Consider the following 122,490-nt stretch of genomic DNA (forward strand, 5'->3'; position numbering starts at 1 on the left):
AAATTTCGAAAACCTTCTAAGGGGGTGTAGTCAAATGAGGATTTTAAAAGACTTTAAAATCCTGGTGTAGTCAACTAGGATTTTAAAAGAATCTATTTAAATATAGGGATAGTCAATTAAGGGATCTTAAAATACTTTAGAATCCTGATCTAGTCAACTAGGATTTTAAAAGATTTTTATAGAGTCAATGCAAATCTATAGGTATTCATAAATTCATAGATTTTGAATGATTTCTTTCAATATGAGATTTTGTAGGATTTGAGAAGCGATTGTAAGCATAACAAAATCCTACCTCCACCCCTAGGATTTCTTTTCAACCCCCTCGCTTTCTCTCTCTCTACACTTTGCAACTTGATCTTTCTTTCTCACTCTCCATTTTCTTTCAAACATAAAAGCTGCCAACTTGATGTCCCTTCATGTTCATCCGTCACCGTCCTACTTGCCAACTTGAATTTTTTGAATTTTTTATTTCCTTTATTTTGGATCGTGTAATATTTCTTGTAATGCTTTCATGGGAAGTGTTAATGCCTACTAGCAATTCTTGTAATGATTATGCATTTTATCTGAAGGTGTTAATTTTTTACCATGTTAATTGAACTCTTAAAAATGACTACTCGTAATCTTACTGCCAATTAATGCTTTATGTTATTTTTCGTGTAATCGTGTTAGTGTAAGAGTGCAAGTATCTTCTAAAGCCTATTTATATTAGGAGATGTACTTAGATTGAACAACACAGATTATGAACTAATCAATTGTTAAGAAAAAATGTTAATTTTGAGACATTTGATTCAAGAAGCACTACTTGTTCTGGCTAGTTAAAATTATTTTTCGTAAATAAATCACAATTCAAATGAGAAAGAGAAACACATATTTGATTGGTTAATATTTCCATATCAATATATATATATATATATATATATATATATATATATGCTTATGTCTTTTTCAGATTGTGCACTGAGAAAGAAATTTATGTTGTAGGAGTCAAAGAAGAAATCCTAAGAAATCCATGAAAGAAATCCTTACAAATCCATAGAAATTTATAATAGAAATCCATAATAGCATCATAATTAATTGGTGACAATATATTAGTGACTTTGCTCACTTTTCTTGTAGTGCTTATGATGAAATAAGTTTGAGCGTGTAAATACAGAAACGGGTCAGCTAAGTTTCCGAAAGCAAAGGGATCAAGCCTAATAGGGCAAAACTTTGTGTTCATCGCTCAAAACTACTCGAAAAGTTACAAAAAAAATTCACTTTCGAATATGACAACATCAAATAATATATTAGCCGTGAATTTTCAATTCTCAAATCATTTCCTAAACATTGTTTTCCTTCTTTTAATTTTATTGCATTTGAAATTATAAAATCACCAATAATCAATTGAAAATCAAAATATACATAACAAACAGACATAATATAACTTTATTAATTGAAACGAGAGAGATGACTACAAATCACCGAGACGGGTGACTAACTTATTTTCTATAGTTACAAAACATTATATTTATAACATAACCATAATACTAATAGGCTAGACCCAAAACTAATCTTAAAGGAAAACCTGAATAATAACCTAAATACTATTATTTTCCAACAAACTCAGTACATAAACTTTCAATTGTTGTTAATATTGATGCTTGGCACTCTTTGCGCTGAGAAGGGTCTTTCTGGTAGTTTCCAATTTGTGAAGGGCGTCCCTCAAGCTTATGCGTCCGTCGGGAGAAGCACAAGTGCAATAGAGGCCAACCTCAATGATTGAGATGAGGCAATTATGTCCTACTTCTGTGATGATGAGGTCGTCTAGCAGCTCGGAATCTAGCACTTTGATCACGTCGTGAGGGAAGGCTGACTGCACCCATGTGATGATGCTTTGATCTCCTGTAAAACTTTCATGGGTGGGGCTTTTCCCGGTGAAGAGCTGTAACAACACTACTCCGAAACTGTATGCATCACCCGCTGTCGAGGGTTTCTGGTGGATACCATACTCTACAGTGTGGTATTCATTCTCCAAGTTAGTATATTAAAAAGCAAGCAAATTTACTTGACACCCGTGATTAACTGGTACGAAGTGTTACTTATCACGAAAATCGACCAATGATTGACATGTATCATATGGCATATTGAAAAATAATTAAATATTCTTTCAAGTGAGAAATAGTTCAGAACTATGTAATTAATACCAACCTGGGGGTATGTATCCTATAGAACCCTTCAGGACATGTGTGGAGCTAAGTGACTGTTGCGCAATCTCTGTGCTCTCCATCAGCAGCTTCGCCAGCCCGAAATCTCCGATCTTTGCATTCATATCTCCATCCAAAAGAATGTTGCTCGGCTTTAAATCGCAGTGCACAACCGGAACTTCGCAGTCATGATGCAGATAATCCAATCCACACGCCACATCAATGGCCACATTTAGTCTCTCAAAAATGTTCAACCCATCTCCATCTGCATTTTTTCTCTTGCCTCTAATCCAATCTTCCAAGCTCCCATTACTCAAATACTCGTAAACCAAAGCAAGAAACTCCATGTTTTGAAAGTCCAAGCTGGAGCAAGAGGTGATCAGTTTAACAAGATTCCGGTGCCTCACGCTCCTCAATGCTTCGCACTCTGCCATAAAACTCTTCCAAGATGCTGTCATTTTCATATCAAGCACCTTCACTGCAACTTCAGTTCCTTCTCTCAAAAGACCTTTGTATACAGCCCCAAAGCTCCCTGTTCCAATCAAATTTTCGGGGTTGAAATTCCCAGTTGCCCCACGTAGCTCTTCGTAACTGACCATTTGATGTTGCCCTTTTAGTAGCAAACCAGAATTTGTTTCTGTTGCTTTGCCGCCTGAGCCTCTTCTTTTTCTAAAATGTAGCAAAAGACCAACTGTAACACATGTTACCAACGTTGCCAAAGCAACAGTAGAGATAAGAACTCGGACAAGTACCTTTCTCCTACGTTTCACACAAGGGAAATGCATGCATAGCTTAGGGTTGCCTTCAAGATGGACACTTGAGATATTTTTAAAAACTCCACCATTTGGAATCACTCCTTCTAAGTTATTAAATGAGAGGTTCAAGTATCGAAGGACACGCAGGTCTTGAAGTTTATCAGGAATAAAGCCAGATAGTTGGTTCGAGGAGAGGTCTAAAATCTCAAGACCCCTCATTTCTCCAAGAGCATTTGGAAGGGGACCTGAAAGTTTGTTTCTGGCCATGAACAATCCGTCCAAGCTTGTACACTTTCCAATTGAGCTGGGAATCAACCCCGAAAACTGGTTGCTAGAGAGGTCAATAGTGGCAACACTTGCGAGAGATCCTAATTCTTCAGGCAAAGGTCCACTCAGGAAATTGTTAGACAGATTGAGAATAGTGCTCAAACTAGGAAGGTTTAGAAATATTTCTCCGGAAATACTTCCGTTGAGCAAATTGTCGGATAAGTCCATGGAAAGCAATTTCTGGAAGTTTGAAAATGAAAGGGGTATATGGCCAACAAAGTAGTTTCCAGATAAATCAATATGGTTCAATTTCATGATATTACCTAAGGAGTTTGGAATTGTGCCAGACAATTTATTTCTTGCTAAACCAAGCATTTGCAACTCTTTCAGCTGCCCAATTTCTGATGGGATTTCACCAGAAATTGAATTGTAGCTCACATTTAGCAAAGTTAAACTACTGAGTTGACTAATTGAGGCAGGTATGTTACCATAAATTCGATTCCCTCCCATGTACAATTTTGACAGAACCTTGGAGAGGTTGCCAATGGACTCTGGAATTAGGCCTTCCAGCCGATTTTCATCAATCGCAAGCCAACTTAAGCGACTGCTGTTTGTCAAAGAAGTAATGAAATTAAGACCATTGTCACCGTAGCTAACTATCCGATTGAAGCCAATGTTGTACATTTCGAGGAAGGGAAGATTTCCGAGGCCCGGTGGAACTGTTCCTTCAAGAAAGTTGTTAGACATGCGAATTGATCGAAGTCCAGAGATGTTGTGTAGAGAAGGAGGAATTTTTCCTGTGAATTGATTGATACAATTCCTGAAGTACAAAAGATTTGGAAGTGTGTCATCAATGTTGCTAGGAATCTCACCCCACAGATGGTTTGAAGCCACAGTGAACAAAACTAGAGAGGAAATGTTGTATATGGATGAGGCAATGGTCCCGGTGAGTTGGTTAACGGCGAGGTCGAGTTCTTTGAGTTTATGGAGGTGACCTAATTCACTAGGTATAGTACCACTGAGTCTGTTTGTACCTAGATTCAAATTTGTGAGGGTGGATGAAAGGTTGCTAATCGATGGTGGGATCGGACCGAAAAAATTGTTTCGTGCCAAATTCAAGACTTGGAGATTTTTCAACTGTCTAAGGTTTTGCGGGAGGATTCCTGTGATGTTGTTTGAGGACAAGTCGAGGATTTCGAGTGCCATCAATTGGGTTATGTTTGATGGAAGTGAACCTCGTAGGGTGTTGGAGCTTACGTTGAGCGACCTCAAGCGAAAAAGGTTGAAAATTTGAGTGGGAATTGTTCCGGTTAATTTGTTGTTATGGAGTTGGAGGGAATGGAGGAAGGAGAGGTTACCAATGTGAGGGCTTATGGTGCCTGTGAGTCCCAAGCCTGAGAGGTCAAGAGCAATGACTCTCTTGCCATGTTTGTTGCATACAACTCCAGTCCAGTTGGTGCACGGGGATGAGCTTTGGTCCCAGAAATATGGAGGGAGATTGGCTGTTGATTTGAATGAGATCAAGGCTTCTTTGTCTGTGGAAATGCTTGGAATTACTGACTCTATGCTCACAAAAAAGCATGTCAGAAGAATAGAAAATGTGGAAAGTTGTGGCGATAGATGGAAGTGGAAATCCATATCTCTTGGCTTCGTGTTTTGCTTTTCGATTTGGAACTACAAGATGGGTTTTATAGGGGAGGGAAAGCATTGTTAGTCAACTAATTAGTCAAGGAAATAACTTGGTCTCTCAAAGGATGAGAAGGAGTTCTTTCGCAGAATAATACATGCTTCGTTACAAAAATTTGTGTTTATAATCGAAATTGTTAATATTGTAAATTTTTATATAAAAATTCTCTCCAAAAAATCAATAAAATATGACTTTAGCCCTTGACATTCAAGTTTCTAAACGCAAAACCTGACATAATTTTTTTATCTGAATAAAACTCGTTGACGATTCCACATAAGCAAATTCATTACTTTTGTTTGACTTTACACGTTTTGTATTTTCCAAATGCCGAAAATACTGCCAATTACCATATTAATGTATACATTTAATTGTATGCATATTTGAAGGCAAAAATTTATGATTCTAAAAAAAGAGCGTTTTGATATAGACCCTCGTTTTTAAATGTTATAGACTAAACATCTATTCTTTTGGAAAATTTGATTAAACATTTTCCTTACAATTTTGGTTCTTAATTTTATTTCATTTTATTTTATTAGAAGTCTATTCACAAAATTTCTTTACTGCATTCCCTTTTTTTTTCCTCCTATTTTTTTGCATCTCTTATTATGATGATTTCAGAGTTTTTAATTTTTTTAATTAAAATACTTATTTTAGCAAATTAAAATATAATGTAAAAAAACTCGTTGCTAGGTACGTTTGGTTATATCGGTACGTTTGATTATATCGGTATATTTGGTTACTTATAAGATGATTTGGTTTATGGTATATTTGGCTTTTTGGTACATTTGAATTTTTGGTACATTTGATTTCTTGGTACATTTGAATTTTTGGTATATTTGAACTTTTGGTACATTTAGTTTTTGGTACATTTGAATTTTTGGTACGCTTGTTTTCAAACCATAAGTTTTAGTATATTTTTTCATAGAAAGTGTCATTAAATCGTATGTAACATCCCACATTGCTCAGGGAAATGGATCATGTAAACCTTATATGTATATTCTCATCTCTACCTAGCACGAGGCTTTTTGGGAGCTCACTGACTTCGAGTTCCATCGGAACTCCGAAGTTAAGCGAGTTCGCGCGAGAGCAATCCCGAGATGGGTGACCCACTGGGAAGTTCTCGTGTAACTTCCCAGAAACAAAACCGGCCCAAAGCGAATAATATTGTGATACGGTAGAGTCGAACCTGGGATGTGATGGGGGCCCGGGCCGGGATGTGACACCGTAGAAGTTTAAAAGACTGGGTAAATTAATTTCCTATATTGTAGACAATTATATGTAATTTAAAAATAGAAAAATGTGATGTGCTAATCGGTCAAAATCTCTTAAACAAATCATAAAAAAAAAAAAAAAAAAATCAATGTTTGATTTAAACACGTATAAAAAAAATACAGGAGATTCTAATTTCTTCAAATAATTAAGCAGTATTTTAGTTTACCTACAAAATAAATGCTGTCATATTCAAAATTAACTAACCTATATATTACATATAAATATAGATAAATAATCTAATTTCTTCAAATAATTAAGCAGTATTTTAGTTTACCTACAAAATAAATGCTGTCATATTCAAAATTAACTAACCTATATATTACATATAAATATAGATAAATAATTTTTACACACTAATATAATAATAAATAAAAAATACCTAATGTATGTAATAATTTATTTACAAAATTTACCTACAAAACAAAAGAATATTAATTGTTTTTTAAATAAAAAATTACTATTTGATGCAAAATAATTGAGGGGTGTGCTATCCACACATCACTTTTTACTTCTCACACACCCTTTGTTAATTTATGTCCGTTGATCTTCTTCAATTTATCCGATCTGACGGTTGAAAACTAAAAAAATGTGGAAGAAGTAAAAAAGGGTGTGAGAATATCACATCCCAATAATTGATTGTACAAAGGATTTTTCTGTACGAAAAGGATCTGCCTATTATTTTATTTTTATCAAACAATCACACACACACACACACACACACACATATTTCCATATGGGTTTAATTGCTATTCATAATTATGGTGAAAATATTTATTGAAATGCATGAAAACAGATGGACGACTTACGAACCGTGAAACAAGCCCCATTAGTCAAGGCCTATAGTATGGGGAAGGATTATTTTCTTAATCACTGCCTATTTAGTCAAGTGGGATTTCATTGAATGAAGAAGATGGATCTTTATTTTGACGATTTGTCTTTGCTAGACGTGCTTGACTGGGTTCAAATGATTTGATGCGCTGAATCTTAAACCTTGTTCGTCAAATGATGTATGCAAAATTATGTATTAAAAGGAGAGAACGGAAACATTGGATGTGCAAATTTACTTGGTGGTACAAGTTAAGTATTGGGAAATGGTTTATGCATAACATTTTATTGAAAAGTCAGACTTTAACACGAAGGTGTGATGGTGAAAAATAGCAAAATTACAAAGCATAACGTTTAGAGTTTAAACTCTAGTAGCAGTTGATTATTGGGATTCTTTCCAACCTTGTAATTAAGTGATGGAGGTAGTCAAAGGTCATGGTTTTGTCAAATTATCTTTGCTAGGTGCGCTTGACGAGTCAAGTCTTCAAAACTTGTTCATATGCTATAGATGACTCTAGATAGTTTTAGAAAGAGGAATCTTTTATCATCAATACAAACGCGTAGAATATGCAAATTCAGGGGTTTTTCTGATGTGTTAGTTGTGCAAATTTTTCTTCAATTAAAACATTTGGTGTCATTGAAGATATATACCCAGTATGACACCCTCTTGACTCTTGTATTGTTCGGTTTCGGTCAATGAAATCACTCTATAATTGCTTTGAAAAAACGTGTAGAATGTACATAGCCTGAGGGCTACAAATTCGTTTAAATTATTTATTAGGCTTTAACATTAATAAATGTATGAATACTATAATTTGGATGAATCGATAACATCCAGGCCAATCAAAAAGTTATAATAGGTCTAATATATATAAATTCAAAGGAGATGTCAAATTTTAAAGCTAAAATTTTAAATTTGAATTTTTGACACTTTGATATTTTTAAATTTTGTTCACAGCTTGATATGTCAAATTTAAACTATGATTTATTGCATTATTATTTTTAATACTTATAACAAGCATTTTTAGAACAAAAAAAATTAATAAATGCTGAAAAAAACATTTATTAATTACTAAAAATGAATTTGAAGTTGTTATTAAATTTGGTAGCAATCACGTTTAATGTCAATTCATATCATGTCATGTATGAATGGGCATTTGGATTAGAAAACAGTAAAATTATCTTTTTTATTGTTATTGTTGATGTAAACTTTTTGACTTCATCAAAACTCTTATGGCATGGGTTAAGTTTTATCTCTCTTTTTTGTACATTTTATCTTATCAATACAAATTAATCATTTCCGAAAGAAAAAAAAAAAAAAAAAACTATTTGAAGTTGCTATTAAATTTGGTAGCAACCACGTTTGATATCACTAACATTACCTAAATTTCGAACTTTCATACCTCCGACAATCAAAAGGGGCTAAGGTGATATTTGCACTGAATTCCGATGAGATGTCGGTGAAATGTCTGCAATTTTGGTAGATATTGTGGAAAATCTTCCAAACTCAACTAGCGTTTTGAGATGTATTGATCGGTGAAATTTTGTCGCATCTGCACCAAAATTTCATCTCTTTTCGTTGTGTGGCCTAGTCTAGATCGGAGAGGGCGACCTAATCTCTCAGATCGATTATTGTTTATAGGAAACTTTAATGAAAAGTTTTCGGTACTATGTACTTTAACGAAAAATTACATTTTACACTAAAAAATCAATTCCGATACTATTCACTTTACCATTTATTTTGTATTATCGTTAAAACTCAAAATTTTCAAACTCTTTTTATTAGTTTTTCTTTGTTTATATGAACGAATTTCAATCGATATCGTAGAAGTTTTAAGAAGGAGAAGATACCTCTAGCCGACTGGTTGCGAAGGAGTTTCAGAATATCTTTAAAAATATGTCAAATTTTAAATAAAAAGTTTAAATTTGACAATTTATATGGTATTTGACATATTTTGAAGTTTTCTCTCCATTTGATATGTCAAACACTGTTTGATGTAAAAAAATTATTTAATAATCAACTAAAAGGTAGTTTGCATTCGCTATCAATTTTGATGCGCACCGAGTCTACCGACAACCTATCGTATCCTTCCCCTCTGATGGTATAAGATCAAATCCAGATTACCCTTGGAGTTCCAAAGAGCCAAAAACAAATTCAACGTATGGATTTTTCCATTTCCACAGTTTTCCATTTGTTCTTGTGCATGCAATCATATTATGAGAGTTTTAACGAAAAGTCTACGATATTATTCATTTTAATGAAAAATCACATTTTTACACTAAAAAGTCAAACCTGATACTATTTACTTTACTATTTATTTTATCTTTATTATTAAAACTCAAAATTTTCAAATCATTTTTATTAATTTTTCTATCGTAATATTAGCGAGTGTGGACTTGGCAAGCATTGAAAACAAAAAAGAGAACAACCTTCTATCTTCCTTTGAGATGCTAAAAGTCCAAATCAGCATACGTTTTAAAAAGACCGCAACAAGATTTTTAAATCAGACAGTCAATTCTAATATAAAATGGCGTGAATTGGAAGTCATCATTTTGATTACGAGTCCTTTTACGTATGGAGGCGGTTATTCGTGGTGTTGTTTAAGTGGTTGACTATCGTGATTAATTGAGATTATTTCTAACATGTAGCTAATTAAGTCATAGTAGTTTGATCAAATTGTCTCTGTGCGGCCCAGGCGTGTTTGACTCTTGATACGTCGAGTTTTCAAAACTTGTTTATCTTGTCAATACAAATTTTCATCAGGAAAGAAAAAAGAAATATGTATTCACATACTGTTATAAAAATGTCAAAGTTAGAGGAATAATCTTTTTAATGGTAGGTGCAAGGTAGATGTAAAATGCCACACTAAAACTATAGCACAAGAGGATAACAAATAAAAGGCAGAGAAATAGATGATGTTACTAGTATTTTTCTCTCGTTATCTTCTTCTTATATTTTCTGTAACTTGAAAACATACGGAGTGCTTTATTTATAGAGCAACTTCAAACTGATGCATTAACTGCATATTGAAACTTACGACACTTCCTTTGACAATACAATTTCTATGTATTTACATATTCAACTTTTACTTTGCATGGGTATTGAAAACTTTTGCTCATGCTGAAGACTTTTACTAATATACTGTGGACATTCATTACCCACCAGACTTTTCAACACATACATATATGTTAACAGGTTGAAGTGTGTGGTTGCTCCCATGAGTCCACGACCTTGTAGATACATTGAGACATTGCACACCATCATTTTTTTTTTCAATACAACAACATTCTACGCTAACACTAATCTATAATAAACGAAAACAAAGAGTTTAAACATGAGATAATGGGTTAAAGATAAAAAGCCTAATCATCAAGGCGCAATCCACTACTTACATCGTTTCTTAATTAAAACTAGTCTTTTATCTAAAACGTCAAGCATGCATTACTATTATAGCATGATAGCAAACAAGGTAAAAGACTAAAAGTTCATTACAACTAATATTGAGGCTTCTTGCGATAAAATCTCACATCTGATGGATTGTGCAAGTGGTAATTACCAAATTGAGAACAATATCGGTGTTGTTAGAAGTGAGCCATATGACTAACTCTTTGATAATTCTACCAGGTATCAGAGTCAGGGAGCGGGCTCGTATTGTCACGTGATGGGTGGGTCTCCTTGACCACACGCGATGATGGTAGGGTCCCTTGACCCCACGTGTAGAGTTACTCTCATTGACTCCACGTGGTTGTCAATGTGTAGATCTTCTATGTGTGATCCATTAATTGATTCTCACATGAAAAGATGTATAATATCCCACATTAATCATATCTTTCATAAAAAAAAAATTTTAAATATCTTAACTTTACTTCAACCGAGATGTAGTACTCAAAGGTAGACCATATGGCATGTCTTTCTGATTGCAGTCGGTAGCTGCATATATACACAGTTCAACATATTAAATAATGAATAGTTTATTTCCTTGTCGGCATGTATACTTAAAGTATATGCTCTTATAATTACCGAGCAACTAACTTTTCAGTGGATCAGAACATCACGTGAACGTGATGTTATTATTTTATTTAAATTATAATATATATATTTGCACAAAGAATAAATCTGTTGTCCACTAATATTGTACCACGTATAAAACTAATATCGCAAGTTGATGTCCTCAATATGCATAAAAGTTTCTCCAATCCGTATAAAGTACGGACAATACTATAAAAATAATGTACACACAATAAATGCTACTTTAGAAATCTTTATAAACACCTGTAGTATTGTAGCAGAAGAATCATGCTCCTCTGGGAGAAATTTTTCCAAGTGCCGGGAATACCATGACACATGGTGTTCCCTCACACATTAGGATTTGACATCTTGGATATCCTTCAATTTTATATTTCAATAAATAAATAAAACTAAATCCTAATGTGTGAGGGAACACCATGTGTCATGGTGTTCCCGGCACTTGGAAAAATTTCTCCTCCTCTAGAACTTGCTGTACATGTTTTTGCCATAAAATAATGTCATCAACTACAAAATTCAGCTGAAATTAATATAATCGACATGCGCAGTATAATAGTGATAGGATTTTGCTATGTGGCTTAATAAGATGTTGACAGGTGTATATGGTCGTTAGTAGTTAGAAGATAAGAGATAAATAGCAAATTGTAACAGATGGAAAAGCAGTTAATGAAGTTGTTGTATTTCTGTTGTTACTCTCTATGCAATTAGGAAGAAGTAGAGAAGGGTTTAACAATTGGTATCAGCCAATTGTCGATCCCCTCAATCCTTTCAGTTGTATGACTCGGCAAGCCTCGCGAAGAACCATGGAGTCTAGGGTTTCTAATTTGGAATCCAAGATCGAGTGTAACATCCCACATTGCCCAGGAGAGTGGATCATGTAAGCCTTATATGTATATTCTCATCTCTACCTAGCACGAGGCATTTTGGGAGCTCACTGGCTTCGGGTTCTTTAGGAACTCCGAAGTTAAGCGAGTTAGGGGCGAGAGCATTCCCATGATGGGTGACTCACTAGGAAGTTCTCGTGTGAGTTCCTAGAAACAAAACCGTGAGGGCATGGTCGGGGCCCAAAACGGACAATATCGTACTACGGTGGAGTTGAGTTCGGGGATGTGGTGGGGGCCTGGGCCAGGATGTGACAATTTGGTATCAGAGCCAATCCCTGGCCGGAAGTGTGCCGACGAGGACGTCGGGCCTCTGAGAGGGGTGGATTGTAACATCCCACATCACCCAGGGGAGTGGATCATGTAAGCCTTATATGTATATTCCCATCTCTACCTAACACGAGGCCTTTTGGGAGTTCACTGGCTTCGGGTTCCTTAGGAACTCCGAAGTTAAGCAAGTTGGGGGTGAGAGCATTCCCAGGATGGGTGACCCACTGGGAATTTCTCGTGTGAGTTCCTAAAAACAAAACCGTGAGGGCATGGTTGGGGCCCACAACGGACAATATCGTGCTACGGTGGAGTAGAGTCCAAGATGTGGTGGGGGCTTGGGCCAGGATGTGACATCGAGGAATTTCAGGCGTTGCATGAAAAATTCCAAGCATCGCAAGCAGAATTCAAGGCATTACAGGAGAAACTGAAGTCAACCCAAGATTCGATTCTTCATCAATTGCAGTCCTTGTTTGCACGATGCAATGTTGTTTCAATGGGCGATTTGTCTAAAGCAACCCTCGGCGACCAACCGTTTTGTGAACGGATGAATTCGAACTGCAATCGCCAAGATTTTGGGTAAAATTACAACCATCAAGCACGGCAGCCATTTTTGAAGATGGATTTTCCAAGATTTGTTGAAGGTGATGATCCAATGGGTTGGATTTACAAAGCAGAGCATTATTTTGAGTTCTTTAACATTAAAGACTCAAAGAAGGTGAAACTCGCATCATTCCACATGGAAGAAGAAACCTTGCAATGGTTTCAATGGGCACACTGTTTGGAGAATTATCTATCATGGGAAGAATTCTCGAAGATTTTATGTCAAGAATTTGGGCCATCGGAATTGGAAGACACAGATGAGAGCTTGGTGAAACTACGACAAACTGGAACCTTAAATGACTATGTAATCGAATTTTGGCACCTAGCTAATCGAACGAGAGAAATCAGTCAAGCGCTTCTCAAGTCTTGCTTTATTGGGGGTTTAAAACCAGAACTCAGACACGATGTCAAGATCTTGAAGCCTAAAAATGTACTAGAAACCTTAGCCATTGCGCAACAGTTGGATGCCAAATTATCATACTTAAAGGTGAAATCTTTCTCCAAGAATTCTACAATTCAATCCACTTTTCGTACACCTTTACAAACGTTGAATTCCAATGCTATGCCTGAGAATAAACCTAAAGCTCCTAGTGTGAGAAAGTTAACTCTTGAAGAGGTAGATTTCTATATGAAGAATGGTTTATGTTTTCATTGCAAGGAGAAGTATTTTAAGGGGCATACCTATCGTAAGAAACAATTGCTTTTAATTGATGGTCAAGATTCGGATTCTTGTTTAGTGAAGATGTGGATAATGAAGAGCTAGAAATCACAGCTTGTGCATTATATGGAATACCTGTACCACCAACCATTAAAATTATGAAGGTTAATGGGTTTATCAAGAACTGTCATGTTACCATTCTTATTGACTCAGGGAGTTCTCATAACTTTGTAGATCTTGACTTAGTAAAACGGATGAAGGGTAATCTTAACACAGGGTATACTTTTAATGTGAAGATAGCTGATGGGGGTAAGGTATAGACTCATGGTACATTGGCTTAGATTTCTGTTAAGATTCAAACTCCAATTGTATCACAGACTTGTATGCCATTCATTTGGGAGGTTGTGATGTTGTGCTTGGAGTACAATGGTTGAGAACCTTGGGTCCAATTCTCTAGGACTTTGAAAAACTGTATATGAAGTTCCAAAAAAGGGGCAGTGACTTATTGCATTGCTAGTCCTGAGGTACCATCTGAGCAACTAAAAAATATTTCAGCCCTGCAAATGACTAAACTGTTGTAGCAAGAGTCCATGATAAGAGCAGTTTTATGTCACATAACAACAGAAGAAGTCAAAACCCAACAGATGGTGATTGCTAATTCGGATAATTTGTCCACATACCAACTTCAACAATTGCATAAAATTTTGAAGGAATATGACATTATCTTTGCCACTTCAAGTAGTTTGCACCTATATAGAAATCAAGATCACATGATCTGATTAATTGAGGGTAGCAAACCACCTAATAGTAGGCCCTATCGATATGGTCCAGTGCAGCAAAGTGAGATAGAGTAATGTGTGAAAGAATTGTTGCAGGCTAGGTTTATCAGGGTCAGCAATAGCCCATATTCAGCTTCAGTCATATTGGTACGAAAGAAATAAGGAACATGGTGTATGTATATGAATTATATAGGCCTCAATGACATCACTGTGAAAGACAGGTTTCCAATCCCTCTTATAGATGAACTATTGGATGAATTGTTTGGTGCACACTTCTTTTCTAAATTAGACCTGCAAGTTGGTTATCATAAAATTCGTATGAACCCTAATGATATTGAGAAAACAACTTGATGGGCACTATGAATTTTTGGTAATGCCATTTGGTTTAACCAATGCCCCCGCCACATTTCAGTGCCTTATGAATGAGATTTTTAGATCATATCTCAGGAAGTTCATCCTAGTATTCTTTGATGACATTTTGGTGTATAGTCCTTCTTGGTCTCTCCATCTGTCTCATTTGAAAACAATATTTGATACACTGAGTATGGATAACTTATATGTCAAGCAATCAAAGTTTGCATTTGGCAAATTTCAAGTCGAATATTTGGGATATATTGTTTCCAAGGAAAGTGTTGCTGCAGATCCGAACAAATTGGAAGCCATTGCTAAGTGGCCTATTCCAACATCTGTTAAAGCTTTGAGAGGGTTCCTGGGTTTAACAGGTTACTATAGGAAGTTTATTCCTAATTTTGGTAAGATCATTGGGCATTTAACTACTCTAACCAAGAAAGACAACTTCTCTTGGACCCAAGATGCTACTGAAGCCTTTCACACCTTGAAACAAGCCATGCTCTCTCTTCAAGTACTTGCATTACCAAATTTCAGCAAGCTTTTCATTATCGAAAGTGATGCATCTGGTACATGTATTGGTGTAGTGCTTCAACAGGAAGGGAGACCAATTGCTTTTACTAGCAAGGCTTTATGTCCAAGAAATCAATCATTATCTGCCTATGAAAAAGATATGCTTGCCATTATCCATGCTATTCATAAATGGCAGTCATATTTGATAGGGAATCATTTCATTATACAGACAGACCACCATAGTTTGAAATACTTCCTTCAGGGAAGAACACATACATATTTCCAGCAGAAGTGGGTAACTAAGCTATTGGGATTTGATTATGAAATCCAGTTCAAACAAGGAAAAGACAACCAAGATGCTAATTCTCTATCTAGGTCTCCTCTCAACACTAGCTTTTCATCTACACAATTGTTGGAATGAGTTCAGTTGAATGCAATTTCATATCCATACTCTACATGGATGGATGATCTTTGGAGGCACAGTGAGGGGACCCTTGGGTTATTTCTAAAAGGTAACTGGTATGTTCATGTAGGTCAGGCCATATTCTTGTCCAAAGACTTGTAATAAATGCATGATAAGATTCTTGAATGATGGCTATACAATGAAGGTCAATGACAATTTATATCTCTTGCCCAAATGTATGGTATAAACATGCATTTAACAATCACTAATGGTTGTTTCAAGTTTTTCATGTCTTCGACAGCCAAATTTGTATTCACTGCAAGAAAAGGAAAGACAAAGGCTCTTCTTGATGGGTGTAGAGGTTGCGTACACCCAAGCGCACCAAATTGTGAGTATCACTATATTTTGATGTATTTATGAGTGATTTAATCTGATTGGCATCTAAATTTTGATGGAATCAACCTATCACTATTTTGGTTTAATCTGATCCAAAACCCCTTAATTTTCTTATTATCAAGTTATCAATTGCTCAAAAATTGTATGTGTGTGAGTAACTGAAAGGAAAAATAGAAATACTTGATATTGGTTTGTAGTACATGTAATTGATTCATCTATGGAAGTAAGAATCATACATGTTATTTCTATATGTGATTGATGCCTGACATAACCCTTACATGGGTAAGTCTGTTGCCTTTGATTTCCATTTGAATAGGTAAAGTAAATTCATGTAAATCAATTTCTCAGCCTGCTGTGCTCTATGATAATGTATAGTAAATATATATTAACTGAATTGAATAGCCACATTATTGGTTGCTGTGGGAAATAATCAATATGGATTAAAAATCTGGAGTTCTGCAAACATGCAGCAAAATTGACATATTATGTGTTTAAATAAGGAATGATTTGTCCTACATTGCTTAAGCTTGAGATGAACAAATGCAAAGACACAAATATATGTATAAAGTATAACCTTGTAGTATCAACTTGTGTACATATGTTTATCACCAAAGTGAAAAGACTTCCGGAATTGGATTGTGTAAATTATGAATTTAAAACTCAACACATGTCAATATTCTTTTCCAAAGAGAGGAATGCGTGAATGGTTTGAGATCTTTTAGGGTATAACATTTTTACGGCTATTGAAATGTGGGAGTGCATGATAAGGATGCCCACGTTGCAAACATGGGTGTGCATGATGGTTTTGAATCAACTGAAATGTGGGAGTAAAGAAAGCGCTGCTACGTAATTTTGATAGCATCTGGACCTGATGCGGCTTATCTTATTTTCCCTATGGTGATGCTTGGCTTATCTTATTTTCCCTGTCGTTATTGTAAATAATTAATTCCATGTTGATTCAATTTATAATATATATTAGTACAACTAACTTACGTTCCAAAGAGCATGTTGGTTTCGTATGAGTATGTAGGAAGCTTGAAAAGCTAGTATCCAGTGATTAAGGTTAAAGGCAACATAAAGTTAGCTTTATAAAGGTACACTGGGCAATTGCATGTATGATTGTGTATTTATATGTATTTGCATGGTTGTCAGTATGCCATTACAATTATGAAGTGATGGTTTAAGACTGAGTTGCAGTAATAAATATGCATGTGCTGAAAACGAGAGAGAGAGTGTGGAAACCCACCATTCCCTGAGGACGACTACGACTGACTACGTCTACGTGATGGAGAAAGCTAGCATCACTTCTTTCGGGGATCCGACTTGGCAGCCTCCTCTCCTCTCCGCCTTCTTTTCGTCTTCCACCCACGCTTACCGATCTTCTACTTCCGCGGTTCCACCGTTTCCAACCTCGCCAACCCTTACTCATTGGCATTTCGGCAGATTTCCAGTGAGACGGTGGTCCGTGATTTGATCATCCAACAGCTGAACAGCTTCACGATCATCATGTCGTCGTCCTTGTCAATCAGGATTCACTTTATCGTACACACGAGGTATCGAACGAGTGTATAAGGACAATTCTGATCTGAACAATATCATTCCACACCTTATCTCGGACACCTTCAGTGCTTGATTCCCCATCTCCCCGTCTCCCCAATTCCCCATTCCTCTCCATACTTTGTGCCAACTCATATCCACTTTTAACCGAATATCGACCATGTTTAGTATAGTGCCATATTAATTTATCTCGACACCCATAAAAACTCTGCACCAGGATAGCTTGAGCCTCATTTTATTCAAGAAGCCTTCGGACCTCTTCCTCCTTCCAGCATCATCTCGTCGTATCTATTTTTCTGCCACTAACACTTAGCAAACCATCCTCGTCCAAAGTTAGAATCTCAAGGACAATAATGCAACAGCTAACTACACCGAGAGCTGTTTGGGTTGCAGGTTTCATAATTCAAAAAATACAATATTATGAGATTTTGGGCTGCAGGTTTCATAAGTCACAATATTATGAGATTCGAGATTTTTTTACGGATATTTTTCACTGAGATCAAATCTTCTGCTGAATTGTTTCAAATTTCAACCCATGAGCTAATTAATGGAGGAATTTATAAAAGGTTTGATGTGATTTTAGTTTTTTCTTATATGTATAATAAAAGTTTAATTTCTATATGGAATTGTCTTTGCTTTTGTTTTTTATGTGAACGAAGATTTTGGTTAGAATATCATCTCTTTTTCTTAGCATAGACAAAAGACTGATATTGTAAATAAAAGATGACAACTCAAAACAAAACCTAAATCCCAATAGAAGGGGATTTAGGTTAAGAAAGCTTTCACATGATGGACATGGCTTCTATATTTTGGAATATCGGTTGTTATTAGAGAACGGGGTACGAAAACATGCATTGGCCCATTTAGAGTTGAGATAGCAGGGCAAGCATTTTTGGGCGTGGCCTACACTTTGCGAGTAATGGGTGAGCTCTAGGCATGCTGAGACCAGTACCTTCACTCATGTCCACCATTTCCTCGCCAACTCTCTCCCAATCAAAACACTGAATCAATGATCCTAGAGCCAGCCCGACTATCCGAGTCGCTAAGCCTTCCCCGGGGCAGCCCCTCCTCCCCGCCCCAAATGGCAACCAAACAAAACCATCTCTTGCCTCTTGCAGGTTTTGGAACCTCTCTGGCTTAAATTGGTCAGGTTGTGCCCACAACTTTGGATGATGTTGTATGGCCCATATGTTCACCAACAACATGGTTCCACGTGGGACGTGGAAGCCGCCCACAGAGCAGTCATCTGATGATTCGTGGGGGACTAGCAGTGGGCCTGCTGGGTACATTCGGAGGGTTTCGTTTATGATGCCTTGGAGATAGGGTAACTTGGGAAGGTCTGATTCCTCAACAAGCCTGCAGCTTTGTCCAATGTGGATATCAATTTCAGCCTGGGCTTTTGCAAGGGCTTCTGGGTTGTTGAGCAAAAGGGATAGAGCCCATTCCATGGTTCCAGATGAGGTGTCTGTCGCTGCCGATAACATGACCTGTGGGTGGAATTGCGCAAAAAGTCTTAAGCCATAAGGTTTATTTCAGATTATGAAGTGTGAACTAGCATATATACCTAACTGGTTTGGTGGAGCGGTCTAATATGCGAGAAGGACTTCTTCGCAACAAGAATGTCAATATCATTGTTGTTTTATAACAAGATGATCACAAAGTGTCACGTAAAAAAAACTAAAACATACTACATTGCGTAACGTATTAAAATACTGTTAGAGTGACATTTTCATTTTTTAATTTGAAAAATAAGTTTTAACTACATAAAAAGTGGGGCATTGACCTTAGTTAAATTTGAGATATCCAGATGTTAAACAATAAAATATACACTAAACTTTACATTATTCCCTCACACACTCTTGTAATTTTTTTGTCATTGATGTTTTTTTTTCAATTTATTTGATCTGATAATTAAAAATTAAGAGAAGTACGTCAGAAGTAAACATATATGTGAATAGCGCTACTCAGTATTTATTGACCAAAACTAAATTTCTATTATTATATTTCTTAGATCTAATTGAACATTGTATTCACCCAAACAAACTAAAAAAACATTATCTTTAAGCACAAACTTAATGCATCTGATTCTGCAGTTCAAAAATTTTGGACAAGAGAACTTACTTGCATGATGCCTCTTATGATCTCATCTGTATAATATTCAGGTTCAGTTTCTTGCAGGGAAAGCAAAACTTCCACCATTGTCTTCCTCCTCTGTTCAGAAACAGATCCACTCTGCAATTTTCTATGTTCTTCTATCAAATCTTGCATGAATCCATCCCTTTTCTTCTGCAATATCACCAACTTCTTCTCAAGCCCCGTTACTCCCAAATAGTTCAAAACAGGCACAAAATCTCCGATATTCGTAACCCCGCTAAGCTCAAAGCTTTCCGTCACGATCTGTTTAAACCGCTTTGCTTGCTCCAAATCCGCCATATGCTCGCCATAGTACCGCTTTCCGGCAATCATCCTCATCACAACATTAAGTGTCAGCTCAAAAAACGTTGACTTCATCTCGAAACTCTGAAATTCACGGCCGTTAGAACCTCGGAAAAGCAGGCAAATCAATGACCTAACTTCATCTGCACGGATACCGTGAAACATCTGAAGGCGGTTGGACGACAATAACTCGAGGGAGGTTATGCGTCGCAAGTTGCGCCAGTGGGAGCCGTAGGAGGCCCAGGTGAGGGAGGTGTAGTTGTATCCGAGGTGTTTTCCTGCGAGGAACTTAGGGCGGTTGGCAAAAGTGATGTCGTTTTTGGTGAAGCATTCCTCAGCCGCGGACGGTGAAGATACGAGGAGGACCGGGCGGGAGCCGAATCGGAGATATGATATTGGTCCATGTTTGTTGGAGAGTTTGGCAAGTGTTCTGTGGAGGGGTTTTTTGAAGAGGTAGAGATGGCCTATGACTGGGAAACAAAGAGAGGGGCTTGGTGGGAGTTTTTTGTTAATTTTCTGCAAATAGTTTTTGAGGAAAAGAAAGAAAATGAAAAGCAAAAAGTAGAAGAAGAAGAAGAACGAAGTTTCCATTGATATGCTGATGTCTGCAAGCTGTATGTACTTCTTAAGATAAGGGGTGCTCCATCCATACATTTCTTTTAACACTTATGTTTGAAGTTTCATTTTTCTATAATATATTGATTGTTTAACATTTCAAGGATTATATGAAAAATTAGTCAAATTTCTTATTAGTTGTTGAAAAGTAAGATGCAAGACAGATGTTGAAATCTAGTGATGGCATCGAACAAGCAACCCCACTTGGAAAAAAAAATCTTATTAGTTGTTGAAAAATAAGATGGAAGAGAGATGTTGAAATCTAGTTATGGCGCCATCGAACAAGCAACCCCACTTTATGATGAAATTCTTTTATGTCACTGATTCATCACGTGACAATGACAATTGTAATGGAATATAATATGAATTATGTAAATAGTCATATTATTTGTGTGTGTTTGTATCTTATTGTTTAATTCGTTGATTTGAATGTATGCATTAGATTAGTAGAAGCTAGACACAATTAGTAGAAGCTAGGCACAACCGACATCTTGAGGCTCCAGATGTGTGCGATATTATCACACAAAAGGGGTGCTCTATCCACACATCCTTTTTAACAAAAGGTGCGTGCTATCCACACATCATTTTTTTACTTCCCACACATTATTTTTTTATTTCTCACACATCTTTTGTTAATTTATGTCATTTGATATTATTCAATTCATCCGATTAAAGGGTCGAAAATTGAAAAGGTGTGCCAGAAGTAATAATGAGTGCATAAATATTACACCTTTAACAAAATTTAGCAGTCGTGATGACATTGACGTGCTGTGTGAATTGTAAAGCACGATACCAAAGTCGTGTATTTCACCATCCACGCAAGAATCATTTGCGTTAAAAACCCTATCTACTGTACCATCCAAATGCTTATGAAGAAGACAGATATGAAACAACCACCAATAAGGTCCACTGGGTATTTAGAGTTGAGAAAGCAGGGCAAGCATTTTTCGGCGTGGCCTACACTTTGCAATTAAAGGCAGAGCTTTAGGCATGGTGAGTCCAGGCCCTTCAGTCATGTCCACCATCTCCTCCCCAATCCTCTCCCATTCAAAACACTGAATCAGAGACCCTAAGGCAAGTCCAACCATCCTCATTGCTAACCCTTCCCCAGGGCAGCCCCTCCTCCCGGTCCCAAACGGCAACAACACAAAACCATCTCTTTCCCCTTGTCCATTCACAAACCTCTCTGGTTTAAATTGTCCAGGCTGTGCCCACAGCTTTGGATTGTTCTGTATGGCCCATAAGTTCATCAGCAACATCGTGCCACGTGGAACGTGGAAACCCCCCACTGTGCAGTCCTCGGATGACTCGTGTGGGGCAAGCAAAGGGCCTGCTGGGTACATCCGGAGGGTTTCATTGATGATGCCGTGGAGATACGGAAGCTTGGCGAGGTCGGACTCCTCAAGTAGCCTGCATTGCCCAATGTGGGTATCCATTCAGTCTGAGTTTTTGCTAGGGCTTCTGGGTTGTTGAGCAAAAGTGATAGAGCCCATTCCATGGTTCCAGATGAGGTGTCTGTCCCTGCTGCTAACATGACCTGGGTACAATTGTGTATACATGTTTTGGTCAAGCAGTCTAATTAGGAGTTTAGGAAACTGAAGATCTCTATTTAGACTTTTGGTCAAGCAGTCTAATTAGGAGTTTAGGAAACTGAAGATCTCTATTTAGACTCTCTCAAACTCAAGTCCTTGTAAGACTTGCTGACACTAGTAGTTTTTGTCTTAAATTTTATATTGTAGCTTGGAGAGAGACTTACTTAACTACACTGGTTATGCGACGGTGACGGTATTATAAACCAATAACAAACTTTCATGTGCAATAGTTAAACACACATTACATTGTGCTATTGATTTAGAATATTGCACTACAACGGCGTACCTGGTGCAGGCAAGTCCTTAATGCAACTTGGATGCATTATAACACAACAAATATTGGACATTATCTTTGTCCAAACCAATTAAACAATTCATTATCTTTAAGCAGAAAATTACTGCAATTGTTCTTGAACTTCAAAGATTTTTTTATTTTTTTGTTGAGAGAGCTTACTTGCATCATGCCTCTTACGATCTCATCAGTATAATATTCCGGTTCAGTTTCTTGCAGAGCAAGCAAGACGTCCACCATGGACTTGCTCCTCTGTTCAGAAACAGAGCCACTCTGCTTTTCTCTGCGCTCTTGGATCAAATCTTGCATGAATTTTTCCATTTTCTTGTGGAGTGTCATCAATTTCTTCTCAAGGCCACTTACCCCCACATACTTCAAAACCGGCAGAAAATCTCCAAGATTGGTAGCGCCACTCAACCGAAAGTTCTCAGCAATAATCTCCTCTAAATCCGTCACATTTTCCCCATGGCACCGCTTTCCCGCAACCATCCTCATCAGAACATTAAGAGTCAGCTCGAAAAACGCCGACTTCATGTCCAAACTCTGAAATTCGCTGCCGCCTTTCGCGCCTCGAAAGAGCCGGGAAATCAAGGACCTGACTTCATCGAGACGGATGCTAGAAAGCATCTGAACTCGCTTAGATGACAATAACTCTAGGGACGCTATGCGTCTCAAGTTGCGCCAGTGGGAGCCGTAAGAGGCCCAGGCGAGGGTGGTGTAGTTGTATCCGAGGTGTTTTCCGGCAAGCAGCTTCGGGCGGTTAGCAAAAGCGATGTCGTTTTTAGTGAAGCATTCCTCAGCCGCCGAAGGTGAGGATACGAGGAGGACAGGGCGGGAGCCGAATCGGAGGTATGTGATCGGTCCATGTTTGTTGGAGAGTTCAGCAAGTGTTCTGTGGAGGGATTTTTTGAAGAGGTAGAGATGGCCTACGATGGGGAAACAAAGAGAAGGGCTTGGTGGGAGTTTTTGGTTAATTTTCTGCAAATAGTTTTTGATAAAAAGAAAGAAAATGAAGAGCAAAAGGTAGAAGGAGAAGAAGAACGAAGTTTCCATTGATATGTTGAGATGCTGGAGCTGTTTTTTCTTGTTAATATAAGATCAATATCTTAGTATCTTATTAGTTCATGAAAAGTTAATCTTACTTTATCTTGAATTTTAGTCACTGATTAGCATTGATAGAGATGCAAGGGAAGCGTACAAAATTGTAGCGATGGTATCGAACAAGACAGCTGCTTGAATAATTTTAAATAGACCATACAAAGACATCCAATTTACATAAAAACACAAACAGCGCCTTCAATTCCAGCGTCGGACGGCATCCTGAGAAAAGACTCAATAGTTTGCTGAGATATTTTTCATTGTGTCATGATCCTGAGCCGAGAACTTAGAGCTCGGACCCAAGCTCGAGGACCCGATGTTGGGGATCGATTTTGGAGATTCAATGCTCATTATCGAACCTAGAGATTCAATGCTTAAGATTTCAATAAATGATAGACGGCTACACCACCTTTATAAAAAAAATTAATCGACAAAATCGTTGGCTATATCAGTATTTTTCATTATATAAAATGTCGATTTAAATGAATCTAATGTAATTATCCTACTATTTTTCAAACAATAAAAAAAGTGTTCACTTTTAAGATTCCTATATTAAACACACGTTGAGAACTGAGAAATATGTCTCGAGTTACAACTTACAAGTACAAGATTGCCCCAAACAGAAATTAACACCTAACATTCATAAAACTTGCCATTCAAAGTTTGCGCCAACCACTTCAAAAAACGGTTAGTTGAGGTTATGGAAGAACCAAGGCAACTACCAAACGTAAAGCTACTGGTCTTCTTCCCACCAATCCCCCAAGGGTTCCTCTCCTCTCCTCCAGCAGAACAACAATTTCCTCTCACACCTCCCCCTCTCTCCCTACCTCTCTCTGCTACCACGCCATCCTTCTTCGCAGCCATGTACCGCTCGATGTGGGCCCACCCGACGCCTCCGGCCAGGCCTCAGCGGTGCCAAGAGACTTGGGCTCGACTCCTCACTCCTCTGACCCTCTGGATATGTGGCATGTACACATAAATTTTTTATCTTCAGTACCAGTTTTCCTCCGCTAACCCTTCCATCTCAACAAAGCATTTCACTTGTTTTTTTGGCAGTTTCGGTGAGTCTCCGATACGGGTACTATGGCGACCGCCGGATGGAACTCGGGCCGAGCTCGTCGCGATTGATGAAGGCTAGTGCCGTGTTTGTCAAACATGTTGAAGTGAGAGACGTTGACAGGAAAGGGGTTTCTCTCTACGCTTTCTCGGAGGAGCCTAAATTGAACCCCCAATCAAATTGGAGCGTGCACGATTACTTGATTCTTGGATCATATAATCGCAAGGTAGGAACTGAAAATTTACATTTTATTTTAAATCAAACCGTTTCCTTTAGGGTTTTGGATGTTTCCGAAATTCTGCATTTTCCCTCCAAATTATTGATTTGGATCTCCAGAGAGGTTGAAATTTTGTGTTCAGGGATTTTCCTTCTGGTTGAACAAGGGTTCAAGTTTGTCCATGAAATTGGAAGCTCATGCTACTATCTTAAATCAACTACAAGTTGTTATGCTTAAAGGTAAGTTTTCAATTTGCAATTTATTTTCTTGACCAATTTTGTTCGTCAAATTTTATCTCCAAACACCGTGTCGATACACATGTCAGCATTTTACTATGAACCCAAAATTTTCTGTTTCGGTTACATTATGAACCCAAATTTAAATAAAAGGAAACGTCATTTGGTGAGCAAATTTAATGAAAACTGTCATGCTTCCGTAAGAAAATATCGTTTGTTGTTTGCAGCTTAATTACATTTTAGACTCATCTTAAAACAAATGTAATGCACGTTTTGACAGGGGAACAAAACGTCGAAATATTGCAGCCGGAACAAACAAGTTCTCAGGACAGCCTCGCCCTCAATGAACCCAAAATCGGTAACAGATTCTTCATTTTTGAAACTATTGTTGCACAATTAGATTTCAGAAAGTGAAAAAACGTATTCGAGTAGCCTAAAAACACTGATCACAAAGTTTATGTGCAAAATGATCATCATAAGCGTTTTTTGTTCAGGTAAAGAAGCTGAGTACAATATTGAGGAAGATGACAAGTACTACCTTGAATTCATAAACACAGATCCCAGGAGCCTAATTGCATTAGTGAATGTAAGTGTTTCATCAACGATGTATGATGTTACGAAAGCTAAGGACGTCTGTTCAACAACGAAGGGGTCTTGCCGGCTCAGCCTCGTATTCCCCAATACTCACTATGTCATACTAACAACACCTAACAATGTAAGGCCAGATCTCATACATTGTCTCAAATTGTTACTAATTTTGTGCCAACGTAACCAACAAAGTTGCTGCAGGGAGATCTTGGTGAATGGTACATCGAGCTTTCATTCGTGGCTCGCGTAGTAACCTACATTGCGATTTTAGGTACGAAATCAGAAATAGACCTCAGTCCTGTTGAGCTTTCAGTATTTTTTCAGTAATTTGTAATTGCTTCAATCATTTATTTATGTCCTACTTTCAGGGTTTATTGTGGTGGTTATTTTTCTGATACTGAAATACCTTGGAGCCTGTGATGGTGAGGATCGTACTTTAGTTGAAACAGCAGTGGAAGAAGTTAACGAGACTTACCCTATAGTGCCGCAGAAGACGATTCTTCGACAGACATACGGGACAAATGAAGAAGATGAAGATTCAGGAGCTTCTAGTAGCTCCTCGGAGGAATTATACGACGAAAAATTATGTGTAATCTGTTACGACGAGCAGCGCAATTCCTTCTTCGTTCCTTGTGGTCATTGTGCCACTTGCTATGACTGTGCTCAAAGGTACATATATACACCGATATAGATACACCGCTCACTTTCGTATTCTTCTTTCACACATGTATTGCTTGTGCTCTCGAGGTTTTTACCGAAATGAATCTTGCAGGATCATGGACGGGGAGAATAAGGTGTGTCCAATATGCAGAAGGCTGATTCACAAAGTGAGAAAATTGTTCAACCCCTGAAGCAAAGGTCTGTGAAGTTTTGTGACTAGTGTGATTGAGAGGATCTTATTTTTTGGGTGTGGAAAGAGAATAGTTGTATATGTACAGAATGAGTGCCATTAAACTCTAACTTATATGCAAAAATCCACTGCCTTACTGTTCAATAAACACACGGAGATTTTCTTTTTCGGATCAAACTGCGTGGAAGAGAGCGATTCGGGTGCAGTTTATTTACCAGCAGACACTGGAGCATGGAGAAGAAGCTGTCTAGTGAACTCGAATGGTGATTGCCTCATGTTTTTGAAAAATTCAATCGCTTACAGAGTTGTGTATAAATTCTTCTGTCTTCCTTGAGAAGAAAGAACCCCCAATGAGGGTGCAATAATGAAGATTAATTCTCTGGGAAATGCCTTCTTTATTAAAGGCGCTGAGGTTTATTTAGTTTGTTATCGATCAGTATCACTTATCTATATAATGTCTTTTATAAACATAAACTTTAAATTTCATATTTAAATTTTATCATTGTGAACTTCGTCGTCCATGAGGTGCAAGAAACAAAAATTAAGTTGATCCCTTGCTTGCTCCAAAACGGTAAAGGTTAAAAGGAAACTTCCATGACTACACGTGTCAACCTCCTAATGGCCAGAAAAACAAAATATTCTCATTTCCACGTCAAAAAGCGACTGTAAAATGTCAACTCCACAAGCCACAAAATCCGACCCGTCTCACAGTCGGGCCGCAAATCCAACACTGTCCCCAACAGTCCATCCCAACTCAATAATAAAACCCTAAAATTAAATTAAATTAAATTAAAAAACGCCGGTACGGAAGCGTTTCCGTTTCGGTTGACGACTAACGAACAAAAAACCATGAGCGCCCAATTGCGCGAACACGACGACGAGTCGTTGAAGCTGCGAGATGACGTCGACGACGACGAAGCTAACCGCCTGCTGCAGCCGCAGTCGCTCTCGCTGTCATCGTCGTCGACATGGGACGACGGCGAGGAGGAGGTGGCCTTCGAGGCGCGGGAGAAGATCCTGATCGTCGACGACGCCGTCGAGGACGATTCCACGGCGGTCCCGCCTTTTTCGTGGAAGAAGCTGTGGCTGTTTACCGGTCCGGGTTTTCTGATGAGCATAGCATTTCTAGATCCGGGCAATTTAGAAGGGGATCTCCAGTCGGGCGCGATTGCCGGGTACTCGCTGCTCTGGCTTTTAATGTGGGCCACCGCCATGGGGCTCCTGGTCCAGCTGCTCTCCGCCCGGGTCGGGGTCGCGACCGGTCGGCACTTGGCGGAGCTTTGCAGGGAGGAGTATCCGAAATGGGCTGGGTTGGTGCTCTGGTTCATGGCGGAGCTGGCGTTGATTGGGGCGGATATTCAGGAGGTCATTGGGAGCGCCATTGCGATTCAGATTCTGAGCAATGGGTTCTTGCCGCTATGGGCTGGAGTTCTGATTACGGCGTTGGATTGGTTGGTATTTAGTAATTACTTATGTTAATCTCGTTTTAACTCTGTTTTAACTCTTGATTTGGGATTTTTGTTATCTCTAATTGTCAATTGCTTGTTGATTTGTTTTTGTATTTTGGGTTTTCTTTGCTTAATTATGTTGACTTAAGCGGGTCATTAAGTGGGGTAGTGATTTTTCAGCTTGACTTTTGGTTGAATCTTTAATCTTGTAGCTAATTTTCTATTGATTGAAAAGAACTTATGCTATTTATTGGGACAATGAGCTGATCAAGTGGCATTGGATTGGAAATTTGGAATCGAGTTAAATTCCAGTTGGTTGGCTTTAATATTCTCTCACAATTAAAACTCAACTTTTTGACGAAAATTCAACTTAATTACAATGAGTAGGGGTTGGTGATTCATGGTTTCGAAGAATTCAATTACTTATCAGTGAAAATTGCAGATATATGAAAGATTTCTTAGTGTTTCGTGGTAAATTTATGTTTCAATTGACAAGTTCATATCTTTTTTTTTATGGTGAATGGGTATGGGAGTTGGCTGGTTTTGGCCATGTAGGGATAATTCTGTTAACTAGGGTTTTGTGTTTTCTCTTTTGTGCAACAGTTTCATGTTTTTATTTCTTGAGAACTATGGGGTGAGGAAGTTGGAAGCTGTGTTTGCAGTTCTCATAGCAACTATGGGTTTATCGTTTGCCTGGATGTTTGTTGACACAAAACCGAGTGGGAAAGAACTTTTAATGGGTAAAAATTGTACTTTATTATGCAAAGTACATGTTGAAATTAGTAAACTATAATACTATGGGGTGTACTGATATGTGTTGATCCACTACCTCCTCGTCGCAGGTATTGTGGTTCCAAGACTTAGCTCGAAAACAATTCGGCAGGCTGTGGGAGTTGTGGGTTGTGTCATTATGCCACACAATGTATTTTTGCATTCTGCTCTGGTACAGTCAAGAAATATTGATCCGAACAAGAAGGGACGGGTTCAAGAGGCACTAAACTACTACTCAATTGAGTCATCAATTGCACTTTTGATCTCCTTCATGATCAATTTGTTTGTCACCACTGTTTTTGCGAAGGGATTCTATGGTACAAAACAAGCTGACAGTATAGGACTAGTAAATGCAGGTCAATTTCTTCAGGAGAAGTATGGAGGAGGGCTTTATCCGATTCTTTATATCTGGGGTATTGGGTTATTGGCGGCTGGACAAAGTAGCACAATTACGGGGACGTATGCTGGGCAGTTTATAATGGGAGGATTCCTTAATCTCCGTTTGAAGAAATGGCTGAGGGCATTGATCACACGGAGTTTTGCAATTGTGCCTACTATAATTGTAGCAATTATTTTTAACAGATCTGAGGCTTCGTTGGATGTTTTGAATGAATGGCTCAATGTCCTTCAGTCGATTCAGATTCCTTTTGCTCTTATTCCACTTCTTACCTTGGTGTCCAAGGAGCAGGTCATGGGGGTCTTTAAGATTGGACCTGTTCTCGAGGTATGTTGTTAACTTCGTTATTCTATCTTTTCGGCCATACTCTTTATAGCTTTAAGTGAACAGTCATTTCGTTATATAGTTTTTGCTCCATCTATTCAGTAATAAGTAGTCATGATTGATATTGATCTTGGATCGCTCTGAAATCCACAAATTCAGCTTTCATATTTCTTTTGGACTCTAAAGAGAAAACATCTAATCCTATGGTTTTCAGCAGCTCATTTTGCACGCTAAAAAAACATTTACTTTTTGTAATCTGAAAATTGGAGTGATACTAGTTAAGTAAAGCGTTTCATTGACAAGATCTATGTTGCAGAAAGTGGCATGGACTGTGGCTGTTTTGGTGATGGTGATCAATGGCTATCTGTTGTTGGATTTCATCATTTCTGAAGTCAGAGGAGTGCTGTTTGCTCTTGTGGTCTGCAGTGGTACGGCTGCGTATCTAACATTTATCATATATCTTGTTTCACGGAGTGGTGTTCTTCCTTACACTTTTTTCAGTTCACTGTCCAAGAGGTTGGCAGATTCAGGTAGCTGAATCAACATCCACACGAGATTGCAAGAAGCACGGAACTTCTGAGTTGTGCTGCTGCAGACCAAAGCAAGCCAGTTAGGCATGAGGTCTCTGATCTACTCTTTCTGGACTGAAGCATTCTTTCGACATAACGTTCTCTAACCTTGGTGCATATGTTAAAGTGAGTATACAAATTCAGGCAACTGAATACCTTTGCAAAATGGAGCTACACAGAGTCATTTTGCACGGGTCGAAAGTGAGAACATAATATTCTTTTTTCCATTTTAGAGGACGGACAAGGCATCGTTGCAACATTCGGGATGAATTTCCTTCACCGTAACAGATGTAGCTTTCCCCTCTTTTTAAACTCTAGAAATTAGAACGAATTGCTTTGTTATTCTTGAGGTGACAGTTTTATCATGTACCATGGTGACGCCGGTAAGTTCTTATTCCTCTGAGAGGCTGGGTTAATACAAAATGAGGAAGTGAAGTTTGGACAACTGTTTTTGTAAATTGATGTGCGAATATAATGACCTTTTAAAAGTTTAGTTTAATAAATTTTATGCAGACAAATTTAATCACCTTTTGTAGACCTTAATGAATGGTTTCAAAACTAAATTATTTCTTCCGTACATAATCGATTAAACGATTTCCAAATTTTGCGGGATAATTTTTTATGCGATAATTATGATAACGAAACTGTTCTGATTACGACATGCATACGATGTGCTCGTGCTAAAATATGGTTAGATCAACAAACAAAAAACCTTTGCATAACACAAGAAAATTTCAGTAGTTTACTCAGAAGTCGTATTTGTATTGTATTTGACCATTCGAGTGTGTATGTTACAAGGGTGAGGCTAGAGTCTACACCTTCCTCAAGAAGGTTTTAGCTTGTGGTTCCAACGCAAGGGTGATATAACCTCTATGAGTAGCAGAACAAATATCTATTGAATATGTCCCACATAAGAGAATTGAGAAAATAAAATACAAAATATACGTGTATAATTCTACTTTTAATAACACTGAGATATTTTGTGATAAAACTCAATACCTAGTAATAGATGGTTAAGGTAGGACAATATCGATGTGGTTAAGAGTGGATCATTGACATGTCTCTCTAAATATTTGACACTATCTAACCCTCTCACTTGTTATGCTAGACAGTCTTCTTTCAGAAGACTTCTACACCCTCCTCAAGAAGGTTTTAGCTTGTGGTTCAAATGCAAGGGTGATATAACCTCTCCGAGTTGCAGAACAACTATCTGTTGAATATAAGTCCCACGTCAGGGAATTGAGAAAATAAAATACAATATATACGTGTATGGTTATACTTTTAACAACACTTATATATTTGGTAATAAAACTCAACATCTAGTAATAGATGGTTAAGAATAGATCAGTGACATGTCTCTTTGAATATCTAACAATATCTAACCCTCTAACCCTTTAGTCAAAAAGTTTTTTCATTCAGTATGATCTAGTCAAGTATGAAGTTTTTCCTCAATTGGTAATGTGACAAAGATGAGACCACTGAAGAAAATTGATAAAACGATGAAGAAAGTCTTGAACGTCAATACAGTAACAGTTTGGTAATCAAAACTAAACATTGATGCAAAAACATGAAAATTTTTATTGACTGATAATTTGGGTTGAATTGTGGATGTTCTTACTTATAGTATGATGGGGTTGCAACCGTGCAAGCCGAAAAACAAAGGGAAACATTGTCGATCTTTTTTAAACTCAATAGAAAGCAAGCAGTTTGGTGTGTGGTAAATAAGGACCAATGAATGATTGTTTGAAATGAAATGATCAGTTTTAAGCAGCAAACAACGGTTTTGTAGATCGACAGACCGATTGCAGGAGGGTCTCAATTTGACACTTGGTATGCGGACTGCATCTTTAAACACAACCATATTGTAAAACTCAACATTTGACATGCGTAGAAGAATTCTACATGAGGCAAATTGTTAAGATTTGACGCTAGATATGCTGCCGATTCTATATGATCTCAAAATTTTATAGGTCTCAGCACTTTACAAAAACGATAAAAAAGAGTTTGTGCGTCTAGTCTTACTCATACTTAATAATTCAACTTTTGCCTTGAATTTTGTATTACCAAACTTGATACGCACAACACATCATTGCATTAGAGACCAATAACATCGCACAAATCAATGTGATAAATCAATAAATACAAGAGACACCAACGTTTTATTTTTACTTCCAATTTCATCTCGATTTTTTTCACATGAAGTGAGACCTATAACATCAAAAATATGTAGAATCCATTCTGTCACTAGCATTAGTCTTTGGACTACCAAGTTGAAAAGTAAGCAGTACATGCAATAATTCGTCTGAACAACATGAACATCAATTACTCACAGCTTATAAGACTCACTGCCGTACCTAGTCTTTTATCATTGGAAATTGACTCAGAAAACGTCCCCGAGAGGCCTATATTTTCGTCTTATTTCAAGAAAGAATGTGAGACAAACTACTAGTACTAATGTGCGTATAGCTTCAGTCAAAGACCGGAAGCATGTTGGTGATTCATTTTTTATTTTATAAGGCTCTTAATGCGGTTATATATATATATATGGACTGGAAAAATTGTTTATGAACACTTTGTTTCTTTTATAGCGTTTTTGTCAAATGCGATTTGTATGTATACATATTTATTGAGAAGGATTTCATGTAGTAGATTCTTTAACTTCATTTGGAGCAGATAATTATGTTTGTCACATGTGGTTTACAATTGCAAACTTTGCTCTATACTTGTGACATTTCATTATATCTTTATTATAAGTTTCGTTGATCAATTGGTCATTGCTGGTTATGGCTTAGTCCCTAGCTAGGTTTTTTTTTTTTTTTTTTTTATAATTTTTATTATTATTTATTAATGAAAATAGTGAAAAGGAGGCGGTGTAATAAACTAATGATCGTCAACCATCCGGGGAGGGTATGCGTTCAAGCAGAGCCTAGAAAGGGAAAAGGATCATCGTCAGATCATTTTCTTAGGGATGGATTTTGCGATCGTGCTCATTTATCGTACATTATGCAATCAATTTTCGTTAGGTAGTATTTATATTTAATTTAAAATTTAAAAATTTAAAATAATTTATGATCACATGATATACGACAAACGATCACAATCACAAGATCTGTAAGATGACCATTCTTTTATGTCTCACACTTTATATGCAACAGGTTTTGCTGTCAACCGGTTAAAAGGAGCCCAACTTTTCTCTCAAACTTTTCATACCTCCCCACAAACGTACTCGAAAAGCTCTCTTTTTTTTTCTCTTCTTTCGCACACAAATTTAAAAAAATAAAAAATAAAAAAAAAACGAACGAACACAGAAAGAATGAAATTCACAAAGAAAGAAAGTACAAGGCCTTAAAAGTACAATGATCCTATTGGTCAATGAGACCCCAATATTTTTTAATACTTTTCTCTCAAACTTTTCATACCTCCCCACAAACGTACTCGAAAAGCTCTCATTTTTTTTTCTCTTCTTTCGCACACAAATTTTAAAAAAATAAAAATAAAATAAAATAAAATAAAATAAAAAACAAACGAACGAACGAACACAGAAAGAATGAAATTCACAAAGAAAGAAAGTACAAGGCCTTAAAAGTACAATGATCCTATTGGTCAATGAGACCCCAATATTTTTTAATATTTTATTTTGGGGACCAATGTTTGAGGTGACAGACAGACGCCGCGTACACGGAGAGAAAGCGAGAGATATGGCCACTTTTTTCTCTTCCTGTTCACGCTTTCTCTCTCGCATGAAAACTTTCCATAAGTTGCATGCAAACTCACACCCCCATTGAAACTCTCTCACTTCCCATTTCAGTCTCTCACTGGTCAAGCTTTTTCCCCTTTTTTTTCAATTGCCCCCCAATTAAAAATCTTCCTCTCTCCCCCATCGCAATTTCAGAATCCTCCACTCTCTCAAAAAACCTCCGAAAGTTCGAAGCTTTTTTTCTCTCTCAAGACTCCAGAGTCGGAATTTCATCCCTGTTGAGGCGGATAATGGAAGGTTTTCGGTGCTTCCCGGAAACGAAGTCGCTTTGGGCTCCGGAATTTTTGTCGCCGGAATGTGTGCCCGGAAGCTCATCGTCGCAGAACCACATTGGAGGAGAATCCCATTCTGATCAAACCCTGGAGGCTGCCTTTTCTCGCCTAAATGTGTCAGCTTTCAGTCGCCAGCAGCCGCGGATTTCTGGCATTGACGGCGGCGATCACAGTAATGGGTCTGCGCTGAACTACCCATCAAGCGATCACGGATATAGCGGCGGAAATTCGTTGCCTTTTGGCGGCGGAGAGTCGTTACAGAGTGCTCTGAGCTTGCAGAAGGGCGGGGATGGGGTTTTTGGGAACCTTGGTCTTGAAAATTGCTGGGTGGACTCTGATATTACTAATGGCTCGAATGGCTTTGTTCCCAATCAAGATTGCTGGGTGCATTCTGACATTGCTGGGTTTCGTGAAACACTGGATCGGTTGTCGTTGGCTGATTTGCGCGGAAAAATTGCTGCTTTGGCCAAGGAGCAGTACGGCTGTCGTTTTCTGCAGAAAACAATGGATGTTGCACCGAACAGGGATGTGATTGATTTGATATTCTTGGAGGTTATGGAAAATGTGGTCGTTTTGATGCTTGACCCTCACGGGAACTATGTCGTCCAGAAGCTTGTGGAGGTTTGCAATGAAGAGCAGAGGACCCGTATGCTTTCGAAGTTGATAATGGAGAGTCATACGTCACTGGTTTGTATTGCCCTGGACAATCGCGGGTATGGTCTGTGTAAATGCTCTTAACCACTTAAGTTACAAGTCCGTTGCGTTGTTGTTTGTACATGTGCTGGTAATTGTTCTAACTTTTAAGATTGCTGACCAAATAATTGTTTGGTAATTGTTCCTATCTTTCTTGTGACAGGACTCGCACTGTACAGAAATTGTTGCGGTATGTTACTAACCAAGAGCAAGTGTCGCTGATTATGGGAGCTCTGAGCCCTGGTGCCGCTGTGTTGAGTAAGAACAACAACGGCCAACATGTGATCGAATATTGCTTAGAGAATTTTTCTGAGGAAGACAACAGGGTAATGTTCTTGTCTTGTTTACGCCATTTGTAACTATCTTTGTATTTTATTATGCTAGTCTTACATGCTTGATGTTTGCTAGTTCTGCTCATGTCTCTTTCGTGATCATTAGGTTGCACGAATCCATGATTAGTACTTACTCTTGATCATTAAAGTTATGATTTTTAAGCCGATTTACAGCTTGTGAAGAGATGCAACTTTAGCTTATTAGCTTTCGAAAGCAGGAAATTATCATCCATGTACCTAATGTTATTTGTAATTGGCTATTATTGGTTGTGATTCATTCAAACAATGGGCGTGATACATCCATTTGGAAGTAGTTTTTAACTGCAGATGGGACTCGATTGGTGCCTTGCTTCAATCCTAATTGAACAACCACAATTTTGGGCTTTTTATTTCTAAATATGTCGGCGAAGCACATGACTTTTATATCCTTGAATCACATGACGGAGTCTTGTAATTGAAGGTTATGTAGATCGTTAGGTTCAATAGATGATCTTTATTTTTCATAATTACTTCACATATCAACGGTTTTCACCTGAAGATTTGTCCCACTCCCAAAACATATTGCGTTCCATATCATATTTTCACATCCAACGTTTGTGTTTTAAAATTTCTTCATAACCGTAACTAGTAAGGGACATGCATGTCACTTGCAGATACAAGATTTAGTAATCAACAAGCACCAATCTTTCCATATTGCTTAAAACATCATCTTAGAAGCTCTTTGTAACTAGCTCTTGAATCCACTCTACCTAGGTACAGGACATGATATCTTGATTTTCTGGCACATTTTCTTTGGCAGGGTCTTCTATGTGTGGTGGCTATTAACTGTTCTATGATTGGGAAGGACAAAAGTGGCTGTTGTGTGCTACAAAAGTGCGTTGAGCACTCTAGTGGTGAAAATAGAGAACGCCTGGTTAATGCTATCATAGGGAAAGCAACAGTACTTGCAGTAGATCGCTACGGGTTTGTTCCTATGAAACTTCATCCTTAACTTTTTTAACATATCGCTCTGGATCTTTGCTTAATGTTTTCCGTTATTTTCCTGATACCCTAGAAACTACGTGGTGCAACATTTACTGGGTTTGAGGATCCCGCGAATCACACAAAACCTTTTGAGACAACTTCAAGGCAGTTATATTTCTATGTCGTTGAATAAGTACGGGAGTTGCGTTGTGGAGAAATGCTTGTCTGAGTCAAGCGAAGAACAATCTTCACAGATTATATTTGAGTTGGTTACCAACCCAAATGTGTCAATGCTTCTTGTTCACCAGTATGGGAACTTTGTCATCCAGACAGCACTCGAGGTTTCTAAGGTTAGATCATCTTAAGTGATTGTCCTAATAAGTATCAACTTGCTCTTCTTTTTTTTTTTTTTTCCCAGTAGGAATAACGATTGAGTTGCTTGAGTTAAATGGTGTCTCCTTTTGGCCAATAATGTATATTTGTGTTAATCCATTCGATATACTCTCTTTGATTACATACGAATTTAGTGTCAGTAAGGTGGACTGCATTTGGATGTTTTTACTTGCCCGTATTGTTCATTTTACTTGTAAAAGTAATTAGCTAAGCTCCCTGTCTCTAGACTTTTTTTGGGTGCATATATGGTCACCATGTAAAGGAGGGGGTGAAATTATCAACTTATGATCCCTGTAGCTGTGAAATTATCTTTTGATATGTCCATTTTGTCTTTGAAGCCTAGACAATTTTGATTAAATTTCAATTGTGTGGTTTTTGAATCTCATTTATTGCACAAGAACAGGGTATCTACCATGAAGCTCTACTAAATCTGGTTGGTTTATACTCCGACTTCTTGCGTGGCAATTCTTATGGAAGAAAGGTACTAGCTCGGCGTGACAGGTGCCTGCGGCATAAATAGACAAGCAAGTAAGAAATTGCATTTCTAGGGTGTCTGTTGCGTTGGTTTCATTTTTCTGTCCCAAACTGAAACGTCGAGGGATTGATCTCTTTCGCTATCTTGTAGGGTTTCTTCCGCCTACATTTCCAGGTCACATTTGTAGGTAGGGGTGCAAGGATTCGTTAATTGGAACAGTGAAAATATATGCGTGTGGATATCTGCAGCCGGTTAGGAGCTAACTTTAGTTTTTGTAATATCGAAATCCTGTCCAGAGGGGATCATAGAGCGATGTAGAGTTGAGTGATCCTCCAACTGTTTTGTGTTGGGGGAATAGGTTTTTGTATTGTGATCGCTCCCACAGTTGATTGTTGTACTCTGTCATGTCAACTGGGAAGGCAATAGCTATGAAGAAATTATTCTGAATTAACTCTGCAGTAATTTTCTTTTCTTTTATCCATGTAAAACAGTAAAAAGTTAAAACAATGTAATAGTATGTGTTCTTGCTGCTAAAAGTTTCAGTTTCAGATGCTATTTATATTTACATAGGGAAATGTTTATTCACAATTCTGGATGGAATATTGTTCAGTAATTTTTTTAAGGAATCGCTTGATAAAGATTTAGTTTTTATTTTCAGAGCTGATTTTCACATTTTTTTTAGTTTCTTATGAATCTCTTTTTGTTTTTTGTCATTGGATATGAATTAAGTAATTCAATTGAAAACAACAGTCATGACGGTAGTACAAAGAAGGTCCGGAAAATGTTATTTTTGTTGCAACATGTGATTTATGTAAATTCTAATAAACCATTATGAGAATTTATAATATTTTTAAATAATTTCTTGACCGCAATGTATTACTTAAAATGGACCTTCCTTACTTTTATAAATAAAGTATAATTTCCTGATTGTAATGTATTAATTGAAAAGTTAGAATTCTCGTTTCTTACTACCGTAAGTAATACATAGTTTTTTCCTCATTGTAATTTATTAATTGAAAAGTTAGAATTCTTGTTTCTTACTACCGTAAGTAATACATAGTTTTTGATTGTATTGTATTACTTGAGAAAAATTAGTTCACATTTTCTTACTACAATAAATAAAGACGGTAAGAAATCACATCGCTCACCAATTCTCTCTTTTTATCTCTGCTTGCCGCCCCTCTTCCTCTGTCATTCAACAGTTAAATAAGCTTACAACAAATTTTCCTTTCTATTAAGAAAATATTTTATAGAGAAAACGAATAAAATTATTGAGTCTAAACATAATTGAGAAGATTTCTGGTATTTGCCAGCAAACATTCCAATGCAAAGGTATTAATTTTTTCCGTTGACCTTGACCCAAAATTATCTTCAAATCGCCGCCAATTCCGCCGCCCAAATATAAAAAGTACATTCAGGTCCAGAGAAATTCCATTTGTGAAGCACTGCGTATGAACCGTGCGACCACGAAGGACTAAAGTCCTCTACGCCTCCGTCGTAGTAGGCAGCAGCCATGGCTCGGCGGACCTCTTTCCTTCTCATCTACTCCCTGCTGCTGAACCTCTGCGGCGCGTTTGCTTCACTCTCCGACGATCACCGCCATCCGATGATCCTCCCTCTCCATCTCTCGTCTCCCAAATCCAATTGGCACCACCGGCGACCTGACGGCCGGCGGCTCCAGAGATCGGTGCCCAACGCGCACATGAGGCTATACGACGATCTTCTCGCCAACGGGTTTGACTTTCCTCCCAAATTTCCCAAATTTTATAGCTTTTGATATTTCGAATTATGTGTTGATTGGAAGGTTCTGGAACTGGGAATTGGAAACAGGTACTACACGACGCGGGTGTGGATTGGGACGCCGCCGCAGCAATTCGCGCTGATTGTGGATACGGGAAGTACAGTGACTTATGTGCCTTGCTTTGACTGTGAACAGTGTGGTATTCATCAGGTTCGGCTTCATTTCTGTGCTTAATTCTAGTTATTAGTCGTTAAGTCTGCAATTAGGTTTTGCCTGTCTATCATACAGTAATATATTTTAGTTTTTTCAATTTTCTATACCTCTAGTTTGGGATGCTATCCGAATAATGTTAATTGCAGCCAAGAAATGTTCGAGTGGGGTTTAGGATTGACTTCAGTTGTTTGGAGCGAAAAAAGCTCGATAATTGTTGTTTACTATTCTTGATTGAAATGCAGTATAAAGTTTAGCATGCTTCTTAAGATTAAGAAGGTAGGGAGTAACACAATGCGAATCACATTCGTTAGTTTAGCTGTAGTCTAGTAATGTGTTCAGTTTTTTTTTCCATGTGCTAAAAGCATGAAAGAATCGGAGAATTGTTTTCGGATTTCCAGAATTAAAAATAGAACTTCACCAAATGGGTTCTTAGTTCTTTTTTTGTTTGGAGCTGAACAAATCCTGTTTTCCTACTCCTTTTGTCAATCATTCTGCATAGGTAGAGGGTTTATTCAACTTGCGTGTTGAAGTCCTAACTAACTGCTTGCAGATTCTCCGTATGTTTGGATATATTTGAATTAACTCATTTGTATCGAAGCTAAATTGGTTTTGTTATGCAGGACCCCAGGTTCCAGCCTGATTTATCTAGTACATATCAACCTGTGAAGTGCAGTATCAATTGTAACTGTGACAAGAAAGAAGCTCAATGCACTTATGAGCGGCGGTATGCTGAGATGAGCTCTAGTAGTGGGGTGCTTGGTGAGGACTTCATTTCATTTGGTAACGAGAGTGTGCTTGTGCCCCAGCGTGCTGTTTTTGGTTGTGAAAATGTTGAAACTGGTGATCTTTACAGTCAACGTGCTGATGGAATTATCGGGTTGGGTCGTGGTCAACTTAGTGTAATGGATCAACTTGTTGACAAGGGTGTTATTAGTGATTCATTCTCATTATGCTACGGAGGGATGGGTGTAGGAGGGGGTGCCATGGTTCTTGGCGGGATGAAATCTCCCCCTGATATGGTATTTGCTCACTCAGATCGCTTTCGCAGGTGCACACTTTTATATTACCAATAAATTCAAACTTATTTTCATGAAGAATGTATTTTGTGCATCTCACACATATACTCTAGTTTTTGGATTGAAACAGTCCATATTACAACATTGACCTGAAGAAAATACATGTGGCCGGAAAACCTTTGAAGTTAAATCCCAAGATCTTTAATGGCAATCATGGAACTGTATTGGATAGTGGAACTACTTATGCGTACCTTCCAAAGGATGCTTTTCATGCATTTAAGGATGCTGTAAGTCTTCATCTTTTGAGTTTCTTCCTCTGTTTTAATACTTCTAAAATCTAGCTGATCCTGATACCTATGAAAAGGTCAAGGGTTTTTTCCTTTTCTTTTTCTGACTAGAATAGTAAATGGAAAAGGTGATTTATTGTTTACTTAAGAGGAAAAAAATTGAACTATTTACCTGAGAAAATGATTTAAGGGAGGTATTTCAGTTTGCTGTCATCTATTTACCAGACACCCTCTTTTAACCATCAAGTAATGGTAAATCTTTTTGGTTGGCAAATGTGCAGATTAAGAGGCAAATTCAGTCCCTCAAGCAAATCCATGGTCCTGACCCAAGTTATCAAGATATTTGTTTTTCAGGAGCTGGAAGGTAATTCCTGTAGAAAACTTGCATAGCTTGATGTTTGCATGCCTTGATTTACTAATTGACTTAATTCTTTATCTGAAAGTTTAACACGGAATTGTGCTTTAGGGATGTCACACAACTGTCAAAAGTTTTTCCACAGGTTGATATGGTATTTGGCAATGGGCAGAAGTTATCACTGTCTCCAGAGAATTACCTGTTCCCGGTAACTTGATTATTTACTGTTCTTGAGCATGTATTTTTTAAATTATTATTGTAGTAAGGCCTGGTTTGGTACCGAGGTGATTCTGAAAAAAGCTGATATAAAAAAAAGCTGGGAGTTGTTTTTGTGTTTGGTAAACATTCAGCTTCAACTTTTTTTCACAGTTTTGGGTGAAAAAAAGCCAAAAACAAGAAGCTACAAAACCCATCTTTGAAAAACCGGTTTTTTTTCACATCTGTTTTACATAAAAGTTTATCAAACACTGTTTTTTTTTTTTTTTTCAAAAGCACTTTTACAAAAAAGTTTACCAAACACTCTGCTGCTTTATTTCACAGCTGATTTAAGATGGTTCTGAGGCTGTATAATTGGCTTCCATAATTCGAAGTCTTATCTATAATCTATAATATTGTTAAGACTAAGAGAACTCTCTTGACTGGGTTCAAAAGTTTAGAATAGTGTGATAATTTTGTTTTGCCTTGTTTCTACATTGCATTTTCTCTCTCCACTATAACTCTGGTTGTGTTGCACTAACATTGTGTGTCTTATTGCTTTTATTTCACAATACACACACCCATTTTGATGCGTTGTTTTTCTCTCTGTTTGGCTTGTTCCCTTGTTCCTCAGCATACAAAGGTTGGTGGTGCTTATTGCCTGGGGATTTTTGAAAATAGCGAGGATACTACTCTTTTAGGAGGTTAGTGGTTGCAAAATCACTCTATATCAGATGGTTTAGTATTGTTTTACAAATCTTTTGTACAACCACATATTGCATACACATTGGAAATATATGCCCTCCTCCTTATATGTCCCAAACAGGTCCCAGCATTTGCACAACTGCAAGTGGGGGTAGCTTACTATATGTTTGTTGATTGTACAGGAATCATTGCACGTAATACTCTTGTGACTTATGACCGGAAAAACGATAAGATTGGCTTTTGGAAAACTAATTGTTCTGAACTATGGAAGAAATTGAATTATAGTAATGCCCCGCCTCCAGCACCTTTAGCCTCTGATGGCCGGAATATGAGTGTAGAAATTTCTCCTAACATTGCCCCAGGTGGATTGCCTGAAACACTTCTTCCAGGTAGAGTTAGTTTTTCTGTCAAATGTTCTAATGACCTTTATGATGCTTGATGTACAATTTCTTAGTCTGACATTTTGATGTTAGGTTCTCATTTTTTCTCCAATTTAACATTTTTAGTTATAATTTCAATTGTTTTGATATGATGCAACTTTTTCAATTGTTTTGGTTGACATCTCAAATGTTTGATATGTAGGTGAACTTCAAATAGGGCTAATAAGTTTCGATATGATGCTTAGCATCAGTAACAGTATGAAACCCAACCTCACAGAACTCGCAGATTCTATTGCTCATGAGCTGGAAGTTGATATTTCGCAGGTATAGTTTAGCTATGTTATCTTGGACTTGAGAGTAGTTTTTTGTTTTGTTTTTACGGGGGTCCTGCATGATTGGCATGGGTTGGGTCTGGGTCGCCCTAACTATGTAGCATCTTGCTTTACCAAGGCTCGACTGTGCTTATCTCAAGTATGATTCTGGACCTGTGACTAAAGAGTCAAGATAAAATTATTCCCCCTTCTCCCAAGTGCCATAATATTTAAAATTAGAGGTCTTTCTTAATTGTGCGGATTTCACCGTTGTCATTTCGTCAAATAAATGCTTGTGCTTGGGGTAATTGATCTTGGTAACATACTCTAGCCCAACCGATTGCCACCCTTGGTGATCTTTAATACTCGTTCTTACTGTGTGCTAGTATATCTTCGATTACTTTACTAACCACAACGTTAACTCTTCTTCAGGTTCGCTTAATGAACTACACCCATACAGGAAGTGATTTCGTTGTTAGATGGACAATCTTCCCTGCTGAATCTGCAACTGGCTTTTCTACTGCAAAAGCAACAGTAATAAATCTTCCGTTGCTGGATAACATGTACTTACAATTGGAGTTTTTTCCATCTGCTGACTAGAATGTTGACTTAATCCTTATTCAATATTGCAGGGCATAATTCTACGCTTAAGGGAGCATCATATGCAGCTTCCCCAGAAATTTGGAAGTTATCAGTTGGTCAAAGTGAAGGCTGAGCCTCGAAAGAAGCGGTATGCTACTTCACCTGGTTTTCTCTCATCCTTTTCTTTTCTCACTCTCTAAAATTGCTCCTCACTAAATTAAGTGTCTGGTTTTGGAAATTTGATTTTGTTGATTTCATTATCCAGTTTTCATAATGATAGCCTCATGGACGTTTGTCTTTGCCGTACTTGATTTTCTGTTTCCTTTCATGTTTCTTTATCCTGTTTAGCTTTCGAATTTTGCTAGAGTTTTACGCGAAGATTGTTTCGTTGTTAAAATTGGACTTTGTTGGAGAATCGCAGGTCGTGGTGGAATCAACACTCTTTGGCGGTGGTAGTTGGATCTATAATTACCTCAGTTGTCGGATTATTAGCATTAGGGACATGGCTGGTTAGGAAGTATAGATTGCAAGAGATCGTTTCGTACGAGCCTGTTGGTGCCAGTGCCGTTGTTCCTGAGCAAGAGCTTCAACCGCTTAGATAGTAACTTCGTACCAGTGTAGTTAGAATTTCTTTGGCTCTGGAGATTCCGATATTGGGCAGCTCCGAAACCAATACACACACACACGGGGGGCATTGAAGCCGAACATTCGGAGGAGATGAGATCTGCAATCCCTCTGTTACTCAATTACTGTGCAATAGAATTTCGGTATAGGAAAATGGAAAGACAAATAGGTGATAGAAAACTTGGATAAAATATTTTTCATTTTACTTGTATGTACATATAAAATTACTCTTCAAACTTTCAGCTAATTCTTATATAAATTGTCCTTTCGGCTTCGGTTCAACGGTAAATCCATGGATTTTCATGGTCAATGCTTGGATTTAACTTTTAAGTCAAAGAAATAAATAAGGATGTGCAACGGAAGAAAAGAGGTGTTCGAAAATCACTTCACGTAAATAGAAATACATTGAAGAAATGAGAGATGGAAGTATCATAGAAAGAGGGTGGGTGGGATGTGGAAAAACAATATATAGAATTGTACATAGCTAACAAGTCATGTCGTAAATGGTTCGCGCTCTTAAAGATGTGTTGTCACACATCTCATAACACAAACCATATGAGTTGCATTGCATTAACTTTACGGATCATTTTGTTGTACCAAAGACATACTTATGGCGGGAATAAACGTGAGACACAAAACCCACCAGCAATGACATTGTTTTACGTCTAAAAGTGGCAGCCACAGCTGGATACCGTCCTCGTGGGGGCGAGGGGAGTTGCAATGCTAGCTGCAAAGCAACAACTGGAACCTAATAAGTAGACCGCAAGTAATGTCCGCAATCCTTTTTTTTTTTTTTTGGAAAGGGACATTAAATTTGTAGATAAAATTTTACAAACTAAATGATATAGAAGTTGATTGAATTATTATTTAAGTGTTGATTAATGTGCTTATTGTCTATCAGTGATAATCATTTAGTTTACAAGTTTAGTCTACCTAGCATTACTTTTTCCAAAAATAAGAAAAGAGTGTTGAAAGAAAATATGAGAGAGTGGAAACTACTTCCGATACAAAATTAGGTTCGACATTGGTTCACTTCGTTGATAAAGGTGACGTAACTATCTTAGTACTACATAACAATAATTGATACATGAAATTGAATTATTGAGATTGAAAATAGAAGATCGGTTTGAATAGTTGTGGAAATCAAATCTAATCGCTAAAAGTAAAACACTCATAGCATTAAGTGACACGTAGTATTGAAGCCACACCCACTCTAAATTACTACGAATTCCTTGAATGTGTGAGAGACTAAAAAAATTGAATCAGATAATCTAATTAGTTGGATGGTCCGATCATTCAATAACAACTCTTAACGTCGTTCATTGTTACTTCAATTACATAGCTGTTGACATCGTCTCTATATATTTGTGAGTACGTAACATTTACGTGACGGGGAATTGAGGCCATGGCATCATGTCACTTGGTGAGAGCAGAAATTGTTTTGACGGGAACAAGTCGGTTACAAACTGGGTATTGCAAGTACATATGACGTGGCAGAATACCAATCGGAGTGTCAACTGGGTCTCTCGGAGTAGGGGAGGGAGGAAATAGATTTTCTCTGGATCTCTTCAACTAAGGTCATCGGATCAAGTGCTCCGGACATTTTAAATTTTATTTAACGGTAAAAAATTATCACAGTTTTTAAAAAATCAAAATAGATGAGCCGTTGGATAAAATTTAAAAGGTCCGGATCACTTGATCCGATGATTTTAGTAGAAGAGATCTGAAGATGATCTCTTTCCGGGGATGGGGCCTCATGCATGACAAATGGCCTCTGAAGAGATGAGACGTACTATGTATGCATGTGAAATTGTTATCTGTCAACCTCTCCCACAAAATATTTTTCTTTTTCAACCAATATTGTATAATCTCTTCTCGATCGATCCTCCACCAGAGATCCAACCGCATATCCCTCCTCTGTATGAATATGGAAGGTTTCACCGTCATTGTGTCGTTCCCATTCAATAATACAATATTATATACACTGTATTTTAGAACTGAAACATTTTATGAAAATAAACTCATTAATATAAGTTGTTATCCCTTCGTATATGAGTTGTGATCAATTTTATACAATATTTCAACATTACATACAAAAAAACAATATTACTGAAGCGAGAGACTCGAACTTAGATCTTGAATGCATAAATAAATGGTCCTAACCGGCTTAATGTTAAAATTTGTTAGGAACGTTATTGGTGCTTGCTTACAATGACAAGGTTGTTACACTCTTCCTAAATTATTACTGAAATATCATTGTTCTTTAAAAAGAATGAAATACACCTTAAATTGGTACAACCTCCACTTTATTAATATATAAAAGTTACACAATAATATCCACTTTCGTTAATATTTTGTAGGGTACCTCCCAGGCACAAATGCATACCAACATCATCACAAATGACCACAAAAGAAAATGAATCAATTAAGGGCACTTGTCCTCGCCCTTGGAGTTTTTGAGGTCCCTATAGCAAGGGCACTCGTCCTTGTTCCCATAAGTCCCCGATGGAACGCAGTGACATTTCTCACAACAGATTCCACAGTACTTCAAGCACCTTTCCTTGTATCCAGCTTTTGAACATCTCACCCCACACTTCGAGTCACAAAATGCTGCAAAATTCATGCAAATAGGTAGGTTAATTAGAACACCAATATATATGCATATCACATAATTAGTTTCAACGAAGTTACATTCTAAACTACACTTTACTCTACAGAAGAGTACTCTAACTCAACTGTAAGAAAGCGAACATATTATCCTGACTAATTAACCTAACTCAAATTTTCCATATATTCCTAGTTTTAGAAACAAATTAAGAGAGGAAAGAAAAATGAAAGAAGAATATTATGAACTCTAGAGAAACATGGTTAATTAATTACACAAAAAGAGTAGCTAGTTGAAAAAAAAGTAAGGATCGTACGAGAACCAGCCATTGATGCCTCAAAGAAAGAGGAGCTGAGGACAAGGCAAACAAGCATGAAGGTTGCAAAGACGAGCTTCATTTTTGCCAAGAAGAAGATGAGAGGTTGAAGATGGAAAGATTAGAAATCTGGCGGGCAATGGAAACCTTCTTTTTGTGAGTGTATGGTGCTTTAGATGTGAGAAATGAGGGGTATTTATAGTAGGAGGGGTAGGTAAAAAGGATAGGAATGTATAATATTTATGCAGTTTAAATTAAATATCAGAGAATAGTTGTTTACAAGCAAATTTACAGAGGAGATCATTGCTTCAACGTAAAAATAAAATACATAGGAGATTCATTTTAGACAATGAATCTATTAAGGTGGTCACTGAGATTGTTCACGGTCAATTATTTTGGATAATTTTTTTCGTTAAATTGAAGAAACCACCATGGGTAAGGTTGATTTGAATACCCTCAATTTAACAGAAATTTCTCACAAAAGAACTAAAATAATTGACGATAAATAACTTCAAAAACTACTTTTATGGACTTTAAATCTCAGAGATCATAATGGATAAAAAAGACTTTAAATCTCAATGTTCTAGAGTGTACTATAATTTTCATAAAAAGAAGAAGGGGATTGAGAAGGCAGCTGGAAAGGAGTGCATCTAGCTCCGGAAAGAACAAAAACGAAGAATTTAGTCAGTTTAATGTTGACCAAAAGCCAATGTTAAATGTTTTTTCATTTGCCCATGCCTCTTTCAACATGGCATTAGATTGGATTGGCACGAAAGTGGACTCAGGTGCCAAATAATTATGTAAGCTACAAAACGCGTTTTGTATCTTTCAATAAAATAGACTGATGGCTAAAGGGCTATCCAATAACGTTTTACAAAATAATTTTTGAAAAACTATTCTGTAAAACAAAAAACGACAAATATAATTTTGTATTTATGTGATTTGAAAATGTGTCTAATAGTGTAGTTCGAGAATGATTTCAGAAAATGAAAACATTGAAAACACTACTATTACCAAATATCAATATATATATATATATATATATATATATATATATAACTTTATGTTTGGTAGCGGTGATGATGAGACGATGGAGAATGTGGTGGTGGTGGCGGCAACATTAATGATAAAATCATGTCATTTATTTTTTATTAAAACTCTTAACTTTGTTTTATAATGTATCTTTTATTTTCTATTATTTTGAAAACTGTTTTTAAAAACAAAGAAAACATCGATTGGATATTCTACAAAACTTAGGCTAAACATTGTCTTTTTAATATATTTTCACAATCTACCGAACACATTTTTCACCTGTTTTTGTATCTTAGAAATGAAAAACTTTTTTGCAAAAAGTTAACGAATAGTCCCTAAATAACAAAGAAGGTTGTAGGTAAAGGGAAAAGAGTGGTTTACATAAGCACTGAGTTGTATGATCAAATCTGTGTAAGTGACCATGAGATATTAATGCATTTTGTATTAGCAGACGATTACTCATGAACTTGTGGGCGTCCTTTTTTACACTTACTGATACGAACACATAATACCTAAGTTGCCTAAACTGTAAACCAACCACTTTGTTGACAACTAAGAAATTCTAGATGGATTTAGAATTAGAACACCGTAGAACTCCAAGTCCAAAGTTGAAATAAAACACAAAACTTTAGCCTTTTAGTGAATGTGTATAATGCCCACTACCACCAAAGGAGGATGGTCGGTCCCGTCATTTGCCATTTTTACTTTTAACGTGTTTTCTTTCGTGACATGTCATTTCAACATTGCCTATCACCAAACACCAAGTCAAATACATTGCAAACCATATTTTGGTTTATCTTCCTTAATTTCAACAAAAATTCCAATCCATTCAATTTTAAGGCAATGTCAATAAAGAATCTCCAAGCTTCCATGTTGCATCACTTAGCTGGCATGATGCAGACTTTGCGGGCTTACGACAAAATTTAGGAAATTTTTCTGAAATGTCATATGAACTTGTATTTATTTTTTCATTTTTCATATAAACTAAAATTTTAAGCAATTTGTTATACCAACTTTCCGAAATCATCAATTTGTCATCTCACCCTACCTTCGTTAAGTTTTCCATCCAAAATAAGTCATATGCCTTGCACATGACTTGTGTTAAAAATTATTTCTGTCATTTTAACACCCTACTTCCTTCTATTAAGTTGCATTTAACAAAAACATTTATAGGGTGTTCGGTTTAGCTAGCTATGAAATCAAATTTTATATGAGCTTTGTAATATAAGAAACAAGTTGAGGTTTGGTGCCAGAAAATGGATTTGTAGATGCATATATGCTACTCGAACACAACGATCCAGATGAATACCCTCGAACACAAAATTTAAGAGTTTTATTAAAGAAAAGTAAAGAACTTGTAAAAAGATCTTAAATGACAGAAATAATCTTGAACACAAGTCATGTGTCTCGCACATGACTTATTTTGGATGGAAAACTTAACGGAGTTAGAGTGAGATGACAAATTGATGATTTTAGAAAGTTGGTGTGACAAATTGCTTAACATTTTAGTTTATATGACAAATTGGAAAATGTGTACAAGTTCATATAACATTTTAAAAATTTTCCCTAAAACTTATGTTGATCAGAAGTTGCACAAAACAAAATATAACTTATATAAAGCAGTTTCATTTTTGACTGTATTGAGTCATTTTATAATAAAATCTCATGCATGGTGGACAAGTAAGTTACTAAGGGTAATCCCTGACCAACACAAACTAAAATGTTGTATTTTGTTCAAACTACTACGAGCTGGTCTCACACGATTGTTTTTAATTTTTGTATATGATCTATCAGACGTAAGATCTGCTCCTTGGAAAGAAGCAAAGAAGCTTTTTTGGTTAGGCTTAATTGGTATTGCTCATATACTTGATAGGAGTTTGAATCACAAGACACAAATGTGAGATGATGTACTATCCATCGATTAAAGGTACCTTGTAGCTTGCAAGTAAAGATGTGTTAATGGCAGTTTCCTCACCAACACGGTTTAAATTTCGAATGCGTGTGGGCTGTGTTGTCCATGCCCTTAAGACAAGACGGAAATCGTTGTCAAAATATTGAGGAAGGTCCGAAGCAGGCAAGGGCCTGATCGGGATTCTTGCCTACTGGCATCCCGCGGAGCTGGAGCCCATGAGAATTTTAGCTTCGGGCCCAACAAGTTATGGATATCGTTAATAGTTAACGAGATCACAATTGGAGGGACAATCGTCTTGAATTCTACATTTTTAAGTCCTTAAAAAGAGCCTCAAATTGGGTTTGATATTGTTTTTTTTTTTAGCGTAAATTGGATTTCAATTCCAAGCTCATTTAAATAATTTAGGTGAAGTTTTCTCTTTTGATGCGAGATAACTTTTAACGTGTCTTTTCACGTCAATCAAACTAAGAACTTAACACGTTTACAATGTACATTAAATAATGATAAGATACTAGATTAACATGTTGAGATACAATGAACGAAGGATAGGGAACCACCGCCTAAACCATGGACAACGAAAGTATTAATTGATTGTGAAATGTTGCTGTCTTTGATAGTTGCCTCACTTCCATGTGAAATGAATGACCACCCAAAACCACAAAATCTCTGGTGGTCCGAAAATGTACGTGCCAAATTGTATGTCCTAAGTAAATGGGTCGTCCTCAACCCATATCAACTAGAATAATTTATACTAAATGTATTCACTACGTTGTTTTTTTGTTCAATATTGAATTGTTATGTTCAAGTTTTTCTCTCAATGACAATGTATTACTGAACTGGAATGCCACATAGCGGCAAACCCATTTTCTATAAGTTGCTCTTCATATCAAAGTTTGAGTTGATGTTAAAAAATGGGGCACTCATAAGGGAGATTTTTCAATGTGTCTGAAACATGAGGCGGTACTTAATATGTTAATATACAAGTGAAAAGAAGAATTTATTTTTTCAAATGTCCCTTTACTAATATAATGACATATGATGTATGTGCTCGTGTTTTGAACATGGTTGAAAAGCTGTCATTATTGCAATTTAAAACCATGATATTATGGCAATTGATGCATAAGAACATCATTAATGGTTGCATGTGGTGGTCTGCAACATGCATAATTAGTTTACTATGGGAAAATTGAAATGTAACCAACTCGCTCTGGTCTAAAGGTACTTCTCTTTACATTATTGGAGGGTGTCCCAAATTCAAATCGGTAATATTTTGCAAAAACACGTGACTTGGATGCCTTTTAACTTTGGGCCTTGGCAAGCCACAACCTGTTTTGAAATGAACTTTTTGGGCCCGACTCTTCTCATTTATGGGCCGACGTCCATGACTGCAAGACTGAGAGGGCCCATTACTTTTCTCGTGAACAAGAAAAATGGAAACCTAACTTATTTCCGTGATTAGCGTAGCTGGTGCTTTTTCGCCTTTCAGACTAAGGAAGTGCAAGTGTGTAAGTGGGGTGGGGGGACACTTTATTTTATTTTCGGTTATTGTCTCCATCAATGAATATAAAATATGGGAAATAAATTGACCAATATGATACGAGATAAAGTTGACCATCATATGTGAGTTGGAGCTACGAAAATAAATTTGAATAAGCAACAAGATCCCACATTTCTTGTCCTTTTAATTGATGTTAAATTTGGTTTATACATCATATTACTAAATTAGTTATTAGTTTAATGATATTTTTTCTGCCAATCATCAAAACAATAAGAAATGTCACGAAAACTCCTGCTCTTAGAGTGTGTCTTCAGCAACGAGGAACATTTTAAACTTGAGTTTCTTTTGTTGATAAATAAGATGTTTAACCATCATAACAATGTCAGAAATTTGAAACTTAGTTGTTACAAAATATTCATCTTTATACACGACACGAGGTATCAAGTTTGAATTCTCCTCTTCCGTATAACTTGTATAAAATTTGATCTAATTTTTCAATTTTGCAAAAATCTATAGTTAGCTCATCCTCCTAATTCCCTTTGGAACCCTAAGAAGTTTGCCAAAGTTTTTGGTCAAGACATATAATTGCAGGGGACAAACAAACTCTCTCACGCAGGAAGATTTTTGTCGTGGCATCTAGCAGTGGCAGAATCAATTAATAATGTCAATCTACACATCACATGCCAAGAAAATCTATTAAAAACGTCCCCACGAATTCAACAACCAACGCTTCCTCTCGGGGTCTCTAACCATCTAACACCCATCAAGGAATTGTCTGTCACCCTGATCAGGTCCGGCTCCATGTTAGGTGTCTAGGTCCATGCCGATCCTTTAGGCTGAGGCTTGCAAATTATAAAACAAATGATTTTGTTTGAATCGTGACAATTAGGTTGCAAACTAATGAAAATATCACATGTCGTCATATATTGGACGGATAGCAACAAAGGGGCGACTCCAAGTCCACAAACCTCTCCACTTTGCAAGGATTGGAAGCAGAACATTTATCGTACACAGTGTTTCTCTTACCTTACTAAGATGTTGTTTTTGCGACTCGAATCTGTAACTATTCGGTCACAAATAAGCAACATTTTCCTCTATCACTATTCCCTCTCACTTTTGGAATTACAAACTAGGAAATTTTACAATACCACGATCTCCTCATCCAACAAGGAAGCTATAGAAACTATATATAAAAAACATTAATCGCAAACTGGATAAGGTGCGGAATTCTAACATATTGCTTTGAGTTTAAGCCTTACCAATTTGAACGCAGGAGGACCAACCGTAGCCAACACCACCCCCCAAATTTACTTGTTTTGCAGGTTATTTTTCATCAAGGTCGTTGAAAGTTTGGTGCTCTAACATGAGGCATCATTCAAACGTAAAAAGCTCAGTTCCCAAGTAAAAAACAAGGTACACAATTCTTTCCATGAGTGCATAAATTTGTCCTGTTTATATATCATTTTTGAGTTGAGAATGATTTAGCGTTTGGACGCTCTGTTGATTATATTACGTGACGGAAATAAATATAGATTTTGTTCTTTGGAGCATGCTTAGGAAGCTTTGCACGCTGATATTAAAATAGGAGAAGCCATCGATTCACACTCATTAAGACATGCAACATGATCTCTCTTTTTTTAACTTTATAATTCCAAAAAACATATCATGTTTTCATGTTTTTAAATTTACCAAACAACAAGAAGCAGCCAATAAAGCAGCAGTCCAACAACTAAAGATCGGAGATTACATGACTTGCCGTTTGACCGTTGATAAACGGCGCCAACCCCCACAGAGTCACAGATCCTCACGGCCTCTGCCATATCATATTGGTCACGAGAAAGATTTTGCCCCCAAAATTTCCAGTTTTCCATAACCAGAAAACTTTTTAATTTGTCAGGGCGTCGTCGTATTGTAGTAGCCCTGCACGCTTCAGCGGCTCATGCTATGGTCCTATGAAACCTTATAATAAGAAGGACAAATTTTATGTATTGAAAATTTTACGGTGACAGTGTTTTAAGTCAATAGCACTTATGATATTGAAAGTTATAAGAATATTGATAATGTTGCATTCCGGAAATAAATTATTTGGTTTGAACAATCAGACCACATGGCTGTTTGGCCGAATAGTGGCACCAATCTCCTACGGGCAAGGTTGGATGGGTATTTTTGTGCTTATGGATAAATAACCACGTGGTCCGATTGTTCAATACTTTCTCTACAATAACAATGTTACAATTATATAAATTAACATATATCAATACGTAATTGGCTTATAGTAACGTTCCAGTGTTGCATTAACGTATAAAAGTTTTTCTCAAAAACAAGGTACCAAATAAGAAAATGGGGGAGTGGAAAATGACAAATAAGCCATTAACCAACCGCGCTTCTCTTCACTCCTTCCTACTGGTTGGCGAAATCCCCCGCCAGACAAAGAAAAAAGTACAAAAGTGAAAACACAACTATTCTCCAGTAATTAGTAGACAAGCACAAAAAAGAAAAGAAAAATAAAAAAAGGGAGGGCATAATCAAAGAAGGGAAATTCTGGGAATGCAAATAAAGACAGCTCTCTGCTCGCTCCCAGAGTCCCACCCACAGTAGTAGTAATACTAGTGTGTGCTGTTGCTTGTCTCTCTCGGCGCAATATTTTTCCTTCGTTTAATCATTACCACCCTTTTTATTTCCTCCAAAAATCAAAACCCAGAAGTTGCTTTCACCAAAGCTCCCTTCTTTCTTCTCACTCTCTCACTTCTTCCCTGCAAAACCCACAAACCACACCTCTCATTTTTCTACTTCTTCTGCAGAATTTTGGGTGAGGGGCAGAGCTGTCAAATGGAGAGAAAGCAGGGTTTTTTTTCGGCTTTGAAGGAGGAGGTGACGAGGGGGCTGTCGCCGGGGAGGTCGAGGGCGAAAAGTCCGGCCAGGAGTGGGTCCCCAATGTCGGGGCTGCTCAGGCGGCGGAGGAATCATCACGTGGCGCAGCCGGAGCCGTTGATGATTCTGAGATCCGGGAACTTGAGGCCCGCCGAGGCGCTGTCGCCGCTGAAGGAAGGGCCGGATGGGACGGACGGTGGAGATTCGAGGATGGAGGGGAAGTGGGGCCACTGGATGAAGGGGCAGCTGTGCAGGACGCCTTCGGTTTCGTGCTCCACCTACAAAAGGTCGGATCTGCGGCTGTTGCTTGGGGTTCTGGGTGCGCCGCTCGCCCCGGTGCACGTTAGCACCACTGAGCCTCTGCCTCACCTTAGCATCAAAGACACACCCATTGTAAGTCCTTCCCTTGACATGTAACTTTTGCTGATTACTCCTCCAAATCCAATCAAATTGATTTTCTGAATGCTGAAAACTTGAAAGGGTCCAAATTTTAGTATAAATTTGACAACTTTGGAAGCTATAAATTTGGTTTAGTTTATGTTCATTTTTGTGAAAATTAATGTTTTTGTAGATTTTTTTTCCTTTTTTTGTTTATTCATCTTTCAATTTCCTGAAAAATAAAAATAAAAAAAGAGATTCATCAAGTAGTTTCCTATGTATGCCGGATTCTTTTATATAAAAGTTGGTAGGACATTTTGAATATTTTCTCCACATGTTTACTAACGTAAGTTCCCTTGATTTCACGCATGCTGATCTCACTATCATAAACGAAAGAAGAATTTGCGTTGCAACCGGTTGTATGTCCCTTGTGTCACGCGACGAGGACATGAGGGGATATACAACCGTGGATAGCTAAGAATCTTTCGGTTTGATGGCGATCGTTTTCATACACACTTTGTGCAACTTTTTCCTTTTCCTTTTTACCACATACCCTTTACAATTTTCATCAAATTGTGATCTCATTGTGCAGTTCTCAGTTTTCAACTGCATTTTATATGAACTGAACTGGAATGTTGAATCTGTGTATTTGATGCCAAGTATATCTGCAGATGTGAAACCTAAGGCTGTGGGGCTTAATTTCATTTCATCATTTTATACGAACTGGACAGGACCTTTTTCTTCATTTCGGTTTTTACAGAAACCCTCTAAACACAATTTTTTTTTTATATGTTTTGCAGGAGACTTCATCTGCTCAGTATATATTGCAGCAGTTTACAGCAGCATCAGGAGGGCAGAAGCTTCAGAACTCAATCCACAATGCTTATGCTATGGGAAAGGTGAGAATGATCGCCTCGGAGTTTGAAACGGCCAACAGGGTTGTACGGAACAAGAATTCCTCCAAAGCAGCAGAGTCGGGTGGTTTTGTCCTGTGGCAGATGCATCCAGACATGTGGTATGTGGAGCTTGCACTTGGCGGCAGCAAGGTTCATGCTGGTTGCAATGGAAAGCTTGTGTGGAGGCACACGCCTTGGCTTGGTGCACATGCTGCAAAAGGGCCTGTCAGACCCTTGCGACGGGCACTTCAGGTAAATGCTAGTCCTGCTTTGTTTGGCTCAGTTTGCCTTTGCCGTGCACAATTTAATCACTGTGTTTATTTATTGAATACAGGGGCTTGACCCACGAACCACTGCTAGTATGTTTACCAGCTCAAGATGCATTGGTGAAAAGAAGATAAATGGCGAGGATTGTTTCATCCTCAAGCTTTCTGCAGATCCTTTGACGCTGAAAGCCAGGAGCGAAGGGCCTGCGGAGATCATTAGGCATGTTTTATTTGGCTACTTCAGCCAGAAAACAGGGCTCCTTGTACACTTGGAAGATTCCCATTTGACCCGCATTCAGAACAATGGAGGTGATGCTGTTTACTGGGAGACCACAATCAACTCATTCCTCGATGATTACAAGCCTGTTGAGGGGATTATGATCGCTCACTCGGGACGTTCAGTAGTAACCCTATTCAGGTTTGGAGAAACTGCAATGAGCCACACCAAGACGAGGATGGAAGAAGCTTGGACAGTTGAGGAAGTGGCATTCAATGTCCCTGGCTTGTCAATGGACTGTTTCATCCCTCCTGCTGAGCTAAGATTTGCTACTATGAGTGAAGCCTGTGAGCTCCCTCAGGGTCAGACTGTAAATAACACTGCGGGAGCAGCTGCATATCGGGCGAAAGTTGCATCATTCGAGAAGTCTCATGGAGGCAATGCAAGTAATCTTATGTGGAAGATGGATGTTTGAAAGAATAATTGTATGGACTGACTTATATCAAAGGTAGGCATGGTAAGATAGGAGCCGAGTTGCGTGCAGGACTTCTGTGATGGATCGATGTAGTTTCAAACTTGTACATAGTGAGTTGTCTGTAGATTTTCTCAGGTGCCTGAAAAATTGTTGTGCTCGAGTCAAAAATCATTGTGGAGTCGGGACTTGGGCTTTTGGTGGATGATTGAGCTGCGTAACGGAGCTCATTTAGAACCAATAGAGATTAGGATTCCTCTTAAGATCAGTTACTATTTATGTAAAATTCGTATTTTGTAGGGTTTGATGCAAAATTGTACTTAATTTCAGATTGACTTGGAGCTTCTGCATTGTACCTGTTTACAGTTAGATTTGCGAAAAATCAAAACTGAAAAGAAAAAGATGCAAATGTTGAAGTCACACTTTCATTCTTCCTCAGTTGGTAAGGGTTTTATCTGATCAAGGCCTAAAGGTTTGGAGTTTGGTCCAAAGAATCAAAGCTTGCTTAAGTATTGGTAATTGAGTCTACAGACTTGAATCTCATGCACGACTTAAAAATAAAGACAAAAGGATCACCGGATGAGAGCTAAAGCAATACTCTATATTAATTTACGAAAAAGAGGGAGAGCCTGAAATCGTATTCACGTGCAAGGAAAATGTACTTGATTTTTTTTTTAAGATTTCAATCAAAACAATTTAGAAACAAGAATAAAAAATGAATCAAACTGTTCTTGATTGTTTACGGAAAGTTTTTGTATATACACACACATGCCGTCCTATGTTTACATTTGTTGAGTCGTTTATTCAATTAGATGTTAATTTAAATGAACCATAACTATACAACCTTATAAATTAAATTCATATGCAACTGAAATGCATGTGTCATATGTCTGACTTATCTCATATTTTACCTGTACATTCACTAACCCTTAACATAGCTTAGTTCTAATAAATTAAAATAAAAGAACGAAACTAAAAATATTAAAAATAGAAGAACACCATCATCCTTCGAGCGCAAGTTGTCTTCGGGAATTCATCGACGAGTCATGTGTATTCGATGCCTCTAAAAATGTTCCAAAAATATTTATTCAAAAATTGAATATGAAGTGATTTATTTGCTTAAAATTTTCAAATTTTTTTGAGATCTTTGCGCATTTTTTGAGAGAACTGTGAATTTCTAACACTAACGAAGTTGCAAAAAGCGAGTTACTAAATCAACCGACTTGGGCGATTGCAAAGAGCTTTGGCTGTTGACCTAGAAGTTCGCTAGCTTGTACTCAGACTCGGTTGGGGTCTCATTTCGAGTGATTATGCGGAAGCAAACAAGGAGGAATGGTTGAGGAGTCAGCTGCCATTGGGCTGGGTTGCGGAGGGCGTGGGACAGGACGAGTGGTTGAGGATATAGGGATTTTGTTTGTAGAAGATTTGAAGTTGTTCATTTTTTAATATCTCTACTAAGAACCGTGTCAAGAGAATTAAGGTGTGATTAGTGTATTGATTTTGCAATATAAAATTAGTTTCCTCCAATATCCCCCAAACAATTTTTTTGGGTGTTGATTGTATAAAGTTGTATTCTCGTTTTCTTTTGCGTTCGTTGAACAAATAAAAGTTTATGCAATACATATGCGTACAAAACTTGCATGGACCATATAATTTGCTTGAAAGTCTTAGTTCCTCATAACTTGCGTGCAAAACATAACTCAATGAAGGAATAGCAATTTGGGGAAGACATGGAAGACCAACTGGAATAAACTAGGACACAAATTTTACAGAATTATCACTTATAACAAAAAAAAAAAGAAAAAGAAAAAAGGTGTGCAACTCAGATTTGAAGTTGCTGGTTACTACTACACCATTGCATTCCAATCATCTTTTGGATATTGAAAACAAAAGCATTAGTTCTAATCATCATGAGCTTTAGAAACCGATGTAGCTATTCTCCACGCCAATCCTACGAACAAGCAATAAACTAAACACCAGAAACATGTCTGCACATCGCAACACTTGGTTACCAATCACCAGAGAGTCATGTTACTCCCACGAGTCTTCGAAGTGTATTGTTTAAACCCTAATTACCATTTCTAGAGAAGATTAAACTCTAATAAATTGCCTCTTTTCATGTCCTCTTGTTTTCCAATCTATATATAGTCTGTGTATGTAACAGCCGCATATTCTTGAGACTTCCACCCAGTTGTACTAAATTACTAATTCTGTTTTCTAAAAGTTTTGCTAGTTATGGGTTTAATATTTGTTTGAATGAGGTTAAGTTGAGGAGGACCACAAGAACGACCTTTTGTTACAACCGACTGAAGTAGAGCAACTTACATGACACGAGATGTCACGATGGTAGTGTATCTTTGCCATGCAAATCGGAAACTGATACCAAGTCTTCAGGTTGTGGTCCCTCAACTCCCTTTTGCAACAAACCCATCTGTAATCACAATACATTTTGCTGCATTATTATAAGTAGAATAGAAAGACCTAGATTTTGGTTTTTAGAGTAGCTTTTGAAGAAGATTAATAGTAGAGTAGCATTAGACCTGTTGACAAGGGAACTTAAAACGAAAATCAAGGTTCCAGACAACATGATGTCAAATGTGCATTGAAAGCAGAAAGTTTGTGTTCTAATAAGTGCTTATTGGTTGGAATTACACTTGGTGGATTTTGAGGATCTATGATATATCTTGCTTACGCGATCCTTAATTAGCTGTATTAAGACAAATTAGTATTTTACAGGAAAAATAATGCAGATTAATGAAGAAAGTAGAGACCTGATTCGAAGAATAACTGAAAGGCCTTCCTTTCGAAATGAGGACCACTTTGCCTTGCAATGTCAGATGACAATTCCACATGCTTCTTTATTTGTTACCTATGTGGCTGTCACAAGGCCAGCAATTTGTAAAAACCCAACACCACTCCACAACACAAATTGAATCCAATAATATTACAAATTATATGAACAAACGCCTCATGTAATTAAAAGAATTGCACAAAATACAAACCCACCTTAGAAATCAGATCCTCTATATGAGCTAGCTAGAAACTGAAGAGAAACTTCCATGCCAATCACGGATGCGCGCACCATCTCTCTCATTACATGATCCAGTAACTGCATAATGAGTCAAAAATTTATTGTACTCTAGTTTATAGCATAATCAAAGTAATGAATGGTTAAATGTGTGATCTCGATGTATGATATATATATATATATATAAAAAGAGATAGACACACGAGTATATACATTCATGAAAGAAAAGTTTTGTTTATGACAACCTTTATGTGGGGAGACTAACCTTTCTCGAAAATAAAGGCACAAATAATTCAAAAGTACAAAGATTACAATACATGCGCCGTTAATGTCACTAAGCTACAAACACCTGCCCACTTGATCAATTTTGACCTTTTCCCTTCAATTCCCCTTATTGCTCTCCACAAAACCAAAACCCTAAATTCTCAACCTTTGCCCTCAGTCATGGATTCCCTGAAGAAAAAGGAGAAGAAAACCCTGCTCAGCAATATTACAAAAGAGCAGGCTTGCACTCTGCAGTTTTGCTTCTTTTGTACCATGAAAGAGCCAAACTCCTTCAAGAGAAGAGCTCGAATATCAGCCTGTTTCAAGGAACTACCTCACAGGGAAGACCAAGGAAATGTTCTAGTGCTGAGCAGCCTATGGAATGTTGCTATGGCTCACCCTAAAGACCCAGAGTTCCCATCCCTTGGAATCTTTGAGTGCATGGTACGGTTTATCCACAAAGGCATCAACAACAAGAGTAATGCTTGGCTTCAGAGGGACCAAAACATCTACATCCCTTACTATGCAGCTCATGTCATTGGTTCTTACACCATGAACAAGGCTAAGTTCGCTGAAAAGGCAGTGGCATCAGGCGTGATTCCACCGCTTTTGGAGCTTCTCAGAGGGAAGATGAGTTGGGTCGAGCAAAGAGTTGCGGTTCGAGCGCTAGGTCACCTTGCAAGCTACGAGAGTACATTTGAAGCCATGGCGGAGTACGAAGAAGAGGTGGTGAGATTAGCCATAAAATTAGCCTCTACATGTCTTGATGCGGTATATGTTAGTTTTGTGGGGGTGAAAGATGGGAGAAAAAGACAGAAATACCATTGTGATTTGCTCACAAGAGGTGTTGGGGGATTTGAAATGGAGAACCGCAAGGCAGAAGAATGGGCTAGTCAGCTTCAGTGTTGGTCTCTCTATATCTTAAATTGTTTTGCTTGCGAAGAGAGGTCTTTGAATCTCATTTGCAATGGGGCTTTTTTGAAACAATTGTGTGGAATGTGGGGTGGATTAGCCAATCACTCTTCACCAGCTGGCGTTGGACTTGTTAGGATTTTGTGCTATGGTAAATATGGAAGAAAAAAAATTGCTGAATCAAGGGAAGTTATTGAGAGCCTGTGTAATCTCTCAAGGTCTTCAGATGATTGGCAGTACAGGGGGATCGACTGCCTCTTGTTGCTTCTCAAAGACCCGAATACGAGGTACAAAGTTATTAATATGGCCGCCTCATTTCTTATCGATTTGGTTGAACTCAAAAGCCTTGGAGATAGATCAAACGTAGGTGAAGCAATCACAAAAGCACTTCTTCTAAACAAGTTGAACAAGAACAGAAGAATTGAAAAATGTTTGGAAGAGGTTTGGAATTTGAAGGTAGAGAGGAGAAGGAAGGAGAGAGTCTTGTCTCAAGAAAAAATTGAGGAAAGTAGGGTTTTGGTGGATTTAATGAAACAAGAAGCAAATCATATGGTTTGTATGGGAGAAATAGAGGGAGCTATAATTAAGTATTCTGAAGCATTAGAAATGTGCCCATTAGGGTTGAGAAAAGATAGAATGGTGCTTTATAGCAATAGAGCACAGTGTCAGTTGCTTATTGGAAAAGCAGATGCCGCCATTAGAGACTCGACAAGAGCTCTCTGCTTGTCGAGTCCGGTGAATTCTCACAGCAAAAGTCTTTGGAGAAGATCACAGGCTTATGACATGAAAGGATTGGCCAAAGAAAGCATGATGGACTGTTTGATGTTCATCAATGGCTGCATCAAGTCTGGGAGCAGAAAACGGGTGAAGATTCCATACTATGCCGCACGTATGATCAGCAAACAGATGGACGCCACTTGGCTCTTCGCCACTGCCAGGTCAAAAGTGGCAACAAGTGATGATCAAGACTTTCAAGCGATGAAAGAAGTACAAGTGTCGGAAGGTAGGGTTAACTTATACGAGAGTGGCAACGACAAGCAAGATTACCATGATGAAATGAGGAGAATTATGATGGAGAAGAAAGGTAAGTGAAATTAAATTTGGCACTCGAAATTTCCAATACAAGAATGAGATAGCGTATACAACCATCGTTGCGTCTTGTGCCAATAATACAACGTTATGTATGTTATAACATTAGCACAAAGCGACACAGTGACGATATACTTATGTCATGTAAGATCACTTGTAAATGTTTGAAATTCAAATATTAGGTTTACTACAATTGTTTCATTTTTCTAACGTGCGGTTTGTGTACGTCTTTGCAACTTTTTAGGGTTTATCTAGTGGAAGTATCAATCGCCTTTGTGCTGTATCTTTTTCAGGTCTGTCCACCATTTTAGAAGAACCTTTAATTCAACCAAAGGAAGAGAGTAGGAGAAAGATGGAAGGGAAGAAAAAGATGTAAGCTTTGGTCGTGGTTTGATCAGTGTAAATTTTTGTGATGGGTCATTGGAAATCAGTAGTGATGCATTTGATCAGTGTACGTTTTCGTGATGGGTCATTGGAAATCAGTAGTGATGCATACTTATAACCACAAGATTTAACGATATGTTCTAGTTGAATTTAGGGTTTATGCAGTTGAAACTGTGTCCTTTTTAAAGCTATACACTACTGCATACGTTAATTTATTCTTCACGATCAGCTTAGTATTATCTTTAGGTTAAGCGTTTTCTTGGTCAATTAGAATTTAAGTGCAACAAAATTTCTAATTTGATGATCTAATTAAAACATACTTTGTGTCTGGTAGTTAATCCGGAGAATAGTACTGAACTGCATTTATATGTATGTACTGTTAGAATATATGGCGAAGGTGGAGAGGACCACTTAGGCATATCGATTAAACAAAATTTTCCAATGAGGAGAAGGACGAAATGAAAAGGTAAAAAGGTGTACCTAATTCTATCTTTAGTGCCTTGTCTTCTGATCAACTTACTCAACTTTATCATCTTGAATCCATGTGTTTATCACAATGGTGTGTTGGCACATCAAGGATTTAAGCTAAATTAATTAGAAATACACTATAAGACAGTAGATAGACAGATTGATAATACATGACTTGCGTATAACAAAGTCACTAAATAAGGAATTTTCAAATGATTTATTTTAAATACTGATTTGCAAATCTCTCTCAATGGATTGCCTTTTGATCATTTCAAATTTCTCTATCTAATTTTCTAGTAAACTAACCACGAGCTGGTGACCCAGTGGTAAATGACGGATTGTGAGGCTTTGGGTTCGAAACCTGCTGCTGGTGAGGAAGCCAGACTTGTAGCTAGGGGGAGGCTGAAATGCCTCTGTGAGTCTTTCCGTCCCCCAAAAGGGATGGATAACCGTGACTTGCCAAAAGTTGTCTCCCTTTTTAAGAAAAATAAAAAATTCTAGTAAACTAAATCATAAGGTACTTGATAATCCCCAATTCAAACAAAACATAAGGTCATTTCCAATGTTTGTATTGAGAACTTTGTACGTGGCGTAAGCATTTATTCTTAAACCGGAGGTTAGGGTTCGAATTCCATGTGTTATATACTTATATATAAGCTAAATGACTCCAAATATTACAAAATACAATCACCTAGGTGCAGCAGTTAAATCGCATGTTGAGTTTAAATTTAGAAATCTTGTTTATGAATAGGTAGAAAGAAAAAGATCTCTACTTTACCCATACCATGCAAAGAAAATATGGACAAGATCTCTACTATTTACAATTTGATATCCACCCTAGTTACTTTTTGTGGTAGGCAAGCTAAACAAACACTTCCGACTTTTAATTCATTCAAACCTAGATTCATTAACACACACACACACACACACACACACACACACACAATGTCACAATTGATATTCAATTAATATCACGTAACTATGTGTACGTCACACTAAAATTTTAACTACCCATCACTTGATTTCAACATCCAGTTCAAAAAAAATTGATGTTTTATCATAAAATAAATTGGCAATACACGATGATTCCATTATTAATAAGCACATATAAAGTCTATTATTTCTTCAAAATAAGATGAACACTCTCAACACAATCAACCGATGAGCCACTATACATAGCACATGAACAGTTTAACCTGGGCACTGAAACTGATCCTTAGATCGCAAAAGAAATGTGGGCCTAGTGTATAGATTAAAAGTGTACTATTTTGCTTTATTAGTTGGGCTTCAAGCCCAGTAGGATAAGTACCACAATGTTTATTTCCTGCCATCTGACTTCAAACTCCTGAAGCATTTTCGTACAGGATATCACTAAGCATTCAAGGATTTTGGCACGCAAACACACCGACTAACATAATTTCTCTCTTTTCTTCACTCCACCGACTACCACATGAATTTGAGATATTTATTGAGAAGAGCTCATAGCTTACGTCATATGTCAAGACATATCTATCCTTTTGTCCTCCTTTATATATAAGAAAATAAAATAAAGGAAGTAGAAAGAAGAAGAAAAATCCGACAACTCTGGAATTTCCACAATCGGCGTTGGCTGCTACAGACTTTCGATTTGAAGTTTTGAACCCAAAATATGGGCTGGTGGTGGTCTGGAGCTGTTGCTGCTACTAAGGTAAGAATAACACCACTAATCTCATTAAATCATTAAATCATCTCACTGATTATCTTATTTAATTGATTAATTAACGTGAATTGCTCAGAAAAAGTCGGAAGCAGCCGACACGTCAGAACCCCAAAGCGTGGGGCTAGTAATCGGCGTCACGGGCATAGTGGGCAACAGCCTAGCCGAGATCCTCCCGCTCCACGACACCCCCGGCGGTCCATGGAAGGTGTACGGCGTCGCGCGCCGCCCGCGCCCCAATTGGAGCGCGGACCACCCCGTCGACTACATCCAGTGCGACATCTCCGACCCCGAAGACGTCCAGACCAAGCTCTCCGGACTAACTGACGTCACCCACATCTTCTACGTGACGTGGACTAGCAGAGCCACCGAACTCGAAAACTGCGAGGCAAACGGCGCCATGTTCCGCAACGTCCTCAGTGTCGTTATCCCAGCGGCTCCCAATCTTCGCCACATCAGCCTCCAAACGGGGACCAAACACTACATCGGACCGTTTGAGTGCATCGGCAAGATCCCGGCCCACGATCCGCCTTTCACGGAGGATCTGCCGCGGCTCGACGTGCCCAATTTTTACTACACGCTTGAGGACATATTGTTCGAGGAGGTCGAGAAAAAACCGGGCCTGACGTGGTCGGTCCACCGTCCGTACAACATTTTCGGGTTTTCTCCTCACAGCTTGATGAACATAATCGGGACGCTTTGCGTTTACGCGGCGATTTGTAAAAAAGAAGGTCGGCCGTTGAAATTCCCGGGAACAAAGGCGGCGTGGGAGTGTTACGCGATGGCCTCGGATGCAGATTTAATAGCGGAGCAGCATATATGGGCGGCGGTGGACCCGAATGCCCAAAACGAGGCGTTTAATATCAACAATGGGGATGTGTTTAAGTGGAAGCAGTTTTGGAAGGGTTTGGCGGAGCAGTTTGGGATTGAGGAGTACGGGTTTGACGAGGAGGGAGAGCGGCGGAGCTTGGTGGAGGAAATGAAGGGAAAGGAGGGGGTGTGGGAGGAGATAGTGAGGGAGAATGAGCTGCAGCCGACGAAGCTGGAGGAGGTGGGGGTGTGGTGGTTTGCCGACTATGTGTTGGGTGGGGAGGCGGTGTTGGATAGTATGAATAAGAGCAAGGAGCATGGGTTTTTAGGGTTTAGGAATTCGTACAAGTCGTTTGTTTCTTGGATTGAGAAGATGAAAGCTTACAAGATTGTGCCATGAAGAGCTTGTAGAGCTTGCATTATAAATTCAAAGAGATGCTTGTTATTTTTGGGCACGTTATTTTTTGAAAGCATTTTGGGTACGTTATTTCGTCCCACTCTATACCATAGATAATTGTTACTCAGAATTTTATTAGTTGGGAAGTGTTCCAGTTTAACTATGGTTATCTAAATTACATATTAATAAAATTATTTTTGTCAACTAAAAGAAAGTAGAAAGATAATTCTATCTTTTACCACAAAACAAAATCATAGACAGTAATATAAATTTACATATACTAAATTTGACAGTTTTTTTAAAGTCTCACCAAGAGTGATCCTAACATCCCTTAATTTTGAAAAATAAAACATAAAAAGAAAACTCCTTTCTCTAATCCACATTTTCCCCCTTTCTCCTTCTCATTTAAAAAAAAAAAAAAAAATTATTTTCAAACACAAATATGGGGCATATGCTAGTGTTAGTGGAAAGATGTCAAGTTTTGAAGGTGATGGTGATAAAACACCATAGTTTAGAGCTTTCTTAATTTATTTATAAATAAGGGTTTATAGTTGAAGTGATTAAACAATTGTCACTCAGCCATCTAAAATCTTATTTCAGAATAATGTGCGATGTGGGTTCCTAGTGTTGTTGGATTAACGAGGAACGATAGCTACCTTCCCCTCCCATTTTTTCCTACTTGCTTTTTTCATTCATTGTCTGCCACGTGTATTCCATTATTACTTTAACTTGTGTATTTAATGTTTGGGTAAATTACATTTTACCCCCTCAGATTTAGGGCCGATTTCAATTTTTTACAACATCTTTAAAACATTTCACTTTCATACCTCAAATACTATTTTATTTCAATTTCATACATCTGTTAGAAAATTTGTTAAATAAACCGTTAAGTGATGACATGGCAAATAAGAGGTCCATATTTATGCTGACGTGGCTGCCACATTTATGTCACGTGGCTAAACACTTAATAAAAATTTTCAAATAATTAATTAAAAAAAAAGCACAAAAAAAAAAAAAAAAACCGAAACCCAGTTTGCCTTCCCCACTCTCTTTCTCTCGAACCCCAAACCCCCCAAAATCCCCAGATCCAAAATCTCCAGTTCTCGACCTTCAACCACTACGAGAATCTTATCCCGATTATCCACTCCCAAGCTCCCCAAACAGCCATTTTTCACCCCACCACCTCTCTCTCTCTTACCCAAGCCACTGCCATTATTCATTTCATCAACCCAAAAGACAAGAGCCACCCCCACCTCACCACTCGAACAGATGCAGCCACCCACCTACCCATTTTATCTCAATCCAAAACCAAAGCCTCTCCTAACCCACCCTAGAATCCAATAGTTTCAAGGAATTGTAGAACCTTACAATTTCAAAAACCAAAAACCTACTTCAAATTTCAATCTTCTCTCTTTTCGTCTTCTGGGTGTTTTTTAATCAATTATCTCTTCCTCTTCTGGGTTTTGCGGCAGAGGATGGTGGGTTTGCGCCTGATGGGAGGAAAAGTGCAGGGACTCGGCATCATACATCACCGCCGCCCTCCCATTTGCTTTCGGGGAAGGATGGACATAAAGCTTTGAAGAGTCCATATATGCCTCTATGCCTGCAAAAAGAAAAAGTGAAGGAAGATACAACAGCTACCAAAGCCAAGGCAAAAGGGTTTTGCTTGTTGGGCTTTAGGGTGGGGAAAAATGATAGAAAACCACACGGTAGCCGTGCGGGGGAGGGGGCGATGATGGTTTGGATGGGGAATGTTTTTGGAGGCACAGTGGGGAGGGAAATGGTTGCGGGTGATGGGGGATGGGGGAAGGGGAGGGTGATGCGAGGTGGGAGGGTGGGCACGGGTGGGGATTCTAGGGAAGGAGATCTGGGTTTTTTTTTTATTTTTTTATTTTTTTTTATTTTAATTTTCTTTAAATAATTATTTTAATATTTTATTAAATGTTTAGCCACGTGGCACAAATGTGGCAGCCATGTCAGCTCTTAACAGACTAATGGATGGAAAATGTAACGGATGTATTATATTAAAATAAAATAGTACTTGAGGTATGAAGGTGAAATGTTTTAAAAATGTTGTAAGGAATTGAAATCGACCCCAAACCTGAAGGGGTAAAATGTAATTTACCCTTAATGTTTTGAAAAACTTATCATTTAATTTCCACTAATGCTTCTAATTAATCTACCAACAACTTTTTTGGTTAACCCAACAACATAATAATGTAACAAATGTTCTTGTGTTTTTAAATACTCACGATTGGCCCAAGAAAACATCAATAACGTGTTTGTGTCAAGAAACTAAGGGGGCGTTTGTTGCGCCGGACTATCTCGGACTGGATTAGCTTCAAGGACTAAGCTGGACTGGCTTAGACTAGACTAAACTGGACTAACTTAGTGAAGCGTTTGGTGCAGTATTGGACTAAGAAGCTGGATAATAACAAATTCTAATATTATATTATTTAATATATAAATTATTAATATTTTATTATGATCTTATCTTTTTCATCTTTTCCTACCATTTCCATCCCACTCTTTTCCTCTTCTCTCATCGTCCCACCCTCTCCCTCTTTTTTTCCTCTTAGACCTCTCAATTCATGTCTCTTTCTCATTCCCGGTCAAACTCCTTATTGATTCCAGTCTCTATTTCTCTGTCCTCCCTCCCTCTCTAACTATATGTTGTTCGAATGGAACCTCACGACTCCAATTTTCCCGACGAGTTGCAGGTTTCCCGATGTGTTTTCCGGGCAACCCTCGTTAAATTGGATGAAGTTAGCACCGCCAAAAAATTCATCACCATCCCTAGACCGAGATCTTAGCTTTGAATGCTCGAATCTGTCATGGATTTGAAGAAGCCCAAACAGGCCGAGACTTCCAGGCCATTTTCTGGCCACATTCGACCACATTTTGGCCTTGATTCAGGTAAAATCGTAATCTTGTCACTCCCAGCTTCAATTTGGTATATTTTATATGAAAGTTGGTTGTGAAATGGATCTGAAAGAGAGTCGGAAAGTTAATGATTGATCTAGGTGACCGGAGATGACGAGGAGTCTGTCGGGAGTGGTCGTTGAGCATAACGAGGACGAGAAAGAGAGGATAGTCTTAGCTAGTCCCATGGTTATTGGGGGGTCTCGCTAAGACCTCTTAGTGAAGGGTTTTGTCCATGCTAGTCCCCTTTAGTCTCATTAATGTTAGTCCCAGTATGGAACAAACACAATATTGGACTAATAGCTAGTCTAGTCCAGTCCAGTCCAACTTAGTAAGGGCAAACAAACGCCCCCTAAAGGAATGCGTCTTGCGGCTACCCTGGATCCACATCGGTTCCGCTCTTTGCAGATCCACTTTCAATTTAGTCGCTACTCCGGTGGTTGCTAGCGAGAGTGCTTCACTGTTTTGTTCTAATCATGAAAAAAATTGAAGTTACGATTACAAAAAAGTTGCGTATAATCAAGGGCCTAAAGTTAGGTGCTTAGGCCATCTCCAACGAAAAAGGTTAAACATAGCTCCGCCCAGAATTATAGTCAGTAGTGGTCTGCTTCTCCGTTTTGTTAGCTTACACATCGGACTCTCTTGTTGAGCAAATGACTATGGGGCTTTGGTATCAGACCAGAGGGGTTGCTTAACCACATCTCAATCTGCCAGAAACTCATATTCCTCCGAGTCGAAACATTACATTTTAAGCCCAATCAGACCCGATGGAAATTATGTCTTCATTCTCAGTAAAGAAAAACGTTTCATTCTCCAATATCGTAACATAATTTCACCATACAACCGTCATAAATAACATCGTAACACAATTTCCCCAGAGGGGTTACAACCGTCGTAAATATATTATGCACATTTCATTCAGAAACTCTCATACTAAAAACACTAGAATCACAGCACGTGCTAACTTACATATAGAACATGAACAATAAACCCAAAACAAACACTCGCCCGCACCCAGCAGCACCCAACAACCAACATCACCAATCCACCGATGCAATCATGAATCGATCAAGGCACAATCTTGAAAGATTTCATCTTATCAATCCAGGTAACAAACGAATTCCTCGAGTTTCTAAACCCCACAAACCCATGCTCCTTGCTCTTGTTCATGCTAGAAAGCACACCCTCCCCACCCAGCACTACATCCACAAACCACCACACTCCCACCTCCTCCAGCTTCGTCTCCTTCAGCTCATTTTCCCTCACTATCTCCTCCCATACCCCCTCCTTCCCCTTCATCCGCTCCGCCAAGCTCAGCCTCCCTCCTCGCTCATCAATCCCGTACTCCTCTATCCCAAACTGCTCCGCCAGCACCTTCCAGAAATGCTTCCACTTGAACACATCCCCGTTGTTGATGTTAAACGCTTCGTTTTTCGCATACGGGTCCACCGCCGCCCATATGTGGTGCTCCGCTATCAGATCAGCATCCGCAGCCACCGAGTATGAATTCCACGCAGCTTTGCTTCCCGGAAACCTCAGCGGCAGCCCCTCGTGCTTGCATATCGCGGCGTAGACGCAGAGCGTGCCGACAATATTCATCAAGCTGTAAGGGGAAAACCCGAAAATCATATCGGGCCGGTGCACCGACCAAGTCAGATCCTCTTTCTTCTCCACCGCAGCAAACAAAAGGTCCTCCTGTGTGTAATAGAAATTCGGGGTATCCAGTCGAGGCAGGTCCTCCGTAAACGGCGGATCGTGCGGCTGGATCTTGCCAAACGACTCGAACGGTCCGAGATAGTGTTTGCCACCGGTCTGGAGGCAGATGTGGCGGAGATTGGGCGCGTTCGGGATGACGGATTCCAAAACGTTGCGCAGCATATTACCGTTAACCTCGCAGTTCTCCACCTCGGTGGATCGGCTGGACCACGTGACGTAGAAAACGTGGGTGACGTCCGTTAACGGAGAGAGCTTGGTTTTAGCATCGTCGGGATCAGACACGTCGCACTGGATGTACTCGATAGGGTGGTCGGCGCTCCAGTTCGGGCGGGGACGGCGCGCAACGCCATAGACCTTCCATGGGCCGCCGGGTGTGTCGGAGAGAGGAAGGATTTCGGCGAGGCTATTGCCGACTATGCCGGTGACGCCGATCACGAGTCCCACGCTCTCGGGAGCTCGCGGCTGTTCGTCTTCATCGGCTTTTTTCTGCAAAAATCAAAATTAAAACGTTAATTAAGCAAAAATTGAAAAATTGAAAGGATCAACGGAGTAGTTGAGATTGTAATTGCCTTGGCGGCGCCAACAGCTCCGGCCCACCACCAGCTCATGGATTTGGATTTGGAGTGGTGAGAGAGAAGACGAAGAGACTGGATGGATGAGAGAACTGGGGATTATGGTTTTGGGGTGGAAAGCTGAGGAATGAATGCCAGCTGAGAGTGTAACTGTCAGTCTCTAGTACACCACCTACTGGAAATTGCGGGTCCAAATGTTCTTTTATAGAGGATATTTTTCAATGGAACCGCGCCACAAAAGTTATACATCATATATTATTATATAAATAATAAGATATATGTGTTAAAAATTTAATAATTTTAAAAATACAATTTATCATCATTTATACGTAAGTAAGTACTTAATGTTTCATGATAAAAAATTTCTCCTAGCGGGATCAATGATTGTGCGGGCATGTCATGGCCGCCCTATCGTCTGTCTCACTAATAAAATGGAATCACATTTGTCGAATCGGACAACAAAATGATGTACATTCTTCTTTACACGCAAGTTGTTGGTAGGTGACGTGGTAAAGTTGGTCGCACAGAGGCGTATCAACCAACCTCCCGCGACAATTGGGCCATGGGTGATCGATCCCTGCCTAGGATTTTGGGCCATTGGGCCTACGTTTGGTTCTTCTCTTGTTTAGACCTTAGGTTTTAATCCAATTATTATTTTGACCTTCTTTGACCGACCCACTATGATTTCCGTATCAACAAAGTTCATTAAGCTAATGGGTTATGTGATTATAATCGTGATCAAATTAGTTGATTGAGAACCTAAAATACTCCTACTAATCACGTTTGATTTGGATTAGAATTTGGGTCCATTTGGGCTACATTGATAGATCTACGTTTGTCTTTGAGAAATGAGGCTTTTGAATGGTAGATTGCTTCCGTTTGTGTTTGGTAACTTCAAAATCAGAAGCATTCGGAAATGTAAAATAAAGTGAAATTTTATTTAAACCTCAATTTAAATTTTAAATGTTAATTTTCTATTTTATCCTATTGCATAATTACTATTAAGTACAAAATGAAATTAATAATAAAACTCAAATTTATCAATAAACCCAAACATTATAATAACCTACGATCACTCTTTGTTTATCCTACATTCATTATAGCTAAAACCCTAATAGCTCTCATAGAGAAAAATATGTTTTTTTTATTGATGGATGGTGATTTTGAAGTTTTGAATCCTCCAATCAAGATATGACTCAATTTATGAATTTTTTGTTCGTTTGGTTTCAATTTATGAATTGGCAAACCATGAGTTGCAATTAGAAAACCATGATCTAACTTCGATACGATCAGCAATTTCAAACTTGTGATGACATTCTCCCTTATGTTGAAGAACTCAACATTCCAAAAAGGTGCATGGAGTCACTTGCCACAAAAGCATCCACTGATCCTAATTTGTTTGGGTGGCCTATCAAGGAGCATGGCGGCCCCATGCAAAGTCCTGGTGGGAGTGTCCTGTGGAATGGAATAAGTACGGGGGTAGACCAAAGAAATCAAGTTCAGATTGGTGGTACGAATTATAGACCACTTCCTTGCCAAATTACAGGAGGAGCTTCCTCCCATCAAATCTAGCTTCTAAAAATCAAATAGGTGTAAAAATAAATTCACATATTGAATTGGGTTTATGGGGGTATATTAGGTATTAAATTTGGGTTTAAAGAGATATTAATAATTTAGTTAAAAATTAAATGGGTGCAAAGAGTAAGTTGAGTGTAAAAATAAGTTAGATGAGTTTAAATAAAATTTCCTTAAAATAAGTGATGAGAAAAGAGAGCGGAAAGAAACCCACTAGCGATTCCATTTATTAAACAAAAGGTTTTTTTAACCAAAATGATCTTTTAAGATTAGTATAATTTATAACTTTGGTTCCTGAGATTTAAAATCAATAGAAATGATCATGAGTTTGTTCACCATCAATTATTTTAATCATTTATAGAAAATTATATTAAATAAGGACCAAAATAACAAAAATATCCTCAATTTAATAAACAATAGGCCAAATGATTTGATAAAAAGTTGAGAGTATTTTTGTTATTGTATCCTTATTTAAAAATAAAGATTTTTCATAGGAGAACAAAATGATTAATAAGAGACAAATCTTAAGGACCATTATAGCTAAAAAGTCTAAACAAAATGGGGTAAAATTTTGGAATTGGTAGTCATTTTCACTATTCCATTTTTTTTTTTTTTTGTTCCTTTTTCCCATTGTCCTTCTAACATGTTTCAGAAATATCTGCAATCGAGTGAATAGCTCTACAAACTAATGAATCTGATCGAATCGAAAAATGTACGTGTCGCTTAATTTATCCAATCCACATGCTAGAAAACCATCTAAAAAACTTGAGGAGAAAAAGATGATGAAGCTCGATAGCACATTTAGCTATCTCCATACAACAAAGTAACTTTGTATAATTTATTGTGAATTCAAGTAGAACAAGAGCAAGAAAAACCACAACAAAATCTCCCCAAAACCCAAACACCACCATCACCACATTGAGGACAAAATTATTTCAAAACAGTAATCAGTCGATCACGGCACAATCTTGAAAGCCTTCATCTTATCAATCCAAGTAACAAACGAATTCCTGGAATTTCTAAACCCCAAAAACCCATGCTCCTTACTCTTGTTCATGCTGCACAACAACCCTTCTCCGCTCAACCAAACATCCACAAACCACCACACTCCCACCTCCGCCAGCTTCGTCGGCTGCAGCTCGTTCTCCCTCACTATCTCCTCCCACACCTTCTCCTTCCCCTTCATCAGCTCCACCAAGCTCAGCCTCCCGCCTCCCTCATCAATCCCGTACTCCTCTATCCCAAACTGCTCCGCCAGCACCTTCCATAAATGCTTCCACTTGAACACATCCCCGTTGTTGATATTAAACGCTTCATTTTTCGCATACGGGTCCACCGCCGCCCATATGTGCTGCTCTGCTATCAGATCCGCATCCGACGCCACCGAGTAACAGTTCCACGCCGCTTTGCTTCCCGGAAACTTCAGTGGCCTCCCCTCGTGCTTGCATATCGCGGCGTACACGCACAGCGTGCCAATGATGTTCATCATGCTGTAAGGGGAAAACCCGAATATCGCATCGGGTCGGTGCACCGACCAAGTCAAGTTCTCCTTCTTCGCCACCTCCGCAAACAGTAAGTCCTCAAGGGTGTAGTAGAAATTCGGGGCGTCCAATCTGGGCAGATCCTCCGTAAACGGTGGTTCGTGAGGTTGAATCTTGCCGAACAACTCGAACGGCCCGACGTAGTGTTTGGCCCCTGTCTGGAGGCACACGTGCTGGAGCTTCGGTGCGTTCGGTATAACGGAATTCAGAACGTTGCGCAGCATAACGGCGTTAGCCTCGCAGTTCTCTGCCTCGGTGGATCGATTGGTCCATGTGACGTAGAAGATGTGCGTTACGTCGGTTATCGGAGAGAGCTTGGTTTTGGCATCGTCGGGATCGGAGATGTCGCATTGGATGTACTCGACAGGGTGGTCGGCGTTCCAGTTGGGGCGGGGACGGCGCGCGACGCCGTAGACCTTCCATGGGCCGCCAGGGGTGTCGGAGAGGGGAAGGATCTCGGCGAGGCTGTTGCCGACTATGCCGGTGACGCCGATCACGAGACCCACGCTCTGGGGAGTTCGCGGCGGTTCCTCTTCATCGAATTTTTTCTGCAAAAATGGGAATTAAAAAGGGTATTTAGGAAAAAATAAATTAAAAATTGGAAGGGATCGATGCAGGAGGAGTTGTGGTTGTGATTGCCTTAGCAGCGCCAACAGCTCCGGCCCACCACCAGCTCATGATCTTGGATTTGGAATTCTCTGAGAAATTGTAAATTACTTTCACAAGTTTTTTGATCGGATTTCTAACTTGCAGTCTTCGATTTACAACATTTCTGAGCCATATACTCACAGGGAGTTGCGGTTGCAATGTCTTTATCCTCTAGATGATTAATTGTGCCATGTATTAACACTTCCGTGGAGGCTTTATCTTATTTTGTTCGGATGAGATTAAGGCCCAGCTCCAAGCCCACTCCCAATAATATAAAAAATGCCTAATCGGATAAACGGTACTCATGGTAATAAGGTAATTAGAAGATAAGTCATATGGTTAAAAAATTAGGATTTAAGTCTTCGTGGTGATACTGTGTTAGTAAATTTAGTCCAAAAGTAATTTTCCGTTAAATGTCCATTAAATTGGTCCCTGAAGTCTATATATTAGCAAACTGCATCTCCAAAATTACAAATCGTTGCAACTTAGCCCTTGTATGAGGCGGACTGTCTGGCCGGTGAAGCACATAAAGAGACTATTTTGGCGTTTTAACAAGAGCCATGACAAAGGCGGCAGCCCCCACCCTCCAGCGTCAGCCGCAAGTTCGTGACATTGTTCATGGGCTACAAGACTTGTCCACATTGTAGCCAACATGGATCTTTGTCATCTAGTTATCTGTGTTATTTGTTTTTTTTTTTTTTTTTTTTGTCAAACGATAGATTTTATTAGAATAACTATTAACGGAATTTAAACTCATGCCGTCATGTAAGGATTCAATACATTTATTTATCTGTGTTATTAAATAACACCTTATGCTAATGAAGATTTAAAATAGAATTATATAATCATGCAATCAATAATAGTAATCATAAGTTTCTAACTTTTGTGGAGTGAGAGTAAATAGTTAAAATTAGGATAGGTTCAATATGCTGACCGGGATGCAGTAAACGAACTTATATTATCTTTCCTCCCCTATATTCTCCTTACATAAAAGATGAGTAACGAAACCTCTTAACATTTTGAGGGACGCAGGACCCTGAAACCTAATGTAATGCCTTATCCAGCTAGTCGAAATCATGCATTTATGATTTGGCATGCGGCGCATCTTGGCCTCCCGCGAAAAAGCTTACAGCAGGCGAAATTCCCGCCAATGCCCGAGATGTTCAGTTGACTCCCTCTTTGTGGGGATACGGACCCCTACTTCATACTCGTACTTCTTATAAATGACGTATATAAAAATTGTAATATTTTATACTGGATTGTTGTACTTTAATACTATTATGCGACTTTCACATTTGATGAAATAAGTACGACAACGACTTTCACAATTGAGGAAATAAGCACGACCCAATATCCTTCTATATAAAAGTTGTAATAATTTCAAATATTTCTTTGCCTCTTGGCGGGAAAAACAAATTACGTAAGTTCTATTGAAAGGAATGCATGGGCTGGCCCAAGCCTGCAAGGGGTACAGCCATTCCGTAAAGGGCTTCATTTGAGAGCCGACTGGCCCGCGGTTCATTTTAGCTGGTTTGATAAACAAACGAAGAGCGGAGAGTGTTAAGCACACCTCATTGCAGTCGGACTCGGACCCGGTCGCCATTATTGGAGGCTCGTAGGTATGTCCCTCCTTGATTTCACATGAACTTCGGCCACTCAAATTCCCGATTAATTTGATTATTATTCACTTAAATTTACACTGAATATGTAAATGCTGAATCTTGATCTCTAGTTCCGACCTGCAAACAGCGATGGTGCTAACCAACTTCAATGGAGCTGGAGTAGGATTCGGTACGATTTCAGGAAGCTTATTGGGTTATAATCTTTATGTGCGATGAGGTCGTGACCAATTCAGTTTGTTTTCTTCAAGATTTGGTGCTGGCTGCGGTTTCGGCGTTGGATGGGGTTTCGGAGGTTAGTTCCTTCTCCCTGTTCGATTTTGATTGCATTTTCCAATTCATCTTTGTGAAAATGTTTAATCTTTATAACAATTCGAACCGGACTGTGAATTAGAAGAATTGAAACAGTTTTTTGTGCTTATTTTCGTAGCATAGTTTTGTATTAGTTGGGCATTTCTATAAATTGTTACAAGTTTACAACGTACGCATCTAGATGCATATTGTGCAGCCACTAGGCAAATGGTGTCAAAAGTGAATATAATTGCGGTGCTTGAGAAAAGAATAAAAAACTTTCGAAGTGTGTAGTTCGCGTATTGTGACTCCTGAAAGGACCAATTCTCAATGGTTGAAGTATGGATGAGGAGGAGGAGGTGGTGGTGTTCTGATCACCTTATCATCTTCGTGAATCTTGTGTTTTTGTGGTCATTTGACGGTGTCTCTGTCCTATCTTTAAGAAAAGGAAATTTTGTAGCGACTCGTGAAGGGACAGTAAGCAGATGATTTCATTTGGTTCATCCTCTACGTGCTTCTTCACTGTCATATGTAGTTGGGTGAACATTTGTTCAAGACTGATGTGATGTAAATGGAATCCATTTTTTCTTGGAGGGAGGGCAATTTAATTGAAAGGAATGGTAGGTGGTTCTTCTCCGTTATCCAGAGTGAGAAATTTCAACGGTGTCTATCTCCCGATTGAACACAGTTAACCCTGTTTACAAACCTCAAAAGCATGCTAATAGTTGGATGATTATCAATTGACTAGTGTTTACTTGATCATATTTTGTGCTTAGTATTTGTTCGCCCCCATCAACTAGTATTAATGAATTGTCATGCTTATTTATACTTATTTATATGTGATCGACCGCGAAACCACCAAGTACTAATTTGTTTTCATACTGACATGTTATACAACATGTTTTTGCTACAGGCACGCCTTTGAGCTTCTTGGGCCTTGGTGTACGTAAGGTATACCCTTTTCCTTTTAATCAAACCGGATACTCTCGTTTATAGTTTCAGAATGTATCGGATCCATGTCAGTCGCATCATTATGTGTACATCATTATGGGGCTTTGGCACCGCCTTTGGTAGTCAGTATCATTCATCTGGGGTCACATCCAGGGCATAGACTTCGGCAAGAAGGAACATGATGATGCTGTACAGAAAAGCAACCAGGACATTCGTGCCTCGCGATGGCTCTTCGTCACGCCATTTCCTCATCATTTCCGTGTCTGAACTCGTAACTGCAGACCCAACTAACGTCGCTACGCAAGCCGACTTAGGGTGCTAATGTAGAGAAAAAGGGGAGGATTGTTTGATGTATGCAATACTTCAATTTGAGTTTCTAGAATATCTCTCTCTCTCGATTCCAAATGAACGCCGCTTCTACCTTACACAACTGTGTTGGTCATATCGAAAGTAAGCTTAAAATTTCTATATGTTATAAGCTACAGAATCAGTACCAGTACATGAAGTTACACGAAAGAGAAACGAAAAAATTATATTACGAGATGCAGTAGCACATAGCGAATATCTTTCGGCTTACGATTTTCTCTGATATTGCTTGTAGTTATAATACAAGAGAGTTTTCCCTCCTTCAAAGGTATCAAAATTGGAGGAGGAAAACAGCAAAACAAAAGTGGAATCCTTTGACGGTTCTCTAGGTTGTGCTCACCGCTTGGCACTTCAACAATGTGTGAGAATAATGTATTCATTTGAACACAATATTCCTACTTCTATGTCCATCGATTGACAGATTTCTCCTTGCGCTGTCGTGATCTACCACAGCTCAGATCGCACGCAATGCTATTAAAACTGCAAAGAACGAAAATGCCAAACTCATGAATACAAAAATACCCGTCAACAAGAATTGACAGAAAAAGACAGACTCGGTTCATCACGACAAACATTTAAAAAAAAAATCATTCGGAAGATGAATTAGCTGGGTAAGCAACACATATGCTTAGCTATTCGGACAAACATTCATGTCCAAATTGCATCTCAACATTGGCAGGGTTTTGTGAAGCTTACCAATCAAGAAAAGGAGAATAACAATCCAAAGAGCTACGCGGGCAGGCCAACTATATTGCATATAGTACTGAGACCTTTGAAGTTGTCTTTGAATAGCTCCGTACCAGCCATACAATGGTTTATCGTAACATTCATCGCAACTATCCAAACAACTCTTATTTTTTTCAAAGCAAGCATTGATGCCCTAAACGGAAAACAAGAATTTTAATCATTAGTAACACAATGCCAAGGATGTAAGGTCTCGTAGTAAATTAAATCAAAGGAGTACAGCATACATACCCTAGTTAACTGAGTAGATGGCAACAATGCAGCATCAGCGTCTTCATGACAGTCCACTGCCTTCCACTTCCTAAAACCATTCTTTGACCACTTCAACTTTGATGCGGTTTCCATGGAACTAAGAAACCCAGACATACTTGGAATCTTTCGTACAGGATGCTCAACCATCATAGCAGAAGTACTTGGTACGTATCCGTCGTCGAAAACTGCAATCTTCAAGGCACCAATGTCAGCACTAGCACTAGCTGTCCTCCTATGCCCATGTGGCTTCTCCTCCCTAGTCTTCTGGGAGCCCAGCTCAGTCGAACCACATGAGTTCTTCGAACTACCTGGTGCCGTATCTCCATCTGTCATTCGTGGGTTTTCAACATCCCTGTCGTTACCCTTGGCAATAACTTTCTCTTCAGATGCAGATGGCCCAGAAAGAAAAAACGCAAGTTCATTGCACTCCCCTTCATCCAAACGCACCCAAGGTTGAGTAGCCTTGCCCTCAGAAAGGGCAGCCTCCTTTAACGATTTTTCAATTTTGGAAACCTGATCCTCGATGGCAACAATGAATTGATGGTGCCTGTCTCTTGCGTCTTCACATGACCTTCTCGCATAACTTGACCTGACTGCTCGTACAAACTCCTCTAACTGCATTGCCACCAAAATTTCAAACAATTATTCACTACACTGATACGGGCCTAATACCAATTCATAATGTTGCTCAGCCTAAAGGGCAACAGCCAAAGCTGAGGGAGCATAGAAAGAAGAGGACCTGCCATTTGGTAGTTCCAAGAGTTGTTCGCAGATCCCTGCCAAGTTCCTCAGGATCCCACATCCTGGAAGCGTCTTTCCTGGCGTGGATCCATGTTCGATGTGTAGATTCCATCCTTCAGAACCACATAAAAAACAAATTAACATACCATTTACAACAAAAACTTATCATCCTCAGCATTCAATTCAATGCACATTGCATTTGAAGAACAAGTGCAGACAAAAACCCCAATTCCGGTTTTAAAAGCAAACACATCGCGGATAAACACCGATTACTCAATGGGTTATAAACAAATTGTAAATGTTGACAACATGTGGAGGAAAACAATAGAAGATAAAATCGTAATTCATGAATTCTAATTAATTGGGGACCAAAACGAAAAAAAATGTGCTGAACGTTGCCTAAAGATGGGATTTGATTCAAATGAGCTGGAAGCTATCAAATTACAGATGCAATTCAAAATTGCAATAAACGTAGAAAAATTGAAACTTTATTTGAAAAAAAAAATACAAATTGATGGACTTATGTAAAATTGGAGCCCAATAAATAACAGAAACGAACAATGAGAAATGCTACCTGTCGGCGGATTCTTGAACTTCCTCGGCCGCGGGGAAAAATGGATCTTTCTCCCACCGATCAAAACCTGACGTCATTAGTTAATCACCCCAAATTACCAGCCAATCTTGTTTTATTCAAACAAAATACAAATGAACCCTAGCTCGATAAATGATTAAATCCCAAATGAATTCGAGTTCAAAATTGACAGTGGAAGCAAATAGAAATGAGAAATAGACAAAGAGGGTAAAAAGAGAAATTGGGTGAGGAGAGATTCCGTTATTTCGGCGATGCAATTTGGATTTGCAGGTGAAACAAGATTTGGGTTGGGAGAGAGAGAGAGGGGGGGGGGGGGGGGGGGAGGGGGGGGGCTTAAAATATATAAACAACGATTTTTTGTATTTTATCTAAAATGCTGAGGACTGTCGCGGGTTTATGCGAAACTCCGCGAATAATTGGGGTTTCTAGAAATCCCAGGACGATGTCGTTTGATGCAGTTCAGAGTTTTGGAGAGGGGTCAAAATTGGTCGATTCGATGGCGATGGCGATGCGCCACCGCGTACGTGGATTGTGTTCCATTGACGACTGCCTTGGCTTTTATGATCGCTACTTCTCTAGTTTAACAATTTTCTTGACTATTTCCTTTTTCTCTCAATCGTTTTCCTTGCCCATTTTTGCTATTGAAGAATGATTTTATAAGGACTTGAATTGAGTTCATTCTACTTAAAAAACAACGATGAGTTGTTCGTGTTTGAGTATGCTGATTTTAATTTATGACTATTAATGCATTGTCGTGTTTTACTAGCTCTACAAATTGCTTTGCTTAAGCCTAATGTCTAATCAAATGTGTGTTGAATTTGTATACTACAAACTTAATGTCAGCGTAAATAGATGAGAAGTGATTTTCGTATATTAATTTTCTCTTAATACACACTTTTGCTTATTTATGATTTTTTTTATTGAATAAACCAAATAAAATCAATGAACAAAATAATCAGGATGACATTTCCAAAAAGGAATTTAATGGTGTCGGCATGTTCCAACTTGTCATGCGCTTCAAGCTTTCAACATAGCGAAACTTTCACGGTTAAAGTATGAAACGTCCGCTCCGCCTTATACCCACATGCATCGTCAAGTAAATGAGGTTGCCTGCCGCCTAGCTCACTGTGCTCTTCATTTTGGCCATAATTGTACTTGGTTTGAAGAACCTCCGTATCTTACTTTTGATCTTTTGTTGGAGGGAATGTTGTTTGTAATGTGTAGTGTTTGCTGCCTGCCCTTGTAGCTCTTCCTTTTCTTCTTCTACATTTAGAGTATGCTTTTATTTTCACTCAACATTTATTAACGGTCTACTTATTTTCCACCCACCATTTATGCTGTCTCTACCCAGCAAAATTGTAGCTTCCAATTGTACCCTCAGTTTTACGCCTATAAAACACGCACAAGGATTTTCTAATGATTATACATCTAACTGCTGAATTAAAGAGAAGAAAATAATATATTTTTTGTGTTTTTTTATTTATTTTTTGATATGTGAAGTACCCACTTGAATATCGATATTTAATTTTTTTATCTATTTTTAGCCGATAGTCTTTTTGAATGAGAGGTTTTTTAATATGATCAGAACATGGTTTGGTACACCACAATTATACAAATTGTGGGACACTTGAAAAAAAAAAATTTCACCACTTGTGTAATTATATGTGATCCACCGTTATGTGTTCCGAGTATACTTAAAAATCTCTCCTTTTGAAGTGTTTGAGGAGTAAAACTGGACGTTCAAATTTTGTTGGATGAGAAGAGCACAAATGCTGGGTGCAAATAGAAGAGCGCACCCTTTATGAATGTTGACCACGGTTTTGACCAACACTACAGTGACACAGACATGGAAGAAGGCGCGCAACTATGCGAGGCGGCGAGGAACGGCGACACCGAGAAGCTGAAAGCTTTAATACTCGCCGGAGCTGACGTTACGTACTTGGATGGCGAAGGCCTCAATCCGCTGATGCACGCTGCCAAATTGGGCCACGCCGATGCCGTCACTGCCCTTCTAGAAGCTGGCGCGCCCAGGAACGCCTTATCCCCTTCCAGCCTCTCCGCAGGCGATTTCGCCATGGAGGCAGGCCACGAGGACGCCTACGATATACTCCTCAATGCCGGTACGTGCTCAGCATAGAAATTAGAAAATGAATGTAATTTGGATTTTCGTATGAATCAGAAATGAAAGTGTTGGATTAATGTGAGTTGAATATTAGGGATTCAAGCAGAATTGGTACTCGGAACGATTGCGAGGAGGGAGAAGAAGGACGGGGATAGCGATGGCGATTGTTTGGAAGACACAGTGAGCTTTAGAAAGGATAAGCTGATGGACTCGAATTGTAAGGCGGTGATGATGGCCCGGGAGCATCCGTTAATGGAGGCACACGCAAAAGCGGTTTGTTCCGGAGGTGGCCTTGTGTTGAATATTGGATTCGGAATGGGGATTGTGGATACAACCATTCGGAAATACTCCCCCGCTTCGCATACCATCGTTGAGGCTCACCCTGAGGTTTATCAGCGTATGATTCAAACCGGTTGGGCACAGAAGGATAACGTGAACATAATATTCGGTCGATGGCAGGATGTGCTACCTCAGCTTAAATCTTATGATGGTGGTGAAGTAGAAATGAGCTAATTCAATTGGCTGTTTAAGCTTCAATTTGTGAATTTATGAACTGTTTAGTTCATTTGTGCAGGGATTTTCTTTGACACCTACGGAGAGTACTACGAAGACTTGAGAGAGTTCCACCGGCATCTTCCCAAGTTATTGAAGCCAGCGGGATCTATTCGTTCTTCAATGGCCTTTGCGGAGGTAATGTGTTCTTCCATGTCGTTTACTGTCACTTGGTTTCACTAGAACTGCAGAATTTGGGTTACTCTACACAGTTCATTCCATTGCCCGCTAAGGATTGTTTAGGTAAACAAGTTCGGGAAGGTGTCAAACAAAAGTATTGGCAGCTCGATACTTATTACCTCCCTGTTTGTCAGTCTGAAGAGGATACAGAATGATAGTTGGACTTTGTTTTAGTTTATATTTTAGCTTTTTCGTTATTGTAACTTCAAGATGTTTCATTGTGATTGATTTCATGATGATTGCATTGGAGACAGCTCTTTGAATTTCTAGTTATATGATGATTTTTTAAATTTCCGTATGTCTCTTTTAAACTTCTAATTCAGTATAATTCTCAATATTTATCTCCAGAAGACACTAAATTAATGTGTTCTAGGTGATAACAAGGACAAAAATATAAAACTGAAAAAAAAAACCACAGATTTTTTATTTCACAACGCAGTACATTTATAAGCACCATATCAGCGACTATGGTTCAGCAGAGGAGCTGCCATCTCCCATGATCTGAAGGTAAATTAGGTTCAGGAATGTTGCTAAAGTTAAAACCAGCTGATAGCAATGGGCGTACTCACTATGTGTTTCCCATCGGACCATACCAGGCGGGCAAATATCTGTACCAGATGCCATGGCACTGGTAACAACCGTCACAGTATAAGTCTTCTTCTCATTTGCTTGACTGAAACTTGGTGATTTTGGTTCAACCAAGGTCTTCACTGACGTTGCGAGTTTTGGGTCTATAAACACAGAGACCTTGTATCTTGCTGGTGAACCAACATTGGTTAGAGTCCTTGTGTATTTATTGGTACCTGCTCCCCCGTTGCCTGAATTGGTGTATATATAAGGCATATATGCCAAATTTGACACCTGCTTCAAAGACGTGCTGTACCATTGGGAATGGTCATCTTTAAAACTTGCTGGCATATTGGACTTGTCCATGTGAATGATGTATGTCTTCTGCATTTGCTGCTCTCTCTCGTCTTCTATGCTTGCGGAGATGTGGGAGAGAAGCAGAAGCGCGAGTGCTACGGGAAGTATGAAAAGCGACATTCTCATCTTCTCAATCTTTGCTAGTCTGAGAGCTTCCGAGTTTCTGGTAAATATGGGAGTTTTTCTCCAGTTATTATCTTTCTACTTTGTTCTGCACATGAGAATTGACAGTGCCAGAGATTCCCTCCATATGAAATTCACGTGAGAAGATGGATCTATTTTCGCACAACAAAGTGTTCAATTTTTTTTTATTTTCCTCCTTTTTTTCGATATTTTAAAATAAAATATTTCCGTATGTTAGGTTTTCAATTTTTTAATTTCAAAATTTTGGGGCTTCTTGAGGATCAAACGGCCCAACGGCATCACTGCTGTGCCTGTGGCCCTCTACATTTGGACTGGCCTCGCGGGCCCCACGACAGAAAAGATAAAAGGGAAAGTAGGCTGACGTCAGCATTGACAGTACGCAGCCAAACGGTTGGGGAGGTAATTGACTTGGCGCTGGGTCGGGCGCCGGTGGAGAGTGGAGAAACTGTTTTGGCTTTTGGGCAACATTGGTGGCATTGCCCTCCACCAGTGGAAGTGGGATTTGATTCACATTTGCAGATATGTTTCTTGGACAGGACTGAACTAATATGCTCCATTCATGAAGGGATGTGGATAAGTGGTCCAATTCACATTTGCAGGTTTCAAGTCGTGTTCGAAATTGCAACCGACGTGTGGTGATTACAATATGATCCCCGGTGTTCTTTCTTTTTGGGGAAAAAAAGGGGCCCAGAAGTGAGAAAATGGGAGATTAGATCATCTTGTTTTAGTTACATATCATGTAAGTGAATACAAATTGGTAATTCTTTTCATTGCCCTTGTGTCAATTCCTTATACAGTTTCCTGTACAATTAATTTTCCATCTGTTCTTCTTTCTCCTTTTAATTTCAACTGTGAAAAAAAAAAAAAAAATCAATCGCCGATTGCTACGATACGAGAGGTACAGGATTATTTCACAACATAATTACTAAGAAATATACAATTGGGTTTCTTGCAGGAACCTCAAAACCCCTCATCTGAGTTTGAACAGTTCTTCAATGCTGTTAAATTATTTCCAGCTGAAAGCAATTGGACTACCTACTGTGTGTTTCCCATCGGACCATGCCAACTGAGCAAAGCTGTTTGTACCAGATGGCGAAGAACCTGCAACAAAAGTAACGGTATATGTTTTCTTCTCGTATGCTTGACTGAAAGTCAGGGATTGTGGTTCGACCGAAATCTTCACTGATGGCGCCTGCGAAGATATCGAGACCTCGTATGTTCCTGGGATACCCACATTGGTCAGTGTCCTTGTGTATTTTACAGTTGTTGATGCACCTGTCCCGCCCCCTTTGCCTGAAGATGTTTCTAGAGGAACAGCAAAAGACGGGTAGTTAAAATCTCCGAGGCTGTATTTCTTGCTTGTATCACAAGTGAAGTCTTTGTGAGTGGTTAGTTTGATCTGACTTGAGCTATAATTCAAGGCGCAGAGGAAGCTGAAGTAGTCCTCAACCACATTATCATAAACAAGGCCAGGGTCGAGGGCTGCCACCGGATCCACATGCCCAGCACCATAATCAAACGGCGTTGCAGGATTTCCAGTTGCTACATCTATGATGGGTTCTCCAGTTTTGTATGCTGTGTAGGATGTGGTCATGAGTGCAGACTTGATGGCTGCAGGGCTCCATTCTGGACGAGCAGCCTTGACAAGGGCGGCCAAACCACTCACATGCGGGCATGACATGGAAGTACCTGAAATGATGTTGAAGTTGACCCGCCTCTTATCTTCATTCAGTCCGGTTGGTCCAACTGCACCAGTCCACCCAGCAAGGATATTTACTCCCGGTGCTATTAGGTCTGGTTTCAGTATTTCGGGAGTGACTGGATTTGGTCCTCTGGAGCTGAATGATGCCACCACAGGCGAGGGCTGCACACCTAACTCCGTGTCTCCAAGCGCAATTGTGGCTGTGGGATTAGAATCGGAGGCAATATAGGTTTTTATTGCAGCACCAGCTATCGCACCAACTGCTGCTGTAGGCAGTAGATATGCATCCGCAACAAGTTCTTCTCCGTAATCATCAGTGTTCGCCAAAATCATCCCTAAGCCACCGGCCTGTTTCACCACCAAACTCTTTTGGACCCTAGGCGGTCCCCCTCGATCACATAACACAATTTTCCCTGCAACCTTTGCAGGAATCAAACTTTCAGGAGCGCATAGCTCGCCACTGGAGGAGTTACTTGCATCACGAGCATATACAAGTGGAAGTAATCCACTGGGTAAGGATGTTCCCCTGTAGAGCGATATACCTCTGAATTTCTTTGCACTTCCGAGGCTAACAAAAGCCGGGAAATCCCTGTCTAATGTTCCAGCACCGACTGTGGTTATCCAAGGCGCAACGTTGGACAAACTCCCCACTTCCGGCCCACCATTACCAGCTGAACACGACACAAGGATCCCCTGTGCAACGGCTGAGAAAGCTCCAATAGCAACAGTGTCTTTGTAATAATCAGTCAGTGGTCCCCCGATAGACAAAGATAAAACATTGACACCGTCTTCAATGGCCTTCTCCATTGCAGCTATGATATCAGAACCGAAACACCCACCAAGCCAGCACGCCTTGTATGTGGCCACTCGAGCCTGTGGCGCCATCCCTCGCGCTGTCCCCGAAGCATAACCAAAGAGGCTAGCTCCTGAAACTGCGGAGCCGGCTGCAGTGGATGAGGTGTGAGTTCCGTGGCCATCATCATCTCGTGGTGATTTCGATTCTGTTTTCACATCGATTGGTCCAAATTCAGCTTCATACCCTTTAGAGAAAAACCTCGCGCCAATGAGTTTCCGGTTGCAGCTCGAGGAGTTGAAGTTTGTTCCCTCCTCACACACCCCTTTCCAGCCACTTGGTACCGCCGCGAGACCTGTGTCATCGTAGCTTTTGATCTCAGGCCACACGCCAGTGTCCACCAGTCCGACTATCAAATCACTCGCTTTATCCGTCGCTGGTAAGAGGGCTTCGCTTTTTTCCAATCCAAGAAACTCGGGCGTCCGAGTTGTATGCAGCTCGTACCTCCTTTCGGGCAGAACGGACAGAATTCCCAACTGCTTCTCAAGCAGCCCAGCTTCCTCGGCGGTTAGCCTGGTGGCGAAGCCGTGGAATATGGTCTTGTAAGCGTAAAACATGTCGGCTGAATCCGACACGGATTTCAAAGACGAATCATACCATTCGAAACGATCATCTTCAAAACTTGCCGGCATTTCGGACTTGTCCATGTGAATGATGTAAGTCTTTTTCACCTGCTGCTCTCTCGCGTTGTCTTCCGCAATAGCGGAGACGTGAGAGAGAGCAAGAAGCATGACCGTTAGCAGAAGCATGAAAGTGGATATCTTCATCTTCAGTTTTCTGCAAGCTCTGAGATTTTCTGAGTTTTCAGGGATGAGAGGAGTGCTCTTCAGTGCCAATGGAAGTGCTTTTCACGTAGCACTGAGAGATTCTGTTTGATACGTCTCCTCTATTTAAACATTCTCCGCTTGAACACTAATGGTGGGAAATTAAAATCATATGAAATCAGATTTTCCTTTTTCTTTTTTATTTTTTGTTATTGCTTTGTCTTCTTTTTAACAAACTCTTGTGATTGCAAATTTGAGTCTTATGGTTTGAAAAGTGATTTGTTCCTGCATAATTGGTGTTGTTAAGTGGGCCAGCCTAAACACCTACAGTTGGAAAAAAAAAAAAAAAAACTAGTTAAGTATCAATAATGTTATTCATATTATGTTTTTATACCACATTTTTATACCATATTAGGTGACATCTGATGTGGACAGCCACATCATTTGAAAAATTTGTAAAACCCAAGGAAATGAAGGAGAAAGACTTCTCGTATACCACAATCATCATTTAATTAACTAGTTTTTCTTAATTATTAGTTTATTAAATAGTAAACTAAATTTAAAAATCTGATTAATTCAAATGATGTGGCTATCCACATCAAATGCCACCTAAGATGGTATGAAAATGTAGTACAAAAACATGGTATGAATAACATTACTTATTAAGTATACTTAATTAAGCTGGGTTTTATTAAGTTTGGTTAATCAGTAGGACTCAATTATTTTCTGGTTTTCTTTGCACATATTTCTACCACTGTCTTGTGAACAAAGTATAAAAGCCTAAAGGATAAGGTACTGCATACGCCTACTCTACCTAATGACGTTGTCAGATGAATGGATATTTTTCACTAAATTTGTCTCTGTGCCGTTACTTTTAGGCATGAGAAAATTTTACATGTAATTGGACGATGAGCTGAGTTCGCAGTATCTGAAGTCTATCATCGGATGGTACGAGGACAAGTTAAAACACATAGCGTGTGATACACTTGTAATACAATTATTTTAATGTCTTAGTCATATGTAAGTTTCTCTGATTGTAAATGGGGTTGGCTGCAAGCGACTTTGCTTCTTAATTTGGATTGTGAATTGGAGTTTTTGGACATCATAGAAAACTGATATTGACCTACAAACAAATTAGGTGTATAATGCTCTTTCGGTATTTATCGTCTAATTTTGATCCTGATAACCCTTCCACATTAAGGTAATCATCATCCCTTCATCCGATAATTGTAGTGGAAATCCAACTTACATTAGCATTAACATTAATTAGGCTATTGTGGGCTGCTGAGGATGATTATCTAGTGATAATAAAACCAGAGATATCAACATCGTATGCTAAATTCTAGTAACCAACTGACATTGTCGTCTTTCATTTGATATGAATAGATAAGGTTCATTGTAGATCCGTATAGTGAAACAAATGAAACATCAGTTAGTAACTAATATTTAGTATAATAACGTTTGTGCTTCTAGTGCCACTAAAAAATAACTTTTAAAAACGATAATTGATGCATTACATGTAAGCCTTGCTTTTGAAAATGTCAGCAATCATCAGCATATTGAAAATGAATTAATATTGGTCGTCTAATGTGACCATGCATATTGCATGGTAGTGGTAGAGATAGATAGCGTATATTAATCTAGTTTATCTTGTGCGAATTATGCACTAATACTAGTTCATACTTCATAATAACCTAACTTAAACTGTGGTATTTATTAATATAAAATTTAATCATGGAAGTAAAAGACAAGCAAGTAATGTGTTTGTATCCTTGATTGGACCACCTCCTCCTAAATCCATTAGCTGGAAAATGGACCTTACCACCAATAATCCATGAGTGGAAGCTCTCATTGGATTCCTCCTTATATGGTTTAGTGCTTAGCAGAAAGTTTGAAAGTGTAAAATTTGGCATTTGTAAGTATATCTTAAGTAGTAAAACATGAATTAATGGTTTGATGATGGATCTAGAACAAGATCATAAGGATTAAAAGTGCTAATTCGCATAGAGTCATCGAACCGGCCCAACTAGCAATCAGATCTATATGCATTATATGGATAGCAATTAAAGGATCGAGATCATTCAATACGATAGTATAAACACAATACCAAAGCAAACCCATGGAAATACTCCTTTTATCAATGAAAAATAGGCACAAAATAACTTTATTGCATTGGAAAAAGTATGTTGTGGACCTTTTTTAGTGAATTAAGCTAACTTCCAGTTTCAAACCAATATAGAATTATGTGAAATTTATGAGATTCCAACGAAGATGTGTTTGGATCATAAGTATCAAATCGAGCTTATATCATTTCATGTCGCATTCGATGGAGTCCCCGTTTTGGCCGAAATGATTGACAACATGTGATGGCAATGTGAACTTTGCTAATCAATTTGAAGTTGCGATTAGCAACGATTGTCACGATTTTCATATAATCAGAACAACGGTCTATTATTAATTACACCATTATTATTTCAACTTGCATTTAATCACCTACTAGTACAACACGGTGTGAGGACAATTAGTTTATCGATTGTCTTTTCTTTTGCTTATTTCCGACGTAAGATCGTTACAATAATGTTCAACAATGATATATCATGTTAAGGCAAGCAATAGTTTTTTTTTAAAATCTGTTTCCTTTAGTACAAGCAAGAAATTTGTTATTGAGTTGTGAAAGAAAGAATCACCAATCTAGCTAGGTTGCTTACGGAATCTTACTTTTGCGGCCCCCTCCATTGTTTTTACCTGCTTCTAATTGTCCCCATCGGATCTCTATCACTCAATTGGCATCTAGTTTCTGCTAATTATTTGCGCTATAAACCCTAAAATTAACTTTAAATTAATAGACTTCTTCTAAATTTCCCTTGTAATTTAAAACCGTCTACGTGCATTCTGTAAACGTAATTAAGAGCTTAATCACATGTGATAATCTAGATGCAAAAAGCTAACCGGAAACTGGTTGGCGATGCGTGCATGCATGAAGCAACTGCTACATGCATAATTAACAGTTATGTAATTTGTTGCTGAAATGTCATTTTCTCTCCCACCCAATGACTCCAAATAATTAATTAATTAGAAGATTAGAAGGTGGTCTTAATTAGTCGCTTATGTATGTTGCATTGTCTATTATCTGATTAGAACACACAACCATCAGTCTTCATAAACTCTCTCTCTCTCCCCCTTTCAATAATTAGCATCATATATTTGTTAATTCTATCAGCATAGAGAGTAATTTTGTTCATCATTGATAGTAATACACACACACACACACACACATATATATGCATATATTTATTTTGAAAAAAAAAGGGGGACAACTGATGGCAAACCACGGTTATCCACTCATATTGGGGTTGGAGGAGGTTAGTTGGGAATTACACCTTACTCGTGACCACGATCAAGCAGATTCATAGCTTACAAATTATCGAACCCTCCCTTTTTTCTTTAGAGAGTTGCCCTTTGCACTTTTATGTACTAGCATTTGCCTACACACTTTGTGTGCATGAACACATTTTTTTAGAAAATAAGAAGGAAAGTAGGAGAGAGAGAACGTGGGGGGAGTGTGAGGTATTTGTTTTTTGTTTTTGTTTTTATTTTTATTTTTAATATTGAAGGTTTTTTAACATCATCTGTAGCTGAGATTTCAATAAAAAACAGTAAAATTTGGACTTGTGAAATTACATTATTGCCCATCATTTTTTTGTGTGATAGAAGACTAATTTGTCTTTTCATCCTCTTTTGATTGACAAAAAAAATTTAATTAATTAGTAGAGATATGCTATTTTTGAAATTAACTCACTCCAGTGCATGCTCTTTTGCCGGAGGATTGCCGTCGCTCTAGGGCATCTCAACCTCAAACATTATATGGGACCATCAGCTCGTTGGTTCGCATTCTTTTTCTTTGGGGTTTTCTTCTAACCAGCGAGGCAAACTGGAAACAACCGACTAATTTATCGGGCTTCAGGACCCCATGATTATTTTGCTTTTGTCTTTTAGCTCAACAAACCTTTTCTTTTTTTTTCTTTTTTTAAATGAAAATCTTATTGTTATTTTAGACCACGTATAGCTTTTAATTGGGACCATGAGTATAAAATCTTCATGTAGAAACATACAGAAACCCTATCTGTGGGCGGCTCCAGCATTATACAGTCGGTCCGGGTCGGCTTGCGTTCAACAGGAAGTTTCCAACGCTCGACCTCACTCGCTACAGTCCGTACCATTATATGGTCACGGTGAGTACACGGGTATTAATTCCATCAAAATTTTCCTCTCATGTCCCACGCAGATAACAACTCATACAAAAAACTATTATACATGGACAAATGTCTTCGGATTTTTGTTCAAGACATTTGTCAATTAAGAAATTATTGTACACAAATAAATGTCTTGAACAAAAATCCGAAGACATTTGTCCATGTATAATAGTTTTTTGTATGAGTTGTTATATGCGTGGGACATGAGAGGAAAATTTTGATGGAATTAGAACTCGTGTACTCGTCCTGATCATTTAATGGCATGAACTGTAGCGAACGAGGTCGAGTGTTGGAAGCTTCCTGTTAAAACACAAATTGTGTGGAAACTACCGAGACTGTAAAACTTGTCTGACTATTTCCTGATACAAATGATAATTTACTTTAAACTAAAGTGAGTGGATAAAGATTTGAACTCAAATGCATAAAGAGGTTACAATACCCACACTTGCATGTTTAGATATTGATTTTTAAAATATGTATCTAACTTATTCAGATTTTTTTCTAGTGCACATCACTAAATACACACCTGAATAATAACCGTTAGATTAAAATTGACGGACATGATGAATTATTTCGTTTATACTTGCAACCGAGTAAAAAAACCCTTTTTTCTTTTCTTTTTATTTTTGACAGGAAAAAAAAATTTTCCCCTTACAACAAGGATTTGCAGGATGTAAAGCTCAGAAAACACAATTTTGCTACAATACGTGTCATGAATTCAATTCACGCCCATGGTGGCAGTGGTGGGGGCGGCAAGAAATGGTGGCATTTGTGGGAGCCGCCGCGAGCAGACCCAAATTTAGGTTGGTGATTTAGAGGGTTCAAATGTTGGTGGATATTTGAAGTCCAATTTCAAAACACATAAATCTCAATCTGAGTTTTAGGCTTTTGACCAGGAAAGGATTTTTTTTTGTTCCTGGAACCAACCAGGGTGTTGTCAGAAACTCAGATTGGAAATGAGCAGGGCCCAGGGGATGGGGAAGGGAGAGGGGAATGAGAACTCCAGGTGTCAGGTTGTAACTCTTCTACTGGGTCACAAGAACCCATTTGTAACTTGAGCTACAGTTCCATATTAGCCGTTGAGATTCATCTAACGGCTAACAAAAAAATGTGTACTTGGCCATGTACACTACAGAAGCCCTCCTAATTTGTCGCCTTCACCCGACCCAATTGCCCTCTTAGTTCTTATCTTTCAGGCCCATACATCTCGGTTTCTTTTTCTAAGAAAAGCCCAAATTCTCCGTTCTTGTTCGTTTTAAACCTCTAGGAAAGAAAAGGAATGGACCATATACTACTAGGCCCAATACAAGTATTGGCATAAAGTTCCAGAAGCAGAATTATAATGCAGCAACTTTGAAGCCTTGTGGTCATGCAAATCGCCATCACCACCAGAATCAAGCTGGCACCAGTCATCGTAATCACGCAGACCTGCAACCGTACCCTCCCCCCTCTGGCCAATCTGCTGTGCAACTCTTAGAAACTCATGCCCTATGATACACAATACGCCTTATAAATCTAAGGAACCTACCTCATTTCGTTAGGGTCTTTGATCAAAGCCCTCTCTGCTGCAGTGACCATCAAGGCCCTTCACAGTTTGTAAAGAGGAAGACTAAAACGTCATAGAACTCAGCGGTGAGCTCTCTTCTCTCTCACTCATTCTCTCTCCCTTTGCAATACTAATCTTTGGTATATTTTGCCTTTTGAAGGTACGATTGTATAGGAAGAAGTCATGGCAAGGAGCAACGCAGTTTCATGGAGCCTCATTTTCTTGGCTATGGGGTTTTTTAGTTATGTAGCTGTTGAAGCCACCAGAGAAGGGATTCAATGGAGGGCTCTGATAGACAAGAGACTTGGTTTGGAACATGGGATAAAGAATTCGCATGGTGAGGAGGCTACTACTTCTCGAGGGCTGAAAGTTGACGGTTACGGAGGTTATGGCTCTGGTGGTGGTGGGGGCTTTGGTGGTGATAGTGACAGTGGTATGGGGTATGATGGTAATGGTGGTGGATTTGGTAATGGTGGCGGATTTCCTAATGGCGGAGGATTTGGTAATGGCAGTGGAGGAGATGGCGGAATTGGGGCAGGCACAGGCCCAGGTTATGGTGGCTGGGTGGGTGGTCATGACGAGAAGATGAACAAGGTCCATGGAAATATTCAGTGATATTACTAGAATAAGATAAAATAACTATTCTCCAATTTAGTATGGCTATGGTGACAAGAAGCAAGAAAAAACAAATAAGTCGTAGTTCTCTTCTGCAATTCAAAGGTATTTCCCCCTTGTACCGGTAATACAGCAATTACATGTAATAAAGTTAGTTTGGTTTGTATACAAGGTGTGTTGTTCCACTTAAACAGAGAAAGATGAAGGGCAGGAAGAACAGATGCTACACACCTCACAGTTCAGAACTTGAATAAACTATGCTGACTGCACAAAAACGAAATTTACATGCCACCAATTGTGTGACCAACAACAGCAATGACATAATTCGAAGCCTAAATTGCAGAAGAAAAAAAAATCAACTAAAAATGTTGTAAAAAGTATACATGTCAATAATTTAACTTCAACCGCAAGGAAATGACAGTGCCAAGTAACAGAGACAAATCTCATCCATGCATAACATAATATGTACTGGGAACTAAGAAATGACCCTGTTCTTGGAGGGGTTAAGGAGTCAAATAGAATATTGGAGGGGTTAAAGAGTCAGTATGCAGTTCTCGGACTATTGGCAAACGACTCCCTTGCGTGTATGGTGGTGTATATGGAAGGGAAGAAACAACAAATGTTTTGAGAATAGCACCTGCGGTTAGGAAGATCAAGATGCAGAACAATGCTGTCATTTCAATGTAACGTTGAGTTCATAAAGCTACAATGGATGCTAAGATTCCTTATCATCGAATGTACGAATGATGCTAAGTCCGCGTGACTCATGAAGAACTAGGAACTACAAGATAAGAAAAGCAAGACAAGGGATAAATCCGAACGATATTAAGAAGCAATTAGCTGGAGCATTTTAAAGCATATGGCAAACTACAAAGTCTAAACAATCCAAGCCCAAGTAACATTTGAATAAATCAATCTAAACCATAACAACGGGATTATCAGTCAAGACAGTAAAAACAGAAAAATGTGTCTTCAGAAACAATGCAAATGAAATGTGTGTTGCTAGTAAGACTAATTTCGTCACGCAGATCACCAACAATATAAGAAACAACAACATGAATACGCTCTCATATTTCATTTCACACACATTGCCATTTTATCCTTGTTTTTCGGAATTTCCGCCCCTAATTAGTGCGATAAGTCATTGTTGTTGTTGATAACGGTGTTTTAGATATCTTGGTTGTATTTCCATTAATCTTCCAGCATTGAGACAAGTGAAAACAAGTACAAAGATATGGACAGCTACACAAATTAATTATATTAACAGAGGGGGAGAGATAATAGAAAGTCTAGTACCACTTGCCACACTCTCAACGGTTGAGAGCCGTTGGATACCTGCACATACATGGCCACCGACATTCGCCAACCGATCAATCGTGTCCCTCAGATCTCACCGCCGCAGCATATTCGTCATCCAGCTCACTCTTCTCAATCCCTTCCCAATCATCCTCGTCGCTGAAATTTCCCGATTTAAACTCACTGGCCGCCACGTGTGTCTTCTCCTCAGCTTCATCGGAATCCGCAACCCTAACCTCCTCCGATTGTTCGGCAACGACTTCGTTTCCTGCTGATTTCGCGCCAATTTCTTCCACTTCGCTATTATCCGAGCTTCCGCGATCAAACTCTATCGCTTTCTCTACCGACAGCTTGTCCCCGCCATCCGACGACTTCTCCCGCGATCCAACCGCTGCTGACGACTTCTCCGGCAATCCAACCGCTGCTGACGACTTCTCCGGCAATTCAACCGCCGCTGATGACTTCTCAGGCAATCCAACCGCTGCTGACGACTTCTCCGGTAATCCAACCGCCCCTGACGACTTCTCCGGCAATCTAACCTCCACCGAATCTTCCTCCAACACCTCCTCTGGCAATCCGCGGCCTTTTCGACGATCCTGCAGTGGCTCTGCAATCTCCTCAGCCCGATGAACCGTTTCCCCTTCGAATCGAACGACATTCAATTCTCCAACAAAGTCCACGCTCCTCTGACTCTGACAGCGAAAAGCACCTTCCACTTTCAGCCTCCTCTGTTCGAAGCTGACCTCCTCCGCACCAACTCTTTCACCGCCAGCATCCCCACCCTCCCCGAACTCCGCCTCAGATTCCCGGCCAGCAACCGCCATGGCGACGAGCTTGGCGACGAGGAACGAGAGGATCAGAGCCAGCGACGCCGTCAGAAACAGGTCCTGGACGAGCTCCATGGTGATTAATTACTAGAGTCCAAAATTCTGCAAACAGCGAATTGAAATCGAAGGATGAAAACAAAGGGAGATTAAAAGCGATTGGGCGATGAGTTTTAAAAAGTTAATTAATAGTAATAAGTCATGGACTCATAGGTGAGCAAAGGGAAAGGGATATTTGCAGAGCAGAGCGAAGCATATTCTGATGTTTTATTATTGCTTTCTTCGCTGCTTTGCCCCCGCCTCACTTTTTCTGACGGACACGTTTCCGTTACCTATTGGACGTGGTCAAATTGTCCATGCATTTACAGTCCTTGTGAAGCTACTTCTAACGACTCTGCACCGCTTCGGACCAATAATACGAGTTATAACTTTCTTATTTAGTTAATAATTGGTTTGATATATAGTTGTTTTGATATTCGTATCTTATACACGTCTTTCTTGTGAAGTAAGAAAAAAAATTTAGATTAATTGTTTTGTCAGTTTGCTAAGACGTTAACAAATGTATTAATACGGCATCAAAAATCATGTAACTAATAGTATTGTTGATATAGACAACATATTCATAAAAAAATTTAGAGAATTATTATTAGCATTCTTAAATTTCAAATGCACTTCTTAAAAGTGTTTTTGTTTTTTTTAATATAGAAAGCTTAGAATGCCAAATACCAATAACAATTTTGTTTATTATTAAAAAATATAAAATTAATTAAAATTAAAACTATAAGATACCATAACGTTTTAATATGCGTATTTATATTGTTTGACAAAAATAAAAAATAAAGAAAAAAAACTCTCGCAGAGCTTAAGCTTTTTGGGAGGTCAAATTTGTCTTTTTAGCGATGCGTTTTCGTTCTTATCCTACCCCATGCATGTGGGACGGTGGCGCTGAGCGATCGGTGGGTATTTGGAGGTTTGAATAACAGTTGGTGGAGTCATGTGAATTGTTGCTGCGCCTTTTTATCTTCGGCACAGGTCGTGGTCAGCTTGGTGGACTTAGGATTTCGACCTATAGGAGGGGGAGGGCACCCACTCACTCAAAGAATCAGGGTCTTTCTCACTTTTTTCGACTTTACTTTTGGGACTCAAGGAATCGGCCTATCGGATCATTAAGGTGGGGCTCTCTTGGGCTTTATAACTTGGGCCTTCTTTTGAGAGAGCAAAGTCTGGCTAAGAGATGGGTTCTATCGGGTCAAGCTGTGAAGTGATGAGTTAGGATTTGTTAATTGGTGATCAAGTGCCAAAAATTGGGTTGTGTCCGACGAGATGGTCAATAGGTATTCATTTAGTTAAATGAAGGTTAATTTATGTGTAAATATATGTTACTTGTGGCAATGAGTGGTGATGTTTGTGCTTGTGATGGTGATGATGGTGATATATGGAGTATGCAGGGGCACCCGCAATAAAATATTTAATGTGCATGGTTGAGGTGAGGTTACAATGGATGCTTGAGCGATTTTGCGTTCCTTCTCTCTCTTGAGTGGCATGGGACCTACCATATATAGGAGAGATTTATCGTTCCTTCTCTCTTTAATGGATGCTTGAGTAATTTATCATTCCTTCTCTCTCTTGCGTGGCATGGGACCTACCATATATAGGAGAGACTTATTGTTCCTTCTTTCTCTTGAATGGATGCTTGAGCGATTTATAGTTCATTCTCTCTCTTGGGTAGCATGGAACCTATCGTATATAGGAGAGATTTTTCAGCGTGCCTAGAATACGGACACACAAAGAAAAAAAATTTCTCCACTTGTATAATAAAGTATAACATACCAACTTGTGTTACAGACACATTAAAACCTCTAACGGTGTATCTATCTACAAGTATACATAGGCACTGCAATTTGTTGTGAGCTCCAACTGTACAAGTATACATCATCAGTGGCATAGCACTACGTGTGGTATGAATTCGATTGTTTTTTTACAGGCAAACGATAGGGTGAATTGAACTAAAAAAAGACGATAGGGTGAATTCATTTGTCAAGAGATTCTAAATGAAACATTTTAAAGATTATGGTGAAAACAAATTGTTTGGTCGGCGCAGCGTGAACAAAAACTTTCTTACACTTAAAGATGTTATTGTAACATCTCAAATTAATAATATAATATTAATAAAAAGGTTAAAAACACATAGCATTTTTATTGTTTTTAAGAACGTAGCAGTAAAAATTTAAAAACACATGACATTATATTATTTTTTAGGACGTGGGCATTCCAAGAACGTAGGTAAGTCCTCAGTGCGAACGGACTAAGCTGACCTAAAGGCTGAGGGGAAGTTTCTTGGTAGGCCTTGGATATATGTGGTTTCTTTTCTGGCTCCAACAACACCTAATTAATGAAAGTGATCTTTATGTGTCCCTTTCATCATCTCAACTTCTTGGCCATTCTTAAAACTAAAAACATTATTCTTATTCTAGCAGCAGCTTTAATCCTGTCCTAGAATCATTCAGAGACCAAGAAGAAGAAGGAGAAGCCATGGGAGGAGGCAACGGACAGAAGTCGAAGATGGCTCGCCAGAGGAACATGGAGAAGCAAAAAAATGCTGCCAAAGGTACTCATCATCCTTCCCATCTTCTTAGTTGGGGTTTGTTCAGAAACTAAATTGTGAATATATGGTCCATTTATATGAATCAAGAGAGGTGAAGTTGTGATGAATTCATCTTAGAATTCGATTTCTTTCTGTTCTCTAACCCATATTCTAGGCCACAAAACTGAAATATAGCTTCAGAAAGAGGGAATATATGAGTTAGTAACCGATTTGTGTATCTCTTGACACGCAGGCAGCCAGCTTGAATCAAACAAGAAATCAATGATAGTTCAAGTAAATGAAGCTAATTGGCACCGAAATTTCATTCTAGTTTGAGGATTTACGTTGTTTCTGACGCGAGGTACTGACTTATGATTGCAGTGCAAGGTGTGTATGCAAGTGTTTATTTGCACCACGAGCGAGGTGAAGTGCAGGGAGCATGCAGAAGCAAAACATCCCAAATCTGATGTGTACACATGTTTCCCTCATCTTCAATAATGAAAAGTTCTTGACCCGAGAAGAATAAATTGTAGAAATGTGTGTGTAGTTCAATGTGGAGGTTCTGCATAAAGATCCTTTCTAGACTCTTGGATGTTAATTAGCTGAAAACTATTTGGGGAATATGTTATAAAAGGGCTTGTTTGTTGATTGATTGAAGATTGTTTCTGGAATTTCGATTGTTGTTTTAGCATGCATATGGACCAACATAATCCGAAATCTAAAATATGCAAACCAAAGAAAACAGGTTTTGAGTGAACATCACAATTATGTGCTCGTAAAAGAAGAATATCGTCATTAAAATTTCAAATAATGAATGTAATGAACAACCTAAGTTAGGTAAATATTTTCCTTCAGTGATCATTCACAGGCTACACGGAAAGACAGCGGATAAAAGTTTTTTTACCAAAGGATTTAGTTGGAGTCTGGTGTTACTGTGTCCGTATCCAGCTATTTTCTGCACTTCTCACTTGGGAGAAGCATGCATGATCCTGAAACATTGAATACGTGAACCTATTATTTTTCAAGTATGACGATAGACACTGAGCATGTGCAAAATTTGAAGGTACCCGACGGTGACAATTTTGTTTTGTGCTTAACGGTTGAACATAATATGGAATTAAACTACTTAACATTATGTATCTGAACAAGACATATAGACATATGTTAAACTCGCATGAAGGAAAACAAAAAGGAATGAAATGAAACAGCAGTTAATCTTAAATAATATACCATTGCTTCTCTTGCTGTAAGCCTTTCTTGATGATCATATCGAAGAAGCTTATCTAGAAAATCAATGGCCTGGACATCACGAAAAAAAGGACCAAATAATCACTAGTAAGCAAAAGAAGACGAAGAAGGAAAAAAAAAAACCCAAAAGAACAATACCTCTGGAGAAACCAGATGCTGATTTCCTGCATTAATAAATCTTGACCATGGCGTCTTATTATGCCTAAATCAGAATAAAAAAGAAGGAAGAATGTTGTGTGAGTATGGCAGAGACAACTGTTTTTTGTTCATTTGACTCCTTGAAGTATTTGTTTATCCACGAAAAGAAGGCGACATCAGAAAAAATAAAAAGATGAGAAATTCTTTTTACTGTATACATTTGGTGATACAACCGCGATGTTTAACATCATCTGACGAAAAGATAGACAAAGCGATGCCTTTTCTTTCAACCATAATGATTAATCATTGAATGAGAAGTATACCTTCCAACAAGAGCCTCGAGCTGAGGATCAAGCACAAGGTTATATTTATTCAAATATGCTTTTAATTCGTCTGTTCCAAGAACCTGAAGAAGATTTCATCTACATAAGATAACAAGTTATACGAATATGGACACTCTAATGCTATGCTTTCTGACGGTTTGTGAAACCCCAGTGCTGCAAGTATATAACAGTAAATGTATGTCAACTTACAGACAAAATGGAAAACTAAACAATCTTGAGGCGACTTTTAAATTAGTTTTGGTGAATTGAAGTGCTAAGACATATAGGTTATGGATTGACTATACTAAGATCTTCGAGCCAAGTATGAAACCAAAAATACCTTAGCAATTTTCGCTAGCTGGTCCTGATTGTCACGACCATAGAAGAATTGTTCCTTGCGAAAGATCTGCAAGGAAAGAGAACCCTTTGTTTCCGTCATGATCAACAAAATGTAGCATCTAGAGAAAACCTGAATACACAGTAACAACAGGGAAGCGTAAACCCTCACCATTCCTGCAAACATACATCCAAGGCTCCACAAGTCTAACGAATAGTCATAATCTTGCAAATCCACAAGGAGTTCAGGGCCCTTATAGTGCCTGATAAAACAGCATTCAAATTTATAAACTTTACGCAAAGCAAACAGAGAATTCGTACGTTGACAATGTAAGTTGGCATTAAATTAACTATAAACCCTTTTGCCATCAGACACCATCGAATCTGTTGGTAATAAACTTTAGTCTCGCTGCAAGTTGTGTTTGATAACTATTCGAGCAATAACTGCACAAGGCATCATCTTCTTCACAATCCTTGGTTTATCTCAGTCCCTCTGACTATCATTCAAGTTAAAGAAATTATGTCCATGTTTACTCAACTTATGAAAGACTTTTGCCCAAGTTGTCCAAATCTTGGGTTGATCCAACCCAAGTTCTACACTCTTACTTGTAGAGGAAACAAAAGAATGAAAAGATATGTCTTTCAAGAATCTAGAAGAAAAGTAATAATCCAATACCAAAGTTAAACGATCAAAGAGATTCTACCTTGAAGCTACTCGGACATGGTACTCTTTGCCAGGATGGTAGAATTCAGCGAGACCCCAATCAATCAAGCGAAGTTTTCGGAGCTCATGATCGATCATAACATTTTGAGGCTTGACATCTCGATGCATTATGCCCTGCGAATGGCAGTAATCCAATGCCTGCAATTAGGAGACTAGCTTTTGATTAGCTAAGTTTGCAGCAGCTAAACCAGGACAAGTCAGAATCATGACATTCTTTCACACAAATAAAAGACGGATTGCTGCCAGCAAAAGCATGTGTACCGAAGTGGTTAGAAAATTAATTGTTTAGCAAAAGGATCAAATGACAAAACCTTTAGAAGTTCATATATATAGTAGCGAATGTCATAATCCGTCAGTGTGGGGTACAACACTTTGAAATCTTTACTGTTCACATATTCAAAGATCAAGCTAGGAGTTTTTGAATGTTCATCTCTAACAATATCAAGCAGCTTCACAATATTTGTACCACCACAAAGATTCTGCAGTATCTTTATCTCCCTTTTAATCTGCATGAATACCAACAAATTATTGTATCTCAGTTAAATTAGATAAGGAAATACAGAACAAAACAACTTGAGCATATCCACTGGGGAAGAAACCCCCAACGAAACAAAACGGAAAGACTGAAAATCACTCAAAGGTAGGGCAATGTTTATCCTAAAGTACAAGTTCAACTTAAGAATTCGCGCACCTTCTTTTTCTTGACGGGTTTAAGGATCTTGATAACACATTTTTCATTGTTGGTGACATTCACACCTTCAAAGACCTCACTGTATTTTCCTCTTCCAACCTTCCGAACAACCTCATAGTCATCTTGTGCACTGAGCATATGAAAAACAAACAAGAAATAAGAATTGGGAAATTGCACCTTCGAAATATCATGCTGAAAATTAGTAGAAATAATCTTTAAAATCACTTATCCAAAGAGCATTGCTTTTTAAATCACTAAAAAAGCATTTTCAGACAACCAAAAGTTCTTTTGCGCTCGAATGTCCCAAGCGGGTCCCTGGCATGAGTAATTCTACAACAACTTTCGCTATCAAATGAAGTTCAATGACGCGGAAATTTCAGTAGCAACAATGCAGCAAACATAGAACAAACAACATTTTTATTTTCCCTTTAAATTGGGATTTTTCTCTCAACCTATAATCTAAGAGCCCTAACATTCCTGATTAACATAATCATGTCTAATTAAAGATTAAAAATAATTAATTTAGTGTTAAATTGCAAAAGTTGTTGCAATTAGATTAGATTATTACCCCCATTGAAGCGTGTGAGATTCGTAATCCCAGTAATCTCTTGGGCGCTGAACGTTGACGTCTGTGTAAACGCGAGCTCTGGACATTGCCCTCTCTCTCTCGCCCTCCTTTATTTCATTTGTCATTACGCTCGAAGCTCGATGTTCAGACGGACTGGTTCATCAGCGCGGCAGATGCTTCCCGGGAAGACGTTACCTGTATCCGGACTTTTAATTACCATGGGTTAACTGTAACTTATTTACCACTGGCAATTCATGTTTGACTTTTGGGCCTTTCAAACATGATAAAGTTCACGGCCCTTGAAACCTAGTCCACGTAAAACAGATAGGCAAGAGACAACGTAAGAACAAAATTACCATGACATGGGCTTACGATTCTAAAACCTAACCCACCAATAAAACTTCACCACGAAAATCAACGTCGCAATCAGCGTGACGCAGAAAAGGACAACGGCCCAACGGAAAAACCGACATTTGGCGAATACATAATCGCGACGGTTGAGTTAGGTGAGCGCCAAAACAAGCGGTTATAGCTGAGGACGTTGAAGAGAAACAAGGCGATCAGAAAATCGTTGATAGGAGGCGCAGGCAGTTGAAGAATCCAAGAAGCTTCTCTCCGAGGGGAGAGAGGTCGGAAATTAAGGTGAGTTAATCAGAAGATAAGGTGATTAGTTGCTTTAATTATAAATTTAATCGTCAGCCTAAGTACGTGGTGAAAATTATCGATACTGTTGATCTGATTAGGATTATTCGTTCAGTCGTCTAATGGCGTGGTGGCGGGAGATGAAGTTCCCGATGCGGAAAATCTGGAGCCGGGTCGCAACCCACCTCGGCATCCACAAATCGGGTTTGTAATTTGGATTTCATTTCATCTTTCGTTGAGAAAACCTCATTTCTTCTTATAATCGATGTTTTTCGAGGCGTTTCTTAATTAAGAAAGAACATACGTCATGCATAAAGAATCTTTATCTCGCATAATTATAATTAATTCGATGATTACATTTGTGGAAATTGAGATTGATTTGAATTTTGAACAGGGCTACCGAAGCTAAGACACGATATAAGAACATGCGAGTACGAGGACGTGCATGTGATGTGGAGGATGCTCAACCCTAACGACAGATCAGAGACCATTCAATTGGGAGGAGGAGGAGGAGGAGAGACGCCCAAGAAGAAACGTTTTTCCAATTTGCTCGATTGGATTAAACGAGCTCCATCCGTTTGCCGTGCCTTCTGATTTCTGATGTGTTTTTGGATCATATATATGTCAATATTCTACCATGTTTCAGCTCACAAATCGTTTTCTGGAAATTATGGTGGAAGTTATATTTTGGTGTCTGTTTCGTCTTCTTCCAATGACGTCAGTGGTCGGGCGCCGGTCTGTGTTTTGTAGATATCAACGGTTCATATATGTACTCTCTCTTCTTGTTATTAAATAAACTTAACTTGATTGTATGTTTGTGTATATTGTGTTGGACTGTTATATTTGTCTACAAGTTTTTAGTGGTACCAATTATCATGCTAGTTGAAAGGTGTCATGCATTTATATAAAAGAAGTGCAAAGCAATGAAGGCAACGATTAGAATAATAAGAGCATATTTGAAGGAGGCCGGTAGATTGTCTGTAAGATTTTTAAAGTGACGGATTAACTGAAAATGAGAGGATCTTGTTTTAAACAGGTAAATCAAAATTAAAAAGTGAATTTTAGCATAGATTCTTGTGTCATACCGCAAGTGTCATGTTAGATGTTCACTTTATACGCACACTTGGGACGTACGCATTTTGGTGGAGGATAATAAAGGAGTTTATCTAGTGTAATGTGCCATGAGCGAGCATCCTAAACTTAAGAATTTCTCCTTATTTAGGCCTAATCCAAGCATGAAATATGGATTGAATTGAAACTAAGCCTCAAAGGATTGTGTCAAACTAAGAGCAGTTCCACTTAGCCACTTAGTATTACGGTCTAATGATATTCATCTTCACTTATAAGTGAGAAGTCTTAGGTTCGATTCTCGCTAAAGGAAAATTTAAACCACATTATTGATCGTCCATTATAAGGCTAATTCCACCTCTCTCTCTCTAAGATAATATCGTCTATTGTAAGGCTAAGTCCACCTCTTTCTCTAAGATAATATTGTTGATCCCCAAAAAAAAAAAAAAAAAAAAAAAACGCAGTTCCACCTTACAATTGGCGCCCAAATTGCCAAAGCAATTGTGCAATTACTGCCTAGAAGACCAAAAACTTTGCTTCAGCCCATAGAAACAGTCGGGCAATTACTGGGCCAACAGTGCCGGACTACTCAATCGGGCAAGGATTTCTTGTTGAATAAGCCCAATTGAAGGCCTGGTTGGAAATTACTCAAATACCCAATCCATGAAAAATGATAAAAAATGAAAAATGGAACATCACGTGCCGGTTGGAGGATGAAGCGCCACGTTACAAGGAGGCGGCAAGAATGTATAAAACGCCGCGTTTTGCGCCTAGTGCTGTATAAATAACAACGTTTAGCAAATGCGAGTCACAAGATTAGGGTTTTAGGTAGCCATCATATCCCGGCAGCTGCAGAGGCGACGCAGAAAACCCTAGCGAGATTCAAAGATGGGACACTCGAACGTATGGAACTCTCACCCCAAGAACTACGGCCCCGGTTCCCGCACTTGGTATGATTCTTCATCCCCAAATCTCACTTATTTTTTCTTAATTATTTTACCGATAATGTGCAATTAATTGCCATTTCCTTGCTCGAGATTTAGCTTATGTAAGAAAATTTACTTCGTAGAAATTATAGCTTGGTTATGCCATTGTTTATGGTTACAAATTACCAGAGATTTTGAGTTTGTTTTTGCTTAATCACTCTCAAGAATCCTTTAAGTGTTTTTATGATTTATTTTATTTTTGGGTTTGTAAGTGTATTTGGTGGACAATGTGTGTGATATGGAAAACTTGTTTGTTAATTTGAACAGCCGAGTGTGTGGAAACCCTCATGGGTTGATCCGGAAGTATGCTCTGATGTGCTGCAGGCAGTGCTTCCGCAGCAATGCCAAGGAGATTGGCTTCATCAAGGTATGAATTCAATTTATTTAGTCATTTTTTTTGTTTTTGTTTCTGTTTTGATTGTATAGGGCTTCTGCCTTTGCGGCAGTGCTAGCTGTTTAAATAAGAGTAATCCAAACTACTACAGTATACAGTTAATGAGTCTATGTCTACCTGCATTGGGGTTTTCCTGTACAACTATTGATATATTGTACCTCCTTTTGAAGGGGATTTGCTCCACTGTTCATGGAGCGGGATATGTTATCACCTGTATATCTCCGATATAACACGTATATTTGTCATATATCACCAACAGGTTTTTAGGTTCACATTTTGAATTACACGTGGATAAAACATATGTAGTGTACGTGTGGTGTATGTGTGAGTAATTACATGTCTCGCTTGATTAACTGTGGAGCAGAATACTTGCTAAAAAGCTAGTAATAGATACACGCACGCACACGCACACGCACACACAGAGTACACACACATATGTACATATACATATAGTGGTATATTGCATGTGTGGAGTTTAGACACTAAATCCAAATCATGGAGTCCATGTCAAAGATCTCTAGGTCCAAGAAAATCAGTTTTGAGTTGATTGAGATGTGATCATCCATAACCCGACAATCCTCCCAACAGTATTCCTGTTCTCCTGCTTTTGCATTATGTTTGATTATATGATTATCAAGTTCTACCATATATATCCTAAGCACCTTACAATAAAAAAAAGATTTGGGTTCAGACAAGGTTTTTGGTGTCATTAAATCTTTGACGCATTTTGTGTGTATTCTATTATAGAAATCCAATTTTATGTAAAACATAAGTCCCTGGATGATATTTTCTTCAATGGATGTTAATACATATGCACTATGAATGTGGTAACTGTTACTTATCACAAATACACACATTTTTTTTCCTTAATATTACGTTAGTTTTTTCAGTGCTTATGGACGGTCTTGTGCTGATTAGATTTTCCTCCATTAGCACACAACAAATTCATAAGCTACAGTTATTGTTGCCACCTTGTCTTTCAAGTTATTCCTTATTATTGCAAGGAAAAGCTATCCACTCTTTGGCAAACATTTCACATTACTCAAACACAGTCTTTTTTCCGATTAAATATTTCATTACTAGGATGGTAGTTTGAGCTACCCCTGCTTACCCTTTGACTAGACATGAGGATATACATGGTGCGTTGAACATACTTTTATGTCCACATATGCATCCCTGGATGAAAGTACTTCTGTATTTCTTCTATAGATGCATGTTTGAAATGACTCTTGTTGTACTTATGGATAGTTAGTGTCGTTATTTGAGTGAGTATATACGTGATTGAGGCATGGGAAAGTGCTCTGCATGAGTTTTTTATTTAATTTAATTTAATTTTATAGATTTATGTGCTGATTGACGATCTCGTGCAGATTGGTTCTCCATCAGCAAATCATAAGCTACATCTACGTGTGCCAACTTGTCTTTTTAGTTGTTCTTTAAGCGAATGTTTTGTTGATTCAATATGTTAAGCATGTATCAGATCTTCATGCATGTGCTTATTGACGGTCTCGTGCTGATTAGTTGTTCCCATCAGCGCATAACATTATCATAAGCTACATTCACTTGTGTCAACTATTTTAGTTTTTCCTTATGGTACATAGGAAACGCTTTCCTTGCTTTGACAGACATTTTCATAACTTTAAAAACATGTTCCATCTGCTTTCCAGTATCACTCTTGAATATTATGGCTTTCTCGTATCACCCTATACTTTCACGTTGTCAGCTGTTTTTGTTTTTGTGTCTTGCTGACATTGTTCAATGGAATAGGTTATTTTTGCCAAAATTTCCCTAGTGCGTTCTGTTTGTTGATCTTTTGAAATCATTTCACTTGGGTTTTGTTACGGAATGTTGTAAATCAAGCTGTGATCTTACAACTACCAATGATGACTAAATATATAAGGCTTGTTTCTCAAGAACATTCGCAGTGGCCGCCTAAGAGCTTTCGCCTTTTGCAAGGCTTGAGAGCTAATGCTGCTTTATCTTCCTTGGATGTCTGAGATTTGGATAATTAGGATTATCCATCCTTCTATACAGCTACCTTACTTGTTATAAATTTGTGTATGTGTGTCCGTGTCTTGAATTTGGACGCGTACTTATGCTGTGTTGTATCTTCATTGCAGTACCGCTAATTGGAGAGACCACCCGATTCAGATCGGCCATCAAGTCGTCTGAAGTATGGAGCGTGGGATTGTTTTCATTGTTGCTGTTCCTTTTCATTTTCTTATATAAGACCATAATGTAGTATAAAGTTTGACAATTAGTTGTTGACGGAGCCATTGTTGAAACTATTTGATGCATTTGAATTTTGTTATCCAGTGGGTTGGAGTGGTTTTATCCCATTAGATTTGATGGTAATAGAATAGCGAATGATAAATGTTGGTTTGAGTCCATACTCTGTTGTCTCATTTTCTTGGTGAAGAATTTAAAACAAGATGTGTAATGTGCAAGGTTACGCCCATACGATGGTCAATTCATGGTGATGATGGGCGTCCGCACATCATCTTTGATTAATGCAAAAGATGTATCAATGTGGTATTTCGTTAGGGGTCAATGCAGTGCTTCGACGGTAATGATGACGATCAACATTTAGCCATCCATTTGTTTGTCTTAAGATTTGACTATTGTAAATATCGAGTTTGTAACTATTTATTATCAACATCCATTATGATTTAGCTCGAATATCTCACTGCCTAAATATATCATTATAATGAAATAACATTAAAAAATCGATTAACATTAGGAGTGAGCAATGTTTGGCTTTCTTATTAGAAACACAAAACCGAATCAAAAAGAAAAAAAAAAAGAAAAAAAACGAAAAGATGGAGGTGCGGGGAATCGAACCCCGTGCCTCTCGCATGCGAAGCGAGCGCTCTACCATATGAGCTACACCCCCTTGATGCTAACCTTTCATTACCAAATGTATCACAAGTATATAATTGTTTTAAGGGTTATTTTTAAGAAAAACTAACGAAAGGTTAAAAAAAAAATTTATTTTAATGAAAAGTCATTTTTAAAAGTACAAAGAATAGTAACAGAAAAATGTATAAATATGATTTTTCGTTAAAAGTAAACAGTACTTCTTTTTTTTTTTACTGTGTAAATGGCGCTCTGCCAAATGCGGCAGACGTGCCCAAAAAGCTCACCTTCCACGGCAACCCTATGAACACTGAAGCCTTTTCATTCCCCCACCCGACACTGTTTCCTTTCGCTTTCTGCAAACACAGTAAATGAAGCTCTTAAATGCTCTGCTACCTCTCCTCCTGCATGTATTACAAAAGAAAACGCAGTAAATGACACCCACATGCTTTCTTTTATCACTCACTCACCACCACGAAACAACCCCCAAATAAAAAAAGCAATAAAATTTTGTACAAAAAGCAAGCATGGGTTCTTCTTCTTAGCCCCGGAATTCCTGGTAGTGGACTTCGTTCTCCTCTTAAAATCTTTGGCGTGACGGAAGGCCGGTTCGGTGAGTGCGATTCTCTTTCCAGCTGGGAAGGGACTCCGCTGCTGCCAAATTTCTCATGCGTTGATTTTACTTGCTTTAAAAGCCTAGGGTGTCTTCTGGAGGAGATTGTGCTTTGGGTTTTTTGGTGTGATTTTGGTGCTGTTTCTTTACAGTTTACACTATGAAGTCTTCTGGAATTTGGGTTTTGCCTTTTGTGCTCGCAACAGTTTTAGTCTTCTTCCTCGGTGTCTCTAGCAGCAGAAATAGCTCCTTATTTCCTGGTAAGGTTTTAATCTTTCTTTGTTTCCCTTGATTTGTCTGGTTTTTTATGGGGTTGAATTTGCTTATTCTTTTAACGAAAGTGGCTTTTGGCTTTTGGAATTTAGTTGGTTTACTCACTCATTTGAGGTTGTAACTTGTGTATGCATGCATCAGTAATCTTGCTTATCTTGAATCAAACCACAATCTCCTTGATGTTGTTACAGATAGTATCTTCAACCACCATGCTGATGGACCAAAAATGATTGTTAGAAACAGAAAGCTCAAGGTACATGCACAAACTTTTTGAAAAAAAAGAAAAAGAAAACACGTACCGCCCTCAATTCGAAAGTCAAATAAAAGAAATTTACGTGCAACGAGGATATCATTGTGTAATGTGTAATGTGTTCATACTAACATCCCCGTTGCACGGAAGTCCTCATGTCAAACACTATTCACAAGCTAGCTCAGAGGCCAACATTTGTCAGAATTACAAATTGTTGCCCGTTTAATCATCTTACTAATACGATTTCTTCGTGATGTTGGGATTTGTCTTTGTTTCTGAAAGTACAGGAGAGTGGTACTGCTGGCAATGTGAATCTGGATGACTATCAACCCATTGATCCTTCTCCGAGTTCGAAAGCTTCCATCAAACCTGGTCCAATCGAGCACGGCGCACCTATAATCCCGTACATTCCAAAGCCTTCGCCTCCTGCTCGTCCCAATCCCGGCGGTACTCCTTAGCCAGCTTTAGACCTGCTCCCTTAATTACTAGAATCTTGATGTTAATTGCAACTGGGTAGTTGTTTTAACAACCTTCCATGCATATTATTATGTGTACAACGCTCATGCACTTTTCAGACTACTTGTGTGTCTTGTAACAACAATAATTGGCCGCTTATTCTTATGCAAGTCGACCACTTTGTGGGGTTTGATTTCTTTAACCTTATCTCTGAACTACACATAAAAATGCACACTTCAACTTAGCCTTGGCTAGAGCAATGTGTCTTTCACTTTGCGCTTAAGATAGAATCACTCTTCGTGGTTTAGATGAATTTAGGAGTCGTTTGATAACCATTTCGTTTTCAGCTTTTATTTTTTTTGTGTATAAATAAAAATAGAAATCTTGTTTGATAACTACTTTCAGTTTTGCAAATTAAAAATGAAAACTAAAATAAAAAATGTGAAAGCTCAAGGCCAAATTATGAAAATTCAAGAAAACAGTTTTTAGTAACCAAACAAAATTTTAGTTTTAAAAAAGGTGAAAACAAAAATTGAAAAATAAAAACAAAATGATTATCAAATGGCAATTTAAAATGTCGGTTGTATCAAAATGAACGACATATAAAAAAGAGTTATTCGTTCGACCAACCTAGAGCTTGCAAACTTGACTTGATTTTGTTGCAATTTTATACATAGGAACATGCTTTAGAGCCCAACTTTTTTAACGATTTCACATTCCTAAAACTTTTATTTACAATTTTGTATAATATGAGTGGGGCTGGTTGAGTAAAGTGTGATAGTTATTTAAGAACTCAAGATCAAGGTATTCTTGTAAAAGGGTTGACATTATGATAATATCATTTTAATTTACGGTTAGCAAAACCGGAGATTCTTAGGTATAGCCTTTTATCCAGTTGTATATTTCGTTGTATTTATCGTTGTAAACAGTTGTATACTTCGTTTTATTTATCTTTCTTGTCAAATTTTATCTTAAATGATACATATTCTGTAATTATCGTTCTGATCACGTAATGAGCACAAACAAATAGACAAAGGTTGCAAGGAAAATTCTCTTAATTGAAAATAGAATACACATAGGGGCCCCCGACCTTTTCTCTCAAGCTTTTTGAGGGTCCGTCTGTACTTTTCTCTTTTTTTTCTGTGGGGTTGAACTCATTTTTTCTTCCTACCTTCACTTTTCCCTGATTGAATTAACAGAATGATTAGTCCTTGTAATGATAATTAGGGTCATTAATTATCTAATGATAAGAATTAGGCTGAAAATTTAAACATAATTTGGGTGAGAATTATGTGTGTGTTAAATTGGCAGGCACGTTGCAAAAATATTGAGGTCATAATAATAACAGTTAGGCAAAATAATCCTCAGCCATTTCTGTCCCTGCTGCCACACTTTTTTTTTTTTTTTTTTTTTTTTTTTTTATGGCTTTGGGAGTTGAAAGATTAAAGATAGAAGCATCCTCTTGATTAAAGCTAAGGGGACCATGAAAAATTATCACTTTGTGTGTATGTAACTCATGTTTTGGAAGGAAGGTTTACCTAACCTAATCACATTTAATTACTTTAATCAATTATATGATGTGGATTAAGTAGTAGTTCCCAAGTCATTTTGCTTTCGATCTCCGAAAACTGTCGTTCATCGACGATATCGTACTTCGTTAATCCGCCTATGGTAGGTTTCTGATGTTATGTTGCATAAATTTGTATGTACGGTATCATATGGTAGGTGCATCTCCAAAATAATGGCAGTGTTTGGTTAACCATTGATGTTAGGTCTCTTTAAATGAGGAATTTGTTCCTTCTAAATTGTTTCTTTGTTTTTCCTTTGTGCGACTGAATTGTGGGTCAAGATTAGTAGGTTTTTTGTACGTTAGTTGCTAGTTGTTTGTGACAGATTCCTTTAATCGAGAAGGACTTATATATAATGAATTCATCTTCATGTGTTGAATAATACATTGTCAAGTGCAAGTTTCTCTATGCATCGTAATGTATTACTAGATTAAAACGTTACGTGACAATGAATTTGTTCCATGTAAGTTCAAAAACGAGAAACGGTTGTGTCATGTCATCATGCTGATAATGAAAAAATTGGCATCAATCCGTCATAAATTTGCACCCCTTAATCATTTTTAGATACTTGATAAAAGTTATTCAATCACTGTCCACATTGATGATATAAATAAAAAACAATCTTGCAAATATGAAATTAAATAACAAATGCACCACCATCTTTTGTCCTAAATCCTCTTTTTACGTTATGATAGAGGCTCCAGCAGGTGCCAGATTGTAGTCCATATAATGCCACTTTACAATATCAACACACGTGGATAATGTGACCTGTCATATATGGTTCGTCCTTTAACCAAATCCACATAACAATATAGTGAATCCGTTTGGTGGACTGAATGAAATTGAACTTTAGGAATAAAATTAGATTGGTAAAGACTTGAAAGATAATACTTGTAATTCATGTATAAGGATAGATTAGATCTTTCTCTTTATTATATATTCATAATCCATTATATCTAGTTTTGTCCATCTCATATTTTGACACAACAAATAAAGAACTGAACTCAAACTCAAATGCATTTTATTTGGTCACAACAGATTCCAACCAAGCACTACAAACATGCAATTAACTAGTAGACCAATCTTGAAATATATTCCAGCCTGAATAGAAGTCCATTGAATATCGCGCTTACTCCAAAAAAAAAAAAAGAGTAGAAGTCCAAAAAATGAATAATTGTGGCTCTTTTTTTATCTGTTCGGCTTTGCGCATTCTTAAAGTTAAAGGCAAATGCGTTTAGAACATTTTACTTCTATTCAACTTTCTTCAACTTTGATCTCATTTAATAACATGATTAATTGTTTTAGGTTGTCATTTAGAGCTTAGGGGTTCAGTCTCGAATTAGTTAATCATTTTGATTTTCCAAATGATGATTTTCTCCCAAAATTTGGTGCTCGAGTGAGGTTTTATCAATGTATCACTTACCTTTCGATGTCATGTTTAGCGAATCTCTTGAATGTAATTAATTTGTCTAAATTGCTTCTACACAACCATCATGTGATCATATCACGTTATTAGTGTTATATAAAACAACAAAATATACACTCGGGTGCATGTAAGTCTCTCTTATCTGTTTGTGCAACTCGCTTGGAGAGAAGTGGGACCCTCAAAAGGCATAGGCACAAAAAGCAAAGTGGAGGAAAGATAGAGGCAGAGGGGACGGAGCAGCCTAGAAAAGATGCCTTTTTTTCTTCTCAAAGATGGTCGACGATAACCATAAATCATGTAGTGTTTAGCCCTCTTTATGTTGAGAAAGTGGGGATGGCCTTAAAGAATAGTGATTTGATGTGGATTAGGCAACAAAATAGTAATCATGGATGGTCCTTAAGCAACAAAACAACATGGAATGGAGGGCACCCGATTTAGCTTTTGTTTCTTCATCGAATTTAGGCAAGTATTTATTTCCTCTCCTCTCTAAATAAATGCATGGCTTCCCACAACTACTTGCTCATCATTCTACCTGTACATTTATTTTGTTTTGCATTTTTAGTTTCTCTCTACACTTAAAACTGCACGAAACATCCTATCAAACGTAAAAGACATTAAAGGAAAATTATATGAATTTGGAAGAAAACTTATCAACCGTTGTGATATCACGATGACATCTCTCTTATAAATTACGAATTTTCACATGTTTTGACTATTTCACTCAAATACGTTATTAGCTTGGAATACAACCACGAAAAGTGGTCCTTAATCCTTAATCATGTTTTTATGCATGCCTCACATATGTATATATATTGCATATATGTGTGGTCTCAACATTTGGTCTCTTTTACAAAAAAATCCAAACACATACATAGAGTGTTGGAGAAGGGATTATAAAAGGAGGAAAAAGGAAAGGGTGATAGATCTAGTTCCTTGGACAAAGGAGAGAGGTCAATTGAAAATAGCAGTTACTGGAATTTACACCAGTGAAATGCAGTAACTTCTAAATTAGGTATAAAAGTGGCAGTGAAGTCCAAGTTTAAATAAGATGCAATTCTGGGAGAAAAAGCAAGGTAGGTCTTGTAAGATACCTCCCTCTTCCTTTTTAAGTATGCCTTGGCTGTGTAAATTAAGGTTTTAATAATTTAAATAACCGAAAATAGCATATTAACTTTGTTAATTAATCAAGTAACATCCTGGAGATTATATAAAAAGTTGGTTGCAGCAGACTTGTTTGTTTTAAAAGTCGAAGTCTTTATGCTTAACTCCCTTGTATCATTAACATATGAATGATTTCGTCATATGTTATCCTAAAGAATAATGCTAGGGAGACCATCTATTTAAACTATATTTTGTAAACTATATGACGTGGTTGTTAATAATTAGATTATTATTTAAGTGTTAATTAACGTTCTTAATTTTTATTCGTGACACATTACATGATTTGCAAATATGATCTAAAAAATTGATCTGCCTAACATTAGTCTTTAAGAATAATGATTGATAATCACGTCACTAAACGATAGATACAGGTGCGGGTACAATCGAGGAATAGTTAAGATTCTAATAAGAAAGGGAGTCGGTTTGCTTTAATATCATTGCATTAAAAAGGTAAGATTTAGAATTACTTAAGATTGACATAAAGAAAAGAGAAAGATTAACTTAAAAAGAAAGTGGAGTTACTAAGCATGAAGGAATGTGATTCTCCTTTTCCCTTTTGAATGATTCAAAGTTAGCTAAGCCACCCAATAATCATACTAGAAAACCAATTACTACATATTGGTAACCTTCTTCTTCATAATTTCATTATATTTAACCGAGCAAAAGGTGAATCATTCTAGTGGATAAAACTTTTTTCTATTTCAATTCACTATAATTTGAGTTCAAAACTTCCGGATTAAAACTCTACCTCTATCAAAAGTTTAATTTAGATTAGTAATATCAATTCTAATATATATATATACATATATATATATATATAACTGTTATTATCACTCCAAAAATCTCATTCCACTCTTTACAAGTGTAATTTTTTTTACTCATTATAAAAAGTTTGAAGTGCAAAATAGAAAAAATGGAGCAAGCGTAGGTAACATCCACCTAGAAACCAATAAAACTTCAATGAGTGGCTAAGTATTGGGAAATTAATTCGTTTTAACAAAGAAGGGAGAAAAGAAGATGTCAAATTAAATCAAATCATTAATTTTCTTATGGTCATAAATTATTTTCTCACATTAACATCAGCCATAAATAATACGAAAGTTCATCGCCAAATTTATAGGTTTGACAAATTTTTTTATTTTTATTTTTTGAAAATAACGATGTCTTCATTTAATTAATTACTAAATATATTATTATTTTGTAATTGACAAGAAAATTGATAGAATCCAGAATTTCTAATGGGTTGGTCAACTAAACACCTAATTTTTCATACCGGTGTTGAAGAAAGGAACAGCATAACGTCTCTTCGAAGATTCATATTCCTTCTCCACATTCGTATCTCTCTTTTGTTCTTGGTGACGCAAATTACACACAACCTCATGGCGTGCAATCTTAAGCTCACAACTCGCCGCCACATGTAACTCCTTAAATAAATTCTTAAGCTTAAATCGCATTAACTATCTTTCGACTCTTAAAATTACCATACAGTTAAACTCGCTTATACAATCAATAAAATATTGTGGAACAAAGAACGAACATGAAAAAAAACTAATCTTTGATGATCCAAGTGCGCATAATTTCATACTTAAATCCAACATATTTTGAGTTTGGCGGTCATAGAGATATATGATACTACCATTTTATATGTTATATTAGTATGTTTTTAAGAACTGTTATTGATACTTTAAAAATATACTTTTACACTTACCAAAAAATATGTAGGTGTTGCACATCTAAAAATAATATTGCAAAAATAATTAAATTAAGAATAATGTTATCCACACACCCATTTTTACTTCTCACACACTATTCTCAACTTTTGACCATCGGATTGAATGAATTGAAGAAAATTAATAACAAAAAATTAACAAGAGCACATAAAAGATAAAAAAAAGTATATAAATAATAATATTATTAAATTAATAACAATACGTGACAATGTTACTCTAACAACTTCTGAGTCAAGTCCTAACCTACTATTTTAAAGTTCAGATTAACAATTAAAAAAGATCCCATTGCCTAAAACCAGCGTGCGCCCGAAAGAACATTAAATAAAAAGGAGTGTGCTATCCACACACCTCATTTAACTTCTGACACATATTTTGATAATTTTTGTCTGTTGATCTTCTTCAATTCATCTAATTCAACGGCCAAAAATTAAAAAATGTATAAGAAATAAAATAAGATGTTTAGATATCGCATTCCAATAAAAAAAAAAAGCGAAGAAAAAAACAAAATAGAAAAATATTTATTTAAAAGTGAATTGAAATTGAGCCCACAACCCAAACACGGGTGCGCCTGCTGCCTAGTACGACAGTTACGCTCCCAAATATCGCCTAATCAACTTCTTCTCTTGCCGATTTAATCGTAACGGTCATATATCATCGTATAATCTTCCACATTACAAATTATCCGATCACTCCCCAAAAAAGCACTTTTGTAGAAGGCCGCCCCTCCCCATAACCTCCCTCTGACTCTCCCCTCTCTCTTTGTTTTCCTAATTTATTTTTCATTTTTTGCGATTTTTAAAATTTTTATCTGAGAGCTGTTGGACTCGCAGGGATAGTCGGAGGTTTTGCTTTTAGGTCCCTGGAATTTCGTTAATCTGCGAGGGGTTAGGGTTTTTGGAGGATGAGATTTGAATGGGATTTTGAGTTTCTGCGATGGTACCTGCTGTGTCGACGACATTGAACCCCAAAGCCGCGTCCCAAGGAGGAGGTCGTCCTCAAAACGGCACCGTAAGGCCGCCTCTTCTGCCTTCTGAATCCGACAATGGCGTTGCTGTTCCTCGCCGCCTCAAAGCTCGGGAGGTCACTTCTCGGTACATGTCCTCCTCCTCCTCTTCTTCTTCCTCAACCTGTTCAAATTCAAGGCGGTGTCCGTCGCCGTTGCCGTCCAGAACTGGCGGTTCGACGGCGGCGACGCCGTTGTCGCAGTCTGTGAAGCGCTCGCAATCGGTGGAGAGGAGGCGAGTTGTCACTCCTCGCCCTAATTCTTTGGATTTGAGGATCGGGAATGGTGGTGCAGGCGGCGGCGGCATGTCCGCGGCTCAAAAGCTACTGTTCACTTCGACGAGGAGCTTATCGGTGTCGTTTCAGGGCGAGTCCTACTCCCTCCAGGTTAGTAAAGCGAAGCCGGCGCCGTCTCCGAATACAAGGAAAGGCACGCCGGAGAGGAGGAAGGTCACGACGCCGTTTAGAGCGGATCAGAGTGAGAATTCAAAGCCGACAGAGCAGCAGCTGTGGCCTGCGAGGTTGCGGCAACCAAATAGTATGAGTAGGAGCTTGGATTGCACGGATGAGAGGAAGAGGGTGAGTGGATCTGGGGCCAATGTGGTTAGGGCATTACAAAACTCGATGGTGGATGATGTTGATGGGAGATTGAGGTCGAATTCTTGCAATTTAGGTTCAGTGAAAGCTACTGAGCCAGTTGATGACGGCAGTTCAGCTACTACACAATCTGAGCCTGTGGCTTGTTCCGATTCTGATAGTGTGTCTTCCGGCAGTACTAATTCAGGACCACACGAGCTTGGTAATGTCGGTGGTGGTGGCGCAAATGGCTACGGCGGTGTTGAACAAGGGCCACGGCCTAGAGGGATAGTGGTCCCTGCGAGGTTTTGGCAAGAGACTAACAATAGATTGCGCCGCCAATCAGAGTCTAATAAGGGTAATGCAACCAAAAATATGGGTTCTCCTAAACAGATTGAGAGCAACAGGTTATCTATGGATAGTCCAGTGTCATCTCCTCGAGGTGTTGTGAATAGCAGGGGGCAGTTATCCCCTATTCGTGGAGCTGCTCGACCTGCTTCCCCAAGTAAGCTCAGCAGGTCTTTGGTGCCATCTTCACCTATGAGGGGAGTGAGCCCTTCTCGGGTGAGGAATGGAATGGTAGCTACTCCAAGTAGTAGTTTGAGCAACATGCCTTCAGTTTTAAGTTTTGCTGCTGATGTTCGAAGAGGGAAGGTTGGAGAGAACCGGATAGTTGATGCACATGTGGTGAGGCTATTACATAACCGGCTCTTGCAGTGGCGTTTTGTAAATGCTAGAGCTAATGCCGCCCTAGCTGCACAGAGGTCCAATGCAGAGGTATAGCTTCTGGACTTTATCCTGAATGTGTGGCTTATTTGCTTGGTTCCAATAACGAATAGATTTGTTTTGTTAACTATTTTCTTGTTTATGGGACCTTTGTTTTATAGGGGAATCTTTGACTGCTTTTGGGTTTCTTTTTCTTAATTGATCACCTTTACATCTCTTGGTTGTAGAATTTACATGTAAATTTAAGTTGTGATTAAGTTTCTAGTCTCTTAATATTATGCTATGGCCTCCCTTTTAGTTTTGTTCATACGATACTGTTATTTTCCCCACAAATGTTTAAAGTTGGATATTCATGTGTAAATTCAAACGAGACTTGTGTTTGCAGTCAAAGTTGAGGTAATCTAAGGTATTCTGTTTTGTGTGTTCTGATCTAAAACATGCTTGGGGAGGATGAATGACAGAAAACAGGGGTTCTAAGTTGTAAGTTGCGAGAAAGGAAAAATGGGTTATTTCAAGTCATTTGATGGGAGTTGTCATGTGATGCGTACTTGTGTATTATAAATGAGAACCTTCAAGGTGGTTAACTTTATAGCTTGTTGGCACAAAAGCTTGATGATTGAAGTTTGACATGCAGCTTTGGTGGAAAAAGGCTCTCTTGAATTATTATTGGCGTATGCTATCAATAGGCTTTATTTGGGACTCTTCTTGGAGATTATTTTCCTGTTTTGACTATCAAAACAGAATTCGTTGTTGTGCAGGAATATTATTCTGTAATTTTTAATTTTTTTTTTTTCTAACTTGGGATGAAAAGTGAATTGTAGATGGATGTGGATAGTTACCACTTATTAAAACTTCTTGGGTTAAAAAAGGAATCTAAAGTATTACAAATAAATACTGAATTAGTGAAGGATGCATGAATTCAGGTTTAACTGCTTCTCTTTGCCTTGTTATACGTGTTAATGTAACCCATTTTGACCACTTAATTCTTAACTCTAACTTTAGTTGTCTCAAATTCCTTCCATCAGAGAAGCCTCTATAATGCATGGGTAACGAGTTCAAGACTTCGTGAATCTGTAAGACAAAAACGGATCGAGTTACATCTGCTGAGGCAACATTTGAAGCTAACTTCCATCCTAAAGGGGCAAGTAAGACCTCTGACTACATTCTGCCTTCATTTCTTATCAATCTTTGGCCTGGTTATTCATGATTGTCAGTTCATTGCATGTGAGTTCTGCTCCTAAAGGTCACTTGTTGCTCATTTTTCACTTACACACACGCTCACAGATATAGCTTGCACTGAAAAATCTGAAAATTACTTATTGTTTAGAGGAAAGAATTCTGTCTTCATGGCCATTTGGTACTCCTCAATGTATGCATTGCTTTTGCAGAAAGAGATTTTGGCATTGTATTTTAATGAGTGTTGAGTTTAATCCTTTATTGCTTGATGAGTGCAGATGACATATCTGGAAGAGTTGTCACTTATGGATCAGGATTACTCTGATTCTTTGTCAGGGGCCATCGAAGCTTTGAAAGCTAGCACACTCCGCCTTCCAGTTGTTGGTGTAGCAAGGGTATGCACCTCTCCTATACTTCTTCTTTAGCTAGTTCCTTATATACAGTGACAGCTCATTGCCTAACAATTTATCATTTGTTGACTCTTCATTGCTACAGGCCGATGTCTACAACGTGAAGGATGCTATTTCTTCAGCAGTTGATGTGATGCAAGCGATGGCATCATCAATATGCTTATTGTTATCGAAGGTGCCTTTTTTTTTTTTTTTGATCATTGGAATCCTTGCCTTCTGTTTTTGTTTTTGCATCTAATCTATAACTAGCACTTTTATTCATAGTTCATGCCTTCTAAAAGTCTGTGCACTTAAAGTCCTATCCGGGAATGCAAATATGGGTTATTTCGTAATACATGTGAGTTCTAGAGTGTGATGGTTGACTTGCTATGTAGATACAAACGATGTAGTTTAATTTAGAATTTCTGCTGCGGGTGATGCCTTTTTGAGTAGAATATGAACGACACGTGACAATATCAAATCTAGTGGGTATAACAAAGGGGTTCCATAGGTTTTCACTTACAGTACCAGTGGTGGGCAGATCTTATAAACATGGGGTGATTTCCGTGATGTTTTACTCGTAATGCATTTAGACCTACCTCCCTTAAAATGCGTGAACGACCAGTAATTATGTCCAATAATAATGCATTTGGCCCTAGCTGACAAACTATTGAACTTCCTGTTTGACGTTTTGTTTTTCCATTGGTCTGAAACCACGTGTAATTAATAGGTTGGGGATGTGAACTTTTTCGTGGCTGAACTTGCAAATGTAACTGCGAAGGAGCATGCTTTGCTTGGTCAGTGCAGAGATCTATTGTCAACAGTTGCAGCCATGCAGGTAAATTTCGTATTTGGTTTCTGTTTTAATATCAAAATCATCTAATGGATAGTAATTAGACAACAGTTTAGTGGTAATTTACGTGAATATCTTCCCAGTGTGTTACTATGTGATAAACCTGACCCTTGCACAAGTTAAGCCTGAACAAATTCTTCTGCGTAATCTGTACTGTTGATTTTGTGAAAAGGCAAAATGATAGATGTGACACTAATGTTTGACATTACCGGTGCTGGTAGTTATGTATGGTTTATAATTTTGCACATTGGCATTGTCCTTTCAGATTCCTCCTGTCCTCATTTATATCCACTTGAGATAAATTATCACATAGAAGAATATAGTGCGGATTGTGAGCATTATTCCTTGTGCTTCTACGACCTCGAAATCTTACTTCCGTTCCCAAGCTAATCATGAAACCTAATTCATTATTGAAACTCCTACCCCAGTTTACTTTCTAGAAATACAATGACCCTGAAATTTTGCGTAATTTTGGGATGCAGAAGTGTAATTAACCATTAAAGGGTACAATTTGAGTGGTGCTGATTTCTATTCTCCAATAGCTTTTAACATTCTTGTCCTCTCTTTCTCATAGTTTATCTTATCCGTGAAAGTTTCTTTTTTTAATTATCAGGTGGAGGAATGTAGCCTCAGGACACATATTTTACAACGGAAACGCGTACCTGACAGCCTCACGAAAGTGTAACGCTAAATCGTATTATGACTGCCTAAACAGCTAACATCGACATCAGATTCTTTTTCCTTTTGCACAAATCTGACCTTCGAATCCGTGAAGCCGAAGCGAAAACAAGAGAGAGAAGATTAAAATGGGTGACTTATGAAAGCAGGAAAGTGCTTAAATTATGCCGGTTGCTGTGTTTAAGGTACTACGCGGAATTGAGATGCTTACGTGCATATATAGCAGGAAATTTGTCTTGTCAATATCAAATTAATTTATGTACACACCTTTGCTTTATCCATAAGTGAAGAGGAAAATATGTGTAAATATGTGCAGTGATGCTTTTAATTTTTGTTTAATTTAATAGCTTTTGCAAGTTTATATGTCTATTAGCGGGTGGCGTTGATAGAAAACTACAATTGCTTGTAATTGCTATCTACCCAGATTACCATGGGCTTCCTACTATTTGAAGGAAGCTGTGAGTTCCAATCTATGGTATGAAAACTTTCAAGAGCGGTAACTTGTTTTGCGTGATCAGATACAGCGTGTAACTGATCACGCAAAATATGGTCCGCCTCCTGATCAGCCTATTTATGTTGGAGTCTTTCTATATGAGTCTAATTTCATAAGCCTGTTTTGAATGAAGTCTACTAGTATTACACCATCATATGTGAGGCCTAAGTAGACAACACCTCCATCTCAGTTATTCACATGTCCAAAATTTTGACACGAATTACAATACTTGCCATTGTATAGTTTTTGAAATAAATTGCTAGATTCTGACGATTTTAGGGGCGTGGAGTTTATACATTTCTCCGAACCCTTGAGTTTTAGAAATTCAGACGATTTTGACAAATAATAATAATCTTGCCGATTCCGGCGTTGTAGAAATTCAGATTCAAATTATGAGATAAAAATATGATTCATGCAAATAAACAATCAATGCAGGCAGGACTTTGAGTTTTGAAGGATTCATACATTGTTGTTAGTTGCTTTTGTCGTTTACCCATATGAGTGGAAGGAAAATTATTTACTTAGGAGGAAATATAATTCTTCTATTAGGCTGGAAGTTTACGTTATATACACTTGATTTTGGGGAATTTGTTTTATGAAATTGGGTTTAAATTACTGATTTGGGTAGCCACTTAGTACTAGATCCTAGTGGTATTCCTCTTCACTTGTAAGTGAGAGCTCTCGATTCTCACCAGACAAATTTGAACCATAGTATTGCTAGTCCATTGTAAGGAATATTACCAGTTTCAAACTTAAGACTTCTTACTTCTAAACGAAGATGAATATCACCGGATCATAGTACTGAGTGATTTATGTACGATATTTTAAACAAGTGAGTATCAATAGCTAACGTAAAATTCTAGACCTCTATTATATCAACAATAAATAAAAAAATTTAAAAAAAGAAACAATGAGAGAGTGTGGGCAGGGGACCCACAGCATCTTGTGATACGCGGCGAAGCGAATGGATTGGAGCAAAGTTGTTGTCTTTTGGAACGAACAGTGTTACGTATGTGTGTCCTTTTCCTAGGTTTTAAAATAAAGCTGGTGACGCCGTGGAAGCCACTTGCAACGGAGGAGGAGTGTATCCGTGGATGGAGGCTGACGTGCACCGCACCATTTCTAGCTTTCTATAATCCATCCATTGATTTGATTCTCCTTTCGGTTGCGGCCCTCCCCATATTCATATATGCTTGGATTAAAATCCCATTTATATATATGCCTGCTTCGCCACGCTCACACACAATACCTCCACCCTCTTCCCTACGCAACAATTTTGATGACATGTCTAGGACATGTCTAGTGTTAATATATAACCCTAAGCCGAAATAAATTTATAGATGTCGTTGTACCGGTGACACAAGACACTACAATAATGGTGTATTTTTCTCATGTAAACCTTATCCTTCACATGGGTTGAATCTCTCTTGTCATCAATTCGTCACGCTAGTGGTTTGTAACTCGACTGTTTAAGAGTATTCACCTTACACTCGATGTCAAGTGTTCGAATCTTCTTCCTTGTAATTTAATATAGGAAATAA

The 122,490-nt window shown here is 38.3% G+C and overlaps 20 protein-coding genes, 1 long non-coding RNA gene, 2 other non-coding genes and 3 pseudogenes across 27 annotated transcripts; 15 read left to right on the forward strand and 11 right to left on the reverse strand.

Annotated features, from left to right (window-relative positions):
• Positions 1 to 1,398: 1,398 nt before the first annotated feature.
• On the reverse strand, positions 1,399 to 4,893 carry LOC137715113 (uncharacterized). Its single transcript, XM_068454343.2, has 2 exons — positions 2,188 to 4,893; positions 1,399 to 1,989 (listed from the first exon to the last, which is right to left on the reverse strand). Exons 1-2 carry the CDS (start codon positions 4,841 to 4,843, stop codon positions 1,628 to 1,630), a joined length of 3,018 nt encoding a protein of 1,005 aa, XP_068310444.1. The 5' UTR covers positions 4,844 to 4,893; the 3' UTR covers positions 1,399 to 1,627.
• Positions 4,894 to 18,081: 13,188 nt separating this feature from the next.
• On the reverse strand, positions 18,082 to 21,092 carry LOC137709155 (cytochrome P450 81Q32-like). The gene is made up of 2 exons (XM_068448274.2): positions 19,543 to 21,092; positions 18,082 to 18,908 (listed from the first exon to the last, which is right to left on the reverse strand). Exons 1-2 carry the CDS (start codon positions 20,509 to 20,511, stop codon positions 18,285 to 18,287), a joined length of 1,593 nt encoding a protein of 530 aa, XP_068304375.1. The 5' UTR covers positions 20,512 to 21,092; the 3' UTR covers positions 18,082 to 18,284.
• A 95-nt stretch (positions 21,093 to 21,187) lies between these two features.
• LOC137719283 (cytochrome P450 81Q32-like) lies at positions 21,188 to 23,467 on the reverse strand (annotated as a pseudogene). The gene is made up of 2 exons (XR_015956615.1): positions 22,519 to 23,467; positions 21,188 to 22,009 (listed from the first exon to the last, which is right to left on the reverse strand). The product of XR_015956615.1 is annotated as a cytochrome P450 81Q32-like (transcript).
• Positions 23,468 to 24,124: 657 nt separating this feature from the next.
• Positions 24,125 to 26,789, forward strand: LOC137708026 (E3 ubiquitin-protein ligase APD2). Its single transcript, XM_068446991.2, has 8 exons — positions 24,125 to 24,419; positions 24,511 to 24,737; positions 24,871 to 24,967; positions 25,245 to 25,322; positions 25,459 to 25,679; positions 25,754 to 25,823; positions 25,921 to 26,221; positions 26,325 to 26,789. The coding sequence occupies exons 1-8, from the start codon at positions 24,155 to 24,157 to the stop codon at positions 26,401 to 26,403; spliced, it is 1,338 nt and encodes a 445-aa protein (XP_068303092.2). The 5' UTR covers positions 24,125 to 24,154; the 3' UTR covers positions 26,404 to 26,789.
• A 344-nt stretch (positions 26,790 to 27,133) lies between these two features.
• LOC137746788 (metal transporter Nramp2) lies at positions 27,134 to 30,356 on the forward strand. The gene is made up of 4 exons (XM_068486797.2): positions 27,134 to 27,853; positions 28,454 to 28,590; positions 28,693 to 29,345; positions 29,659 to 30,356. The coding sequence occupies exons 1-4, from the start codon at positions 27,252 to 27,254 to the stop codon at positions 29,878 to 29,880; spliced, it is 1,614 nt and encodes a 537-aa protein (XP_068342898.1). The 5' UTR covers positions 27,134 to 27,251; the 3' UTR covers positions 29,881 to 30,356.
• A 3,229-nt stretch (positions 30,357 to 33,585) lies between these two features.
• On the forward strand, positions 33,586 to 37,332 carry LOC137714147 (putative pumilio homolog 8, chloroplastic). The gene is made up of 6 exons (XM_068453429.2): positions 33,586 to 34,653; positions 34,797 to 34,959; positions 35,765 to 35,928; positions 36,020 to 36,278; positions 36,725 to 36,849; positions 36,947 to 37,332. The coding sequence occupies exons 1-5, from the start codon at positions 33,674 to 33,676 to the stop codon at positions 36,839 to 36,841; spliced, it is 1,683 nt and encodes a 560-aa protein (XP_068309530.2). The 5' UTR covers positions 33,586 to 33,673; the 3' UTR covers positions 36,842 to 36,849; positions 36,947 to 37,332.
• A 654-nt stretch (positions 37,333 to 37,986) lies between these two features.
• Positions 37,987 to 43,487, forward strand: LOC137735580 (aspartic proteinase 36). Its single transcript, XM_068475015.2, has 12 exons — positions 37,987 to 38,530; positions 38,627 to 38,747; positions 39,371 to 39,798; positions 39,897 to 40,053; positions 40,335 to 40,417; positions 40,520 to 40,616; positions 41,238 to 41,307; positions 41,491 to 41,697; positions 41,891 to 42,012; positions 42,432 to 42,533; positions 42,632 to 42,729; positions 43,003 to 43,487. Exons 1-12 carry the CDS (start codon positions 38,310 to 38,312, stop codon positions 43,181 to 43,183), a joined length of 1,887 nt encoding a protein of 628 aa, XP_068331116.1. The 5' UTR covers positions 37,987 to 38,309; the 3' UTR covers positions 43,184 to 43,487.
• A 2,007-nt stretch (positions 43,488 to 45,494) lies between these two features.
• LOC148690989 (peamaclein) lies at positions 45,495 to 46,302 on the reverse strand. The gene is made up of 2 exons (XM_088685379.1): positions 46,127 to 46,302; positions 45,495 to 45,815 (listed from the first exon to the last, which is right to left on the reverse strand). The coding sequence occupies exons 1-2, from the start codon at positions 46,206 to 46,208 to the stop codon at positions 45,631 to 45,633; spliced, it is 267 nt and encodes an 88-aa protein (XP_088541505.1). The 5' UTR covers positions 46,209 to 46,302; the 3' UTR covers positions 45,495 to 45,630.
• A 6,683-nt stretch (positions 46,303 to 52,985) lies between these two features.
• Positions 52,986 to 56,090, forward strand: LOC137735909 (uncharacterized). The gene is made up of 3 exons (XM_068475264.2): positions 52,986 to 53,832; positions 54,618 to 54,965; positions 55,048 to 56,090. The coding sequence occupies exons 1-3, from the start codon at positions 53,398 to 53,400 to the stop codon at positions 55,669 to 55,671; spliced, it is 1,407 nt and encodes a 468-aa protein (XP_068331365.1). The 5' UTR covers positions 52,986 to 53,397; the 3' UTR covers positions 55,672 to 56,090.
• Positions 56,091 to 59,039: 2,949 nt separating this feature from the next.
• On the forward strand, positions 59,040 to 61,567 carry LOC137714048 (uncharacterized). Its single transcript, XM_068453368.2, has 2 exons — positions 59,040 to 60,956; positions 61,255 to 61,567. The coding sequence occupies exons 1-2, from the start codon at positions 59,141 to 59,143 to the stop codon at positions 61,335 to 61,337; spliced, it is 1,899 nt and encodes a 632-aa protein (XP_068309469.2). The 5' UTR covers positions 59,040 to 59,140; the 3' UTR covers positions 61,338 to 61,567.
• Positions 61,568 to 63,170: 1,603 nt separating this feature from the next.
• LOC137739393 (3-oxo-Delta(4,5)-steroid 5-beta-reductase) lies at positions 63,171 to 64,772 on the forward strand. Its single transcript, XM_068478966.2, has 2 exons — positions 63,171 to 63,500; positions 63,589 to 64,772. The coding sequence occupies exons 1-2, from the start codon at positions 63,462 to 63,464 to the stop codon at positions 64,717 to 64,719; spliced, it is 1,170 nt and encodes a 389-aa protein (XP_068335067.1). The 5' UTR covers positions 63,171 to 63,461; the 3' UTR covers positions 64,720 to 64,772.
• Positions 64,773 to 68,430: 3,658 nt separating this feature from the next.
• LOC137732287 (3-oxo-Delta(4,5)-steroid 5-beta-reductase) lies at positions 68,431 to 70,164 on the reverse strand. Its single transcript, XM_068471597.2, has 2 exons — positions 69,924 to 70,164; positions 68,431 to 69,840 (listed from the first exon to the last, which is right to left on the reverse strand). The coding sequence occupies exons 1-2, from the start codon at positions 69,960 to 69,962 to the stop codon at positions 68,707 to 68,709; spliced, it is 1,173 nt and encodes a 390-aa protein (XP_068327698.1). The 5' UTR covers positions 69,963 to 70,164; the 3' UTR covers positions 68,431 to 68,706.
• Positions 70,165 to 72,311: 2,147 nt separating this feature from the next.
• Positions 72,312 to 73,882, reverse strand: LOC137732297 (3-oxo-Delta(4,5)-steroid 5-beta-reductase). Its single transcript, XM_068471608.2, has 2 exons — positions 73,682 to 73,882; positions 72,312 to 73,590 (listed from the first exon to the last, which is right to left on the reverse strand). The coding sequence occupies exons 1-2, from the start codon at positions 73,718 to 73,720 to the stop codon at positions 72,457 to 72,459; spliced, it is 1,173 nt and encodes a 390-aa protein (XP_068327709.1). The 5' UTR covers positions 73,721 to 73,882; the 3' UTR covers positions 72,312 to 72,456.
• Positions 73,883 to 75,147: 1,265 nt separating this feature from the next.
• LOC137746761 (uncharacterized) lies at positions 75,148 to 77,021 on the forward strand. The gene is made up of 3 exons (XR_015956618.1): positions 75,148 to 75,309; positions 75,423 to 75,604; positions 76,514 to 77,021. It is a non-coding gene; the product is annotated as an uncharacterized LOC137746761 (long non-coding RNA).
• Positions 77,022 to 77,057: 36 nt separating this feature from the next.
• LOC137746751 (uncharacterized) lies at positions 77,058 to 79,794 on the reverse strand. 2 transcript variants are annotated; one of them, XM_068486763.2, is made up of 5 exons: positions 79,229 to 79,794; positions 78,653 to 78,767; positions 77,893 to 78,528; positions 77,614 to 77,797; positions 77,058 to 77,397 (listed from the first exon to the last, which is right to left on the reverse strand). In XM_068486763.2, exons 1-5 carry the CDS (start codon positions 79,303 to 79,305, stop codon positions 77,372 to 77,374), a joined length of 1,038 nt encoding a protein of 345 aa, XP_068342864.1. In that variant the 5' UTR covers positions 79,306 to 79,794; the 3' UTR covers positions 77,058 to 77,371. The 2 variants fall into 2 exon arrangements, with proteins under 2 accessions (XP_068342864.1, XP_088541689.1); XM_088685563.1 differs by lacking the exon at positions 79,229 to 79,794 and having other exon boundaries at positions 78,657 to 78,767.
• Positions 79,795 to 80,880: 1,086 nt separating this feature from the next.
• On the forward strand, positions 80,881 to 82,394 carry LOC137729199 (protein arginine N-methyltransferase 2-like; annotated as a pseudogene). Its single transcript, XR_015956617.1, has 3 exons — positions 80,881 to 81,366; positions 81,463 to 81,858; positions 81,943 to 82,394. The product of XR_015956617.1 is annotated as a protein arginine N-methyltransferase 2-like (transcript).
• Positions 82,395 to 83,912: 1,518 nt separating this feature from the next.
• LOC137736455 (subtilisin-like protease SBT1.7 pseudogene) lies at positions 83,913 to 86,772 on the reverse strand (annotated as a pseudogene). The gene has a single exon (XR_015956616.1). The product of XR_015956616.1 is annotated as a subtilisin-like protease SBT1.7 pseudogene (transcript).
• A 5,460-nt stretch (positions 86,773 to 92,232) lies between these two features.
• LOC137713752 (uncharacterized) lies at positions 92,233 to 93,072 on the forward strand. The gene is made up of 2 exons (XM_068453104.2): positions 92,233 to 92,372; positions 92,447 to 93,072. Exon 2 carries the CDS (start codon positions 92,470 to 92,472, stop codon positions 92,899 to 92,901), a length of 432 nt encoding a protein of 143 aa, XP_068309205.1. The 5' UTR covers positions 92,233 to 92,372; positions 92,447 to 92,469; the 3' UTR covers positions 92,902 to 93,072.
• A 994-nt stretch (positions 93,073 to 94,066) lies between these two features.
• LOC137740728 (uncharacterized) lies at positions 94,067 to 95,421 on the reverse strand. The gene has a single exon (XM_068480550.2). The coding sequence runs from the start codon at positions 95,097 to 95,099 to the stop codon at positions 94,272 to 94,274; it is 828 nt and encodes a 275-aa protein (XP_068336651.1). The 5' UTR covers positions 95,100 to 95,421; the 3' UTR covers positions 94,067 to 94,271.
• Positions 95,422 to 97,400: 1,979 nt separating this feature from the next.
• LOC137720037 (uncharacterized protein At2g23090) lies at positions 97,401 to 98,257 on the forward strand. Its single transcript, XM_068459038.2, has 3 exons — positions 97,401 to 97,629; positions 97,859 to 97,899; positions 97,987 to 98,257. The coding sequence occupies exons 1-3, from the start codon at positions 97,554 to 97,556 to the stop codon at positions 98,101 to 98,103; spliced, it is 234 nt and encodes a 77-aa protein (XP_068315139.1). The 5' UTR covers positions 97,401 to 97,553; the 3' UTR covers positions 98,104 to 98,257.
• Positions 98,258 to 98,370: 113 nt separating this feature from the next.
• Positions 98,371 to 101,944, reverse strand: LOC137713887 (casein kinase II subunit alpha-2). Its single transcript, XM_068453240.2, has 10 exons — positions 101,634 to 101,944; positions 101,066 to 101,195; positions 100,686 to 100,880; positions 100,355 to 100,512; positions 99,823 to 99,913; positions 99,655 to 99,720; positions 99,315 to 99,397; positions 98,992 to 99,055; positions 98,836 to 98,904; positions 98,371 to 98,594 (listed from the first exon to the last, which is right to left on the reverse strand). The coding sequence occupies exons 1-10, from the start codon at positions 101,756 to 101,758 to the stop codon at positions 98,535 to 98,537; spliced, it is 1,041 nt and encodes a 346-aa protein (XP_068309341.1). The 5' UTR covers positions 101,759 to 101,944; the 3' UTR covers positions 98,371 to 98,534.
• A 2,188-nt stretch (positions 101,945 to 104,132) lies between these two features.
• LOC137707861 (small ribosomal subunit protein uS14z/uS14y/uS14x) lies at positions 104,133 to 106,985 on the forward strand. Its single transcript, XM_068446795.2, has 3 exons — positions 104,133 to 104,293; positions 104,597 to 104,696; positions 106,844 to 106,985. Exons 1-3 carry the CDS (start codon positions 104,232 to 104,234, stop codon positions 106,850 to 106,852), a joined length of 171 nt encoding a protein of 56 aa, XP_068302896.1. The 5' UTR covers positions 104,133 to 104,231; the 3' UTR covers positions 106,853 to 106,985.
• LOC137720517 (small nucleolar RNA SNORD14) lies at positions 106,599 to 106,724 on the forward strand. The gene has a single exon (XR_011066531.1). It is a non-coding gene; the product is annotated as a small nucleolar RNA SNORD14 (small nucleolar RNA).
• A 558-nt stretch (positions 106,986 to 107,543) lies between the features above and the next one.
• TRNAA-CGC (transfer RNA alanine (anticodon CGC)) lies at positions 107,544 to 107,616 on the reverse strand. Its single transcript has one exon. It is a non-coding gene; the product is annotated as a tRNA-Ala (tRNA).
• A 309-nt stretch (positions 107,617 to 107,925) lies between these two features.
• On the forward strand, positions 107,926 to 109,373 carry LOC137728807 (uncharacterized). The gene is made up of 4 exons (XM_068467582.2): positions 107,926 to 108,192; positions 108,345 to 108,452; positions 108,657 to 108,718; positions 109,003 to 109,373. The coding sequence occupies exons 2-4, from the start codon at positions 108,353 to 108,355 to the stop codon at positions 109,171 to 109,173; spliced, it is 333 nt and encodes a 110-aa protein (XP_068323683.1). The 5' UTR covers positions 107,926 to 108,192; positions 108,345 to 108,352; the 3' UTR covers positions 109,174 to 109,373.
• Positions 109,374 to 115,603: 6,230 nt separating this feature from the next.
• Positions 115,604 to 120,925, forward strand: LOC137747961 (QWRF motif-containing protein 2). Its single transcript, XM_068488083.2, has 6 exons — positions 115,604 to 117,411; positions 118,386 to 118,505; positions 118,815 to 118,931; positions 119,032 to 119,121; positions 119,656 to 119,763; positions 120,392 to 120,925. Exons 1-6 carry the CDS (start codon positions 115,990 to 115,992, stop codon positions 120,461 to 120,463), a joined length of 1,929 nt encoding a protein of 642 aa, XP_068344184.1. The 5' UTR covers positions 115,604 to 115,989; the 3' UTR covers positions 120,464 to 120,925.
• The last annotated feature ends 1,565 nt before the right edge of the window (positions 120,926 to 122,490 follow it).

This window comes from Pyrus communis, chromosome 15 (genome assembly GCF_041283825.1).
Source record: "Pyrus communis isolate YQ-2024b chromosome 15, ASM4128382v1, whole genome shotgun sequence".
Lineage (NCBI taxonomy): Eukaryota > Viridiplantae > Streptophyta > Magnoliopsida > Rosales > Rosaceae > Pyrus > Pyrus communis.

Bases quoted from the DNA above. Each gene is read 5' to 3' on its own strand.
- LOC137715113 (XM_068454343.2), bottom strand. From the start codon at position 4,843: ATGGATTTCCACTTCCATCTATCGCCACAACTTTCCACATTTTCTATT. The intron at 1,990-2,187 runs GTTGGTATTAAT...ACCACACTGTAG, and splicing joins TATAGGATACATACCCCCAG to AGTATGGTATCCACCAGAAA.
- LOC137709155 (XM_068448274.2), bottom strand. From the start codon at position 20,511: ATGTATGGATGGAGCACCCCTTATCTTAAGAAGTACATACAGCTTGCA. The intron at 18,909-19,542 runs GTAAGTTCTCTT...TTCCACCCACAG, and splicing joins TCATAAGAGGCATCATGCAA to GTCATGTTATCGGCAGCGAC.
- LOC137708026 (XM_068446991.2), top strand. From the start codon at position 24,155: ATGGAAGAACCAAGGCAACTACCAAACGTAAAGCTACTGGTCTTCTTC. The intron at 24,968-25,244 runs GTAAGTTTTCAA...ACGTTTTGACAG, and splicing joins ACAAGTTGTTATGCTTAAAG to GGGAACAAAACGTCGAAATA. The intron at 25,824-25,920 runs GTACGAAATCAG...TCCTACTTTCAG, and splicing joins AACCTACATTGCGATTTTAG to GGTTTATTGTGGTGGTTATT.
- LOC137746788 (XM_068486797.2), top strand. From the start codon at position 27,252: ATGAGCGCCCAATTGCGCGAACACGACGACGAGTCGTTGAAGCTGCGA. The intron at 27,854-28,453 runs GTTGGTATTTAG...TTTGTGCAACAG, and splicing joins CTGATTACGGCGTTGGATTG to TTTCATGTTTTTATTTCTTG. The intron at 29,346-29,658 runs GTATGTTGTTAA...TCTATGTTGCAG, and splicing joins AGATTGGACCTGTTCTCGAG to AAAGTGGCATGGACTGTGGC.
- LOC137714147 (XM_068453429.2), top strand. From the start codon at position 33,674: ATGCAAACTCACACCCCCATTGAAACTCTCTCACTTCCCATTTCAGTC. The intron at 34,654-34,796 runs GTATGGTCTGTG...TTCTTGTGACAG, and splicing joins ATTGCCCTGGACAATCGCGG to GACTCGCACTGTACAGAAAT. The intron at 35,929-36,019 runs GTTTGTTCCTAT...CTGATACCCTAG, and splicing joins CTTGCAGTAGATCGCTACGG to AAACTACGTGGTGCAACATT.
- LOC137735580 (XM_068475015.2), top strand. From the start codon at position 38,310: ATGGCTCGGCGGACCTCTTTCCTTCTCATCTACTCCCTGCTGCTGAAC. The intron at 38,531-38,626 runs GTTTGACTTTCC...AATTGGAAACAG, and splicing joins GACGATCTTCTCGCCAACGG to GTACTACACGACGCGGGTGT. The intron at 39,799-39,896 runs GTGCACACTTTT...GGATTGAAACAG, and splicing joins CACTCAGATCGCTTTCGCAG to TCCATATTACAACATTGACC.
- LOC148690989 (XM_088685379.1), bottom strand. From the start codon at position 46,208: ATGAAGCTCGTCTTTGCAACCTTCATGCTTGTTTGCCTTGTCCTCAGC. The intron at 45,816-46,126 runs GTACGATCCTTA...TGAATTTTGCAG, and splicing joins GGCATCAATGGCTGGTTCTC to CATTTTGTGACTCGAAGTGT.
- LOC137735909 (XM_068475264.2), top strand. From the start codon at position 53,398: ATGGAGAGAAAGCAGGGTTTTTTTTCGGCTTTGAAGGAGGAGGTGACG. The intron at 53,833-54,617 runs GTAAGTCCTTCC...TATGTTTTGCAG, and splicing joins GCATCAAAGACACACCCATT to GAGACTTCATCTGCTCAGTA. The intron at 54,966-55,047 runs GTAAATGCTAGT...TATTGAATACAG, and splicing joins CCTTGCGACGGGCACTTCAG to GGGCTTGACCCACGAACCAC.
- LOC137714048 (XM_068453368.2), top strand. From the start codon at position 59,141: ATGGATTCCCTGAAGAAAAAGGAGAAGAAAACCCTGCTCAGCAATATT. The intron at 60,957-61,254 runs GTAAGTGAAATT...TATCTTTTTCAG, and splicing joins AATTATGATGGAGAAGAAAG to GTCTGTCCACCATTTTAGAA.
- LOC137739393 (XM_068478966.2), top strand. From the start codon at position 63,462: ATGGGCTGGTGGTGGTCTGGAGCTGTTGCTGCTACTAAG. The intron at 63,501-63,588 runs GTAAGAATAACA...TGAATTGCTCAG, and splicing joins GAGCTGTTGCTGCTACTAAG to AAAAAGTCGGAAGCAGCCGA.
- LOC137732287 (XM_068471597.2), bottom strand. From the start codon at position 69,962: ATGAGCTGGTGGTGGGCCGGAGCTGTTGGCGCCGCCAAG. The intron at 69,841-69,923 runs GCAATTACAATC...TGATTTTTGCAG, and splicing joins GAGCTGTTGGCGCCGCCAAG to AAAAAAGCCGATGAAGACGA.
- LOC137732297 (XM_068471608.2), bottom strand. From the start codon at position 73,720: ATGAGCTGGTGGTGGGCCGGAGCTGTTGGCGCTGCTAAG. The intron at 73,591-73,681 runs GCAATCACAACC...CCATTTTTGCAG, and splicing joins GAGCTGTTGGCGCTGCTAAG to AAAAAATTCGATGAAGAGGA.
- LOC137746751 (XM_068486763.2), bottom strand. From the start codon at position 79,305: ATGACGTCAGGTTTTGATCGGTGGGAGAAAGATCCATTTTTCCCCGCG. The intron at 77,798-77,892 runs GTATGTATGCTG...TTTTCCGTTTAG, and splicing joins CATCTACTCAGTTAACTAGG to GGCATCAATGCTTGCTTTGA. The intron at 77,398-77,613 runs GTAAGCTTCACA...CGTTCTTTGCAG, and splicing joins TATTCTCCTTTTCTTGATTG to TTTTAATAGCATTGCGTGCG.
- LOC137713752 (XM_068453104.2), top strand. From the start codon at position 92,470: ATGGCAAGGAGCAACGCAGTTTCATGGAGCCTCATTTTCTTGGCTATG.
- LOC137740728 (XM_068480550.2), bottom strand. From the start codon at position 95,099: ATGGAGCTCGTCCAGGACCTGTTTCTGACGGCGTCGCTGGCTCTGATC.
- LOC137720037 (XM_068459038.2), top strand. From the start codon at position 97,554: ATGGGAGGAGGCAACGGACAGAAGTCGAAGATGGCTCGCCAGAGGAAC. The intron at 97,630-97,858 runs GTACTCATCATC...CTTGACACGCAG, and splicing joins GCAAAAAAATGCTGCCAAAG to GCAGCCAGCTTGAATCAAAC. The intron at 97,900-97,986 runs GTAAATGAAGCT...TTATGATTGCAG, and splicing joins AGAAATCAATGATAGTTCAA to TGCAAGGTGTGTATGCAAGT.
- LOC137713887 (XM_068453240.2), bottom strand. From the start codon at position 101,758: ATGACAAATGAAATAAAGGAGGGCGAGAGAGAGAGGGCAATGTCCAGA. The intron at 100,881-101,065 runs GTGCGCGAATTC...GTATTCATGCAG, and splicing joins AACCCGTCAAGAAAAAGAAG to ATTAAAAGGGAGATAAAGAT. The intron at 99,721-99,822 runs GTGAGGGTTTAC...CTTTCCTTGCAG, and splicing joins GATGTATGTTTGCAGGAATG to ATCTTTCGCAAGGAACAATT.
- LOC137707861 (XM_068446795.2), top strand. From the start codon at position 104,232: ATGGGACACTCGAACGTATGGAACTCTCACCCCAAGAACTACGGCCCC. The intron at 104,294-104,596 runs GTATGATTCTTC...TAATTTGAACAG, and splicing joins GGCCCCGGTTCCCGCACTTG to CCGAGTGTGTGGAAACCCTC.
- LOC137728807 (XM_068467582.2), top strand. From the start codon at position 108,353: ATGAAGTCTTCTGGAATTTGGGTTTTGCCTTTTGTGCTCGCAACAGTT. The intron at 108,453-108,656 runs GTAAGGTTTTAA...ATGTTGTTACAG, and splicing joins AAATAGCTCCTTATTTCCTG to ATAGTATCTTCAACCACCAT. The intron at 108,719-109,002 runs GTACATGCACAA...CTGAAAGTACAG, and splicing joins TTAGAAACAGAAAGCTCAAG to GAGAGTGGTACTGCTGGCAA.
- LOC137747961 (XM_068488083.2), top strand. From the start codon at position 115,990: ATGGTACCTGCTGTGTCGACGACATTGAACCCCAAAGCCGCGTCCCAA. The intron at 118,506-118,814 runs GTAAGACCTCTG...TGATGAGTGCAG, and splicing joins CTTCCATCCTAAAGGGGCAA to ATGACATATCTGGAAGAGTT. The intron at 119,122-119,655 runs GTGCCTTTTTTT...TGTAATTAATAG, and splicing joins TATGCTTATTGTTATCGAAG to GTTGGGGATGTGAACTTTTT.